The 144,179-nt window shown below is 48.1% G+C and overlaps 3 protein-coding genes across 4 annotated transcripts in view; 1 reads left to right on the plus strand and 2 right to left on the minus strand.

Annotated features, from left to right (window-relative positions):
* Positions 1-8,752: 8,752 nt before the first annotated feature.
* Positions 8,753-37,455, minus strand: SLC7A5 (solute carrier family 7 member 5). Its single transcript, XM_044271130.1, has 11 exons — positions 37,107-37,455; positions 36,497-37,062; positions 29,467-29,592; positions 19,584-19,689; positions 19,450-19,494; positions 19,149-19,272; positions 18,759-18,862; positions 17,076-17,172; positions 16,191-16,340; positions 10,197-10,374; positions 8,753-9,492 (listed from the first exon to the last, which is right to left on the minus strand). The coding sequence occupies exons 2-11, from the start codon at positions 37,014-37,016 to the stop codon at positions 9,437-9,439; spliced, it is 1,506 nt and encodes a 501-aa protein (XP_044127065.1). The 5' UTR covers positions 37,017-37,062; positions 37,107-37,455; the 3' UTR covers positions 8,753-9,436.
* A 12,966-nt stretch (positions 37,456-50,421) lies between these two features.
* Positions 50,422-85,277, minus strand: CA5A (carbonic anhydrase 5A). 2 transcript variants are annotated; one of them, XM_044269977.1, is made up of 7 exons: positions 85,032-85,277; positions 60,858-61,055; positions 54,591-54,709; positions 54,243-54,338; positions 54,102-54,164; positions 52,841-52,996; positions 50,422-51,640 (listed from the first exon to the last, which is right to left on the minus strand). In XM_044269977.1, exons 1-7 carry the CDS (start codon positions 85,156-85,158, stop codon positions 51,473-51,475), a joined length of 927 nt encoding a protein of 308 aa, XP_044125912.1. In that variant the 5' UTR covers positions 85,159-85,277; the 3' UTR covers positions 50,422-51,472. The 2 variants fall into 2 exon arrangements, with proteins under 2 accessions (XP_044125912.1, XP_044125911.1); XM_044269976.1 differs by lacking the exon at positions 85,032-85,277 and adding an exon at positions 74,573-74,802.
* A 27,907-nt stretch (positions 85,278-113,184) lies between these two features.
* LOC122920612 (BTG3 associated nuclear protein) overlaps positions 113,185-144,179 on the plus strand; it is a 326,695-nt gene continuing 295,700 nt past the window's right edge. Inside the window, exon 1 of the mRNA XM_044270256.1 lies at positions 113,185-113,298. The gene's annotated coding sequence lies outside the window, so the exon portion shown is untranslated. The remainder of the gene's footprint in view (positions 113,299-144,179) is intronic.

Here is a 144,179-nt window from a genome sequence, read left to right on the forward strand (position 1 = left end):
ATGGGGACTGGGTATTGCAGATGTGCTAGCGGCCATGTCCCCAGCTCTATGCACAAAATCCCGGTGACAGGTTCCCTTTAATAGTGGAAACCATGTTTTTTTGGGCCATAAGGGGGCTATCCGGATAACGTGGGCCCTGCCTTATCTTCTTTATCACTCGGGACGTTAGTTGCAGAGGGGGGAAGGCGTGAGCCAGATGAAAATCCCATTTTATTGATAAGGCATCTATCCCTTCGTTTCCGTCTTTTGGATTGAGGGAAAGAAAACAACTTACTTTTGCGTTTGTGGCTGACGCGAAAAGATCTATCTGGGGAACCCCCCATTTTTTTGTTATTTGGCGAAAAACTTGTTCCTTCAAACTCCATTCTGTTGGGTTTACCTTGACCCTGCTCAGGACGTCCACTTTTATATTTAAGCTTCCTTTTAAATGGACTGATGAAAGGGATCTTCTATTTTCTTCTGCGCAGGATTTTTTTCTGTTATCCGGCTCGGACGTTGGCTCCTTGATGGTTTCTATATGCCGCCACTGTTGTGTTGTCCGATCTTATTTGGACATCTTTTCCTCTTATGAATTGACCCGCAACTTTTATTGTCTCCCAAACTGCCGTTAATTCCTTTTGGTTTGAAGACGACGTTTATGGGTGGTCTGCCCAGACCCCCTGGAAATAGTGACGAGAGCAATGCGCTCCCCACCCCCAAGGACTTGCGTCTGTTGTGACAAACACCTGTTCCTCCGAATTCCATGGAATTCCCTGACCTAGGTGATCTACCGGTTTCCACCACAGAAGAGACTGGTTTACTGCTACGGGAATCAGAACTGTTTGTTCCAGAGAACTCTGGTTTCTGTCCCAGCAGGATAACACCCAATGTTGCAGGGTTCGAGAGTGGAACGGAGCCCACTTTACTGCAGGGATGCAAGAGGTTAATGTCCCTAGTAGTTTCATGGCTTCTCGTATTGTACAAGACGGATGAGACTTTCTGCTCTGTACGAGACGTCCTCTGCCGAGTGGTGTCCAGGGAGAGGCCCAAGAAAATTATTTCCTGGGACGGGACTGGCTTTGATTTTTCCCAATTTATTATCCATCCCCCTAGATACAGCGTCCGGCAGGTCACTAAGAGATTGTTCTCTAGGGACTGTCTGGTCTCGCTACTATCAGTAGGTCGTCTAGATAAGGGACAATCAGGATGTTTCTCCTTCTCAAGTGGGCCACCAGCTCCAGCATCACCTTTGTGAAGACCCTGGGGGCCGAGGTTATTCCAAAGGGTAATACCTGGAACTGAAAATGGAGAAGATCTTTCCCCAAATAGACCGCTATCCGTAGGAATGTTTGCATACCGGAATATGGTAGTAGCGTCTCTTAAGTCTATGGAGGCCAAGAAGTCTCCCTTTTTTAGCAGATTCAGAGTTGACCTTATTGTTTCCATTTTGAATTTGTTGTATTCTATGAATCTGTTCAAGTTTTTTAGGTTTATTATTAACCGAAATTTCCCGTCGGGCTTTTTTACTAGAAATACGGTTGAATAATATCCCTGACCTTTTTGAGAATGGGGAACCGGAATTATGGCTTTTTGAGCCGGTAGCTGCCGAATCCCTTCTTCCAGATTTGTTTGAAGAACGGTTGTTTTTTGAATTGGAGTTACCCTGAAAATATTTGAGGGAGGAGGAAGACGGAACACAATGTTGTAGCCTTCTGATATTGTATTTAAGACCCAAGGGTTTGTTGTGATCGTTTCCCAATAGTCTAGAAAAAAGCTTAATCTCCCTCGTCCCTGAGATCTGGCGTCATTGCTTTGATGGCTCCGTATTCTTTGTAGAGAACATGTAACCTCTACTCTTCTGGGGTTTTTGCCCTTGACCAGCCTGAATCTCTATTCGTTTTCTTCGTTTGAAAGGGATTTCCTTTTTTAAAGAAGAGACCGGGAACTACGCGATCAAGAGGAGAAGAAGAGTTAATTTATTTATTTTTAACCCCTCCAGCGCTATTGTACTATGCAGTCTGTATTCAGAATGCTGTTATTTTCCCTTATAACCATGTTATAAGGGAAAATAATGCAGTGACTAGACTGTCACCTAGAACCCATGCATGAAAATCGCACCGCATCCGCACTTGCTTGCGATTTTCACGCAACCCCATTCATTTCTATGGGGCCTGCGTTACGTGAAAAACGCAGAGCATGCTGCAATTTTCACGCAACGCATAAGTGATGCGTGAAAATCACCGCTCATGTGAACAGCCCCATCAAAATGAATGGGTCCGGATTCAGTGCGGGTGCAATGCGTTCATGTCGCGTGGAATACTCGCCCGTGTGAAAGGGGCCTTAATGATCCCATATCCTCAAACTGTAAAGCATTTGGACCCTTCACTAGTTTAGATAGGGAAACGTCTATCTTAGGACAAGTCGTTAACAGGGCCTCATCTTCCCTAGAAAAAGGGAGTCGTCGTCCTATTGTCTTAGGAATGAACGATTTCCTATCCGGGGACCTCCATTCCCTTTTACCTAGATCGTGCATATTTTTATGTACCGGAAAACCTCGGTTAGACCTCTGCTCAAATCCACTAAACATTTCATCGTGGACTGATCTGTGGACCTTTTCCTCAGAAAGATCCATAGTGGCCCTAACGGCTTTAATTCCCTGGTTTCCTCTGATGAAAAAAGATAATTTTTTAATTCTGAATCGGATTTAGAAGAATCTTCGGACCCCAGTTCTCCGGATTCTGAACCAGACGTTTTTGCCGCTGGTCCTTGCACCTGTTTGGAGCAGGAAGGAGTTACCGAGGGATCGGACATAAGACCGGATTTCTCCTCCGAACCAATTCCTTAGAAATATTGTCAGTACATTTTTTACAACCTTTCCTAGTGGAGGAATCTGAAAGTTTAACAGAACAAATGCTGCACTTTTTTGCCCTCTAGTTTTAGCTTTCTGAGCAACCTCTTTCTCACTCTGCACATACAGAAAGAAAGGGGAACACATAAGGGTTAATAACAGAACATACTGTTTAACCCTTACTCACAGGTGCAGATCCCCGAGTGGCCTCCATAGCTCCACTTGGATCCAGCATGTTTAGGGTAAGAGGCACTCTTTACCTTAAGACCTCAGATCAGAGGACGACCTCAGTCATAATCTTGCACAATTTTGAATCTCCCGCCGTCGCCAGCATGCGATCCACAACCGGAAGTGCTCTCAGGCCCCATACCGGAAGTAGGCCGTGGAACACATGGGGCGCGTCCACTTCCAGTGACAACACTGAGCGCCGGCCATGCCAGATCGCAGGTAACTGACTGGAGGGACTCCATGAGTGTGGACCTGTCTGCCCGCGCCCCGCAGCAGGTAAGAGACATGACTCCAGCGCCCATTTCCCCAACTAGGGTTCGGACTCTGCTGCCTCCTCACATGGTAATACTCTTCATTCTTCATGGTCAGCGACCATAAGAGAAACCCCATCTCCTACCTGGAGGGACAGGAAGACACCGAGGAGGAGCGTCTGGTTGGCGGCCGGTCATCTCATGGTGTGCCGTCATGGAGGATGAAAGGGAAGATAGTCTCTAACACATTGGAACCGACTTTAAACCCACGACCAACGCAGCGTTTCACTCCGCAATACATTCACTGAACACAAGACACAGACTTCTATGAAGTTATTTTAGTGGTCAATTTTATTTAGGGGGAAAAAAAAAACATGAAAATCCTAAATCAGGTAACACTACGTCCAGCTCTAACAATACTGCAAAGGCCTCAAATATCATTTAACCCTATAAAATAAAGGGTGCTAATACAGATACAAACAATAATACTAGCGCTTCAGGACTTTACCAGCCTCTAATGGACAAAAACAACATAAAACTGCATTAAAAAAAAAAAGCATAAAACTTATGAAGCATCTGGAAATGTAGCACAAGAAAAAAAAAGATGGTCTAAAACTTGAATGAATATAGAAGTTATAAGGAGAATGACTGGCACATCTTGGGGTCCCGGCCCTCGAATGCAGCCTGGCACCTGTGCTTTGGTGGCGGGAATTGCGCGTCGATGGGAAATACCGTGGAAAGGCGATAATAACCTAAAATGTCATTTAGGGGGTTAACATCACGTTTTATGCCTCCGTTGCAAGGGCAGATCTCTCAGGCTGGGTTCACACCTGAGCGTTCCGAAAGGAGCGCTCTGTATGCGCGATTGTACCGGCGTTTACAATCGCGCATACAGAGACAAGCGAACGCCCATTGTCGCGCGTTCCCGAATGTCTATGTACGGGAACGCGCGATAAAACGCCCCAAAGAAGCTCCTGTACTTCTTGGGGCGTCAGGCGTTTTACAGCGCGATCGTACGCGCTGTAAAACGCCCAGGTGTGAACCATTCCCATAGGGAAGCATTGGTTTCTCCTTGTTGAGCGTTTTACAGCGAGTAGGAACGCTCAGGTGTGAACCCAGTGTCAGCGTCATCATGTAGGATGGATCCAGAAATTCTCCCACAATTGGCACAATATAATAAAAGATTTCTATGGCTCTCAGCAGGATTGTTGAAAGCAGTGGATTACTGCTGCCCGGGGTAGAGGGCACGTCACCCCCCCCCCCGCTGCCCAGGGTAAAGAGCACGTCGCACCCCCCTTGCTGCCCGGGGTAGAGGGCACGTCGCACCCCCCCTGCTGCCCGGGGTAGAGGGCACATCGCACCACCCCCGCTGCCCGTAGTAGAGGGCACGTCGCACCCCCCCCCCCCCCCGCTGCCCAGGGTAAAGAGCACGTCGCACCCCCCCCCCCCCCCCCCGCTGCCCGGGGTAGAGGGCACGTCGCACCGCCCAGTATAGCTTCACTTCTGGCTGACATCAGTGTAACACTTTATACCTTCATTATCATTTTTGTTTACAGTTTCACTTCTTCTTGGAAACCATCAGCATGCAGGCTAACCACAAGTCTTATGGCAGGTTGTGAGGATAGCCAGGGCAGCAGCCTGACTGGTTAGCACATATATGTTTGTATTGTGCCCCAGTCACACATCAGTATTCGGTCAGTGATTTCCTTCAGTGACTTTGAGCCAAAACCAGGTGCAGATCTTTCCCTCATAACTTATTGCCCCTTTCATGTGAGCGAGTTTTCCGCGCGGATGCGATGCGTGACATGACCGCGTTGCCCCCGCACTGAATCTGGACCCATTCATTTCAATGAGTCTGTGCACATTTTTTTTTTTCACGCATCAGTTCTGCGTTGCGTAAAAAAAAAAAAAAAAAAAAAATTTTTTTTAAAATAAAATAATTTTTTTTTAATCGCAGCACGTTCTATATTCTGCGTTTGTCACGCAGCCCTGGCCCCATAGAAGTAAATGGGGCTTCAGTGAAAAACGCATTGCATCCGCAGGCAAGTGCGATGCGTTTTTCACTGATGGTTGCTAAGAGATGTTGTTTATAAACAGTTTTTTATCACGTGTGTGAAAAATGCATCAAAACGCATTGCACCCGCACGGAAAAAACTGAACACAATCACAGACAAAACTGACTGAACTTGGAAAATGTCCCGCCCGTGTGAAGGGGCCTTAGAGGTCCACAATGTATTCGATAACAATGACGTAATGCGGTCAGTCTTATGCGATACATTCCGGACGTCTAAGGTTGTGGCTCACAATCACTGACCGAACACTGACGTGTGAATGAGCCAGAGCTATGGGGAGGCGAAGGCTAGTCACATGTGTCCAAAATGTGGTCATTTTATGGTCATAAAAGAACATTAAAAAATATTTTAAAAAATGCATTCGTAAACTTTATGCCATCTTGTCGATAGTTTCCAGCTGGTTACATGTATAATCATGGCAGTGCCCTTGTGTATCTGTAACAGAACCATTTTTCATTAAAAAAATAAAATAAATAAAAAGTAATCATTATATTTTTTTTTTATTTTTTTTTTTAAGTCTTTCCCCCCCCCCCTTCTAAAACAGTGCCACCCCGTCGACAGGTTGTGTGTGGTAATGCAGCTTTGTTGCATTCACCTCAATGGAACCGAGATTCAATACCAGACAAGCCGTGGACGGGGGTGGCGCGGTCCTTGGATGAAAGCAGCCATGCCTTTTAAATCCTGAACGCCTCCTTTAACAAGTCACTGGGACTCGAGGACCTGCTGCCTCCGTCCACAGGGTTTACTGCACATCAGGAGTCAGAGGAACACAACTTATTATAGAAAAGTCACCTAGAAACTAAACAGTAAGTAAATCTGTTACATTAATAATGCCTAGTAAAGTAATAAAGTTACAAAGCGTCTGACGTTAGACGGCAACACAAACAGAACATCTCACCGAGGACACTGTGTTGGGGCTTATTCACACGACCGTTGTCCCTCTGTGCCCGTGCTGTGGACCGCAAATTACAGTCCGCAATGCACAGGCCGTGGGCCACATGCGGATCACGGACCCATTCACTTGAACGGGTCCGCAATCTGTCCGTTCTGCAAAAAGATAGAGGAAAGTTAAATCTTTTTTCGGTGCAGAGGCACGGAACAGAACCCCAGGACGTACTCTGTAGTGCTTCCATTCCGCTCTGCATCTCCGGATTTGCAGACCCATTCAAGTATGTGGGGGTTGGGGGGGCAATGGTCGTGTGAACGAGCCCTTAGGGCTCATGCATACGGTTGTTGACCCCCCCCCCCCCCCCCCGGCAATAGAAGGGGCATCTCTGGGTTTGTGGACCCATTCACTTGATCCACAAACCCAGAGATGCGGTGCAGAAGCACGGATCGGAACTCCACGGAAGCACTACTTTTTGCGGTGCGGACCCCTGAATGCTAATCGCGCACCCCATTCAAGTGAATGGGTCCGCGATCCGCATGCGGCTGCCCGTGCATTGCGGGCTGCAATTTGCAGTCCACAGCACAGGTCCGGCCAGTGCATGAACCCTTAAGAGCATAGAGCGTGAATTTAAGTTATAACCGTTTAGCGTTTCAGATACTGGAATCTGGAGTGTTTTCATGGTGCAAAAACACCTGCAGACCAAAGGGGTATTATAACGTGTAGCTTCCCCTTCTCGAGCCTGACCTCTTACTCCAGTCACACACAGAGCTGCACCATACAGCACTAACACCTTGTCATAGGTCCTACACTCTATACGGAGTGTGCTTCACTGTGGTGCCTCCCAGACGATACAGCACTGACACCTTGTCGTAGGTCCTACACTCTGGGAGGCACCACAGTGAAGCACACTCCGTATAGACGATACAGCACTAACACCTGGTCATAGGTCCTACACTCTGGGAGGCACCACAGTGAAGCGCACTCCGTCTAGACGATACAGCACTAACACCTTGTCGTAGGTCCTACACTCGGAAGCGCCACAGTGAAGCGCACTCCGTATAGATGATACAGCACTAACACCTTGTCATAGGTCCTACACGCTGGGAGGCACCACAGTGAAGCACACTCCGTATAGACGATACAGCACTGACACCTTGTCATAGGTCCTACACTCTATACGGAGTGTGCTTCACTGTGGTGCCTCCCAGACGATACAGAACTGACACCTTGTCGTAGGTCCTACACGCTGGGAGGCACCACAGTGAAGCACACTCCGTATAGACGATACAGCACTGACACCTTGTCATAGGTCCTACACTCTATACGGAGTGTGCTTCACTGTGGTGCCTCCCAGACGATACAGAACTGACACCTTGTCGTAGGTCCTACACGCTGGGAGGCACCACAGTGAAGCGCACTCCGTATAGACGATACAGCACTAACACCTTGTCATAGGTCCTACACTCTGGGAGGCACCACAGTGAAGCACACTCCGTATAGACCATACAGCACTAACACCTTGTCATAGGTCCTACACTCTGGGAGGCACCACAGTGAAGCACACTCCGTATAGATGATACAGCACTAACACCTTGTCATAGGTCCTACACTCTGGGAGGCACCACAGTGAAGCACACTCCGTATAGATGATACAGCACTAACACCTGGTCATAGGTCCTACACTCTGGGAGGCACCACAGTGAAGCCCACTCTGTATAGATGCTGAACCAGAAGATGCTCACAGGGAAGGTGAGGTCTGTGAATGCAGCTCTGGATGTAAAGGAATATAATGAAGTAGGATGATCTGCACACATTCTGAACTTGATGCGCGTTCAGAGGTGACCGTTCTATCAATACCCGCATAGTGTATAAGACTAGAGATATATAGACATTAATAAATAAAATATTTTAGGGGATTTCAGTCAAACACATTAAATTAGTATCTAAAACTAAAAATGTTACATAAAAATCCATAATTAATGGGAATGCTCCAGTATTAGATAAGTTATGATCATTAAAGTAACTCTCCGAACTAAACTGATGCAGTGTGTTCTGATTGGGGCATGGCCTGGGGGCGGGGCATGACAGGGTGCAGCGTCCATTTATCTATGGCCTGGGGGTGGGGCATGACACAGGGTGCAGCGTCCATTCATCTATGGCCTGGGGGTGGGGCATGACACAGGGTGCAGCGTCCATTCATCTATGGCCTGGGGGCGGGGCATGACACAGGGTGCAGCGTCCATTCATCTATGGCCTGGGGGCGGGGCATGACACAGGGTGCAGCGTCCATTCATCTATGGCCTGGGGGCGGGGCATGACACAGGGTGCAGCGTCCATTCATCTATGGCCTGGGGGCGGGGCATGACAGGGTGCAGCGTCCATTCATCTATGGCCTGGGGGCGGGGCATGACAGGGTGCAGCGTCCATTCATCTGGGGGCGGGGCATGACACAGGGTGCAGCGTCCATTCATCTATGGCCTGGGGGCGGGGCATGACACAGGGTGCAGCGTCCATTCATCTGGGGGCGGGGCATGACACAGGGTGCAGCGTCCATTCATCTGGGGGCGGGGCATGACACCGGGTGCCACACTCGGCCTCCTCCATACAGTAGCGGGGAGTCTCACAGCCGCGCTGGACATTAAGTGCTTTTTGTAGATCTTTTTCTTAAAATATAAAAACTTTAGCAAACAAGAAGAAACGTTGTATCAGCGGAGGGGATGATCCAGGCAGAAGCGAGCAGCCGGCGCCAATCTTGTGGCGAGCGTCGCCCAGGCAGTGGGGCTTATGGTATTAATAATAATCTGGTCCTGAAGCAGGAGGCTAGTCTGGATTTCCCGCCTGCTCCAGTACAAGCCCGTTTTCAAAGTCCGCAGTTTTTCTGACCTGCGCGGCCATGTTGCTTCCGAGGCAACTAAAAAATTGTACATCAGAGTTTTATGTATAAAAAAGAAAAAACATTAAGACGACCACTCTACAAAAAGGATGACCCCCGACACAGGCTAGGTAAAAGGTCAGGAGGTTATGGTGGATAAGTTGCTGCACACATTATTGGGGGTCATCAGTCTGTATTGGGGGTCTCGGCTGGAGAGCGTCCCCGTTTGTAACATCGGCTCCTTTAAGTACTGCCGTATTCTGTGTCGTGATCGCAGAGACGGGGCACAGGAGGCTTTTAGGATTCCTGAGGTACAACCTCCATCATCTTCTGCAACAAGATGGTTGTGGAATCTGTAGGGACAGAGAAGACACAGAATCATCAGTCTGAAGATGGCCGACTGCCACAAGCATCTACCCAGACTCAGCCCAGTCTTCTCCCGGGAAGGTCCTTGGACTGTGTGTTATATGTCAGTGAATTGAGTTTTAGGTTCATATCCAGGGGTTGAAACCTGTACAGACCCAGCGAGGATGTGACCGGTACACCAGCAATCTGCTGATACAACTGTAACAGAACTTCAGTTGTGAAAAGTGTTAGGTCTGGTTGGGATTTTCAGCCTCTGGATGTGAAGAGTGTTCTCATTCGCTGACAGCAAGAAGTGATCTTGAAGGTACAGAACTGAAGCGCAATGGATCAAGTTGAAGAGCAATTGCCGCCAGTTTTTGGAGTAAATTGTACCAAGAAAGTTGCAAATTATGATGTAAGCAACAAACGGCAATATTGACGCAAATCTACACCTGCTCAAAGCCGAGGTTAGCGCCATTTTCTTCAGATCGTCTCAAACGCGCCAGTTTTTATTATTAAGAGACATGCTCCTCGGGGGAAATATTTTCCAACATTTTTTTCTGTAGACTGGAATGTGGGTCAAAGTATTTTAGAAAGTCCTTTGGCAGCTGCAAAACTCATGTTCCCTGAGAGGACGAGATGGCGCCATTATTACTGCCATGTAATATCCGAGAGAAGACGACGTCTCCCCCACATTACACTGGATACTTACATATAGACTGCTGCACCCAATCAGGCTTATTCTGCCACCAGACCCCGAAGTAGTAAACGGGGACCCCCGATAAGATGATGACAAAACCGATCGCACACTCAATGGGCGTCATATAAAACGACACAACAATGAGGAAGACACAGGCGAGGATGAAGAAGATGGGGAGCGAGAGGTTCAGCTGCAATGAGAAGAAAAGAGCGCATTAGAGTCTGATCACGTGACCTACAGAAATATGCACAGGGGGCGTCAAAAATCAGGCTAAAATTATACCCCAGAGCTGCACTCACTATTCTGCTGGTACAGTCACTGTGTACATACATTACTTATCCTGTACTGATCCTGAGTTACATCCTGTATTATACTCCAGAGCTGCACTCACTATTCTGCTGGTGCAGTCACTGTGCACATACATTACTTATCCTGTACTGATCCTGAGTTACATCCTGTATTATACTCCAGAGCTGCACTCACTATTCTGCTGGTGCAGTCACTGTGTACATACATTACTTATCCTGAGTTACATCCTGTATTATACTCCAGAGCTGCACTCACTATTCTGCTGGTGCAGTCACTGTGTACATCCATTACTGATCCCGAGTTACATCCTGTATTATACTCCAGAGCTGCACTCACTATTCTGCTGGTGCAGTCACTGTGTACATACATTACTTATCCTGTACTGATCCTGAGTTACATCCTGTATTATACTCCAGAGCTGCACTCACTATTCTGCTGGTGCAGTCACTGTGTACATACATTACTTATCCTGTACTGATCCTGAGTTACATCCTGTATTATACTCCAGAGCTGCACTCACTATTCTGCTGGTACAGTCACCGTGTACATACATTACTTATCCTGTACTGATCCTGAGTTACATCCTGTATTATACCCCAGAGCTGCACTCACTATTCTGCTGGTGCAGTCACTGTGTACATACATTACTTATCCTGTACTGATCCTGAGTTACATCTTGTATTATACTCCAGAGCTGCACTCACTATTCTGCTGGTGCAGTCACTGTGTACATCCATTACTGATCCTGAGTTACATCCTGTATTATACTCCAGAGCTGCACTCACTATTCTGCTGGAGTCACTGTGTACATACATTACTTATCCTGTACTGATCCTGGGTTACATCCTGTATTATACTCCAGAGCTGCGCTCACTATTCTGCTGGTGCAGTCACTGTGTACATACATTACTTATCCTGTACTGATCCTGAGTTACATCCTGTATTATACTCCAGAGCTGCACTCACTATTCTGCTGGTGCAGTCACTGTGTACATACATTACTTATCCTGTACTGATCCTGAGTTACATCCTGTATTATACTCCAGAGCTGCACTCTCTATTCTGCTGGTGCAGTCACTGTGCACATACATTACTTATCCTGTACTGATCCCGAGTTACATCCTGTATTATACTCCAGAGCTGCACTCACTATTCTGCTGGTGCAGTCACTGTGTACATACATTACTTATCCTGTACTGATCCCGAGTTACATCCTGTATTATACTCCAGAGCTGCACTCACTATTCTGCTGGTGCAGTCACTGTGTACATACATTACTTATCCTGTACTGATCCTGAGTTACATCCTGTATTATACTCCAGAGCTGCACTCACTATTCTGCTGGTGCAGTCACTGTGTACATACATTACTTATCCTGTACTGATCCTGAGTTACATCCTGTATTATACTCCAGAGCTGCACTCACTATTCTGCTGGTGCAGTCACTGTGTACGTACATTACTTATCCTGTATTATACTCCAGAGCTGCGCTCACTATTCTGCTGGTGCAGTCACTGTGTACATACATTACTTATCCTGTACTGATCCTGAGTTACATCCTGTATTATACTCCAGAGCTGCACTCACTATTCTGCTGGTGCAGTCACTGTGTACATACATTACTTATCCTGTACTGATCCTGAGTTACATCCTGTATTATACTCCAGAGCTGCACTCACTATTCTGCTGGTGCAGTCACTGTGTACGTACATTACTCATCCTGTATTATACTCCAGAGCTGCACTCACTATTCTGCTGGTGCAGTCACTGTGTACATACATTACTTATGCTGTACTGATCCTGAGTCACATCCTGTATTATACTCCACAGCTGCACTCACTATTCTGCTGGTGCAGTCACTGTGTACATACATTACTTATCCTGTACTGATTCTGAGTTACATCCTGTATTATACTCCAGAGCTGCACTCACTATTCTGCTGGTGCAGTCACTGTGTACATACATTACTTATCCTGTACTGATCCTGAGTTACATCCTGTATTATACTCCAGAGCTGCACTCACTATTCTGCTGGTGCAGTCACTGTGTACATACATTACTTATCCTGTACTGATCCTGAGTTACATCCTGTATTATACTCCAGAGCTGCACTCACTATTCTGCTGGTGCAGTCACTGTGTACATACATTACTTATCCTGTTACTGATCCTGAGTTACATCCTGTATTATACCCCAGAGCTGCACTCACTATTCTGCTGGTGCAGTCACTGTGTACATACATTACTTATCCTGTACTGATCCTGAGTTACATCCTGTATTATACTGCAGAGCTGCACTCACTATTCTGCTGGTGCAGTCACTGTGTACATACATTACTTATCCTGTACTGATCCTGAGTTACATCCTGTATTATACTCCAGAGCTGCACTCTCTATTCTGCTGGTGCAGTCACTGTGTACATGCATTACTTATCCTGTACTGATCCCGAGTTACATCCTGTATTATACTCCAGAGCTGCACTCACTATTCTGCTGGTGCAGTCACTGTGTACATACATTACTTATCCTGTACTGATCCTGAGTTACATCCTGTATTATACTCCAGAGCTGCACTCACTATTCTGCTGGTGCAGTCACTGTGTACATACATTACTTATCCTGTACTGATCCCGAGTTACATCCTGTATTATACTCCAGAGCTGCACTCTCTATTCTGCTGGTGCAGTCACTGTGTACATGCATTACTTATCCTGTACTGATCCCGAGTTACATCCTGTATTATACTCCAGAGCTGCACTCACTATTCTGCTGGTGCAGTCACTGTGCACATACATTACTTATCCTGTACTGATCCTGAGTTACATCCTGTATTATACTCCAGAGCTGCACTCACTATTCTGCTGGTGCAGTCACTGTGTACATACATTACTTATCCTGTACTTATCCTGTACTCATCCTGTATTATACTCCAGAGCTGCGCTCACTATTCTGCTGGTGCAGTCACTGTGTACATACATTACTTATCCTGTACTGATCCTGAGTTACATCCTGTATTATACTCCAGAGCTGCACTCACTATTCTGCTGGTGCAGTCACTGTGTACATACATTACTTATCCTGTACTGATCCTGAGTTACATCCTGTATTATACTCCAGAGCTGCACTCCCTATTCTGCTGGTGCAGTCACTGTGTACATACATTACTCATCCTGTATTATACTCCTGAGCTGCACTCACTATTCTGCTGGTGCAGTCACTGTGTACATACATTACTTATCCTGTACTTATCCTGTACTCATCCTGTATTATACTCCAGAGCTGCGCTCACTATTCTGCTGGTGCAGTCACTGTGTACATACATTACTTATCCTGTACTGATCCTGAGTTACATCCTGTATTATACTCCAGAGCTGCACTCCCTATTCTGCTGGTGCAGTCACTGTGTACATACATTACTCATCCTGTATTATACTCCTGAGCTGCGCTCCCTATATATATTACTTCTGTCCCCACAGATTATGGAGCTGCTGGTATTATTCCCCTCTCCCCGCTCAGTGTTCTCAGGCCTCATGCTGTGTGTGAATGGTCTCCTTCCTCAGCAGGTGAACTTCTCCAGGAAGCTTTTTAACAATGAGCTGCACAGTGTGTCCAGGAGCTGCGCTCCCGCCTCCTCCTCGGCGATTGTCTGAGCTAATCCATAACATCCACACGGGGCGGCAGGAAAAGTGGACTCTTAAATTGGATCCAGCAGAGATGAAAGGAGCGCAGCGAGTCCTGTGCGCTCGGACCAAAGCATTGTCAAGATGCCATTGTACCCGGCGGCCGCCTCCGGGGCCACTTTACTCTTCAGCTTAGGGGCCACACTACCTGAATTCTGACCTTCACAGCCATAATAACTTTAATAGGCAAGAGCCAAAATGACTCCCTAAATGTCCTATGAGAAGAGCCGTATCACCCGGCGGCTATTTTGGGACTTGCTAACCACACTTCCTATGACACCACTAGATCAGCGAGCGGCTATTTATAGTACGGGGAGTAGTCCAATAAAATAATAATCAGGGCGGATGATGACTGTAACACCGCTTCCCCGCCAGCGCACGCTGCGCCACAGACTGCAGACTGCTATAAAGGGCGGCAGCCCGCATGCTGCTAACAGACCGACTGCAACTTTCTGACACTGACATTTAGCTTTAACTCCCTGCCATTTTTAATATCTCTGCTTGCTGGCAGCAAATGGGAACATTCTTGTTCACACCCAGCAGCTGAAACCTATTGTGTTCTAATACTTCTCACAGCTGAGAGTTTGTTACAATTGTATCCAGTCTAGACAATCCTCTATAGGCCAAAAACATCAGCAGCCCAAACGTCCCCTGTCCCGATTGTTAGGGCTCATGCGCACAAACTTATTTTTTGTAAATTCCATTTTTTTTTTGTGGCCAACTATGCGGAACCAGTCCTTTCGATGGTGCCGCCAAAAAACTGACATGACTCCGTGCATTCTGTATCCGTATGTCAATTCCACAGAACAATAGAGCATGTCCTGTTCTTGTCTGTTTCGTGGACACGGACACGGAACGGATCCGCAAATAAACCCGGACATCACACGGCTGTCATCCTTTGTTTGCAGATCCGTGTAAAACGCATCAGTCCAGGATGTTTATACCTGAGGAACGTCTACACTGCAAACAAATCGTCAGAAATATCAGGTCTGGGCAATTTTTAGCCAGGGATGTAAAAAGTAATGTTTCATTTTACCCAAAGCAAGCAGAGATCTTGAAAGGGTGAAAGGAATGAAACGGTCACGGAAATAAAAGTTGAACCCTTTTTAAGGGATTCCCTAGTGCAGGCATCCTCAAACTGCGGCCCTCCAGCTGTTGTAAAACTACAACTCCCACAATGCCCTGCTGTAGGCCGATACCTGTAGGCTGTTCGGAGTGCTGGGAGTTGTAGTTTTGCAACAGCTGGAGGGCCGCAGTTTGAGGATGCCTGCCCTAGTACAAGGGTTAGGAACTACAACTCCCAGCATGCACTTCTGTGTGAGTACAGGTGAACACAAGTGCATGGTGGGAGTTGTAGTTTTCACCTAACACAGGGGAGAGTTTAATCTGGTGACTTCTCTCTGAAGCAGAGACCACGGGTAGAACGCTCTGTGATCTATCATCTCTCTGACCGGCGGCGTCCTTAGTGCCGCTTATCTCGTTAAGTGGTACAATCAGGCGCTGTCACCGCGCGGATGTAAAACCTGCCCCCCGGCCACCAGTATTGTCTGCAGGAGGAGGATGAATTCCAGAGATTTAACATGATTTTATTGGCTTCACTTCATCCTTTATAGATGTAATTGCACAGACGCTGTCAGGTCCGTACAAGCTGTGCCCCCCCCCATTAGTCGCTGACTACCAGACACACGGCCTGGGGCTACTAGAGCAGGAGGGCCGGCGCTTTACTGCTACAAGTACAGACAGATGTACTACTTCCTCACCATTCTTTGCAGTTCAATCTGCTGCTGGGAAAGCTGGGTGACAGCCATCATTACAGTTCTCTTGAGAGCGGGGCATTACTATTTAGGGCACATCTGTGCTGTGGTGTCTGGGAAAGCTGGGTGACCGGCGCTGCGGCCTCCGCTACAGCTCCTGAAATCACGGATCGGTAATCTACCGCGGACACAAAGACCTTAAAGGGCCCCCACCATTTGCCATGTATCAGCAACGGTTACTGGTGGCGGCTCAGCGGCTCTTACCTTGATGGGTCTCTCCAGGTCTGGCTTCTTGTATCTCAGCCACATCATCCCAACGATCGCCAGCGCCACGCACAGCCAGTTAAAGAAGCTGAAGAAATTGATAACCGAAAAGATGTCGTTGGAGAAGGCGTAGAGCAGCGTCATGGCGCACTGCGAAGAGAAGGAGGAAGAGAATGAGGATCATTGCACGGCCTATGCTGGTGCCGTATAAATAGCATTCCAGCACGACAGTGCAGACTGACACGTAGATAGGACTGCATGGGGGGGGGGGTCTTGGAGAAGGAATGTAATGCTATATAAGAACACGGGTTATGTGCCTTTCAGGGTCCATGGAAAGCGGGAAAGAAAGAAACCCGGCATCTGACCAACTAGACCCCCAGAGCCACGTGTCACGCGGAGTCCTACATGCTTATATGCATCACGTATGACGAGTTTGTTTGTTACATGAACAGCAGCAGAGACTCGTGACAAGTAACGACATCTGTACAGGCTGCCATTCGCTGAAAGCAAGCAGAGATCCTAAACATGCAGACAATCGTTAGGCTCCACAGTACTTCTGAGGCCCTGACCGGCTGCAGCCCGCAATAGAAATTACACTGTTTTTATGTCTAAAATAAGGCAATAAAGTTAGAAAACTTTTGAACAAGTCTTAAAAACGAAGAGGCGCAAGAACCTCCAAAACCGGCACAAAAACCGAGGGTGAAGGAGACTTAAAAAAAATGAGCCCCACAGAGTATTACAACGCTCCAGTGGGGCCCTTTAAGGTGGTCTCCCTCTACGTCCGAGTCCCTATAGGGGGGGGGGGGGGGGGGGCTGCGGGCCGTTAGTCTGGCATTAAAAGACAATCAGAAGAAGCCGAATCCTCAGGCGTCTGCAGGCACGTACCGTGAAGATGAGCGAAGGCATGGGGGTCATCAGTCTGGGGTGGATCATTGACAGGAGAGACGGGAGATGTCCTTCTCTGGACCCCACAAAGAACAACCTGGGGGAGAAGAACACATTTTATATTAAAAATAAATAAATCTATCATCTTAAGGGAAGGAGGCATCAGGTTATTTTACAAAAAGCGAGAAAATCCATCACCATTTATCATGTGAAGGCGCCGGACGCTGCGGCCGGACTGTTCATGGGCCCCAATAATGCACATGGAAATTTTTCCTGCTCGTGGGGCAATCGGTCCTGCAGTCGTCATATGCGAGCCACAGGCTTTTATCATATGCGAGCCACAGGCTTTTATCATATGCGAGCCACAGGCTTTTATCATATGCGAGCCACAGGCTTTTATCATATGCGAGCCACAGGCTTTTATCATATGCGAGCCACAGGCTTTTATCTCCCTTTTGTAGGCACATACATAATTGCATTTGATTTTTGCAGCTGCTGCTTGGAATTGAGTGGAAACCAGTATCCTCCTCTTGCGGTATTCCAAAACCAGCTATACTGTTAACCCCTTTGTGTACCTGGACATAACTGTACATGTGAGGAGTGACAGATGACGCTGCCCACAGTGACTGGGAACGGAGATAACTCACAGCCTGGTCATTTAACCCCTTAGATGCTGCGGTCCCTATTGAAGAGGACCTCTCACCGCCCCCGATGCCTATTTTAATAGCTCCATGCATTCCCCGTGTCTCTAGTCTTATGTCTCTATGTTCTGCTGTTCCTTTATTATTTGCACTAGAAGTTATTAATGAATTGCTACAGAGGGGTGTTACCAGTTGGGGGGGGGGGGGTGTACCTGCACAGTCTGACTCTATCCAATCAGTGCTGCCATTGTCAGACTGTGCAGGGACACCCCCCAACTGGTAACACCCCTCTGTACCCTTACTGAAGGCTAATAGCAATTCATTCATTATAACTTCTAGTGCAAATAGAGGAACGGTACAACAGAGAGACCTAAGACTAGAGGCTCCGGGATGGTTATTACACGGGGAACGCATGGAGCTATTAAAATAGGCGTCAAGAAGTATTATATACCCCAAAATGGTACCAATGAAAACAGCGCTCTGGAGATGGATATAAAAAAGTGACGGCTGCCAGGATAGGGCGACATGTCAATTTTAGTGCACAAGGAACATCATAAAAGTAAAGCCAAAAAAAAAAAAAAAAAAAAAAAAAAGCAGAATTGTATTTATTATTTTTTTTCAATTTCAGCCCATAAACCATTTTCTTCCGTTTTCTCCAGTACACAATATGGTAAATTGAATGGTCCCGTTACAAAAATTAAACTTGTCCAAGAAAAACTCCTATGGTTAAGTGAATGGAAAAGTTAAGGAAGGTGAGGAAAGAAAAAGAAGAAAAAATAAATAAAATAAAATAAAAAAAATGGTCGTTTAAATGGTGCTGCCGACTACAGCAGAACCACGTGCAGTAAAAAAGGGCGTTTTTCTTGTTGTTTTCCCCCATACAAGTCGAACGCATCCAGCACGTGGACCCGACCCAAGAAGTTTTTTTTATATTAAAGCCCCGGTAATTAGCTCGGTTACTCGCTCCCTTTGTCACGTTACATCAACCTACTCATCAGTCGTAAAGACACTCGACGCAATGTGGTCAGTCGCGGGTCATTACCTGGAAGACGTAAACAGAGAGCCGTTCACAGAGCCGAAGCAGGACAACCCCACAAAGACGGGGATGATCCAGGCCATGACGCCCAAGTGGTAGTTCCCGAAATCCTGAAGGGATAAAGGAAACAATGTATCCAAAGAAACAATACAAAGAGCAAATCAGCAGCAAATACCAGGCGGTCAGGAAAGCTGGGTGCCGACCAGTATGGCCTCCCCGACCGCTCCTGCAATCGTCACTCAGCTTTTCCAGGCTCCTAACCGGCAAATCTACCAAGTGATATAGTAATATGTGGAGGCGCAAGTCTGAGAAGTGTGGACGGCAGCTGCAGTACCAGCCACACTCCTCCTCACCCAGCTTTCCCAATTACAGGTTTCCTTGCCCACAGTTACATACCACGGCCACAGCCTCAGAGGTCAACATCTGCTCCGGCGTAAGCGTCGTGAAGTACGCCAGGTTGGTGAGGACGTAAACCAAGGTGACGATGGGCAGAGAAATGATAATCGCACGAGGTAGGTTCCTGTAAAGACAAGTCATTATATACAAAGGTCGTCACAACCCTGCGCCCCTTTAAGGGGCATTTGACTTGCAGATAATACAAATACAAGGGTACATTTATAACGTATCGTCCCTTTAAGTCCTATCTGTAAACTGGCAGAGACAGACACCCGCTGGTCTAAGCCGTCCGGTCACTTACTTGTAAGGTTCTATCATTTCTTCTGTGACAAAGTTCAAGTAATTCCTGCAGCAAGAAAAAGAAGGAAACCATCAGCAAGGAGCCACTGCTACAAGATCAGGCAGCGCCCATCCTGGAAGTTACTGTCCACCTACCATCCTCCATAAGCAAAGAGTCCGCTGTATAATGCCAGGACCCACTGGCCAACATCCCGACTTGTGTTATCGAAGGCATGCTCCGGGCTCAGGCTGGTGACGTCTCCTGGAGAAAGATACAGATTATACGTATTAATAAGGAAGCTGTAACAATGTATCACTCGGCAATGTCGTACAATGATGAGGGCTCCCCTATAGCTCTCACAGGGCCAGTCACCCAGCTTTCCCAAATTCATGAAAGACCAATCTGATTAACGGATCCCTATATAATGAGCCAGATCAAAAGTGACAACTGCTCTGGGACCTGTACTGATGGGCATATTGGTTGTCACCCATCTCTAACAGAAACAGACGCTCCAGAGCATAGACCGTCCTGGAAGGCAGAAGAGAAGAAAACTGCGGCTCCTGCAGATTCTTTATATTTAAAACGGAAAATCCCCCAATTAATATCCGCGGTAACAGTGATTTGCATAGTGATCCACATGTAAAACACATGACAGGCGAACAATCCAGCAACGGGACGGTCCCGGAGCTGAAGCAGCTGACAGACGGGACTCCGGGGTCACACGAGGATTATACAATGTAATTACATAAGGGGGATCGTGTGCAACTAAACACAGCCATACTGTACATGCGATCACACAGCAGCGCCTCTAAAGTCTGCGCCCGCACCCATCCCTTGGTTGATGGACTTCTATAACTGTGTCCTCAGTCACACAATGGGGCCGAGGTGCAGCCAATTGTCTGGAAGGAGGCATTTACATGCAGCGATCTCCTCCACAGTATGAGGGCGAGCAGTCGCCATTGCCATCGTTCATCCTCCTACAGATTCGTGGTTTCTGGGCAGCAGATCGCTGTTTAAACGCCACCATCTGCTGCCCAGAAATGATCATTTAGGTGCCAGCACAAAGAACAGTTTACGGGGGCATTCACACGTCCGTAGTGTCTTGCGGATCCACAGTACACCCGGCCGGCACCCCCATAGAAAGCCTATTCTTGTCCGCAATTGCCAAAGGCTGTCCGGGCATGCTGGGATTTGTAGTTTTGCAACAGCTGGAGGCACATTGGTTGGGAAACAGTTATACGCCCATTTATTAACCCTTGTACAAAAGGAAAAGTAAAGCAGTTGTCCATGGCAACCAAATTCCAGCTTTAATTTGTATGGTTCCATCACATACTACCCCATATTGCTTGGTTATGGTTCGGAATCAGCGGGCAATAGGCCCATTGTTCCCAAGAAAAACTATAGATGATGGCCGACATCACATCATTCAATGTAAAGGGGATGAACACCCCCAGAAGAGGTCGCAAGTCCTTACCATGTTAGGCCTCATGCACACGGCCGTTGTGCAGCTGTTCCGGGCACTGGGGACCGCAATTGCGATCCTCAATGCATGGGCAACATCCGTGCAGCGGGCCGGACTCTCAACTTTAATGGGTCTATAGTATGTCCGCACCGCAAAAAAAAATAAAAATACGACGTCATTTTTTTGGCAGTGCAGAACCACGGAAAGCAGCAGCACGGAAGCACTACGTAGTGCTTCCGGTGTTCCGTGACTCCGTTCCGCATCTCTGGGCCCATCCGTGATGCGGAGTGCACATGCCCGGCGGCCATGGATTGCTGACCGGCTGTTTGGTCAGAGCAGTAAAAAGGTGGGCATAGGAGCTCTAGCGGGGTCCGATCACGCACCAGTATCAGCAACGGTCTCTTATGAGGTACGGAGACTGAACGAGACCTCGGATGTAGTCCTCCCAAAGACTACAGAATTATTTCAGAGAACCTCCCAGAGGACACATCGGTCCCAATTACTTGGGAGGCTCAAAAGGCCTCGGCTCCAAAATCAAGAAAGAACGCCAAAAACTTCTAAATTCCCTCTTAACCCAAATCTCCACCATTGAAATGATTCAGAAGAGATCTAAACCTGCTTGTGCTCATACAGATCTGTTGACTCTACGTCAGCAACTCAAAGACCATCTGAATATTCAATATGCAAAGCACCATCAATATGCCGAATACAGATATTACACGTGTGGGGACAGAGGCAATAAAATTATGTCACACCTTATTACGAAACAAACAGAATCCGGGTTTATACATTCCATTCAAACGGATACAGGACACAAGGTTATAGAAACAAAAGATATTGCACAAGAGTTTGTTGCCTTTCATCGACAATTATATAACCTACCTGGGGACACGCCCCACAAGGGGCTCGCCCAAAGCCGTGGTATTAGAGTAATTCCTGTCTAAGTTCACGCTCTCTTGCCTCTCAGAAGAAGCAAAAGTCTGATTAGTGCAACCAGAGGACGAAATTTTGGAGACAGTGAAGTCCATGCCACTGGGCAAGGCCCCGACGGCCTAACAGTAGGCCATTATAGAACATTCTCCTCAATCATCACCCCCAAATTGAATAAATCTGACCAGAGATATGTCGGATCTGTATGGAGATTATAAAGATGCCGACCTCCCTCGCCTTTCCATATGCATCATGGATGGGTAGAAAGAATCTTCCGCACTCATGTAACGCCCAAGCATTTGTATCCGCTTCAGATGGTTCCCATTCTCCTTAACAAACAGTTCTTCCATAAGGTTAGATCAATATTCTCCTTCTGGCAGCGAAGAAACCCAGGACATCTCACGCTTATTCTGCATCGCTCTTGGGGGCTTTGGTCTGACGGATACACGGACATATTACAAAGAGACTACAATGAAGAGGTGGCTCTCATCATGTGTGACAGAACACGGTCCACGCTCTCATCGTGTGTGACAGAACACGGTCCACGCTCTCATCGTGTGTGACAGAACACGGTCCACGCTCTCATCGTGTGTGACAGAACACGGTCCACGCTCTCATCGTGTGTGACAGAACACGGTCCACGCTCTCATCGTGTGTGACAGAACACGGTCCACGCTCTCATCGTGTGTGACAGAACACGGTCCACGCTCTCATCGTGTGTGACAGAACACGGTCCACGCTCTCATCATGTGTGACAGAACACGGTCCATTGGGTGTTGATGTAGAACGGGCTACACTAAATGACCAACAGATGGCCAGCCTGTGGGGCACTGCCACTCCAGAAACTACTATGTCGGGTGTTACGAGGGGCGTATATATATTATATATCACACACACCACTTTCTGCTCCCTACAGGATAGAACCCCCATCATCTCAACCCCTCCAATCTACTTACCAGGCCATTTACGCCCTTACTATGTCCTACCTTCACGGGCTAACGCCCCCAGCTTCTGGGTTAAATCAGAGACATTCTCTCAGATATGGGCTCGGAGGAGAATGTCTCACGTTCTTGCTCACAGGTTTTACCTTCATGATATTCCCTAGAAATACACGAGCTCTCAAGAAGATCATACCTTGAGCACAGAACAAGGGGACCCGGCTGGAAAATGCCCTAAACCCTCTAAGCGACCTAGATGGCCTTCTTCTCTGTACCACTCTTTTCCATCTACCTCTCAGACGCCACGACCTGCGTTTATTGGGGGCTGGGAAAAACAAAAAAAGGGTCCTTTACGGAGCCGGAGGTGGTCACAATTCGCCTTTTCTAAATGTGTGTGCATACAAGAACGGTACTACCTAGATGGTACAATTATCCAAAAAAGCTATTCCAATCTGATCTAACCCACAGTGATAGATGCAGGACAGATCCAGTCTCTTGATGACATCTCCAGCATCTATTTTGGGATTGTTCAGCCATACAGGGATCCTGGAGATTGGTAGAGGAAAGTGTTAACCAGATTTGCACCTCACACACACAAACAGTAACTGTGGTTGCCTAATGACTCATGGGCACCATCCGCATCCAACCTGCCTACTCTCCTAGTACAAGCGGCTCACCCTCTAATGCCCCTTAATTGGCGTCGCACAGAGCCCCCATCTCTTGGGCAATGGTTTGATAGGATCAACCAGATATATAGAAAGGAGGAATTGGTTGGCTGGACATCTAGGAAACATGACCGGTTTGTTAAGCTGTGGCATCCTTGGAAAAGCATATAGAACCCCCGGGAACCGAGGCACGGTTAGGATGTGGACCTGTAAATGGTGGGAGTCAAGTAGTGGCCGCATTGTTGGTTCCTGTTCATCTACCCTCCTCTTCCTACATTGCACTTTTCCAAGACATCTTGAACTTCTTTGGGTTCATGCACATCTATGTTTGACGCTGACATCTTTTTCATCACAACTGTGATTTAGCGCAATTCCTACTGTTTCCGTCGACATGTGCCCGCTTCATTTTCTGTACCATCTGATCAGCATCTTGAGTACCAGGCATTGTTACTGCATTGTTTTTGTTCTTAAACAAAGATTTATTTCAAGAGCCTGGAAACCACTTTAAGATGTTTGGCGCCAGAGGAAGATCTTTGTTACTAATTCTATATATCGATTATTATTTGATATGCCATCTCTTTGTTAATAAACACTGGGGGGGGGGGGGGGGCATTATCACGATATTTATGGACGTTGGAAATTCTGTTGCACACCCTTTTTTGTGGCATAACTCGCGACTTTCTAAAGGCTCGTGGGGAGAACGGCCGACACGTTTATCTTCACTCACACCACTTTTCTGTTGAACATTTTGAGGGGGGATAAGTTATTTCCCTCTAATATAGAACATGTGGGCACCAGATAAGATGTCAGCGCCCGTGTCCACCCCTGATCCTGCATAATCATGGTGTTCCGGGTGTGCAGCGAACGGAGGGCGCAGTTATCACATAACCAGACCGTGCATTTTAGGAAGACCCAAGACATTTTACTTGTGTGCATAGTAATAGTCTGAGGCGAGTACAGAGACGCCTGGTATTTGTGGTTCCTCATCTTTCAGGCTGCCGAGCTGTCCCCTGCAATGTTCAGAGCGGTCACAATGTATCAAGCATTTCAGTAAGAACACATCCACAGCTTGGGGGAAGAAATGGGACTGCAATGAATACTCACTATATACTACACTGGTCCCTGGTCACCCACCAGAGGCTCACTAGTAAAAGCTGTACGCTGGGAGTTGTAGTTCTGAAACAGCTGGAGGACCTCCGCATGCTGCCCGCTCGCAGCAGATATTCGATGATCTGACTTTCTAGTGATACTAATGCAGTTCAAGGAAATCTGATTAATAAGGCACCAAGAGAAAGGTCCTATGATTATCAAGCAGGTTTTTTTCTGTTCTCCAAGTGTCAATTTGGGCTAAAGACCCGACATTGTATCTATTGTAACAGTCACTCCTGAGGCGACACCTCATGCTGCTCCATTACTCAGACTCATTAACCAGCATGCATCCTCCCAGAACCCTCTCCGCGCGGCCATAGCGTCCTTGGCTGCTCGCCACCTAATAGAAACAAGTTTCTGTCACCTCTTTTTCTACAAACATAAAATGCAAATTTCTCAAAGTCTCAGCCACTAAGAGGTTTGCAAGTCAAATCTACGAGTCCCGAGACGAGCGCCGTGACCTAGTTCCGAGAAGGGAGGAGCGCGCCGAGGCCTTCACCGTGCATCCCTGAAAACGGCTACCACCCATAGGGAGGAATGATCTTATTACATGAACCTACAGATCACTTTCAGCCACTTTGACAACAGATACCACATGCCTTATACTACAGTCACAGCCAAAGCTGCAGTCACAGTTCGGATGGAGCTCTAGCTGTAACTAGAGTACAACACAGTGGATGTGATAAATGACAGAACGTCATGCATTAGGTGAAGCTGGTGTTGCAGGCGCCTCTCGTGGGGAGACGACGCCAGGCTTTGACTAATTAGATAAACATGCAGTCTGAGTAGCGAGCACAAGGCCCGGGCAGACAGGAGACAGGTTGCTTTAGGTACAAAGCCTTGCAAAATGAGCGGGATTTAGAGGTAATCCTCTTAGGGTGAGATTTTCTGATGAGGCAAGCAGCGGCCTTCTCATATTAATGCCTGTGGAGGTGTTCAGCTCCTGTGATGGCGGCTGGCCGAGGAGGGGATATAAAGTTGTAACGCAGCGGGGAAAGACGAGACACGTGCTCGCCAACCGCTGCGCAATCAGTTATAATTCCTGCAGAACTAATCACTGCTCAGAAACAACATAATCGCCACTGGTCCTGCAGAGACTATGCCGTATTCTGTATGGACTTTACATGCAGGAAGGAGCAGGGTCAGATCCACACTGCTTCAGAGCTGCAGTCTTAATTCTGCTGGTTAACAAACACCCATAACAGCTCAGGGGGCACTGGTCCTTTTTCTCTGGATTGTAGCTCCGAGAATATCTCCAGAGTGAAATCTTTGCTCACGAGGCGTCGTTTGATACGCACGCATCTTTGGTTTTTCAGGGGGATTACGGGAAATACTGCTCGCCCGACGCTTACAGAAACTAGAAGGTGTAGTAGTAAAGTGGTCACAGGACTGATGGTACAGGATCCCTGACAAGATCAAAGATCCTGGAGGTCGTCAGATCCTTTTGCTCATCTCTTGAGTAAGGCTACTTTCACACTAGCGTTCGGGTTTCCGTTCGTGAGCTCCGTTTGAAGGAGCTCACGAGCGGACCCGAACGCAGCCGTCCAGCCCTGATGCAGTCTGAATGGAGGCGGATCCGCTCAGACTGCATCAGTCTGGCGGCGTTCAGCCTCCGCTCCGCTCGCCTCCGCACGTACAGGCGGACAGCTTAACGCTGCTTGCAGCGTTCGGGTGTCCGCCTGGCCGTTCGGAGGCGTGCGGATCCGTGCGGATCCGTCCAGACTTTCAATGTAAGTCAATGGGGACGGATCCGTTTGAAGATGCCACAATGTGGCTCAATCTTCAAGCGGATCCGTCCCCCATTGACTTTACATTGAAAGTCTGAACGGATCCGCGCAGGCTACTTTCGCACTTGCAAATTTTTTTAAAGTTATTAATGCAGACGGATCCGTACTGAACGGAGCCTCCGTCTGCATTAATATGAGCGGATCCGTTCAGAACGGATCCGCCCGAACGCTAGTGTGAAAGTAGCCTAAGAGGGATCTAGATAGGAAAGCAGACATCACATCCCGGAGTGAAACTGTCCCTGAACAAGGAGTAGATCCCCCTCTTGATGTTTTGGCAGAGATGATTAGTAAAGAAGGAGTCAGACCGGCGATCGAAGGGCTTGACCTCAAGAAATCACCAGGTCCAGGTGGCTTAACATCTGAGTTTTAGAAGACCTTTAAGGGCACCTTAGTTCCCCTCTTGACTTAGGAACTCAGTTAGTGTCTCTCCTCGGGCACTCTGCCAACGTCAATGAGGAGGTCGGCTCTGATCATTCTGTCAAAGGGTAAGACCCATCTCGTATTGAGAATTGGCGTCCCATAGTGGTACTCAATACAGACAAAAGTATTGGCAAATTTGCTGTTTAATCAGCTGATGAAGTCTGCGCCCGGCTCCTTTCTGGGGCCCGGCATTGCTCTGTTCCAGGCCGCAGTACGTTTAGTGCGGTGTTCAGTGTCGGAGAGGCGGTGGAGCCGGGCAGGTCACTGGAAGGGGTGCATGCTGTCCCTGGATCAGGCAAAAGCGTTTGATCGGGTTAACCACGAGTACCTTTAGTCTGTTCTTCTGACATATGACCTGCCGGGGTGGTTTATAGATTGGCCTAAGATTTTATACGCAGGGACTGAGAGATTTCCACTTGTGAAAGGTTGGATTGGCCAATCTTCTGAGGTGGGGTCTGTTCACCAGGCATGTCCATTTTGTAGGAGGGTTGATCGTGGACCATTTGTGGAGCTTGAGATGGACTTGCCAGTGCCGGAGGCTGCACTGAGGGTGGTAGCGTATGCTGATGATGTCACCGTGTCCTTGGAAGGGGAAGCAGAGTGGGTGATGTCAGAGGTAGATCAGAGGCAGGATAAGTGTAAGGGTCTCTGGCTGGGAGGGGGAGATCTGGAGTACGGTTTTCTGGACAGCCCTTCAGGGCCTCCAGATTCTGCGTCTGTACTCAGCATTGAACTTGGCCAGAGGGACTACCCCGAACAAAACTGGGAAAGCAGGCTAACGATTGCCACACAGAAGGTGCACCAATGGAAGGGTTGGTCTTGGACCCTAAAATAAACTTTAATCCTGATCTAAACCTACCTGCTCCCTTTACTCATATCTGGGCAGTGTGTGCATCCTGCAAGGACATCTCTGGACTCGGGTCTACAGTCTGTTCTTCCAAAAGAGGAGTAGACTGAACCTTGTCAAGAGGGAGGTTACTTACCGTACGAGGAGGCTAGGAGGGTTGGGTATGGTCAACCCCGTGGTGTTCCTGGTGAACACATTTATTAAGATTAACCTCGTAAGCCTCTGGAAAGAGAGGGCTCCTCCATGGGTAGTCTCTTGTAGAGGATGGTTTGGGTCTTCCTTCCAGGAATAGGAGACAGGAGGACAAGTGAAAGATCTTCGTACACCACATGGGCATCTTCCGGCTTCTGTTACCCCGGTTCTGAAGGCGATTCACCGGTGGGGTCTGGGGATGTGGGAGATCAGGACTCTGGCAAGGAAACTCCTTGACCAAAGGGTTGTGTTAACCCATTTCCAGAAACCTCTGGTTCTCAAGGATTGCCCAAGTTGGGATCTCAGGGTTGGTTTGCAGCTTTTGAATTCCATTTCGGATCCCCTTGAGGTTTTGGGCCTTGACTTGGTGCGGCTTCCATGGGAAACAGTGTGTGAGGAACAATCTGAAGTGCAGGGGGAGTCCCTGGGAGGACTGTGGTGGTCCGCTGAAAGCATGGACTGCTTCATTGTCCCTTTAATACAGAAGTATATAATAGGGTGGGTGCAGCCATTGGACGGCCTCTTATGCGGAATGGGCCAGAGGCCTGGGTGGTAGGTACTAGGGATGAGCGAATTGACTTCGGATGAAACATCCGAAGTCGATTCGCCTAGAACTTCATTAGAATACTGTTTGGAGTGAGCGCTCCGTATTGTATTAGAATGTATTGGCTCTGATGAGCCGAAGTTATCACTTTGCGAAGTCTCGCATAATAACTTAAGAAATTGATTTATACTGTAAAAAATAATAAAAAACAACCATTTCCCGAACTCAGGTTCGGTTCCAAGATGCGCTCTGAGTACGAGAGGCTGGGCGCGGGTAGCGGAGTGGGTTTTCGCTGCACGTGTCTAAGTCTGATGTCTCTTTTACGGTATATAGAACCTGCTGTTTATGTCATGCACTAAGTTCTGTGGACTTCTCATTAGATAATGTGTTATGTTGGTTCTTTTAATAAGGTTATTCTGTTATAAAAATAAAACATTACAATAATAAGTCACAAATAAAAGGTTTACAGAATAAGTAAATAAGTGTAAGGGTCACTGCACATGTAGCGGAGGCATAAAAACCACAGAGTAAGGCTCCTTTCACACTAGCGTTCGGGGCTCTGCTTGTGAGTTCCGTTTGAAGGCTCTCACAAGCGGCCCCGAACAGATCCGTACGGCCCTAATGCATTCTGAGTGGACGCGGATCCGCTCAGAATGCATCAGTCTGGCACCGTCTGGCCTCCGCTCAGCAGGCGGACACCTGTATGCTGCTTGCAGCCTGGCCGTGCGGAGGCGAACGGATCCGTCCAGACTTACAATGTAAGTCAATGGGGACGGATCCGTTTGAAGTTGACAATATGGCTCAATTTCAGTTTGCATTATCATGAAATTTTGCATTATTTTTTTGTTCATGATAATGCAAACAGATCCGTTCTGAACGGATCTAAGCGTTTGCATTATAGGTGCGGATCCGTCTGTGCAGACACCAGACGGATCTGCACCTAAACGCAGGTGTGAAAGTAGCCTAACCGCAGCAAGTGCAGAAATCATAAAAAGTCATGGAGACATGGGAAGCGGTGCAGATCTTCTGCTCATTGACCTATAAACAGACAGATGACCGGGTTAGTGGAACCGACTGATAAACGCCAAGGAAGAACCCGCTCACCTCGGCCCAGCTGCACGAATCCCAGGATGATTATCAGACACAGGGCGAGCAGTTTTGCCGCAGCGAACGCATCTTGTACCCTGGTGGCGGCTTTAACGCTGTAGCAGTTAATTGCCGTCAGCAGCACTGAAATAAAGAAGACAAGAATCAGCCTCGAACTACAAGTGACTTATGCAACACTTAGCGGAAAGTTCTCAGGAAGTAGGCAATCATCTGCTGCATGTTCTGCCGTCCTGGAAACAACGTATCACAGAGGAATATGACGCGTTCCTGCATCTGGGCACAACATAAGGGGTAGTAACGGAAAGTCACGTCCAGAATGGCGCAGACAATCTCTTTGAATTCGGCATCTGATAGTCCAGAAAGTCTGATTTCTGGTTTACTTTTGGCCCCTGAGAACATGGGCTGTGAAATAGTTAATCGTTCTGGGTCACAGCCTGAGATTTCTAAATCTGTACCGGCCGGAGACTTGGTTAATCAGCACCCCCTGCAAGCTCCTGGCATCAGACGCTCCGAAATCTCCCCCCCCAGCCCCGGCTCTTGCAGGAGCCGCTAATAACGGCACTCTCCGGCGCTCCCGCACAAGGCCTCGCGCCATGCCATGGGGCGATCTGTTTAATGTGACCAGGACAAAGGTCTCATTGTGTTCTCTGGCAGGTTCGGAGCCGCACATCGCCAGGCTTTACTCTGCCAGCAATTAGTCAGGGGAGCTCAGAACGGGTCAAGCACCATGGGAAACGGGCAGGCGCCGCCCCAGCACCCACCTAACCCTCACATAATGGGTGCCAAGTGCCGAGTTCCATCCTGTCCTGCCTGAGGGGGTCCCCATTGCCCTTCACTCTACTGGAGGAAGGGAAACCGCGGTCACCCGGGCCCACGCTGCACCGTCTTAGGCTACGTTCACACTGGCGTTGTGGCTTTCCGTTTGTGAGATCCGTTCAGGGCTCAGCGGTCCAAAACGGATCAGTTTTGCCCTAATGCATTCTGAATGTAGAAGGATCCGCTCAGAATGCCTCAGTTTGCCTCCGATCCGTCTCCACTCCGCTTTGGAGCCCAAAAAGACCAAAACGCTGCCTGCAGATGAAACTGAGCCAAACGGATCCGTCCCGGCACACAATGCAAGTCAATGGGGACGGATCAGTTTTCTCTGACAATAGAAATTGGATCCGTCCACCATTGACTTTCAATGGTGTCCAAGATGGATCAGTCTTAGCTGCATTACAGATAATACAAACGGATCCGTTCTGAACAGATGCAGACGATTGTATTATCTGAACGGATCCGCACAAAACGCAAGTGTGAAAGTAGCCTTACCCAACTCGTATCCCTCATTCCCGAGTATTATATTCAAGCCTATACCAAATGGGGAAGGGGTTAAAAACTATACATTAGTCACTCCCCCCACGGCTCTAATTCTGTTCTTCCCCATGCTTTACACTGCCACTGTGCTCCAGCTACGATCTAACATAGCTGCATCATCTAATTCAGGGATGCACAACCTGCGGCCCTCCAGATGTTGCAAAACTACAACTCCCAGCATGCCCTTACAGCTGTAGGGCACAGGTTGGGCTTCCCTGGTCTAATTCATTCTGAGCTGCTCTGAAATACAGTTCAGCCTTCCGTTCCTCCATGCTTTATATTGCAGTTCGGCAGTATGTCAGTGCAGTAATGGGCGGTGTCCTTGACAGCACAGATACAGTACACCATATGGACAATAGAATGGGGCGTCTGGCCCGTATTACCGGTTTGTCCCACAGGGACTGGGATGTTTCCAGTCGTTCATATAAAACCAGTTTGCCCAAGTCCATCCGGGGCTTTGGCTTCAGTTCAGATCCTGCATCCTGGATTTATCAAGCCTGAAAGGTCACTGCTCCTTGTGTAAACAAGGAGCTCAGAAGCCTCCAGTCCTGTGAAGTACGACTTGCAGCTCCTGCTGGGAGGGGGTGTCCTCATAACAGCGCCACACCTGTCCGCAGGACGTATGCGGTATTGCAGCTCAGCGCCTTTCACTTCAATGGAGCCGAGCGGCAATACTAGACACGGCCTGTAGACTGGTGTGGCGCTGTTTGCGCAAGAAAGCAGCCATATTCTCCTAAGGCTACTTTCACACTAGCGTTTTAGTTTTCCGGTATTGAGATCCGTCATAGGTCCCAGGAAATACCGTGGCGTTCCTGAAGACGCAGCGTGTACGAGACCTTGACACCGGGAAGAAAAGAGACCAAATCTGCAAGGTCCCTCCCCAATAAGCGAATGGAAAGAGCAGCTCAGAGGCCCCGTCCCCGCTCCGGACCCCTGGTGTAATATCTCCATGTAATAATTCTGGAGCCTCCATTCTTATGTCTGTATGTTCCGCCATTCCTCTGTTATTCCTACTAGAAGATATGAATGGATGGCAGCAGTCTGCAGTAAGGGTACAGAGGGGTGTTACTAGTTTGGGGGGGGGCACCTGCACAGTCTGACTGTGTACCCTTACTGCAGACTGCTAGCAATTCATTCATAACTTCTAGTAGGAATAATAGAGGAACGGCAGACAATGCAGAGATAAGACGAGAGGCTCCAGGATTGTTATCACACGGGGAACACATGGACATGTCCGGAGCAGCGAGCGGCCTCATAGGAGTCAGACAACCTGAAGAGCAGCGAGGAGTAGGGGTAAGCCTCGACACGTCACACGGAAACCTGACCACGCAGCCAAACACGTGGACTGCACTGCTGGAGACGGATATTAACTCTTTCCTGCACAGCATTTAAAGGGACCAGGCGCGGCATAGCTTATGTAATGCCACCACCCTGTGGGTCTCCATTCATTGTTGTTGAACTACACGTCCAAGAATGCCATGATATAAAGCCCCCTAAGGTGGCAATAAGGCTGACAGCAAGCAGAGATCTTGAAAATGGTAAGGAGATGGCACAAAGTATGTTATAAAGTTGCAGAGTGTCACTGTACAGGGATTAGGGTTGTGCCAAGTTGATCGGGGGTGTCTGATTGGTGGGGTCCGACTACTGGGGGGGATCCGTGTTACGTGCGCGGCTGTGCCGCTCAGTACCAGAGTATTGGACGCGGTTATTTCCAGCAGTCCCATTGACAATTAAAAAAGGTGTGCACATGCTCGACCAGCCACTCCATTCGTTTTGAGGTGGGGGTCCCAGCAATCAGACCCCCAAACTAATAGCGACAGGGGATAACTTGATGTAATGGGATTAACTCTTTATATACCACGTTGATTGCCACTCTGCCCATGTATTAGCCCCCTTATAGCTGGTGGCACTCAGCCCCCTCCCTCCAGAGCCGCCCCCCGCTGTTCCAATCTGTTAGTGTTTTTCACGGTCACAGGACCCGCTCAGCGGTCTCCGTTATCGCTGACAATTCGCCTTGCCCCCCCGGCAGGACTCGCTCTTTGTTGAAGGTTACACTAACCCCACCGCCGTCTACTGTACACAGCACCCACGCCAGACATGTGCCGGGATCATAGCTGAACTATAACTGCAGCTCCGGCCCCTTGTGTCTGTGGGGGACACAGAGGAGACTCTGTTCACAATGGACGGGACCCCCAGAATGGGGCGCTCCCAGACAGCGACTCTTCATTCTCAGGATTATCGGGGGTCCCAGCAGGCTGACCCCCATGCATTTTGAAGTGTCCGTCTAAGGACAGTCTGCGGCATTAGAGGGGGACCCCTGTTTGGTACCCCCCCCCCCCCCCCATTATGCCCCTTTAAGCATCTTTCTAACTCTGGAATCAAAGGGAATAGATTGATGGGTTGCTCCAGACTTCTCGGCTCATAGGGAACAATGGAAGCGACAACCGCGATTTAACCGTGATTTACACGCAAATTTCTCATCCTATCGCCTTGGTGATACGAGGCTGTATCAATATCAGACGCCTTAAGACGCACCATGTCCGCGGCCGGCTTAGCTCGTATATAGGATCAGTAATCCCATGAGCAGCAAAGTATAGGGGATTTTCTAGAAGATGCGCAGGATCCTCCTCTAACGCGTCTTAGAACTGATCACCCGATTATCGGACGCCCTCATCAAGCAGATGATCCAAAGTATGAACCGTACAAGCGTCAGGTCTGACCATGGCCCCGCGTTAAAGGGAGACTCTTTATATAAAAGATACACGACCAGCCTTAGCGCCGCGGACAGGGGCTGGTCGTTAAGGGGTTAATCAGCGCCTTGTGCGGCTGGATTTGCCCTTTAAAGCAGATTGCGACCAGCGGATGGGCTGCCGCAGGGCCCCGCATGTGCGATGTAGCAGCGGAGCCTTTGTCAATAGTACGGGGGCGCCTCCTGTGGAGCCGGGGGACACCTGCTGCGCATAGATGGAGCCTCCGCCTGTTTGGGGAGTAACGCTGTAGTTCAGAAGCTGATGTAATGCTGGAGTAAAGGGGAGGGGCCTGCTGGACGGAATGAATGGGAGGCGGAGCCTCAGCCACGTGCTGGACTAACAGGCCGGGTGACATGATGCAAGCCGGAAACAGCGATCATGTAATGCAGGGAAAGTATCCAAAAACTCTGAAGAATGTCACCAAAACCAAACACGGGTGGAGCAGAGGCAGCGCGCCCGCCTGAGTGGCGTTACCTAATCTAAGCAAACACCTTCAATGGCTTTTGTCTCAAGATAACGGGAGGAGTTAAGAAAATAGAGTTAAGAGCTGGAGTGGTAACCCTGCTCCATCTGTACCTTAAAGGGGACCCCCCCCCCCCCCGCTCCGGACATGTCTGGTGTAATAGCATTTCCGGAGCCTCTAGTCTTCGGTCTGTATGTTCTGCCGTTCCTCTATTATTTGTACCAAAAGTTATGAATGAATTGCTAGCTGTCTGCAGTAAGGGTCCAGAGGGGTGTTACCAGTTGGGGGGTGTCCCTGCACAGTCTGACAATGGCAGCACTGATTGGATAGAGTCAGACTGTGCAGGTACACCCCCAACTGGTAACACCCCTCTGTACCCTTACTGAAGGCTAATAGCAATTCATTCATAACTTCTAGTAGAAATAGAGGAACGGCAGAACATAGAGACCCAAGACTAGAGGCTCCGGGATTGTTATTACATGGGGAACGCATAAAGCCAGGGGTCCGGAGCGGTCAGAGGTCCTCTTTAAAGGGGTTTTATGGCATTTATCATGCAGAGGAAGTTAAGAAAGACGTCATCGGCGCAGGCGTACTGAGGGAGTGCTGAGGAGGCGAGCCTCCTTATCTCAGAGCGCCTGCGCCGAATCAACACAGGCGCGCGATTTTTGAAAAGCTGACAGGGCCGGCCGGAGGAGGAGATTGCGGCTGGCCCTGTCAACCAACACAAGGAGCGGGCGGTTTTCTGCGGCTGCTACCAGCAAATCTACTGAACGAAAATTATTAATAACATAATGTATAGCAATATCGCAGGATAGGGATTATAAGTAGACAAAAAAATAAATAAAAAATAATGCGTTTAGTGGGGTGACAGAAGCCCTTTAATACCAGGCCCTTACTAATGTATTGCGATTCTCCATATTGCCTCCTTTGCTGGATTCCCTTTTCTATCACATTATACACGGCTCGTATCCATGGTTATGACCACCCTGCAGTCCAGCAGCAGTGGTCGTGCTTCTACACTATAGCAAAAGGCACCAGCCTATGTGCGCTCCCACGGTCCCAGACACCAAATACGCTGGCGCCTTTTGTTTTACTGTGCAAGCACGACCACTGCTGCTGGATTACTGGGTGGTCGTAACCATGGAAACATTTTTCATTAGGAAGTGGCTTGTAGTACCTTTCTCTACATGTAAATGTCATGTACTGAAGCGAGACAAATCCTTTAAGAAACAAGGTCTTCTCTGCCCCGACTGACTGATAATCTGGAACCCATCAGAGACTGAGGCCAGGAGCCGGCGGAACATTTACACGGCGGGGGGGGGGGGCTTCCATTGACATGCAGCGATCTCCTCCACAGTACGAGGACCAGCAGTCACTATTGCGATCGCTCGCCCCCATACAGCTGCATGGTTTCTGGGCAGCAGACGCCGTTTACACCGCACAACTTGATGCCCAGAAACAATGATTGGCGTTAGGCTTCAGTGAATAGACTTTCAGATCATAGAACCAAAGTCAATTCGTTCAAACTCGTTGTTTTTACTGCATCAAAATGTACTGGCTCCGTGGAGGCGAAGTTCGCGGTATCGCCCAAAGTTGTGTGAGACTTCGGTGAATTACTACGGTATTCATATCTGCGTATTTAAAAACGGTTCAGAACTGGGCCTTGGTGCTAGCGGGCGCCTCTGTACCAAAGCCCACTTCAGATTCCCATTTTAAAATGTTTTTAAAGATGCAGAAACGAATACCGGAGTAATTCACGAGATCTCGTGCGACTTCAGGCGATACAACGTTTTCCCCACACAGAGCCAATACATTTTAATGCAGTACGGAAACAGCATTAAAAACAAAGTGTTTGAAATAATCGACTTTGAGTCTACGTTCTGAAGCCTAATCGGTGTGTCTGCACGAAGGACGCGCTCATTCATCCGGAGATCGGCAGCACGCGGGCGAGCGGTCACTGCTACATGTCAATCCACCTCAACCTGCCCTGGACGGGTGAAGGCTGAATTCTGATCGGTTGCTAAGGGAAATAAAGGCGCTACATTGTATGTATTGGGGAACTGTACAATTCCAGGCGTTACATTGTATCTCTAGAGCATATATACAGTTCTGCTGGTTAAAGGGTGAATACAGCAATAGGTGTTGTATCTATAGCTAGTGTACACAGCTCTAGGTGATACAATGTATCTATACAGTTCTACACAGCTCTAGGTGATACAATGTATCTATACAGTTCTACACAGCTCTAGGTGATACAATGTATCTATACAGTTCTACACAGCTCTAGGTGATACAATGTATCTATACAGTTCTACACAGCTCTAGGTGATACAATGTATCTATACAGTTCTACACAGCTCTAGGTGATACAATGTATCTATACAGTTCTACACAGCTCTAGGTGATACATTGTATCTGCACAGCTCCATCGCCCCATCGTTCCCCGGCCGGTACTTACACACGCACAGGCAGGCCACCAGCTTGGCGGCGGAGTCGGGCACCGGGCAGGTGGGGAAGAGCGGCTTGAGCAGGTAGGTGGCGAACACCAGGGCCACGATGTACTGCGAGGACGGGCGGATGATGAGCAGCTCCACCCAGAGCTTCAGGAAGGCTGGCAGCGGCCCGTACACCTCCAGCACATAGGCATAGTCCCCCCCGGACTTGGAGATGGTAGTGCCCAGCTCGGCATAGCACAGAGCGCCCACGATGGAGAAGAGGCCGCACACGGCCCATACCACGAGAGACAGACCGGGGGAGCCCGCCTCCCTCAGCACGCCGGTCGGGGTGACGAAGATGCCGGAGCCGATGATGGTGCCCACGATGATGGCCACGCCGTTCACCAGGGTGATGGAGCGCTTCAGCTCTACCGCCTCCGGCTTCCCCGCCGCCCCGTTCTCCCGGAGCATCTTCTCACTGGCCTCCAGGCCCTCCTCCCCCGGGGACCCCGACCCCCGGTGCTTCAAGCTGCCCCCCGACATGGCCCCTGAGGTGCCGACCTGCGCGGCTCTAACAGCTGTGGGGCCCCTCTGTCTGGTGCTGTGTGCGCGGCTCTAACAGCTGTGGGGCCCCTGTGTCTGGTGCTGTGTGCGCGGCTCTAACAGCTGTGGGGCCCCTGTGTCTGGTGCTGTGTGCGCGGCTCTAACAGCTGTGGGGCCCCTGTGTCTGGTGCTGGACCCTCGCTGGCTGCCCCTGTGTCTGTGCTGCTGACTCCACGTGCTGCCCCCGGTCTCCTCCCTCCACGTGCTCCCGTCCGCTCTCAGCCTCCGCTCCCGCCGCCTCCGGTTTTATCCGCGGCTCCTCCAGACGTCACTGACGGTGATGCAACAGAGGCGAGGAGCGGGGGCCCCCTGCCGGCTGAGCGCGGAACTGCGCCCCCCGAGCTGGACAGCGTGTACCACCGAGGACCCCCGGGATACCGCCTGACAGTGTGTACCACAGAGGACCCCCGGGATACCGCCTGACAGTGTGTACTACAGAGGACCCCCGGGATACCGCCTGACAGCGTGTACCACAGAGAACCCCCGGGATACCGCCTGACAGTGTGTACTACAGAGGACCCCCGGGATACCGCCTGACAGCGTGTACCACAGAGAACCCCCGGGATACCGCCTGACAGTGTGTACTACAGAGGACCCCCGGGATACCGCCTGACAGCGTGTACCACAGAGGACCCCCGGGATACCGCCTGACAGCGTGTACTACAGAGGACCCCCGGGATACCGCCTGACAGTGTGTACCACAGAGGACCCCCGGGATACCGCCTGACAGCGTGTACCACAGAGGACCCCCGGGATACCGCCTGACAGCGTGTACTACAGAGGACCCCCGGGATACCGCCTGACAGTGTGTACCACAGAGGACCCCCGGGATACCGCCTGACAGCGTGTACTACAGAGGACCCCCGGGATACCGCCTGACAGTGTGTACTACAGAGGACCCCCGGGATACCGCCTGACAGCGTGTACCACAGAGGACCCCCGGGATACCGCCTGACAGTGTGTACTACAGAGGACCCCCGGGATACCGCCTGACAGCGTGTACTACAGAGGACCCCCGGGATACCGCCTGACAGCGTGTACTACAGAGGACCCCCGGGATACCGCCTGACAGTGTGTACTACAGAGGACCCCCGGGATACCGCCTGACAGCGTGTACTACAGAGGACCCCCGGGATACCGCCTGACAGTGTGTACTACAGAGGACCCCCAGGATACCGCCTGACAGCGTGTACCACAGAGGACCCCCGGGATACCGCCTGACAGCGTGTACTACAGAGGACCCCCGGGATACCGCCTGACAGTGTGTACCACAGAGGACCCCCGGGATACCGCCTGACAGCGTGTACTACAGAGGACCCCCGGGATACCGCCTGACAGCGTGTACCACAGAAGACCCCCGGGATACCGCCTGACAGTGTGTACTACAGAGGACCCCCGGGATACCGCCTGACAGCGTGTACCACAGAGGACCCCCGGGATACCGCCTGACAGTGTGTACTACAGAGGACCCCCGGGATACCGCCTGACAGTGTGTACTACAGAGGACCCCCGGGATACCGCCTGACAGCGTGTACCACAGAGGACCCCCGGGATACCGCCTGACAGCGTGTACCACAGAGGACCCCCGGGATACCGCCTGACAGCGTGTACCACAGAGGACCCCCGGGATACCGCCTGACAGCGTGTACCACAGAGGACCCCCGGGATACCGCCTGACAGCGTGTACCACAGAGGACCCCCGGGATACCACCTGACAGCGTGTACCACAGAGGACCGCCGGGATACCGCCTGACAGCGTGTACCACAGAGGACCCCCGGGATACCGCCTGACAGCGTGTACCACAGAGGACCGCCTGACAGCGTGTACTACAGAGGACCCCCGTGTACCACAGAGGACCCCCGGGATACCGCCTGACAGCGTGTACTACAGAGGACCCCCGGGATACCGCCTGACAGCGTGTACCACAGAGGACCCCCGGGATACCGCCTGACAGCGTGTACTACAGAGGACCCCCGGGATACCGCCTGACAGCGTGTACCACAGAGGACCCCCGGGATACCGCCTGACAGCGTGTACTACAGAGGACCCCCGGGATACCGCCTGACAGCGTGTACTACAGAGGACCCCCGGGATACCGCCTGACAGTGTGTACTACAGAGGACCCCCCGGGATACCGCCTGACAGCGTGTACCACAGAGGACCCCCGGGATACCGCCTGACAGCGTGTACTACAGAGGACCCCCGTGTACCACAGAGGACCCCCGGGATACCGCCTGACAGCGTATACTACAGAGAACCCCCGGGATACCGCCTGACAGCGTGTACTACAGAGGACCCCCGGGATACCGCCTGACAGTGTGTACTACAGAGGACCCCCGGGATACCGCCTGACAGTGTGTACCACAGAGGACCCCCGGGATACCGCCTGACAGCGTGTACTACAGAGGACCCCCGGGATACCGCCTGACAGGGTGTACTACAGAGGACCCCCGGGATACCGCCTGACAGGGTGTACCACAGAGGACCCCCGGGATACCGCCTGACAGCGTGTGCTACAGAGGACCCCCGGGATACCGCCTGACAGCGTGTACCACAGAGGACCCCCGGGATACCGCCTGACAGCGTGTACCACAGAGGACCCCCGGGATACCGCCTGACAGCGTGTGCTACAGAGGACCCCCGGGATACCGCCTGACAGCGTGTACCACAGAGGACCCCCGGGATACCGCCTGACAGCGTGTACCACAGAGGACCCCAGGGATACCGCCTGACAGCGTGTACAACAGAGGACCCCCGGGATACCGCCTGACAGCGTGTACTACAGAGGACCCCCGGGATACCGCCTGACAGCGTGTACTACAGAGGACCCCCGGGATACCGCCTGACAGCGTGTACTACAGAGGACCCCCGGGATACCGCCTGACAGTGTGTACTACAGAGGACCCCCGGGATACCGCCTGACAGCGTGTACCACAGAGGACCCCCGGGATGTGTAATAACATTTCCGGAGTCTTATGTCTCTATGTTCTGCTGTTCCTCTATTATTTGCACTAGAAATGATGAATGAATTGCTATTAGCTTTCAGTGAGGGTACAGAGGGGGGTTACCAGATGGGGGGTTGTCCCTGCACAGTCTGACTCTATCCAATCAGTGCTGCCATTGTCAGACTGTGCAGGTACCCCCCCCCCCCCCCAAACTGGTAACACCCCTCTGTACCCTTACTGAAAGCTAATAGCAATTCATTCATAATTTCTAGTGCAAATAATAGAGGAACGGCAGAACATGGAGCCATAAGACTAGAGGCTCCGGAAATGTTATTACACGCGGAACGCACGGAGCTATTACACCAGGGGTCCGGAGCGGTCAGAGGTCCTCTTTAAAGACCTCCCGCCATAGAATTCCGTTATGGCCGTGGTATCCGAATCCATAACAGCATTGTAATAAAACCCGAACTCAACTTGTAAAACGCAGGTTCGCTCATCCCTAGTTGGGGCTCATTCACATGAGTGTTTTCTGTTCGTACAGCATCAGACCATACCTGCTGCTAGCAGTGTGAAAGACGGACCGCATGCAGATGGTGTCCGCGCGTTCTCCGATAATGTGAAGGGGCGAGTCTTGCATGAAAATGGGACCGAAGTGGAGCGCGCTGCACGATTATCTCATGAGGAATACCGCCATGTAGTAAACTCCTGTCCACACTCACCGTGTGGCACATCAGGGGTTAATCATCAAGTGCTGAGGGGGCACTGAGTACATAGGGAGCCGTGTAGAGGGCGCCCCCTGCTGGCGGTGAGCGGTACAGGCACAGCTCCCTTATAGGGGCACTCCGGGAGCTGCAGGGAGACGAGCCAGTACATCCAGAAGAGGGGAATTCAAGACGAATTTCAGGATAAATTCAAATCGCCTCGTGCTTCGTGTTAGCGAATCGATTTGACCTCCTCCATTTGCTCTCGCCGGGCCGCCAGCTTGATGGAAGATCTCGGACAAAATCCTGTGCGTAGCGACATATGACGTCACCATGCCGACGTAATCTCGCGCCGTGCGAGCTTTCACTCCAGATCTTCAAGCAAGATGGCGGCTGGCGGCCCGTCGCTAGCAAATCGAGGCCGTAAGTTTGATTTTATTTATTTATTTAATGTTGATTTCATGCTGTTTTTACACTCATGATGTATGAACGCGGCCTCTGAGGGGCACAATGACGGGGCGGCGCCATCGTATCTCCTCGCCATTGCACCCGCCACTCACAAAAAAATGCGCTATTTTCTTTGTAAAATTCACTCCTGTCTGAAGACGACCATGCATCACCCGCTGCGCTAGGCGCAGGAGGCGGCGGCGCATCAGCCCCGGCGCAATCCTGAGATATGGTCTGGAGAACAGGGGGCAGGTTTATCACACTGGGGCCTCGGTGCCCAGAGCGACCAATCAGATTCCTCCTTACATTTTCCAAAGAAGCGCTGAAAAACGTAAGGTGGAATCTGATTGGTTATGGGAAACTAAGCCGGTTCTACTTTCCACCAGTTTGATAAATCTCCCCCGTAGTGGTCCTGAGGCTACACCTCCGTTCAGGGCTCAGCGTCCACAACGGATCAGTTTTGCCCTAATGCATTCTAAATGTAGAAGGATCCGCTCAGAATGCGTCAGTTTGCCTCCGATCCGTCTCCGTTCCGCTCTGGAGGTCGCCTGCAGCGTTTTGTGTCCGTCTGACGAAACTGAGCCAAACGGATCCGTCCTGGCACACAATGCAAGTCAATGGGAGCGGATCCGTCCTGGCACACAATGTAAGTCAATGGGGGCGGATCCGTCCTGGCACACAATGTAAGTCAATGGGAGCGGATCCGTCCTGGCACACAATGTAAGTCAATGGGAGCGGATCCGTCCTGGCACACAATGTAAGTCAATGGGAGCGGATCCGTCCTGGCACACAATGCAAGTCAATGGGAGCGGATCCGTCCTGGCACACAATGTAAGTCAATGGGAGCGGATCCGTCCTGGCACACAATGTAAGTCAATGGGAGCGGATCCGTCCTGGCACACAATGCAAGTCAATGGGGACGGATCCGTCCTGGCACACAATGCAAGTCAATGGGAGCGGATCCGTCCTGGCACACAATGTAAGTCAATGGGGACGGATCCGTCCTGGCACACAATGCAAGTCAATGGGGACGGATCCGTCCTGGCACACAATGTAAGTCAATGGGAGCGGATCCGTCCTGGCACACAATGTAAGTCAATGGGAGCGGATCCGTCCTGGCACACAATGTAAGTCAATGGGAGCGGATCCGTCCTGGCACACAATGTAAGTCAATGGGAGCGGATCCGTCCTGGCACACAATGTAAGTCAATGGGAATGGATCCGTCCTGGCACACAATGAAAGTCAATGGGAGCGGATCCGTCCTGGCACACAATGTAAGTCAATGGGAGCGGATCCGTTTTCTCGGACACAATCTGGCACAATAGAAAACGGATCCGTCCCCCATTGACTTTCAGTGGAGTTCATGACGGATCCACCGTGGCTCTAGAAGACATAACACAACCGGATCTGTCCATGACGGATGCAGGCGTTTGTATTATTGTAACAGAAGCGTTTTTGCAGATCCATGACGGATCCGCAAAAAAACTCTAGTGTGAAAGTACCCTTACACGTAGCAGATGTTTCTGCAGCTGAATCTCTATTCCGTTTTTCTGAATGGAGTTGTTTTGGCAGCACAAGGATTTCTGCAAGAACCACTGAAATCAATGGAACGTGCGTGAATGAACCCTGACGGACCGCGTAGTTGTGGACTGGGTGGCACCGCTAGTCCCTGAGAAACCAGATGAAGGCCTCATTCACACGGTCAGTATTTGGAAGCCAAAACCAGGAGTGGGACCTACAGAGACAAGGTGGCTTACAAATACTGACCGTGTGAATGAGGCCCAGGGCCGGGTAGCTGCGTAGTGTCTGCCACAGAAAAGCTGAAACCCGCACTATAAACCCGCCATACCGCCAAGCTGTTCCGCTTTTCTTTCTATGCAGCATGGGGACTTCTGAAATCCTCATCCACTTTCCTGGTACAGTACAAAACTGCGGATTTTCGTGTGGCGAATCAGTTGTGTGCGAACCCGGCGTAAAGCTGCGTCCGCATTTCTGCATCATTTTTCAAGTCCATGAAAAAAAAAAAACCGCATCAGTGTTTCATCCGTGAAGGATCTGTTTGGTCCGCTTTTTTATACGGATTCCACAGACGCCGTTCAGCTGAAATCAGTCTGCAGTGAAAACCAGACGCAACAAGGACGCCATCCGTGACGTATCCGTGATTTTCACAGATCCAAAGACTTCAATGGGAGCGTTACCACAGTAGTGCCCGTCAGTTCCTGAGATTTAGTAACTCCGCTTCCCTCTGCTGGTACTGGATTACACTGTGGTATTGTCCACGTGAAAATCAGCGCAGAAAAAACACGTAAGTGCGTTTTCACATCTGTGTTAAAGGCTCCTTTCAGGGCAAGTTCATCAAAAATAGCGTCAAAAAGATTCCTGCATCCAGGACTTTATAACCAATGGGATCTGTTCAGCTCAGTTTCTTCCGTTATTTTCATCTTTAGGGGCCATCCTGGAATTTTGACACGGACAGCGGCCCCGTAATCCGGCAGGCAGCCATGAAGATCGGCGCAGAGGACGGACATCTCCCTTCTAGGTGCCGCTCCTCAGCGCTGCCTCCTATTGGAAGAAACCAGCAAGAAAAAACAGCTGGCAAAACTCCAGAGTGGATGCCCATGCGAAAACTCCTCGGCAGAAGACTGTGTGCGAGGCCCCTCAGGGGGGGGGGGGGGGGAGACTCCGTGTGCGAGGCCCCTCAGGGGGGGGGGGGGGGAGACTCCGTGTGCGAGGCCCCTCGGGCGGGGGGAGACTCCGTGTGCGAGGCCCCTCGGGGGGGGGGGGGGGAGACTCCGTGTGCGAGGCCCCTCAGGGGGGGGGGGGGAGACTCCGTGTGCGAGGCCCCTCGGGGGGGGGGGGGGGGAGACTCCGTGTGCGAGGCCCCTCGGGGGGGGGGGGGGGAGACTCCGTCTGCGAGGCCCTTTGGGGGGGGGGGAGACTCTGTGTGCGAGGCCCCTCGGGGGGGGAGACTCTGTGTGCGAGGCCCCTCGGGGGGGGGGGAGACTCTGTGTGCGAGGCCCCTCGGGGGGGGGGGGAGACTCTGTGTGCGAGGCCCCTCGGGAGGGAGGAGACTCTGTGTGCGAGGCCCTTTGGGGGGGGGGGGCGGAGACCTCTGTGTGCGAGGCCCTTTGGGGGGGGGAGAGACTCTGTGTGCGAGGCCCCTCGGGGGGGGGAGACTCTGTGTGCGAGGCCCCTCGGGAGGGAGGAGACTCTGTGTGCGAGGCCCCTCGGGAGGGGGGGGGGAGACTCTGTGTGCGAGGCCCCTCGGGGGGGGGGGACTCTGTGTGCGAGGCCCCTCGGGGGGGGGGAGACTCTGTGTGTGAGGCCCCTCGGGGGGGGAGGAGACTCTGTGTGCGAGGCCCCTCGGGGGGGGGGGGGGAGACTGTGTGCGAGGCCCCTCGGGGGGGGGAGACTCTGTGTGCGAGGCCCCTCGGGGGGGGGGGGGGGGGGGGAGACTGTGTGTGAGGCCCCTCGGGGGGGGAGACTCTGTGTGCGAGGCCCCTCGGGGGGGGGGGGGGAGAGACTCTGTGTGCGAGGCCCCTCGGGGGGGGGGGGAGACTCTGTGTGTGAGGCCCCTCGGGGGGGGGGGGGGGGGAGACTCTGTGTGCGAGGCCCCTCGGGGGGGGGGGGGGGGGAGACTCTGTGTGCGAGGCCCCTCGGGGGGGGGGGGAGACTCTGTGTGCGAGGCCCCTGGGGGGGGGGGGGGGGAGACTCTGTGTGTGAGGCCCCTCGGGGGGGAGACTCTGTGTGCGAGGCCCCTCGGGGGGGGGGGGGAGACTCCGTGTGCGAGGCCCCTCGGGGGGAATTCACACACGGGCGACATGTTGCAGAAATGTCTTCAGCTGAAGATCGGTTCCATTTGTGGAGTATCTGCTACAAGCTCCGTTCCAATGAAGAGAACGATCTCCACGAGCTCCGACGCCACCAGATGCAGGGTCGCCATCCTAGAAGTCAATGCTCGGCCTTTCAGACAGGTTAATAAGTAACGCGCCAGTTATTGTGGAGCCTCTAAAATAGCTGCTGAGAACACAGCAAATCCTAATTATTGTGGATTGGATAAAATAACTCCTGAAGGCAGACATTGCAGATAAGCGGAGTCCGTCCAGTCCGCAGATTGGAATAGATGGATGGACACTCCTACTGCAGTGCACCGATATAGGACCGTGTCTGAATATATGCGAGTCCCTATAAGTGGGGGGAAAAATAAATAAAAAAATAAATAAAAAAGTCGAAATCCAGGAGGTGCTAATAGTAAAAAAAAAAAAAAAAAAAAAAAAAAAAATCGCTGATAATAAATCAAAATCCATCCATCTATTGACGTGCTGAAACAAATTTACAAATGTGCATCAAAGTCCAATAGTGTAACACAAGCATGTCAAACTCAAAGGCTAACATGGGCCAAAAAAACAAAATTTAAGTTTATGTGGGCTGCATCAAAAAATAAATAAATATTTTTTTACAATATAATGCAGACGGATCCGCTCTGAACGCAAGTGTGAAAGTAGCCTTAGGGGCGAGAACCTGGGATCTTTCATCCCTTGTCCTATTCAGCTCTATCAGGGTGAATAGGACTTCACACTGTCCATGCTGCTCTGTGCCTTGTGCACACAGCATCAGGGATGTTACCATGGCAACCAGGGCTTCTGTAGCGTCCTGGCTGCCATGGTAACTGATCGGAGCCCCAGGCTTACACAGCTGGGGCTCCGATCAGAAGCTGCCACTGCACCACCAATGAGGGGGAGGGGAGAGGTCCCTGTGGCCACTGCCACCAATGATTTTAATACTGGGAGGGTTGAGAGGGGCCGGCGCACTGTGCCACCAATGATTTTAATAGGATGGGGGGTTGAGGGGGGGGGGGGTCAATGATAAATTACCCCTTTATACAGGAGGCTGGTACTGGCAGATCAGCAGTTAACCCCTCAGGTGCGGCACCTAAGGGGTTACCTGCCTCTGATCGTAGCTCCCTGTCAGCGGCAGGGTGCCGGCAATGCGATTCTGCTGCCGGCACCCGCCTCCTGTATTGTTTTAAAGACTGACTTTCACTATCAGGCCACACAGAGCGGCGCCCAGCGATGTCCCAGCACTCACCATTAGTCCTGGGCGCCGCTCCGTTCGCCTGCAGTGCCCCATTACTGTCTCCTCTCCTGCTCCACATGCTGCTGATTACTATCGGAGCGATGGGAGGAGACATCAGCTTCACTAGTGGGCGTTCCTTCTTCCTGGCTGTAGCGCTGTCCAATCGCAGCGCAGGGAAAAGGAACGCCCACTAGTGAAGCTGATGTCTCCTCCCATCGCTCCGATAGTAATGAGCAGGAGAGGAGACAGTAATGGGGCACTGCGGGCGAACGGAGCGGCGCCCAGGACTAATGGTGAGTGCTGAGACATCGCTGGGCGCCGCTCTGTGTGGGAAATGGGAATAGTCCTATCATTGGTGGCTCAGTGCGCCCGCCCCTCCTCCGCCCCTCTCTCCTCATTGGTGGCGCAGTGCGCCCGCCCCTCCTCCCCCCCACTCTCTTCTCATTGGTGGCGCAGTGCGCCCGCCCCTCCTCCCCCCCCCCCTCTTCTCATTGGTGGCAGCGGCATCAGCACAGGGGGAGGCGGGACAGCTTCCTTCTCCCTGTGCTGCTGAGAGAACATGAGCGCGCCGATAGCAGCGCGCTCATGTTCAGAGATACTAGACTGCCGGGCCGCAAAGATATTCATTGCGGGCCGCATGTTTGACACCCATGGTGTAACATATACTGTATGTGCCCATATATATTTTTGATTCGGATCTGTGCGCTATATATATATATATATACACATATACACACACACACTTTTATGTCCTGTGCGCTAATACCATATTATTAATAAATAAAGACAGTGTTATCATATTGAACCCGTGGTCCGGATATAAGAGGGCCCATTCACTTCTTTGATACCATTTCTCTTGGTGATCGGAGTGCGACATCAGATTGGTGCACCGTGCTATCCCCAAATCAGAGGAAGAGCCGTCCTATACCTCCCCTTCATTTGATACAGGTTAATAAGTAAGCCAGCGTCTCATCTGCAGGATTCCAGAGAAGCATTGCCTGGCCCATAAGACTCCTCAGACCAGGCCCTCTCCATAAAGAGATACGGGGTCATTCAGTAAGAGCAGCGTTTTAGACGCCGGTTTGAATCCCCCTGCACCGTGGCCTGGAAGGGGAAGATTTTGCCACAAATCACCTTTGCAACAAAATCTGCGCCAAAAAGTGGCATATACTCGGTCGCCTTTAGTATTTCCTAAGAGCAATCTCAGAAATGTATACAGAAAATCTGCAGCGTGTGAACAGGCTCCTAAGGCTATTCTCTACAGTCCAAGCGTAGAGACGCAGCTGACCATGACATCACGTAGAGCTGGGATAAGGTTAGTCTGTGCTGGAGGGAATGTGGGCGACCACTTCAAAGCCCCCAGTGCGAGACAGCGTGCCCCCCCCCCTCCAGTGTGAGACAGCCCCCTCCAGTGTGAGACAGCGCCCCCTCCAGTGTGAGACAGCGCCCCCTCCAGTGTGAGACAGCGCCCCCTCCAGTGTGAGACAGCGCCCCCTCCAGTGTGAGACAGCACACGCCCCCCCCCCCCCCGTGTGAGACAGCCCCCTCCAGTGTGAAACAGCACGCCGCCCCCCCCCCTCCAGTGTGAAACAGCACGCCCCCCCCCCTCCAGTGTGAGACAGCACACGCCCCCCCCCCCCGTGTGAGACAGCACACGCCCCCCCCCCCCCCGTGTGAGACAGCACACGCCCCCCCCCCCGTGTGAGACAGCCCCCTCCAGTGTGAAACAGCACCCCCCCCCCCCTCCAGTGTGAGACAGCACACGCCCCCCCCCTCCAGTGTGAGACAGCACACGCCCCCCCCCCCCCCGTGTGAGACAGCCCCCTCCAGTGTGAAACAGCACGCCCCCCCCCCCCCCTCCCCTCCAGTGTGAGACAGCACACGCCCCCAGCAACTTCCAACCACAGGATCTCCCAATGTAAAAAGGGAAGCAGAAGGCATCCGGCTGCCAAGGTCCACGAGGTAAGGTGGGCACAGAAATGCCTGGGGGAGGGGCAGGAGTCATGTGACTGAACGCGTGAGACAGAAAGAACGCACACAACATTGTTAGTTTAAAATTTATTTCGAAATGATTTAAAAAAAAACACGACATTAAACAGTAACTGAGGTAATAAAACATCTGCAGATCATTACAGGAGGAGGACGACCCGCGACAAGCCACAAAACGCTGAAATCAGAGCGGAACCGGAGTCAAAAGATACAAATTATCAGATGAAGCAGAAACAAGGTTGTGAGTGAACAGAGAAAAAAGTTACAAAGTGGCAGCAAACTCTTAGGCCTCGTTCACACTTCAGTGTTTGGTCAGTGATTTCCATCAGTGATTTGTGAGCCAAAACCAGGATTGGAGCCTCCACAGACATGAGGTAGAAGGGAAAGATCTGCTCCTGTTCTGTGTTTAGAGTTGTACCTGGTTTTGGCTCACAAATCACTGATGGAAATCACTGAAGTGTGAACGAGGCCTTAAAGGGGATTCACAACCCCCCCCCCCCCCCCCAATTGGTGGGAGCAGGAGGCAATGCAGTGATCACTGTGCCGCGCAGTGCGCTCGGGTCCCCCATTCTATTATGGCCGCCTGCAGTAGCCTGATGGTGTGCGCTCACCGTCCAATTGACTATAGCCTGACTCTACCATAGGGAAGCAAGGATTGGTCAGATTTCATTCCCCACCAGAGATAAGCGGCATCAGATGTGTCCAGCAGCCTCTTATCTCAATCCTTCTACTGAATTAGCAGCTATTTTTATGTGTATGGATAACAAGTTCAACGACACCAGCAGGGTAAGGCTACATGCACACGACCGTGTGCCCCCCGCGGCCGTATATACACGGGCACCGGCCGTGTGCATCACGGATTAAGTGAATGGGTCCGCAATCACGGAGATGCGAAACTGAGGCACGGATCGGAACCCCACAGAAGCACTACGGAGTGCTTCTGTGGCGTTTCTGGCCGTGCCTCCGCACCACAAAAAAGTCCTTTTTTTACGGTGCGGATCGTGGACCACATTCAAGTAAATGGGTCCGCGACCCGCATGTGGCTGCCCCGCGGTCTGTGCCCGTGCATTGCGGAGCCCTAACGTTCGTTGTAGCCTAAGGCCCCATGCACACTGCCGTGTTTCACAGCCGTGTGCGGGCCGTGGAACCGCGGCCTGGATCCCTCCTGAGAGCAGGAGCGCACGGCGTCACTGGTTGCTATGACGCCGTGCGCTCCCTGCTGCCGGCACAGTACAGTAATACACTGGTATGATCTATACCAGTGTATTACTGTACTGTGCCGGCAGCAGGGAGCGCACGGCGTCATAGCAACCAGTGACGCCGTGCGCTCCTGCTCTCAGGAGAGATCCAGGCCGCGGTTCCACGGCCCGCACACGGCTGTGAAACACGGCAGTGTGCATGGGGCCTAAGGGTTACTCATTATGCAGACATTTGAAGCAGTCAGCAGTGATGGGGGAGGGGGGGATAACTACCCCCAATATTCCATAGTCTCTCTCCCACTGACAGTCACATGGCTCCAGTCCGCTGGGGGTTGCGTGCTCGGTGGTCAGGGCACACATACCGGACTTCCTACTTAGGAAACAAGCCTGGCAAGGAGACAGAGGTGATGGGCAGAGGCGCCCACGCAGGTGCCCAGTAACAGGCCGCCTATTGAGGGCAATCCTGTGGGAATCGCTGCAGGACAGATTGTAATCGCCGAGGTTTTGCGACCCCCTCCCCCTCTAAAGTCGCCCCCCAGCTTTCTCAGGCTTCCGAATGTGCATGTATCTGGATGAGGGGCCATTCACACATGTGCGTTCCGCATTTGCGAACAAAAATAGGACATGTTCTATTTTTTTGCGGAACAGAAGTGCGGATCCGGAAAGCAGATTCCAGCCCCATTTAAAATAAACGGGTCCGCACCTGTTCCGCAAAATTGCGGAACGGATGCGGACCCATTTTGCGGACGTGTGAATGGACCCCAAGAGGTAAAACATACCAGACTCTTTACAAAAAGATTTGCTTTTCAGGACCCTAGAAAAGCAGGATAAGAGGCGCTGCAGCAGCTGCGCCGAAATTACATTATTCCTGCCATCTGCACGCAATTAACCCCTTCTGCCCCATGAAGACACCGCTAATTGGACGATAAAAGAAGCTTCTCGCTTTGCAGGATCGACCCATATTCTGAGATCGCCGCGGCGCCCCGTCTGATGCTCGACCACCTCCCCGTGAAAAGGAAACACATCCAGTTCCCACAAAGCAGGAGGAGCAGACAATCCGCCGGCGCTCAATGGCTGGATTGTCTGCTGTATGGGAATCGGAGCCGCTGCTTGTGGGAACGCGAGCTACTTAAAGGGACAGCGCTCCCCCAGGGGCATCTACTGAGAAGGAGGCAGAATGTGAGAGTTTAAAACAAAGCCTTTAATAAATCACTATTCGGATACATTTTACAGACCCCATAAGTGAAGCCGTCACCTGCACCCGAGGCGCATACGACACTGGTGAGAACGCGAGGTTCTCTTGACGGACACCAGTACAGCTAGAACATTACTACAAGCCTCTGCACCCGTCCTACTGGCGGCGTGCACCAACCTTCCAGCCTCTCCCTAAACCGAAATATCTGATAACAGAAAGCAATAGCATGCACCCCCCCCCCCCCTAGTCGTAAAACGATGCGATGCACAACTCAACAGCAAGACGACAGACGCCGGGTTCCTGTCCCTTAAGAAAACAGCACTTTAGGGGAAACATTAACTACAACACCCAGCATGCTCCGCAGAGGTATATCAACTCCTATAACCAGACAAACAGGAACTAATGTAATGCACAGCAAGGACAGAAGAAAACATAGCAGGCCTGCAATGTGGGGGGTTATACTCCAACCACTGCGGCGCTCAGGGGTCACATGTAGCATCAGCACCAGTGCATGGAACGCTCCTGCACCCCGACCATTAGGTGGAACCAGTCCTTAGGTCACATGACCGAGCGCGGCCACCCCACGTTATTCTAAGGTCACTTAAAACCAGTTGTATCTCTTAAAAAAGACTGCAAAAAAAATAAATAAAAAAAATTGCAAATGAATATAAAAAAGGCACCGATGCGCAGCTCTGAAGCGCCTGTAAACCGATCAGTGTAACCTGGAAAAGGCGGAGAAATATGGAAACGTGATCCCAGGGTGAGGATTAGGGGCAAGATCTCGTCTGTGGTAATGCAGAGATGGTACACCGTATCGCCGTGCGGAATGTGAGGACCGCGCTCTACCCGGCCTGAACATCCGTTTTTTTGAAGTCAGACATCTTTAGAGCTGGTTCAAAGGAGGAATGGACGGTGCGGTTCATGAGCGGCTGGAGAGGACGGAAGTTGTCCACCATGTTTTTCTCTTCTTCGCCCACAGCAGTGTAAAGAAGACTGCGAAATACCGCAAGCTGGAAGAGAGAAGAACCGGCATGAGATAGACCTGATGAGTCTACACTGGAAGAGGGGTCACTGCGTCCAGATCCTGAGTTACACCCTGTATTATACTCCAGAGCTGCACTCACTATTCTGCTGGTGCAGTCACTGTGTACATACATTACTTATCCTGTACTGACCCTGAGTTACATCCTGTATTATACTCCAGAGCTGCACTCACTATTCTGCTGGTGCAGTCACTGTGTACATACATTACTTATCCTGTACTGATCCCGAGTTACATCCTGTATTATACTCCAGAGCTGCACTCACTATTCTGCTGGTGCAGTCACCGTGTACATACATTACTTATCCTGTACTGATCCTGAGTTACATCCTGTATTATACTCCAGAGCTGCACTCACTATTCTGCTGGTGCAGTCACTGTGTACATACATTACTTATCCTGTACTGATCCCGAGTTACATCCTGTATTATACTCCAGAGCTGCACTCACTATTCTGCTGGTGCAGTCACTGTGTACATACATTACTTATCCTGTACTGATCCTGAGTTACATCCTGTATTATACCCCAGAGCTGCACTCACTATTCTGCTGGTGCAGTCACTGTGTACATACATTACTTATCCTGTACTGATCCCGAGTTACATCCTGTATTATACTCCAGAGCTGCACTCACTATTCTGCTGGTGCAGTCACTGTGTACATACATTACTTATCCTGTACTGATCCTGAGTTACATCCTGTATTATACTCCAGAGCTGCACTCACTATTCTGCAGGTGCAGTCACTGTGCACATACATTACTTATCCTGTACTGATCCTGAGTTACATCCTGTATTATACTCCAGAGCTGCACTCACTATTCTGCAGGTGCAGTCACTGTGTACATACATTACTTATCCTGTACTGATCCTGAGTTACACCCTGTATTATACTCCAGAGCTGCACTCACTATTCTGCTGGTGCAGTCACTGTGCACATACATTACTTATCCTGTACTTATCCTGAGTTACATCCTGTATTATACTCCAGAGCTGCGCTCACTATTCTGCAGCTTTACAGCTAAATGCTGCACCATTCCCTGCTTATTCAGGATCTGCAGCTTTTCTTAGACCACAAGGTGCTGTTCTCCCGCAGAGCCATTCATGTCACATTTTCAGGGGTCAGAGGTCGGGTCATTGGGTCACAACAAGGAATGCAGCCAAATCACCTGACTGTGGTCGACTTCAATCGGTTTCTTCATCATAATCCAAGTCACGGACTCGGTCAGCGGCGGCGTGGTCAGCGAGCCGGAGTAGGTCCAGTAATCACTGCAGGTCGGCAGAAGGCAGGAGGGGTCGAAATAATTAAACTCTGTAAGAGAGTCCTGCGAAAAATATGACAGCAGCGAGTCACAGGAGCAGTCACAGCAGCGAGTCACAGCAGCGAGTCACAGGAGCAGTCACAGCAGCGAGTCACAGCAGCGAGTCACAGGAGCGGTCACAGGAGCGGTCACAGGAGCGGTCACAGGAGCGGTCACATTAGCGGTCACAGGAGCTGTCACAGGAGCGGTCACAGGAGCGGTCACAGGAGCGGTCACAGGAGCGGTCACAGGAGCGGTCACAGGAGCGAGTCACAGCAGCGAGTCACAGCAGCGAGTCACAGGAGCAGTCACAGCAGCGAGTCACAGCAGCGAGTCACAGGAGCAGTCACAGCAGCGAGTCACAGCAGCGAGTCACAGCAGCGAGTCACAGGAGCAGTCACAGGAGCGGTCACAGGAGCGGTCACAGGAGCGGTCACAGGAGCGGTCACAGGAGCGGTCACAGGAGCAGTCACAGGAGCAGTCACAGGAGCGGTCACAGGAGCGGTCACAGGAGCGAGTCACAGCAGCGAGTCACAGCAGCGAGTCACAGGAGCAGTCACAGGAGCAGTCACAGGAGCAGTCACAGGAGCAGTCACAGGAGCAGTCACAGGAGCAGTCACAGGAGCGAGTCACAGGAGCAGTCACAGGAGCAGTCACAGGAGCAGTCACAGGAGCAGTCACAGCAGCGAGTCACAGGAGCAGTCACATGACCGTCATTGCCCGTTCTTCCATCAGAACAACAGGAAAAAAAAAGGAAAAATAAATAAAAAACATGTAAAAAATAAAATAAAATAATAATAAGTTATACCCATTTGGCATCAGTTTGAGCCGTTTTTGTCGGAGTTTAGGTTTTTTTTTTGGGGGGGGGGGGGGGGGGGTTGTACTGCATTACACACGCCCTGTAAGGTTTTTCGTGACTTTTGAAACCCTGACATCACTGATTAAAGTCTCAGTTCTAAGACGTGGTCGGGTTTTCTTCCCACCGGACGGCGATCAGCGCTGCGCCTCCATCTGCTCTACAGTATATGAAGTGCACTGGTGCCCTCTTGTGGCCGCTTGATGCACTGCAATCAGCAGTAAAGTCTATGGGACTATGGTTACACACAGGAGTCAGACATGTCTGCCTTACCTTATATCGGACAGAAGGCAATATGTCTACCAGCTTCTGCAGCTTCTCATTGTACCTGCCGAGCTGCGGACACAGAACACATCTGCATCATCTATGTAGCAGAGAAATTTCATAAGCTTTTCCGGACGGATGGAGGATTACCTTTAAGAATATGCCGATGACAGCCAAGCCGCTCTCTTCCATGACCGCTTCCTCGAAGGTCCGGTACTTGGAGCAGTTCCAATGCACAAGGTGGAGCTGAAATAGTCGACAATTACTGCTATTGAATGCAAAGTACCGTTTCCGGTTATCAGCCATTGCGAGCGAGAGAAAAGGTGCCTGCGCGTGTGTGTGACCGTGCCTGCGCATGTGCGACTGTACCTGCGCGTGACCGTGCCTGCGCATGTGCGACTGTGCCTGCGCATGTGTGCAAACAGATTGTATAATGGACTACAACCAGACTAGACAATGTACTGTGCGGTGTGCAGCCCCCGGGACGGAGTATCTCACCTCTGCAGGAAACACCTTGCTGTCCACCGTGTGCTCCGAGCCCCAGTCATTATTGGCCCCCCAATGGAAATGGAACTGTTTGAGTCTGTAGGGGTTCTCCAGGGGTCCGCCGCTCACCACTGTGACCAGAGACAGAAACACGTCAGGAGGATCCGGACCGCTGCTATTTCCTGCACAGCAGCACTCATGACTGCCAGCCCCTTCATACGCAGGATGTTGTGCATTTTCATAAAGTGTACAGTATTATCTAATGATATTATAGCCAAAATGGATGCTCATTGCCTTGAAGAGTGAAATCAGCTTGAACCAAAGTTCTGTTATGTGGCTGAAGAGGCCGAGACGAGTTCATGGCAAGTTCAGTTTATATATAAGAGTCATAGTGAATAAAAAGGACATTGCTGCAAGATATGGGTTTATCTATAGGGAGTATACCGGCTTCTGCAGACATGTCTGTCTATAGGGAGTATACCGGCTTCTGCAGACATGTCTGTCTATAGGGAGTATACCGGCTTCTGCAGACATGTCTGTCTATAGGGAGTATACCGGCTTCTGCAGACATGTCTGTCTGAAGGGAACAATGGTTGTTTCATGACCAGATAAGAATTTATATCCTCAAGACACATCTGCTGTGTGGTGTCTATTCATATATTCACGTGTGCATTTATTTAGCTTTTTAGTATGAACATATCAATAATTCATGTATAATATGCACTATTGATATATAGTATAACCAAGCATTAGGGTATACTTTATGCCGTGTGCATCTCACTGGGGGGATATAGTCTTACAAAGGTATAGAAAGCACCAAGGTTTTCTGCTAATGGAAGTTTCTCAGAAGAGATCATGTTATTCCAGGCGCGTTACTCAATAGCTTGGACAGTTAGATATACAAACCCACGGTGCGAGTGTAAGGCCCATTCTGGGAAAATCATGATGGTACCAGTAAGTCTGGGAAAGATTACTTCAGGGTGTCAGAGAAGTATCCCTCCTCCATGATATACGTTGAGAAAGGTTAATAGGTGCTCCTATAAAATGAAGCCACGTCATCTAAGTTTTTACTTAAAAGTCTGATGTTACAACAGCGCCATCTGGAGGCAGATGGACAATATTATATTATTTTACTTTTTTTTTTTAATACCATGTCAAGGGTTAATATGACATCATTGTGTTATTAGCATACGAATACACCCACCTTACCCGATTGGAAATCCCTAATCCTAAAGGTGGGGAATAATTACTCGTCTGCAGAGCATCAGAGGCTCTCACAAAAATAAAAACTCAAAAGGAAACTGACCACAAGAAAGATATACCAAAAGAAACTTGGATTATACTTTGACTACTAGGAAAGTTCTTGAAAACTGGTCCCATCTGAAACTGTCTATCTTTGACCCGATGATGTTTACTGCGATTACTGCTCGTGATATTAATAAGATATTCCTCTCGGTATATAGCCAAGAGTCCCCATAGTGTGGGATATATAGTGTCAGGCGCCTCCATAATGCTGATTATTCTCTTAGCAAAGATGCATATTGCTAATGGGGGATCTGACATTATCTGAAAAGAGGACTAAACCCTTGGAAAGTGATATTCCGTAGTCCGGTTGCCGAGCTGGATATTTTGTCGTATTACTATCATATATTTTGGATTGGTCATAGGGTTAGAGTCCTGGGATAACAGTTATATTAATCCGTGTTTTATTGCTATAGCCCATTTGGTAAACAGAAGATCCTAAGGCCTCTTTCACACTTGCGTTGTCCGGATCCGGTGTGTACTCCATTTGCCGGAATTACACGCCAGATCCGGAAAAACGCAAGTGAACTGAAAGCATTTGAAGACGGATCCGTCTTCAAAATGCGTTCAGTGTTACTATGGCAGCCAGGACGCTATTAAAGTCCTGGTTGCCATAGTAGTAGTGGGGAGCTGGGGAGCGGTATACTTACAGTCCGTGCGGCTCCTGGGGCGCTCCAGAGTGACGTCAGAGCGCCCCATGCGCATGGATGACGTGCCATGCGATCACGTGATCCATGCGCATGGGGCGCCCTGACGTCACTCTGGAGCGCCCTGGGAGCCGCACGGACGGTAAGTATACCGCTCCCCCGCTCCCCACTACACTTTACCATGGCTGCCAGGACTTTAGCGTCCCGGCAGCCATGGTAACCATTCAGAAAAAGCTAAACGTCGGATCCGGCAATGCGCCGAAACGACGTTTAGCTTAAGGCCGGATCCGGATCAATGCCTTTCAATGGGCATTAATTCCGGATCCGGCCTTGCGGCAAGTCTTCAGGATTTTTGGCCGGAGCAAAAAGTGCAGCATGCTGCGGTATTTTCCCCGGCCAAAAAACTTTCCGTTCCGGAACTGAAGACGTCCTGATGCATCCTGAACGGATTTCACTCCATTCAGAATGCATTAGGATAAAACTGATCAGGATTCTTCCGGCATAGAGCCCCGACGACGGAACCCTATGCCGGAAGACAAGAACGCAGGTGTGAAAGAGCCCTAAGTTTCGCCTGGTATATAAATCATTGGTCTGCTTGTTAAAAGTATAGCATTGGCAATTTGTCATAAGTAACTTTCAGCCGTACTGTGCTGGTGAGAGAGGGGTGTGTTAGCGCCACCGTGTGGCATATTTTGGGTATTGTTTTAAAACTTCATTGTTTGTCTTTGCAATTTATATCCTTGGTTTGTATTGTGTATAATAAATTACATATATATTTTGCATTCACAACTGTCCCTTTGTTTCACTGCACAAATCAAATTAAGATACTCGATAAAAGAACTTAGAGGCGAATATATATATATATATATATATATATATATATATATATATATATATTTTTTTTTTTTTTTTATCCTCTTTTATATAAAGATTCTTTTTATATAGAAGATATTTGACAAGGATCGCTGGACCCCCCCCCCCCCCCCACCACCGATCAGGCACGTAACAGCAGAACACCACATTAAAGGGTTACATTTCTTTAAAGCTGCAGGGAGCGGAGCGGATCTGTCGCCCTTACATGGTGTGAACCCAATCTCCGCTGCTTACAGTTTTCATGCTGCGGGGAGGTGACACACCGGGTGTATTCCGCCTGCGGAGACAGTCGCAGGAAAATATCAGCGCAGTGACTGCATCCATGTACCAGGATACAGAGGGAGGTTACACAGCTGGCACACAAGAGGTTAACTAACCCCAGAGATGCAATATCCCGACCATGCAGTGTTCACAACGACTCCCATTCTCCATTCAGACGCGGCCTCAGTCAGCCACCCACCACACATGCCCCCTACAGGAAGCTGAGATAGGAGATGCTGTTTGCAGCATCTTTCACTCTCTCCGTGTGATGGGCCCGGAGGTCTCCATTCACTGACACAAGGAAAGACCAATGTATAAGCTCTCACCCGAAATGGAAGTCCTCCCTAATGACAGTTTCCCCTTTAGCAATTCAGAACCTGTCGGGGCCCCAGGAAAATGCCACATGAAAGGTGTCGGGGTCCAGCTCATTACAGATTTCCATCCGGAGTGGAATGTAGTGGCCGACAGCCAGAAATAAAGCCGCTTATTGGACCAAAAATGACACAATGAAAGCCCCCAATTAATCGGCTAGATGGAGAGCGTCAGGAAGGAGGCGGGAGACCCTGGTAATTAATACAGAATCATTTACCAAAGAAGAGCAGTGTCCACTCCCCGAGCAGCCGGAGGTGCCCCCCGACATCGGACCCTCTGGGCTAGAGACTATAGTGTCCATCAGGACCTCCCGGCCCCCCATGATAACTACTGTATGAGACACATCTCCAGTGCTGAGACACCGCAATATCGGATATCAGCCGCTCCTCCTATAACGCTCCAGCGCTGATATAACCTCCAGACATTAAATCATATGTGACTGATATCAGCCGCTCCTCTTATAACGCTCCAGCGCTGATATAACCTCCAGAGACATTACATCATATGTGACTGATATCAGCCGCTCCTCTTATAACGCTCCAGCGCTGATATAACCTCCAGAGACATTACATCACATGTGACTGATATCAGCCGCTCCTCTTATAACGCTCCAGCACTGATATAACCTCCAGACATTACATCATATGTGACTGATATCAGCCGCTCCTCTTATAACGCTCCAGCGCTGATATAACCTCCAGAGACATTACATCACATGTGACTGATATCAGCCGCTCCTCTTATAACGCTCCAGCGCTGATATAACCTCCAGACATTACATCATATGTGACTGATATCAGCCGCTCCTCTTATAACGCTCCAGCGCTGATATAACCTCCAGACATTACATCATATGTGACTGATATCAGCCGCTCCTCTTATAACGCTCCAGCGCTGATATAACCTCCAGAGACATTACATCACATGTGACTGATATCAGCCGCTCCTCTTATAACGCTCCAGCGCTGATATAACCTCCAGAGACATTACATCATATGTGACTGATATCAGCCGCTCCTCTTATAACGCTCCAGCGCTGATATAACCTCCAGAGACATTACATCCTATGTGACTGATATCAGCCGCTCCTCTTATAACGCTCCAGCGCTGATATAACCTCCAGAGACATTACATCCTATGTGACTGATATCAGCCGCTCCTCTTATAACGCTCCAGCACTGATATAACCTCCAGAGACATTACATCACATGTGACTGATATCAGCCGCTCCTCTTATAACGCTCCAGCACTGATATAACCTCCAGAGACATTACATCCTATGTGACTGATATCAGCCGCTCCTCTTATAACGCTCCAGCGCTGATATAACCTCCAGAGACATTACATCATATGTGACTGATATCAGCCGCTCCTCTTATAACGCTCCAGCGCTGATATAACCTCCAGACATTACATCATATGTGACTGATATCAGCCGCTCCTCTTATAACGCTCCAGCGCTGATATAACCTCCAGAGACATTACATCCTATGTGACTGATATCAGCCGCTCCTCTTATAACGCTCCAGCACTGATATAACCTCCAGAGACATTACATCACATGTGACTGATATCAGCCGCTCCTCTTATAATGCTCCAGCACTGATATAACCTCCAGAGACATTACATCACATGTGACTGATATCAGCCGCTCCTCTTATAATGCTCCAGCACTGATATAACCTCCAGAGACATTACATCACATGTGACTGATATCAGCCGCTCCCCTTATAACGCTCCAGCACTGATATAACCTCCAGAGACATTACATCACATGTGACTGATATCAGCCGCTCCTCTTATAATGCTCCAGTGCTGATATAACCTCCAGACATTACATCCTATGTGACTGATATCAGCCGCTCCTCTTATAACGCTCCAGCGCTGATATAACCTCCAGAGACATTACATCATATGTGACTGATATCAGCCGCTCCTCTTATAACGCTCCAGCGCTGATATAACCTCCAGAGACATTACATCACATGTGACTGATATCAGCCGCTGCTCTTATAACGCTCCAGCACTGATATAACCTCCAGAGACATTACATCCTATGTGACTGATATCAGCCGCTCCTCTTATAACGCTCCAGCACTGATATAACCTCCAGAGACATTACATCACATGTGACTGATATCAGCCGCTCCTCTTATAACGCTCCAGCACTGATATAACCTCCAGAGACATTACATCCTATGTGACTGATATCAGCCGCTCCCCTTATAACGCTCCAGCACTGATATAACCTCCAGAGACATTACATCCTATGTGACTGATATCAGCCGCTCCTCTTATAACGCTCCAGCACTGATATAACCTCCAGAGACATTACATCCTATGTGACTGATATCAGCCGCTCCTCTTATAACGCTCCAGTACTGATATAACCTCCAGAGACATTACATCACATGTGACTGATATCAGCCGCTCCTCTTATAACGCTCCAGCACTGATATAACCTCCAGAGACATTACATCCTATGTGACTGATATCAGCCGCTCCTCTTATAACGCTCCAGTACTGATATAACCTCCAGAGACATTACATCACATGTGACTGATATCAGCCGCTCCCCTTATAACGCTCCAGCACTGATATAACCTCCAGACATTACATCACATGTTTTGATGGCTCAGAAATCTGTAAATTATCTCTAAATCACCCATATTTACCCCATATAAAGTGACCGTCCCACCAGGAAGGCCTCTAATCAGACACTACTAAGGCCGACCATCTGTAAGGCTGCAGGAGATCTGTCGGGGTGATCAGCGCGATGATGAGATTATTCCGTGAAGGACGTGATCCCTGGGCCGCCTCTCACCTGATTTGTCGGTGCAGTCATCGTACTCCACCAGGAAGGAGTAACCATTGTTCCAGATGTGAATACACGTATTGGGGTCATACTGGGTGGAGATAGGTGCAAGATTTGGGTGAAAAACGCTATCCCGTACACGAATGTTGATAGGAGACTGGCGGGATCCTCCGGGGATGTTTAAAGGTCCTTTCCATATAGGGTGCACTGCAAAAGATAGATCCTATGAATACAGGCGATAGAACAGCAATACCTGATACAATGTATCCATAAACTACACTATAAAAGGTACAGGAAGGTAGGCCCTTGTCTGGACCCGATACATTTTAACAGTCAAGGTTTTTTTTCGCTGGAGGCGAATTCGAAGGTTCCCATTCAGTAACAGAAGCAGAGATATTAAAACCTTAAGGAATTTATGACAAAGTCTGATAGGAATTTGCAAAGCCAGATAAGAGATCCGGGATTTCAGAAGAGCTGGAACCAGTAAGACAAGATCCCCCCCATTCCCAATAACTTCTGGGGGGACTCATGAACCCGAGATTAGCCGGCCCCCCCCCCACCCCCCAGATCAGAATCCAGAAAACCCCATCTAAACTGCAGCACATAACCCAGGATAATCAACGCCTTGTTTACACCACAATCTGCAAACCCCTGCAGACTATCTTCTCAGCGCCCGTCCGCTGTGTGGCAGCTCTCGGCATCGCCCAGGGACGGGCACAATCCTCACGCTAACAAGATCAACTGCATGAAAACAACAGGTGACTGCACATAAAGAGAAAGTCAGGACAAGCTCACAAAGCGAGGTCAGCAGAGGGAGCCCCCCCCCCATGGGCCCCTCAGACACCAGCCCCGGGTCTACCTCCCTGCACCCCACAAAGCCTCAGCAGTGTATGGTCACCTCCTGGGGGTTCAGTCCTTACAACCTCCCAGAAATACCCTCGGCTGCGGGCTCCATCCACTGCAGGTTGAGCTCTCGGTCGGCGGCATTGGGGGACACTGCAAGAGCAGGAGGCGCAGAGCCCGGCAGCAGACCAGTCACTGCACCGCTGAGCTGCGGCCCCCTCCCCGAGTCTCCGAGCCGGAGACCTCACACAGCTGCCGTGGTCTCCAGTCACCTACATTACTGCAATGGGGGGATAGTCACTGCAAAGTGGGTGAGGATTTGGGTTGTTTCGGCAACATGCACATGGACTTCTGCAATTCTCCATTCAGATGAACGCAACAAATCTGCCATGTGTGAACATATCCCAAGAAGGACATTCCCTAGGAGTCCGTTTAGCAGCCTCCTATGATGCACTTTACTCACATAGTTAGGCCCCTTTCACACGGGCGAGTATTCCGCGTGGGTGCAATGTGCAAGGTGAACGCATCGCACCCGCACTGAATCCGGACCCATTCACTCCAATGGGGCTGTGCACATGAGCGGTGATTTTCACGTATTACTTGTGCGTTGCGTTAATAATCGCTGCATGCTCTATATTGTGCGTTTTTCACACAACGCAGGCCCCATAGAAGTGAACGGGTCTGCGTGAAAATCGCAAGCAAGTGCGGATGCGGTGCGATTTTCACGCATGGTTGCTAGGTGACGATTGGGATGGGGACCCGATCATTATTATTTTCTCTCATAACATGGTTATAAGGGAAAATAATAGCATTCTGAATACAGAATGCTTAGTAAAATTAGGGATGGGGGGGGGGGGGTTTAAAAATAAATTAATAAAAATTATTACAATTTTACTCACCTCATCCACTTGTTCGCGCAGCCCGGCTAGTCTTCTTTCTTTTTCTTCGAGGACCTGGAGGAAAAGGACCTTTGGTGACGTCACTGTGCTCATCACGTAGTCCATGGTGATGGACCATGTGATGAGCGCAGTGACGTCACCAAAGGTCCTTTTCCTCCAGGTCCTTGAAGAAGAAGAAAGAAGACAAGTCGTCTGTGCAAACAAGTGGATGAGGTGTGTTTAATTTTTTATTTTTTTTTAACCCCTCCAGCGCTATTGTACTATGCAGTCTGTATTCAGAATGCTATTATTTTCCCTTAGAACCATGTTATAAGGGAAACTAATACAGTCTACAGAACACCGATCCCAAACCCGAACTTCTGTGAAGACATCCGGGTTCGGGTACCAAACATGCCAATATTACTCACGTGCGTGCAAAACGCATTAAAATGCTTTGCACTCGTGCGGAAAAATTGCGCATTTTCCCACAATGCACCCGCATCTTTTCCCGAAACGCCCGTGTGAAAGAGGTCTTACTCGCCTCTCCTCAGAAAGTGGAGACTACTTCTAGAAAGCCAGAAGCCACTACCACATATCTTGGATCGGGAATGTGAACTCCCCAAAGAGGTCTTTCTTGCCCAAATTATACTATTTTAGAGCGTTCCCAGTCGTAGTTCGACATATTTCGTGAAAATCATACAAAAAAAATAAAAAATAAAAAAAATAAATATTGAGGTCTCTCCAATTTGTTTGGAATAATTCTATTCCTAGATTTGCTCCACTTAATATAGAGACAGACTCGAAGGACGTCTCCGGGTACCAAAATGTGCAAAATAATAGCAAGCAGCTCCAATGCTTCACCATCAGAGGTGCCCCACTTGGACTGCCCCCCGGTCCACTGACTCAGTGCTATGGACCTCACCGCCTCTCCACCCACTATTACTAATCCCATCCTTAAGCATTTTCTCAAAATTTGGGACTGTCAAATACTCGGCTCGGATACTTTCCCCGCACCGCCTCTTCCACCACCCCCGGGACAGGATTCCCCAGGATCGTTTAGACTTTGGACTCTAGGATTCATCACTTCCTTAGGGCTCAAGCACATGAACGTACGCCAGCCGGGTCCGCAATGCACGGGCACTGACCATAGGGCCGCCGCATCGGACGCAAGACCCAATCACTAGAATGGGGTCTGCAATTTGCATGCACTACTTTTTTGCAGTGCGGAGGCACGGTCAGAAAACCCATGGAAGCTCTCCGTAGCGCTTCCGATCTGCGCCTCTGTTCCACACCATATCTCCGGGATACGAGAGACGGTGCGTACATGGCTGGTGCCCATATATTGCGAACCTGCATGTGCGTGAGCCCTTACAGAGCTGATTTGCGCTACCGTCCACAGAAACCTTTCGTTACCTCCAACTAAAACATTTTATTGAATCCCTTCTCATAAGTGCAGCCCCCCCCCCCCCCCCCCGCTATCCGACTGTTCGAGACGTACTGCCTGCGCCGTCCACACCGGAGGTCTCATCACCTCTTACAGAACCCAATTGTCCTATGTTATGAAGTGGGAATCGGACTTGGGCTCTACCGTAACTGATGATCGGTGGAAACAAAAGAGCCCAAAAGACAATCATGTTAGAGACGTTGCATGAAGTATTACTCCGCTGGCTCTAGTGCCGTCCAGTACCGGACTACTCTCCCAATCTGCTGCTCTCCGCTGAAAAGACTTTGGATCAGAGTTTATAACCTCATTAACTTGGAAACGGGTTTTAATATCCGAAAGGACTCATGGAAGGCAATACTTAACATGAGAGTCCCCCCCAGCCCCCCCCCTCGCGCTCTCCCAGGGGTTAATACGTTTTTTTCTTGGCCCCCAAACGATTCCAGCGGAAAAAACCTCTGGTCTCCTTAGAAGTGAAGTCCGGGGGGGCACTTAGGATTATGTATACGGCACTTTTTGGCGTATATCTGTTGCAGGTTTGGCACAATGGTTATTTGTGGGAAAATCTGCAACTTTCGACACCTTCACGCCACTCACACCAGCGCCAAAAAAAAGGGGGAGTTGCGTGGTATGGGCGCGCGAGAGGGCGGCCGGCAGGCCCATGTCATTTATCATTTTCTACGCCAGCTTTCGGTGTGATCTATGCAAGCAAGGAGGGGAGGGGGGGGGGGGGTTGGTGCATCCACCGCCAGCACAGGGGTATGAACACCGGCGTCTTAATGAACGGCCCCACAGATGTTTATATGGACAACTAACAAATGAACCTCCATTTTAGCAGACCGTCATGCTCAATTCTTCACAATGTGGGCACCTTGGGAGGAATACTCCCATCATGCCGTTTAAGAATCTACCCTATTCCGAGTCTGCCACCCACCCAGGGGTTCCCTTCCCTCCCCCCGTGGCTTGTCCGCTATAGTGGCAGGATACTGGCCTATTCCACTACCTCAATAATACTTTACTGCGCCGTACGGTGGAGCGCTGCGAACTGTAACCTACAATCGAGCAAATAGCACCCATGCGGCCCCCCACCCGCCGGACGGCCCCGCCACCCCTTAGTTAAGCTTTCATCCACTTTCCCTGATCATCACGTTTGTCGGTTATCCTCCTTCGTTGGCCATAATGACCAATTTTTCAATATCTGTAACCACATCTGTATATACACACTTATTTATTTTTTTAGAGAAGGGAATATATGGGCCGTCATGGTGGATTCAAGGAAACAGAATTACCGGTAAGACCAATTACGGTTTTCCATTCCATCCACCATAACGACCAAAATGAGAACAAATATTTTAATTAGGGTGGGAAGCCGCCTGCAGAATCTTTTGGCCAAAAGCTAAATCTGCGGAGGCGGAAAGGTTAAGGCGATAATGTTTTACAAAGGTGTTGAGACTTGACCAGGTGGCCGCTTTTGGTCTAGTGACGCCCCAGCTCTTTCTGCCCAGTAGAGGCCGTAGTCCTGCTAGAATGGGGCTTTTATACCTCCCGGACAAGGTTTGCTCTGAAGAGAGTAGCTGCACTCTATAGTGGATCTGCTCCGCCGAGCCATCAAGGCTTTGGAAAGTTTTTTCCCCTTATTTCGGCCGCCAAACTGGATTAGGAGGTTGTGATCTTTCCTGAATTTTTTGTTGCATCTAGATCCAGCATTATGGTGTTTCTAACATCCAGGAGTTGCATCTCCTCTTCCATCTCCTCTCCTGGGGGGCTGGTGACAGATGGTAATATTATCTCTGCTTCACGATGAAAATGTTAAACCGCCTCGGAGAGAAAACCAGGATCTAGTCTTGGCACAATTCCATCCTCTAGGAGATGGTTCTCTACAGGAGAGCGCCTGGATCTCGCTTAGACGTCTAGCAGAAGTGACGGCTATCAGGAAAGCAGTCTCGAAGGACAGATGTTTAATAGAGATCTCAGATAAGAGAAAAAGGTGGGCTAGTAAGCCCCTCTAATACTGTATTAAGGTCCCACTGAGGGATCCTAGATCTTAAGGTTGGCCTTAACCTGGAGGCCGCTCTAATAAATCTCCTTATCCATCTGTGCTCTGCGAGACTAGTATCATAAAAGGTGCTTAAGGCCGATATTTGGACTTTGAGGGTACTCGGCCTCAGGCCCAATTCTAGCCCATTTTACAGAAAGTCTAGTATTTTATTAATCGGTGGAGAAGACGTGTTCGGATGATCCTCCCCCAGCCAACTGCAAAGCCTTCTCCAGACTGAGATAAATGGCTGAGGTCCTTCTCTTCCTGCTAGCCTCAAGGGTAAGGATTACTCGGTCTGAAGGGCCTTCTTAGGGATTCACTCTCAGGATCCAGACCGCCAAGTTGTAGATCTGGGGGTTTGGGTGGTTTATCGGGCCCTGATAGAGCATGTTTTCCCTGTAGGGCATTTTCCACGGTTCCTCTAACGCCCACTGTCTCAGGATTGAGAACCATCTTCTCTTTGGCCAGTGAGGAGCTACTAAGATCATGGTTGTTGTTTCTTTCTGGAATCAGCGGAAAGGGTGGAAACGCATAGACTAGGTCCCACTCCCATCTTATTGATAAGGCATCTATTGCCCATGGTCTGTCTCTTGGAGTTAATGAACAGAAGTGTCCGACCTGGGCATTTTCCCTGGAGGCAAACAGGTCTCTCTCTGGTAGGCCCCAGCTGGCCGTGATCTCGTGAAATAGGTTGCGGTTTAACGTCCATTCTCCTGGATCTATTTAGGCTTAGGAAGTCCGCCTCTAGGTTCTCCAACCCTTTTAGATGGACTGCTGTTAAGGAGAGAACGATTGTTTCCACCCAGGAAAATATTATTTTTGCTACTTTCCCCAGTGAATCGGACCTCGTGCCCCACTAGAGTTTCAGGTACGCCACTGTGGTGATGTTGTCCGAGAGGACCTTCAGATGCCTGTTCTTTAATAGGTCTACTGCTTCTGTGAGCGTCATAGGGACTGCGTTCAGTTCTCTGAAGTTTCAGGATCTTTCGCTTAGGCTGTTTGGCCAGTCTCCCTGGAAAAACTGGTTGCCTAATCTTTGCCTCCAGCCTGAAGTGCTGGCACCTGAGCCTCTGGGATTCTGAGCCATTTTATGCCCCGGAGTGGTTTTTTCTCTCCGATTCCACTGGGTTAGAAAACCCTTCAACCTCCTCCCACTTTGGCGTCATTGTGTATTGTTCTGTTTGCTTTGGGGATTAAGGGCATTTTCTTTCTTTTTCCTCCGGAAACCCTTTCTTTTTGCCGCTTTCTCCATTATTTTATCTAACACTGACCCAAAAACAAACTCCCCCGAGAAGGCGATGGAGCAGGCATCCTCAAACTGCGGCCCTCCAGCTGTTGTAAAACTACAACTCCCACAATGCCCTGCTATGAACATGGGACCAACACAGAAGCCTTCAGCTGCCGAGTGCACATGTGACAGGTCAGCCGGTGTTATAGGGACAGATCTGCTGGCAGACGCCCTATACCTACACATCTGTCCCTGGGAGTAGATTTACCGCTGTATTGTGCAATCAAGTCTCTTCCAGGAAACATTACTATAGCCTGCGGCGTGAGGCGTCACGTACGGGTTGTTCTGAGGAGACCCTGCAGAATAATATGTGAGCGCTGGGGGGGGGGGGGCGTTAGAATTTATGAGGACCGGCCCAAAGTAACCTGCAGCTGGTAGAGTTACGATCCTTCCCATAATCGTACAGCCGGCGGATGGTCATCTCTGCCGCATAGTGCACAATAAGCCCCCGATACAATCACGCACACATAGGGAGGTAGTGGCAGATAATACACAATGGGGGTCATTTACAGCAGAACATTTCCCTCCTGTTCTGCAGGAGGATTCGCCTAGTCTAAATTAGGGGCACCTGGAGCGAGGACTCATCTGGCCCCCGACTGGAGTCGTTTTTCGTTGGTAAAATTTCAGGGGCTGTTGTGACGGCTCCGCCATGTCTTGCCGCTCCCAAGTGTCACAAACAGCGCAAAAACACCTGCACGATAGTATATTAATGCACAAGCGTTTCAAAAGTCACAAAAAGAAGTCTTATTTTCGCACCAAAATCTGGCGTATAAATGTTAGTAAATACCCCCACCGACTGCGCTACATAACACGAGGGAGGCGACGGCTTTATGGCTGAAGCCACATACACACCCGAAGGAGAAGTGAGGAAAACAGGTGAAAGTTCAGCTCCTCTCACCGGCTAACCTTACAGTCCATTCACTTGCTACATTGAAGCATCGCTCGCGCTGGGGACGGAACGGGAATCGGCCGAGCGGCAGGATCCAATAATGTACACAGTATATACTCTATACTTACAATGTATCACTGATATACACACTATATACTCTATACTTACAATGTATCACTGATATACACAGTATATACTCTATACTTACAATGTATCACTGATATACACACTATATACTCTATACTTACAATGTATCACTGATATACACACTATATACTCTATACTTACAACGTATCACTGATATACACAGTATATACTCTATACTAACAATATATAGCAGACTAAGCCGCCCTGGCGTGCACACTGATGCCGATGGTAGAACTGCCTTAGGGCTCTTTCACACCTGCGTTCTTGTCTTCCGGCGTAGAGTTCCGTCGTCGGGGCTCTATGCCGGAAGAATCCTGATCAGTTTTATCCTAATGCATTCTGAATGGAGAGAAATCCGTTCAGGATGCATCAGGACGTCCTCAGTTCAGGACCGGAACGTTTTTTGGCCGGAGAAAATACTGCAGCATGCTGCGCTTTTTGCTCCGGCCAAAAATCCTGAACACTTGCCGCAAGGCCGGATCCGGAATGAATGCCCATTGAAAGGCATTGATCCGGATCCGACGTTTAGCTTTTTCTGAATGGTTACCATGGCTGCCGGGACGCTAAAGTCCTGGCAGCCATGATAAAGGGGAGCGGGGAGCAGTATACTTACCGTCCGCGCGGCTCCCGGGGCGCTCCAGAGTGACGTCAGGGCGCCCTACGCGCATGGGGAGCTCTGACGTCACTCTGGAGCGCCCCGGGAGCCGCGCGGACGGTAAGTATACTGCTCCCCAGCTCCCCACTACTACTATGGCGTGTAATTCCGGCAAGTGGAGTACACGCCGGACCCGGACAACGCAAGTGTGAAAGAGGCCTTGGCTGCAGTCTGTGCCTGCTGGAGCCGCTTCAGGCACTAGTCATCGGTAAGATCAGGCTCCGGCCATCACATAAAATCAGAAGTATGGAAACTTTCTGTTGCAATTTCTTAGGCTACTGTCACACTAGCGTTGTTTGAATCCGGCGTTCTATTCAGACACCGGAACTGCCCGCCGGATCCGGAAAAACGTGTGAAAACTGATTACATTTGAATCCTGATCAGGCTTTCGATCACAATGGAAAAATGCATTGGAAAAAACGGATCCGCCATTTATCTTTAACTTTTTTTTCCTATTTTTCGGGTTTAACATGCAAAATCCGGATCCGTTTTGACTGAACACACGGCGCCGGATCCGGCGTTAATGCAAGTCAATGGGAAAAAAGCCTGATCAGGCGTTCAGTCAAAGTGTTCAGGATTTTTGGCCGGAGGTAAAGATACAACATGCTACGGTTTTCTGAAAAGCCTGATCAGTCAAAAAGACTGAACTGAAGACGTCCTGATGCGTCCTGAGCGGATCGCTCTCCATTCAGAATGCAGGGGATAAAACTGATCAGTTCTTTTCCGGATTTGAGCCCCTAGGACGGAACTCAGCGCCGGAAAAGAAAAACGCTAGTGTGAAAGTAGCCTTATCTTTCCAAGTTATCTGCTTGCGATCAGTGAACGCTCATCCTGATGGAGTCCTGTTCACACAGCTGATGTTTGCCACAGTTGTATCCAGTCCAGACAATCTCTGTGGACCCAAGACTGATACATTGCGCTGCTCGTCCGGGGCGTTAACCGGTCGCCACCTCGTTCTGTAAACGTATCAGGCTATTAGCAGAACCCAAACATATGGCCAGGTCAGAGGGCGCCACCAGCCAATCAGACGCAGCCTGGCGGAGAATACGGCTTGTACTCAACGGCGCCAAACTTATTATTCACCATGACAGCGGTCAGAACAGAGTCTTTTTTTTTTCTTAAAGGGGTCATCCAAAAAAAGATAAAGGTTATTATATCCTATGTACAATTATATATTCCCAATACATCAGGGGATTCTGCCTTCCTCTGGATCAACTTGCAGGATAACAGCCCGAAGTGGACGGAGAACTCGCCAGCACCTAAACTGTCACCATGTACCCAGTGTATACACGATATGTCCCACTGTATATACACCATATACCCAGTGTATACACGATATGTCCCACTGTATATACACCATATACCCAGTGTATACACGATATGTCCCACTGTATATACACCATATACCCAGTGTATACACGATATGTCCCACTGTATGTACACCATATACCCAGTATATACACGATATGTCCTACTGTATGTACACCATATACCCAGTGTATACACGATATGTCCCACTGTATGTACACCATATACCCAGTATATACACGATATGTCCTACTGTATGTACACCATATACCCAGTGTATACACGATATGTCCCACTGTATGTACACCATATACCCAGTGTATACACGATATGTCCCACTGTATATACACCATATACCCAGTGTATACACGATATGTCCCACTGTATATACACCATATACCCAGTGTATACACGATATGTCCTACTGTATATACACCATATACCCAGTGTATACACGATATGTCCTACTGTATATATACCATATACCCAGTGTATACACGATATGTCCCACTATATATACACACCATATACCCAGTGTATACACGATATGTCCCACTGTATATATACCATATACCCAGTGTATACACGATATGTCCTACTGTATATATACCATATACCCAGTGTATACACGATATGTCCCACTGTATATACACCATATACCCAGTGTATACACGATATGTCCCACTGTATATACACCATATACCCAGTGTATACACGATATGTCCCACTGTATGTACACCATATACCCAGTATATACACGATATGTCCTACTGTATGTACACCATATACCCAGTGTATACACGATATGTCCCACTGTATGTACACCATATACCCAGTATATACACGATATGTCCTACTGTATGTACACCATATACCCAGTGTATACACGATATGTCCCACTGTATGTACACCATATACCCAGTGTATACACGATATGTCCCACTGTATATACACCATATACCCAGTGTATACACGATATGTCCCACTGTATATACACCATATACCCAGTGTATACACGATATGTCCTACTGTATATACACCATATACCCAGTGTATACACGATATGTCCTACTGTATATATACCATATACCCAGTGTATACACGATATGTCCCACTATATATACACACCATATACCCAGTGTATACACGATATGTCCCACTGTATATATACCATATACCCAGTGTATACACGATATGTCCTACTGTATATATACCATATACCCAGTGTATACACGATATGTCCCACTGTATATACACCATATACCCAGTGTATACACGATATGTCCCACTGTATATACACCATATACCCAGTGTATACACAATATGTCCTACTGTATATACACCATATACCCAGTGTATACACGATATGTCCCACTGTATATATATACCATATACCCAGTGTATACACGATATGTCCCACTGTATATATATACCATATACCCAGTGTATACACGATATGTCCTACTGTATATACACCATATACCCAGTGTATACACGATATGTCCTACTGTATATACACCATATACCCAGTGTATACACGATATGTCCTACTGTATATACACCATATACCCAGTGTAGACACGATATGTCCCACTGTATATACACCATATACCCAGTGTAGACACGATATGTCCTACTGTATATACACCATATACCCAGTGTATACACGATATGTCCCACTGTATATACACCATATACCCAGTGTATACACGATATGTCCTACTGTATATACACCATATACCCAGTGTAGACACGATATGTCCCACTGTATATACACCATATACCCAGTGTAGACACGATATGTCCTACTGTATATATACCATATACCCAGTGTATACACGATATGTCCCACTGTATATACACCATATACCCAGTGTATACACGATATGTCCTACTGTATATACACCATATACCCAGTGTATACACGATATGTCCTACTGTATATACACCATATACCCAGTGTATACACGATATGTCCCACTGTATATACACCATATACCCAGTGTATACACGATATGTCCCACTGTATATACACCATGTACCTAGTGTATGAATTATACACACCATGCATTATATATATATACACACATACACCCTTCCTACCATGTATCCTATACACAGTCCTACCCCACTGCCTGACCTCACAGCCCCCCTATAATTCACCCAGTAATCCGGCAGCCCCCCTCCCCTATAATTCGCCCAGTAATCCGGCAGCCCCCTCCTCTATAATTCGCCCAGTAATCCGGCAGGCCCCCTCCCCTATAATTCACCCAATAATCCGGCAGGCCCCCTCCCCTATAATTCACCCAATAATCCGGCAGGCCCCCTCCCTATAATTCACCCAGTAATCCGGCAGCCCCCCCCCCGCCCCCCTATAATTCACCCAGTAATCCGGCAGCCCCCCCGCCCCTATAATTCACCCAGTAATCCGGCAGCCCCGCCCCTATAATTCACCCAGTAATCCGGCAGCCCCGCCCCTATAATTCACCCAGTAATCCGGCAGCCCCCTGTAATTCACCCAGTAATCCGGCAGCCCCCCTCCCCTATAATTCGCCCAGTAATCCGGCAGCCCCCCTCCCCTATAATTCGCCCAGTAATCCGGCAGCCCCCCTCCCCTATAATTCGCCCAGTAATCCGGCAGCCCCCCTCCCCTATAATTCATCCAGTAATCCGGCAGCCCCCCCCCCATAATTCACCCAGTAATCCGGCAGCCCCCCCCCTATAATTCACCCAGTAATCCGGCAGCCCCCCCCCTATAATTCACCCAGTAATTCGGCAGCCCCCCCCCCCCCTATAATTCGCCCAGTAATCCGGCAGAACCCCCTATAATTCGCCCAGTAATCCGGCAGAACCCCCTATAATTCGCCCAGTAATCCGACAGCCCCCCTATAATAAACCCAGTAATCCGGCAGCCCCCCTATAATTCACCCAGTAATCCGGCAGTCCCCCTCCCTATAATTCCCCCAGTAATCCGGCAGAACCCCTATAATTCGCCCAGTAATCCGGCAGCCCCCTGTAATTCGCCCAGTAATCCGGCAGCCACCCCTCCCCTATAATTCACCCAGTAATCCGGCAGCCCCCTGTAATTCGCCCAGTAATCCGGCAACCCCCTGTAATTCGCCCAGTAATCCGGAAACCCCCTGTAATTCGCCCAGTAATCCGGCAGCCCCCTGTAATTCGCCCAGTAATCCGGCAGCCCCCTGTAATTCGCCCAGTAATCCGGCAGCCCCCCTCCCCTGTAATTCGCCCAGTAATCCGGCTGAACCCCCTATAATTCGCCCAGTAATCCGGCAACCCCCTGTAATTCGCCCAGTAATCCGGCAGCCCCCTGTAATTCGCCCAGTAATCCGGCATAACCCCCTATAATTCGCCCAGTAATCCGGCTGAACCCCTTGTAATTCGCCCAGTAATCCGGCAACCCCCTGTAATTCGCCCAGTAATCCGGCAGCCCCCTGTAATTCGCCCAGTAATCCGGCAGCCCCCCTCCCCTGTAATTCGCCCAGTAATCCGGAAGCCCCCTGTAATTCACCCAGTAATCCGGCAGCCCCCCTCCCCTGTAATTCGCCCAGTAATCCGGCAGAACCCCCTATAATTCGCCCAGTAATCCGGCTGAACCCCCTATAATTCGCCCAGTAATCCGGCAACCCCCTGTAATTCGCCCAGTAATCCGGCAGCCCCCTGTAATTCACCCAGTAATCCGGCAGAACCCCCTATAATTCGCCCAGTAATCCGGCTGAACCCCTTGTAATTCGCCCAGTAATCCGGCAACCCCCTGTAATTCGCCCAGTAATCCGGCAGCCCCCTGTAATTCGCCCAGTAATCCGGCAGCCCCCTGTAATTCGCCCAGTAATCCGGCAGCCCCCTGTAATTCGCCCAGTAATCCGGCAGCCCCCTGTAATTCGCCCAGTAATCCGGCAGCCCCCTGTAATTCGCCTAGTAATACGGCAGCCCCCTCCCTATAATTCACCCAGTAATCCGGCAACCCCCTGTAATTCGCCCAGTAATCCGGCAGCCCCCTGTAATTCGCCCAGTAATACGGCAGCCCCCTCCCTATAATTCACCCAGTAATCCGGCAGCCCCCTGTAATACGGCAGCCCCCTCCCTATAATTCACCCAGTAATCCGGCAGCCCCCTGTAATTCGCCCAGTAATCCGGCAGCCCCCTGTAATTCGCCCAGTAATCCGGCAGCCCCCTGTAATTCGCCCAGTAATCCGGCAGCCCCGCAGCTGTCACTCACGGTCCACATTTCTCAGCTTGTAGGAGCAGGCAGAGATGTTACAGGCCCTGGAGGGCACCGCGCCGGGGGTCCTCAGCCTGAGGGCCCGTCCCGTCCAGCCGGGGGCCAGCAGCGGTAGGAGCAGCTTCCTGCAGCCGAGCGTCAGCACCATGTCCGCGGCCAGCGGGTCACTGAGCCTCGGAGCTGCCAGCGACCATAGAAGAAAACATAACACCCGAGACCACGCCCATCTCCCGCCCACCAGAGATTACGCCCCACCCAGCAACCAATGGCGGACATTCCTAGCCAATCACAGTCAGAGAAGAGATGCGACATGCGAGGCTTGGAACGCACGGTTCCGGGTTCTAGCTTACAGTGCGCCAGGCAGCCAATCACCGCTACTGTTTGCTTTTCTCCCCTCACGTGAGATTTAAGTCACGTGTGTCGGCAGAGAGTTTGCTGGGAGTGTCGTTTAAGACTCTGCTTGCTGTCAGTGAATAGGAACATTCGTGTTTACATCGAAGCTGAAAATCACTCCTGATAATACAGAAGATGCTGCACAGACAGTGAATGCACTCCAAGTCCTGTCTGTCAACTGTTCACTGACAGCAAGCAGAGGATCAGGAACTGCACCAGAAAGGGTAGAACTTTTTTTTATTTTATTGTAGAAATGTTAATATATTTTTTTTTAACCCTTTCTACCCCGGAGGTTTTAGCGTTTTCATTTTGCGCTCCGTGCCTTCCCAGAGCCATAACGCTTTTCCACTTTATTTTTTGTGGGACCAGTGGTACTTTCCCACGTCACCATTTAATACAGCGTATGATGTAGTGGGAAGCAGGAAAAAAATCCATTCAAAAAGCAATTCTGCGGCAGTATTACGTGTTTTTTATGATGTGTGATGTGCAATAAAGCTAAGCAGTCACTCTCGTTCTCTGGGTCCGTACGAATCCGGCGATTCCTCGTGTGTCGTTGTTTTAGTGTTTTGATACTGATAAAATAATAAAAAAACTTGGAAAAAAAAATCAGTTTTATTTTTCAGCCGCCGTATTCTGACCCTATAACTTTTGTGTGTGGAGCGGTGCAGGGGCTCACTTTTTGCGGAGCGATCTGCTCTACTGATACCAGTCTGGGGTGTGACGGTTAAATCACTTTTTACTTAATTTTTTGTGGGAAATGAAGCGACCAAAAACGCTAAATTGGCCATTTTGATATTTTCTTTAAGGTTTGCTGTATGGGGAAGATATTTTTATAGTACGGGCGTTTTCGCACTCATGATGAGTATTGTTTTTTATTTTGGGTAAAGGGGGGGTGATTTAAAAATTTTTTTTTTTCTTTTAAAACTATATTTTTTTACACTTTTTTGTCACACGCAGTCATTAGCAATGGAGTCTCTGATGATTTGTGGAGCCTTCTACAGACGGGGGCTCCATAGAAGCGCGTGGTTCCGGTATTTAGCGGGCTGAGATGCTGTGGTCAGGATTGGCCACGGCATCTGAAGTGTTAAACACCCGCGACTGGCATTGCCGCCGGTCGTGGACATGAGCTGTGGGTGTCTCCTGTATGAAACAGGCCCCCCGCGGCATCATTAGAGACCCGGCCAGCGCCGTAACTGGTCGGGAAGGGGTTAAAGGCGAACGCCCTTTACCTTCAGTCAGATTTGTGCCATTTTCTGGCCTGATGCCGCCCCCTCGCTGTTAAGCCACGCCCATTTTCACAACTTTTGGCAGCTGCGATGTAAAAACTGAGATTTTGAGACTTTGCGTAATTGGCAAATGTTTGCACAACTTGTGACTTTCCGTGGCTCGGTTTGCGCTGTAAACGTATTGGGCGCCATTTCATTATAGGACGATTAACCCTCATCTTCCAGCGCTGTCCCTTCCCCCGCCAGATCCGCCGCTAATACTATGGGATTCTATGGGCAGCCGCTCGTCTACCCTGCAGAGACAAATCATAGACATTGGTAGCCATGTTATAGAGCAGAGCTCTGCAACCTCCAGCACTCCCGCTGTTGTAAAACTACAACTCCCAGCATGCATACTGGCTCTGCTCCTCTAAGAAGTGTCATAGAAATTAATGGAGCATGCTGGGAGTTGTAGTTTGTAGAGATGAAGGTTGCTGACCTCTGTTATAGAGGCTTCCAAAGCAGGAACCGTCCTCTCTGCCGCTCTGCCCTCCATAGCTGACGTCTTCTATAATATGTCCTCACAGATCCTATAGAAAGATAGACACCCCTGGGTGACAACCTCCCCAACAGCCCACCTCTGGGTGACAACATCCCCAACAGCCCACCTCTGGGTGACAACCTCCCCAACAGCCCACCTCTGGGTGACAACATCCCCAACAGCCCACCTCTGGGTGACAACATCCCCAACAGCCCACCTCTGGGTGACAACATCCCCAACAGCCCACCTCTGGGTGACAACCTCCCCAACAGCCCACCGCTGGGTGACAACATCCCCAACAGCCCACCTCTGGGTGACAACATCCCCAACAGCCCACCTCTGGGTGACAACATCCCCAACAGCCCACCTCTGGGTGACAACATCCCCAACAGCCCACCGCTGGGTGACAACATCCCCAACAGCCCACCCTTGGGTGACAACATCCCCAACAGCCCACCTCTGGGTGACAACATCCCCAACAGCCCACCCTTGGGTGACAACATCCCCAACAGCCCACCTCTGGGTGACAACCTCCCCAACAGCCCACCGCTGGGTGACAACATCCCCAACAGCCCACCGCTGGGTGACAACATCCCCAACAGCCCACCGCTGGGTGACAACATCCCCAACAGCCCACCTCTGGGTGACAACATCCCCAACGGCCCACCGCTGGGTGACAACATCCCCAACAGCCCACCCCTGGGTGACAACATCCCCAACAGCCCACCCCTGGGTGACAACCTCCCCAACAGCCCACCGCTGGGTGGCAACATCCCCAACAGCCCACCCTTGGGTGACAACATCCCCAACAGCCCAGAGGTGACAACATCCCCAACAGCCCAGGGGTGACAACATCCCCAACAGCTTACCACTGGGTGACAACAGCCCAGGGGTGACAACATCCCCAACAGCCCAGGGGTGACAACATCCCCAACAGCCCACCCCTGGGTGACAACAGCCCAGACAGCCCACCACTGGGTGACAACATCCCCAACAGCCCACCACTGGATGACAACATCCCCAACAGCCCACCACTGGGTGACAACATCCCCAACAGCCCACCACTGGGTGACAACATCCCCAACAGCCCACCACTGGGTGACAACATCCCCATCAGCCCACTACTGGGTGACAACATCCCCAACAGCCCACCACTGGGTGACAACATCCCCAACAGCCCAGGGGTGACAACATCCCCAACAGCCCACCACTGGGTGACAACATCCCCAACAGCCCACCACTGGGTGACAACATCCCCAACAGCCCACCGCTGGGTGACAACATCCCCAACAGCCCACCCTGAATCGCCCGGCTCTGGAGGAATTGACAAAATCTTAAATCAAAATAGATTTTTATTTGGGTGCAGTTTATAACTCCGCCACTAGAGGGGAGCATAGCACCATAGAAAACTATGATCTCCATCATCACTCAATGGGGGTCCTTAAAGGGGTTGTCCTGATTCATAGCTGAACGCGGACATAGCCATATTTTCACCCCGGCAGCCCCCTGACAGGAGCATTGCAGCATTTCGTGCTCCGATCCTCTCCCTTACCCTGCGCAGGATCGCACAGGGCTTTTTTATTTACAATAACATTGATACACTTCGCGCATGGCGAGGGCATTTTCAGGAGATCCGGTCACGTACCGGGCTCTCGTTGGGGCTGCCAGGTGGAGGCTTCCGCCCAGCAGTGAGTCCGGTGACGTCACCGTCTCTCCTGAAAATGCCTTTGCCCTGCACGATTCAACGCAGGGCAAAGGAGAGCATCGGAGCATGAAATGGGGGGCTGCCGGGGTGAAATTCTGGGTATGTCCGGGTGCAGCTCTGAACCTGGACAACCCCTTTAATTAAAGACTGGCTTCTTTGGTGGGTCTTTGATTTATGATGAGGTGTGGGCCTCTCCTGCAGCAGTTCATGTGCTGGGAGTAAAAACGACTGTGGCCCCTGATTGGGGTAGATTTCCGCTAACATTTAATCCTGTTTCCAGGCATAAATGTTAGTAAATTTGCGTGACCCAAACCCACTCCCGCCACACCCAGATGTCGTCCATGCCACAAATGGGCATAAAACTGAAGCTGCAAAGCAGAGTGGTGCCCCTTTTTTTACACCACACACAGGCATAGCGCGGATCAGGGCTGGCCAACCTGAGGCTCTCCAGCTGTTGCAAAACTACAACTCCCAGCATGCCCACACAGCCTACAGCAATCAGCCTACAGCAGGGCATGGTGGGAGTTGTAGTTTTGCAACAGCTGGAGGGCCGCAGGTTGGCCATCCCTGGCGCAGATAGTAAATGACCCCCATGGCTTCAGTGACATCCTCCGTCTTCCTTACGTTTTTAGGTTACGAGTCCCCCCCGCTCTGCCACTACGTGGTCTATTCAGGCTTTACATTACACGGATTGCCTTTCATGTGAATAGTCACCATGTAAAACCACGTTTTGTCCAGACAAGGCTGCCACAGCAGATGTTTTCTGTGGCCCCCTGCGTTCTGAAAGGGGCTGTCTATGACCAAACAACCTAAGCTGGGGCAGGTATGTACGGGGCGGTAATATGCTCACCGTATCCTGGTGCTATTTCAGCTCTGCATGGAGTGTCACTCAGGGCAATGAGTCGCTGTGGGCCCCATCTGATATGGGGCCCCATGGTTAGTGGTTTCACCTCTTGGCGCTCCCACTTAGACACTGGGCAGTCTGTGTGTGGCGGGACACTCTATCTGTATGGCGACTGAAAGGTCGGAACTGTAGCACTGCAATCCGCAGCAGGGTGGACGCACTGGGGACAGTCCGACCCACAGCCAGTCCTGATCGGGGACCATCTGTACAGGACAGTACGGTATCCTGTGCATGGCTTGGGGGAAATCCACTTTTAATGAAAGTGTTTTTATAATGAGTTCAAAGATCAGTGGAGGAAGAGGCTTTTATATCCCGGAGATGTGAGACCCGTGCAAAGTGTTATAGTCAATGCCCACAAAACACAAGGTGTCACTGCAAGGAACACGTGTCAGCCTGTAACATTTAAAGGGGTTGTCTGAACCCGGACAAACCTCTATTTTCACCCCAGCAGCATCCCTGACAGTTCATGCTCCGATGATCTCCATGGGGCTGCCAGGAAGCCCAGTGACGTCAGCGGCACTGATGGGCGGGCTTTAGGGCTGCCCTAGCCTGTAAAACTGCTAGGGCAGTGCTAAAGCCCGCCCATCAGAGCCGGTGACGTCACCGAACACACTGCCGAGCGGAAGCTTCTGCCAGGCAGTGTGCGATTATAAACAAAAGCGCAGGGCAAAGGAGAGCATCAGCGCATGAACTGCCCCGATGCTCAAGTCAGGGGGGCTGTCTGGGGGAAATTATGGGTATGTCCGGGTTCAACTCTGAACCCGAACAACCCCTTTAAGGTCTCGGCTACACTGCAAATTTTTGTAATGCAACTGATTGATTTTCAGTATTGAACCAGAGCTGCCGTCCTAATGAATGCGTTCAGCTGAATGCGATCTCGTGGACTGCAGCAGTCACTGAATAGTTAAAATCAGTCTTGCTACTAGAAGTCACGGTGTAGCCGGGGCCTTAGCGGAGAATCATGCAGTGCAGCACCCCCTCCTTCCTTCCAGTACACGATGTTCATGGCGCCCTGTGAACTCCAGCAGAATAAATGCCAAGAACATTAAAGAACCGCACCCAGATCCACACTGTGCCATCCTGCCCGGGGGCTGCTGACAATCATGAAGGAATGTAAGAAAGCTGTTTACTGGCCTCTGAGCGTCATGCTGGTCATACTGGTGTTTACACAGGGCAGTACCTTTCTCCCAATTACTTGGACACATTCTTCCCCGACACCATCATGAACACTTTCTCAAGATGAAGGTTTACTGAATAAAACCGCATAATAATGTATGGAACCAAATCCTTATCACACAACTGGAACTGACTGTGCCACAGCGAATTTTTGAGCGGGCCCCTTCCCTTCTTGGACCCCTTAATGCAGACCTCACACCGGAGCAAAGCAAAAATAAATATTCTCCTCCTATGGGCGCCTCGTTCTCCGTGCAGCACTAAACCCTAACCGGACATTGCACCGCGACCGGCCATAGTGCACTCTACGTCCCTTCCTGAAGCGGAGCGCTACCAGCAGTCTCTTCGAGAAATATACCAGAGAGCAGTGATTAATACTAGTGCTAGGGCAATGAGAACCATACTCACCGCTCCCTGGGCCCTGAAAATAAATTGATTTGTTCTCCACCTTAGCTCCTTCCTCAGTTCAGGTCCTAAAGAAGCCACTTCACCTGCTTGCATGGTACTGAAGCTAGACCCCTGTTATCACACATTGTGACCACTGTTCAGTCAAACACACCGTATTCTATCATAACAGTGTCTGACATTTATAATACTGCTCCTATGTACAAGAATATAACTGCTATAATACTGCTCCTATGTACAGGAATATAACTGCTATAATACTACTCTTATGTACAAGAATATAACTGCTATAATACTGCTCCTATGTACAGGAATATAACTACTATAATACTGCTCCTATGTACAGGAATATAACTACTATAATACTGCTCCTATGTACAGGAATATAACTACTATAATACTGCTCCTATGTACAGGAATATAACTGCTATAATACTGCCTCCTATGTACAAGAATATAACTACTATAATACTGCTCATATGTACAAGAATATAACTACTATAATACTGCTCCTATGTACAAGAATATAACTGCTATAATACTGCCTCCTATGTACAGGAATATAACTACTATAATACTGCCTCCTATGTACAAGAATATAACTACTATAATACTGCACCATGTACAAGAATATAACTACTATAATACTGCTCCTATGTACAAGAATATAACTACTATAATACTGCTCCTATGTACAAGAATATAACTACTATAATACTGATCCTATGTACAAGAATATAACTACTATAATACTGCCTCCTATGTACAAGAATATAACTACTATAATACCGCCTCCTATGTACAGGAATATAACTACTATAATACTGCCTCCTATGTACAAGAATATAACTACTATAATACTGCCTCCTATGTACAAGAATATAACTACTATAATACTGCCTCCTATGTACAAGAATATAACTGCTATAATACTGCTCCTATGTACAAGAATATAACTACTATAATACTGCTCCTATGTACAAGAATATAACTACTATAATACTGCTCCTATGTACAAGAATATAACTACTATAATACTGCCTCCTATGTACAAGAATATAACTACTATAATACTGCCTCCTATGTACAAGAATATAACTACTATAATACTGTAGATAGAAGGATGTGGGCAGCACAGCTGTCTGGACGGTACGGTTGGAGTGCCAGCGGCTGAGGAGGCGATCCATCTCCAACAATATAAAAGCAAGAAATTCCACAGCACATCCAGTTGTAAAAGTAAAAAAAGACGGCTTTATTCACCAGACACGCGACGTTTCGATCCGCTCAATGGGATCTTTTTCAAGCAGTGACAAGAATATAACTACTATAATACTGCCTCCTATGTACAAGAATATAACTACTATAATACTGCTCCTATGTACAAGAATATAACTACTATAATACTGCTCCTATGTACAAGAATATAACTACTATAATACTGCTCCTATGTACAAGAATATAACTACTATAATACTGCTCCTATGTACAGGAATATAACTACTATAATACTGCCTCCTATGTACAGGAATATAACTACTATAATACTGCCTCCTATGTACAAGAATATAACTACTATAATACTGCTCCTATGTACAAGAATATAACTACTATAATACTGCTCCTATGTACAAGAATATAACTACTATAATGCTGCTCCTATGTACAAGAATATAACTACTATAATACTGCTCCTATGTACAGGAATATAACTACTATAATACTGCTCCTATGTACAAGAATATAACTACTATAATACCGCCTCCTATGTACAAGAATATAACTACTATAATACTGCCTCCTATGTACAAGAATATAACTACTATAATACTGCCTCCTATGTACAAGAATATAACTACTATAATACTGCTCCTATGTACAGGAATATAACTACTATAATACTGCTCCTATGTACAAGAATGTAACTGCTATAATACCGCCTCCTATGTACAAGAATATAACTACTATAATACTGCCTCCTATGTACAGGAATATAACTACTATAATACTGCCTCCTATGTACAAGTATATAACTACTATAATGCTGCTCCTATGTACAAGAATATAACTACTATAATACTGCTCCGTTGTATAAGAATATAACTACTATAATACTGCTCCTATGTACAAGAATATAACTACTATAATACTGCTCCTATGTACAAGAATATAACTACTATAATACTGCTCCTATGTACAAGAATATAACTACTATAATACTGCTCCTATGTACAAGAATATAACTACTATAATACTGCTCCTATGTACAGGAATATAACTACTATAATACTGCTCCGTTGTATAAGATATGTTGCCGCTTTTCCATTATATATCTGTATGTCCTCAGGAGGTTGTAGAACTTTATACTTTATAGTTACCTTTTTAGTGTTTTCCCATGTTTTGGTGTCTTTCTTCTTTTTCTATGAGAAGGAACACTCAGTAATACATATTTTTGGTAAACACGATGAGTCACATTATGATTCACGGGGGGACGGACTGTTTAAGGAAAAAGAACGTTTCCTGCGAGAGGTTTGGCTCATTGATGCTGCAGATTATTCGGCCGTTGTCCGCTGTTCTCACACATTCATTGAGACACGAGACGCCATAGAAACCAGTAGGAATCCAGTAGTCCTTCTCCAAATGCAGACTAGCGGGCGAGGGACCAGACTGGGGGGCGATGGACCAGACTAGGGGGCGAGGGACCAGACTGGGGGGCGAGGGACCAGACTAGGGGGCGAGGGACCAGACTGGGGGGCGAGGGACCAGACTGGGGGGCGAGGGACCAGACTGGGGGGCGAGGGACCAGACTAGGGGGCGAGGGACCAGACTGGGGGGCGAGGGACCAGACTAGGGGGCGATGGACCAGACTGGGGGGCGAGGGACCAGACTGGGGGGCGAGGGACCAGACTGGGGGGCGAGGGACCAGACTGGGGGGCGAGGGACCAGACTAGGGGGCGAGGGACCAGACTGGGGGGCGAGGGACCAGACTGGGGGGCGAGGGAGGCCTGTGGCGGACTGTTTAAGATCAGATTTATTCTGCAGTCATTTACAGTCGCTGTTTCACTTTTACACTTTGGAAACCTTTGGGACAATGACTTTTTTATTGTATTATTGTGGTTTGGGGTTAAAACTGATTTTATTAAAAATATTTAGATGTTTGTAATAAACAGGGTTAAAAATCAGTCTGTTTGCAGGCTGTCAGTTTTTGTTTTCTTTGAATCCCGTCATCTGATGGCTCATGTGTAGCTCTTATTAGTGATCTCCTAACCTCATAATCACTCATTATAGTTCAATGCCTATCAAACTAGTAAGAATATGGCTTCAAAAAGTGTTTATGAGGTCAGGAGGTCAGAGATAAACGCTACTCATGAGCCGTCAGATGACAAGAGTCAGAGAAAACAGAAGTGCACAGCTTGTAAACAGACTGATTTTGAAACCTTTTTGCTCAGAAATGGCTGAACATTTTTAATAAAGAACAAATGAAAAAAATATTTTTCACCCAAAAAGAGTAAAATGCAATCATAACAAATGCCCCTGGAGGCGCCCATAGCCTTGGTTTGACCTCTAGGGGGCAGCATCACAATAGGAGCTACTGGCTCACGATTACTCGCAGCGCTCGTCCGGGTAACTGTCCGAGATGTCTATAAGGTAACAGAAATCTAGAGTCCAGCATTGGTCAGATGCTTTACTGTCCTGCAGTTCAGGGGCCACACCCCGGCGTCAGCATCAGACGGTTAATTGAAGAGTGCAGTGTTATGTTTATATCATGAATCATTTATAATAACCCTGGAAACGGTGAGGAGAGCGCTGCATGCAACACCCGAGGGGTCCCCGTAATTTCTATGGGTGCTGGTTAGAGGTAACAGCTGTGGCCCCAGCGGAAGGGCCCCCACAATCCGCGCATCCACTCACATAGTACACAACTAACCCTTTAAAGGCTTAGACATAAAGGGGGAGGGGCCTCCAGCACTGATACGTTGTAACTAATTTCACATTCTATTATTTTTGTCAGGTTGATTGGTGTCACATCTATGGTCAGTTTAGAATCCTGCTGGTTCACATTACACCCCACCTTGTGGTCAGCAGAGCTCTCGTATAACCCTGGCCACATGATGGCGCCCTCAGTTACTCACAGTTTGCATCCTTGTGCTGGAGGGCGCAGGCAGCCAGGCTGCAGGATCTGACTTGTAGCCTCTTTTCTGGGTGGAGGACACATTTTGCCAGTTGTCTGCTCAGTGTCAGGAAAGCTCTCACCTTCATCACCGTGTCCTGTGTGGAGCCGGGTCCTCAGATGCGAGAGGAATTGCCCCAGATGGATGAGCGCTTCTCCTATAAGTACTCAGATGCTGCCGTCTGTTTGTTTTGAGCAGCAGAGTTAATATTCCACCCAGCACTCTTCATTGGCTCCAAGTATCTCGGGGTGTGGACAGAAGCCACAGAGTTTACACACTGGGCATGAATGGAAAGAGAACTCAACCCAAATCTATCAGATGTCACACCGTGATATATTCCTGTACATAGGGGGCAGTATTATAGTAGTTATATTCCTGTACATAGGAGCAGTATTATAGTAGTTATATTCCTGTACATAGGGGGCAGTATTATAGTAGTTATATTCCTGTACATAGGAGCAGTATTATAGTAGTTATATTCTTGTACATAGGAGGCAGTATTATAGTAGTTATATTCCTGTACATAGGAGCAGTATTATAGTAGTTATACTCTTGTACATAGGAGGCAGTATTATAGTAGTTATATTCCTGTACATAGGAGCAGTATTATAGTAGTTATATTCCTGTACGTAGGAGCAGTATTATAGTAGTTATATTCTTGTACATAGGAGCAGTATTATAGCAGTTATATTCTTGTACATAGGAGCAGTATTATAGTAGTTATATTCTTGTACATAGGAGCAGTATTATAGTAGTTATATTCTTGTACATAGGAGCAGTATTATAGTAGTTATATTCTTGTACATAGGAGGCAGTATTATAGTAGTTATATTCTTGTACATAGGAGCAGTATTATAGTAGTTATATTCTTGTACATAGGAGGCAGTATTATAGTAGTTATATTCTTGTACATAGGAGCAGTATTATAGTAGTTATATTCTTGTACATAGGAGCAGTATTATAGTAGTTATATTCTTGTACATAGGAGCAGTATTATAGTAGTTATATTCTTGTACATAGGAGGCGGTATTATAGTAGTTATATTCCTGTACATAGGAGCGGTATTATAGTAGTTATATTCCTGTACATAGGAGGCAGTATTATAGCAGTTATATTCCTGTACATAGGAGGCAGTATTATAGTAGTTATATTCCTGTACATAGGAGCAATATTATAGTAGTTATATTCTTGTACATAGGAGGCAGTATTATAGTAGTTATATTCTTGTACATAGGGGCAGTATTATAGTAGTTATATTCTTGTACATAGGAGCAGTATTATAGCAGTTATATTCTTGTACATAGGAGGCAGTATTATAGTAGTTATATTCTTGTACATAGGAGCAGTATTATAGTAGTTATATTCTTGTACATAGGGGGCAGTATTATAGTAGTTATATTCCTGCACATAGGAGCAGTATTATAGTAGTTATATTCCTGTACGTAGGAGCAGTATTATAGCAGTTATATTCTTGTACATAGGGGGCAGTATTATAGTAGTTATATTCTTGTACGTAGGAGCAGTATTATAGCAGTTATATTCTTGTACATACGAGCAGTATTATAGTAGTTATATTCTTAACCAAATCTCTTTTTATTGAGAAAGCAAATAGATATAAAGTGCCACAATACAGCAAACGCCATACGCAGATGGCATCAGAATAGTGCAATCAAATATAACAAAAGTCAAACAAATGAAGGGGGGGGGGGGAACACAAATAGACAAACAGGACAACGGACAGGGATAAAGAAATACCAAACAAGAAGAAGGGAGGGAGGGAGAGGGAGGGAGGGGGGGTGGTGGGTTCAATAATGGCAGTGTCAGTCAGATCATGACAGGGTCTTTCAAGACGCCGGGTGGCGATAGGCTTTCCAGGGACTCCATATGTCCAGAAAACGAGGGCGAGTGTGAGATTCCCAGTGAGCCAGTTCTTCAAAACGACATATCTGATCCACTTTCTCTTGCCACATCAGCAGCGTAGGTGCAGAGTCGTTCTTCCACAGCAGAGGGACTAGCAGGCGGGCAGCAGTTAGAAGTAACGTTGGTAGGTTGTTTTTAGAAGGGGCGAGGGTTAAATTGGGGCACCAAAGCAGGACTAATTGCGCATCTAGACTTATAGGGGAGCCGCAAATGCGCCCGACTAGGCTCTCAATCTGTGTCCAGAAGGGACGGATTAGACTGCAGGACCACCATATGTGAGATAGGGACCCCTTCTCTGTTCCACACCTCCAGCACTGATCGGGTATTTCGTGATTAAGATTATGGAGGAATTCAGGCGTTTTGTACCAACGCGTAAGAAGCTTAAAGGAATTTTCCTGTATTTTGATACAACGACTGAATCCGTGAGAGTTGGAGAGGATAAATGCTTTTTCGGGTTCTGAGAGGGGGTACGAGAGCTCCTTCTCCCAGGCCACTAAAAAGGATAGTACTGGGGGTGTGGAAGAGAGTAACTCCTTGTAGAGAGTTGACAGGGGCTTCTTCGGGGGGATCGGCATATCTAGTTTCTTTTCCAGCCAGGTGGATTCTTCCGTGCAGAAGGGAGGGAGTTTCAAAATCGCAGTATCCTTGCGAAAGGCAGCAAGAGCCAAGAAGGATTGCTTTCGAACCTCAGGCAAGGCCCGAATCGTGTCCCATGCCAAGTCCCCACTCGCAGATACAACCTCCTGTAGTGTGTGGTTAGACAACTGATACCAAACACCTGAAGGGGCAGTGGTCTCGGGATGAACTAAGTTTTGCAATAAGTGCAGAGGGAGGCGAGGATTCGGGAATCTCAGATCTTTAGATCTATAGAGTTTAGCCCATTCAACGAGCATGCCCTTCCAAATGGGGGAGGCAAAGGAATGTGAGGGCGTACAGCTACGGACCCCCCACAGGACGAGATAATCTTTGTATGTAACGAGGCCTCGCTCTAGAGCTGTGCATAGATTTGGGGGGCTTCGGGAAAGAAGAGAGAAGCACCTATTTAGGTGCGTGGCAGTGTAATACAGGTGGACATCGGGAAGGCCGAAGCCACCAAACCTCTTTTCCCTCGTCAATGTGGAGTAAGCTATCCTAGATGGTTTGTTCGACCAGAGGAAAAGGGAGAATCTCCTACGCAACTCTGTAAAGTACGAGCGCGGGAGCCATATGGGCAACGTCTGCAGCAGGTATAGGAGTTTGGGGACAATGAAGGTCTTGAGATAATTCTTCCTGCCTATCCAGGAGATGAAGGGAAGTTTTACCGACTGTAGATGGGATTTAATTGAGTTGAGCATAGGGGTGTAATTAAGGCTGTAAAGGTCATTCAGATTCGCAGAGATGTGAATCCCCAAAAATGTGATGTCCCGAGCGGCCCAAGTGAAGGGGGTGGAGCGTTTAAGCGACGCAACAAGAGCGGGTTTACATGTAACATTCAGGGCAAGGGATTTGCTATAGTTGATCTTGAAATTGGAGACCCAACCGAATTCTTCAAATATAGAGTGTAGCCGGGGGAAGGATGTCTCAGGGTTCGTGGTCATAATAAGGAGGTCGTCTGCAAAAGCCGCCGTGAGGTGAGTGTGGGAGGCTCTCTGGAGACCTTCAATATCGGGATCTTGCCTGATTTTGCACAGGAGAGTTTCCATGACTATCACAAAAAGCGAGGGGGAGAGAGGGCAACCCTGCCTAGTGCCATTAGTAATGGCAAAGGCGGGTGAAAGAGTGCCGTTGACTTTGACCCTGGCAGAGGGGGCAGAGTACAGAGAGAGGATAGCGGAAATGAGTTGGTCAGGAAAGCCAAATTTCGACAGAGCCAGTGACATATACTGCCAGCTCACTCTGTCAAAAGCTTTCTCTGCATCAGTGCTCAGCAGAGCTAGCGGGGTAGAGGTAGACCGTGCCCAGTTCATAAGATGAAGGAGGCGAACAGTATTCTCATTACCCTGTCTGCCAGAGACAAAGCCAACTTGTTCTTTGTGAATAACATCCGGGAGAACTTTTTGAATCCGTTGAGCCAGGATCTTAGCCCACCATTTAATGTCCGTGTTTAGTAGTGAGATAGGGCGGTAACTGCCACATTGCAACGGGTCTTTATTCTCCTTATGGATAATGGTGATGTGGGCTGTGAGTGACTGGGCAGGGAGGTGGCCACCACCCAGGAGATAATTACATAGGGAGCTAAATTGAGGGGCTAGGACAGATTTAAAAGTTTTATAATAAGAGATGGTGAAACCGTCAGGGCCGGGACTGCGACCGGAGGGGATAGTGGCTAGGACTTTCAGGACTTCCGGGCCAGAGATGGGAGCTAATAGTTGGGAGGACTGATCCGGGGATATAGAGGGAAGCTGAAGGGAGGAGAGGAATTTATTCGAGGCCTCCGCGACGGAGCAGGGAGATGACCCAGGAGGGGGCGGGAGGTTGTAAAGGTCTTCGTAGAAGGCACAAAATGCTTTGGCTATATCAGGGGTAGACTTAAGGTGATTGCCCGCCGCATCTTTGATCGCCGGAATGAAGGAGTCAGAAAATTGTTGTTTAGTTAGCGCCGCCATAAGTCTGTTCCCTCTGTCGCCATGTGCGTAGGATTTGAAGCGCGCACGAAGGAGTAATTTAGCTGAAGTAACGTTCAACATATCTTTTAATTGAGATCGCGCGACAGAAAGCTCCTCCGCAAGGCTTAACGCTTGGGATTGCTTATGGCTGAGCTCGAGGGTGGCGATACGGGATAGGAGGGTGGACATGGCCTGGGCTCTTTGTTTTTTAAGATGGGAGCCGAGAGCGATAAGCTCTCCACGGATCACAGCCTTGTGGGTTTCCCAGATTACAGCCGGGGAGGGAGGGGAGGGACCTGCGGTGTTAGTACTGAAGAACTCCTGGAGGGAGGTGGCTATTTTCCCCGATGACACCTGGTCCTGGATGATGGTCTCATTGAGACGCCAGTTCCATTCCCGTGTAGGGAGAGTGGACAGCGAAACTGTCAGAAAGACAGGGGCATGGTCCGACAACGTGATGTTGCCTATTCGGGTGTTAACAATTTGTTTGACATGCTCAGAGGAGAGAAAGACATAGTCTAATCTGTGGTGTGAGGACTTGGCATGGGAGTAGAACGAGTAGTCACGACCCGTGGGGTTCAGGGTACGCCAGGTATCAATAACACCTAGTTTACGCAGAGCCACCTTCAGGCGTCTAAGACGTACGTGAGTGATAGCCGATTTCCCCGAGGAGGAATCCAGAAGTGGGTCTAGGGTCACATTAAAATCTCCCCCCAGAATTACCATACCCTGTTTGAATGCAGCCAGCGCAGCGAGGGTCTGAACCAGCCATGCAACCTGTCCCCTATTTGGCGCGTAAATATTGGCCAGTGTAACCGGTGTGCCCGCTATAGAGCCCTTCACAAATAAGTACCGGCCATCAGGATCCGAGGAGGAGGCTGTAACCGCAAAGGGTGCCTGCTTGTGAATGGCAATACTGACACCCCGGCTAGCGGAGGCCTGTGCGCTGTGGAACCACTGAGTGAACTTTTTGGAAGGAAGATTGGGAATCCTACCTGCCCGGAAATGTGTTTCTTGAAAAAAGGCTATTGAGACTTTGTCTTTTAGTAGTAAGGAAATCACCTGGGATCTTTTGCACGGCTCGTTCAGGCCCCGGACATTAAGGGAAGAAACTATAAGAGAAGCCATGTTAAGTCAGCAGGAAAGCACAAAGCAATCATAATCTGAGCGAACCAAGTAAGAACATTAGGATGGGATAAGAGGACACAGAAGGGGAAACACATGAGGGCAAAAGAAGGGAGACAATAAGGCAAACAGTAAATCATAATCACATAATGCAGAACTAAGAGCTCCACGGAGCGCCTGGGAATCAGAGGATCCTTTCTCATCACGGCCTGGTGCCGGGATCCATCAGGCGGGGGGTCTCGTAGAGCTGGGAGAGGCCATGAAAAGGCCATCAGGTAACAAGGAAGTCAATGAGGGAAACAACGGCAAACAAATCCCCTGTGCAGAGGGGGTGGGAGGGGAGAGGTAGATAACATTCAGGAGGGTGAAGTCCTCAGGGAGGTGAACAAAGGCCTGGAAACACCTAGAAAGGCCATGTCAAAAGGCTAGATGGCTCCTATGCATGTCCTGAACAATATAACAGGAGAAAACCGTAACTTCCGGAGGTCCACTTCAGGAGAACACCTGAACTGTGAACGGCGAAAATGGTGGCCAACGTAGCAGAGAAGAATCAGCGATGAGGAGAGCGACCCGCAGCAGCGGAGGCCTGGGAACTCTGACTGGGTCGGGATTTCTTCCCGGCAGGCACAAGGGACCAGGTGTCTGCAGTCGGAGGCGAGGGTATAGGATCTCCCTGGTCTGCCGGCATCCAGGACGGAATTTCAATTGGAGCAATACCCAGTGGGACCCAGGCCCCGGATAGGTCCTGAGGCGTGCGTATGGTGATCTGCCGTCCGTTTTTGACGACGGCCAAGCCAAAGGGGTACAGCCAGCGGAACTGGGTCCCGGAAGATTTAAGAACTTCAAGAAGCGGACGCAAAATACGTCTCTTTGCCAACGTGGAAGGTGCCAAGTCCTGAAAGAACTGCAGCTGCGAGCCTTCATATTCCAGGCGGTCCGCCTCTCTACTGGCTTTCAATAGAGCCGCAGTGTCCACAAAACTGAGGATACCGCAGACAACATCTCTCGGAGGGTCTGAAGCCTTTGGCTTGGGGCGAAGAGCGCGATGTATGCGTTCAATGACAATATTTGCTGCTCTTTCTGGAGTTAAAAGATTCGCGAATATTTCTTTCGCGATTTTTTCAAGAACTTCCGATGCGAATATTTCAGGGAGGCCGCGGATGCGAATATTACGTCTACGGCTGCGATTTTCCTGATCTTCAATTCGCAGGAGGGCATCGTTAAGAAGATCTTTATGCGATCCGAGGGTGGAGCATGTTTCCTCACCGAAGCGAATAATCGCGTCTTGCGAGTTTTCCAGTGCAGCGACTCTCTGGCCGATGGATCGGAGATCGGTCTTTATTTCAGTCAAGTCCTGCTTCAGGGGAGCTAGCGCAGAGTCCAAAATTTCGCGAAGGATCGCTTTTGAAAGATTCATTCCCCGCTTGCGATTTTTATATTCGGAAGCATCCGAAATACTTCCCGCTTCCGAAAATTCATCCGGATCGGAATGAATAGAAGGAGCCGGCGCCATCTTAGGTGTCCCAGCAGCGGTGCCCTTGGCAGCTTTCCTCAGGAATTTCTCCATGTCAGGCTGTTTGGAGCGGCTCACAGGTGGGTCAGCAGGTTCCCTGGGGCGATCTCTCTCCACTTTGCCCATTTCAAGCTTCTAAAAGGTGCTATAAAAGGGGGTTTGTGCCGGCTAGGATGAGGAGCTCAGTCACCGGCAGCCATGCAGCTCAGCGGCCAAACTCCGCCCCCCATAGTAGTTATATTCTTGTACATAGGAGCAGTATTATAGTAGTTATATTCTTGTACATAGGAGGCAGTATTATAGCAGTTATATTCTTGTACATAGGAGCAGTATTATAGTAGTTATATTCCTGTACATAGGAGCAGTATTATAGTAGTTATATTCTTGTACATAGGAGCAGTATTATAGTAGTTATATTCTTGTACATAGGAGCAGTATTATAGTAGTTATATTCTGGTACATAGGAGCAGTATTATAGTAGTATATTCCTGTACATAGGAGGCAGTATTATAGTAGTTATATTCTTGTACATAGGAGCAGTATTATAGTAGTTATATTCTTGTACATAGGAGGCAGTATTATAGTAGTTATATTCCTGTACATAGGAGGCAGTATTATAGCAGTTATATTCTTGTACATAGGAGCAGTATTATAGTAGTTATATTCTTGTACATAGGAGGCAGTATTATAGTAGTTATATTCTTGTACATAGGAGCAGTATTATAGTAGTTATATTCTTGTACATAGGAGCAGTATTATAGTAGTTATATTCTTGTACATAGGAGCAGTATTATAGTAGTTATATTCTTGTACATAGGAGCAGTATTATAGTAGTTATATTCTTGTACATAGGAGCAGTATTATAGCAGTTATATTCTTGTACATAGGAGGCAGTATTATAGCAGTTATATTCTTGTATATAGGAGCAGTATTATAGTAGTTATATTCTTGTACATAGGGGCAGTATTATAGTGGTTATATTCTTGTACATAGGAGCAGTATTATAGTAGTTATATTCCTGTACATAGGAGGCAGTATTATAGCAGTTATATTCTTGTACATAGGAGCAGTATTATAGTAGTTATATTCCTGTACATAGGAGCAGTATTATAGTAGTTATATTCTTGTACATAGGAGCAGTATTATAGTAGTTATATTCTTGTACATAGGAGCAGTATTATAGTAGTTATATTCCTGTACATAGGAGCACTATTATAGCAGTTATATTCTTGTACATAGGAGCAGTATAATAGTAATTATATTCTTGTACATAGGAGGCAGTATTATAGTAGTTATATTCTTGTACATAGGAGGCAGTATTATAGTAGTTATATTCTTGTACATAGGAGCAGTATTATAGTAGTTATATTCTTGTACATACGAGCAGTATTATAGCAGTTATATTCCTGTACATAGGAGGCAGTATTATAGTAGTTATATTCCTGTACATAGGAGGCAGTATTATAGTAGTTATATTCCTGTACACAGGAGACAGTATTATAGTAGTTATATTCTTGTACATAGGAGCAGTATTATAGTAGTTATATTCTTGTACATAGGAGCAGTATTATAGCAGTTATATTCTTGTACATAGGAGGCAGTATTATAGTAGTTATATTCCTGTACATAGGAGGCAGTATTATAGTAGTTATATTCCTGTACATAGGAGGCAGTATTATAGTAGTTATATTCTTGTACATAGGGGCAGTATTATAGTAGTTATATTCTTGTACATAGGAGCAGTATTATAGCAGTTATATTCTTGTACATAGGAGGCAGTATTATAGCAGTTATATTCCTGTACATAGGAGGCAGTATTATAGTAGTTATATTCCTGTACATAGGAGCAGTATTATAGAAGTTAAATTCTTTGTCAATTTTCTTTTTATTGAAAAGAAGCAGACAGCATGTATAAAAGTGACCCGCATTGAGGGCAAAAATTCACATGCTCATCAAAGTATAGCAACAAGGGGGATAGGCACATCCCACATATAGGCACATACATTCCATACAATACCAACATTATACTAAAACATCTGTTCTTGCTAGCCCTATCCGACACGCGCCCTTTGCATTAACATACATGTATATGAATGTCACTTAGTCTGCGGGGACATTTTATTTTTTAGGTGAACAGCAAGGCAACTGGCCTTACTAAACAAACCAATCATAAACTGGATCTCTAGGCACATCTTGTAAAAATATGATAACACTGTCTTGGGGGTAAGACATAGCGACACACGGTATCAGGGTCAAAGACCTTTATTGAGCTGTCGCAGTAGATGTTAGACGGTAGCGCAACCAAGGATCCCACAATTTGGCATGTTGATCATGTGTTCTAGCCTCCCAACTAGCTAACTCCTCGAGACGTTGGATGTGGTCCACTTTATTTACCCATTGCATAAAAGTAGGCGGATCTGTACTAAGCCACCTCTGGGGGATTATTAGCCTCGCGGCCTGGATTAGCTGTGTGGCCAAGCTGCGTTTTGAGGGGGAAAGGTCTTTAGTGGGGAGCCACAGTAGGACCAACTCGGGAGACAAAGGCATCACCTTGTGCATAATCAAATTAATGGTTTTGGATACTGTATCCCAGAAAGGCTGAATCTTAGGACATGACCAGAAAATATGTGAGAGCGTACCCTCCCCCGTCTTACATCTCCAGCAGCGGTCACTAGGGCTAAGACCTCTAAGGGAAAGCTGCTTAGGAGTCATGTACCACTGGGTAAGCACCTTAAAGGAATGTTCTTGAATCTTGACACACCTGGAAAAACCATGCGAATGTGCGTATAGGCGAAGAACGTCTGTCTCCGAGAAGGTCCTACCTAACTCTGTTTCCCAGGTTCTCAAGAATGAAGGGACATCAGTAGAATTGGGTACATTCAAACCTAAATAAAATAGAGAGATCACTCTTTTATGCGGAGAGCTGGAGGTCAAAATTTTTTCGAACCATGTCAGTTCTCGTTCATGAGCCAGGGTCCCTAGCAGGATCTTACTAACTGACTTAATGTCAGCCAGTCCCAAAAAATTGCAGGATCGCACAGCCAGACGCAGGGGGTGTTCAGCAGCTAATTTACTCAAGGCATCCTCCAAGAGCGTCTTAACAGTGAAACTCCTAAGGGCATTCCACGCTGAGGAAGTCCTGACTAACCCAGGTCTCGCAGCATAAGGGGCTAAATCTGCAGGCATGACTAATGAGGGGTTACCCAGTAGATTGCCGTCTTTGTTAAGTTGCTTAATCACCAGACTCGTTCCTTTAAGCAGCGTATGGTTATGTAAGGATGCGGTGGGTAGACCCCACAGTGCGGCCCTCTGCGGTTGAGAAAGTTGGAGTATCTCCAGGTCAGTGCCCAGTGTAGAGTAACTAGGGACGTGGAGTTGCATCCACCGTCTAAGATGGATCGCCTGGTAATATAGCTGTACGTCTGGCAGAGCAAACCCACCCTGAGTCTTCCTCAAAATCAATCTGCTATGTGCTATCCTGGCTCCCCTCCCTCCCCACAGGTAAGTAGAAAACAACCTTCGCATCTGCGTAAAAAACGAAGAGGGAAGGAAGACAGGCAGCATCTGCATGACATAGAGTATCTTAGGTAGTACAAAGGCCTTCAGCAAATTCTTTCTCCCCATCCAGGAAGTGTATGGAATGCGAAGGGAGCCCAATAAGCGCTGCACCTCAGCCAATAGGGGTGTATAATTCAGCCGAAAAATATTGCTTAGGTCAGCCGGGATCTTAACCCCCAAGTAGGTAATGTGGGAAGTCTGCCATATGAAGGGTGTCTTGGCCTTAAGGGAGGACACACTTTTTAGTGGGGCTGTAATATTCATGGCCTCCGACTTGGTGTAATTTACCTTATAGTTGGAGACCCTGCCGAACAATTCAAATAGAGATAGGAGATGCGGGAAGGCCTCGACCGGGTTAGAGACCATTACTAAAAGATCATCGGCGTACGCAACATTAGTATACTCAACTGTATCATTCCTGGCCCTGACACCTCGAATACCAGGATGATCTCTGATTGCTTGCAGGAGGGTCTCCATCACTAATATATACAGGGCGGGGGATAGTGGGCAGCCTTGACGGGTGCCATTATGTATAGGAAAGGAGGGTGATAAAGTGCCATTTACTCTAATTTTAGCACTCGGGTTGGTATATAAGGTCGTAACGGCCCCTTGAAATTGCTCGGGGATCCCAAACCTCTGCAATGCCATCCGCATGAACCTCCAGCTCACCCGGTCGAAGGCCTTCTCCGCATCAACACTCAAGAAAGTCAGAGGTGTACCTTGCTTTTTTGCCCACTGAATGGCCGTGACGACTCTGCAGGAGTTATGGTTCCCCTCTCTTCCTGGCACAAAACCCGCCTGATCCTGGTGAATCAGTTTAGGGAGGAAGGAGCTGAGGCGAGAGGCCAAGATCTTAGCCCAGATCTTAACATCGACATTCAGGAGAGATATGGGCCTGTAACTCCCGCAGAGCGTGTGGTCCTTCCCAGGTTTAGGCAAGATAGTCACTGTAGCTTCTAAAGCTTGGGTAGGGAGGCGTCCACCTGCAAGAAGAGAATTACACCAAGTCGTGAGTTGAGGGCTCAAAATATTAGTAAATTTCCTATAGTACCCCACCGGAAATCCGTCCGGACCCGGGCACTTCCCCATGGGCATTGATTTCAGAACTGTCCCTACTTCTTCCTCGGTGACTGGGGTAGTCAGTAAAGAACCTTCATCCCTGTCAAGGCGAGGCAAATTTAGGTGAGACAAGAAATCTTCTAATACAGAATCTGCAGTGAAATCTGAACGTTCAGTGTTATCATCTAGCCCGTATAGGTTTTGATAGAATTTTTGGAACTCCTTAGCTATATCCACCGTCCTATGTAAAGATTTACCCTCTGCGGATTTTATGCTAGGAATGTACATAGCGTCTTTCCTTTGCTTAACAAGAGCAGACATCAACTTTGAACCTCTGTCCCCATGAGAGTAAAACCGAAACTGCGCATATTGATACGCCTTGGCGTGGCAAACATTCAGATGGTCCTTCAGTTTCGCTCTCATGAGGAGGAGCTCTTGTTGAGCCTGTAAGGCTCTAGACCGTTTGTGGAGGCTTTCAATCTCAGTAATCCGTTTAAGCAGGGACTGCAGTGTTTGTTGTCGATCCCTTTTAAGCTTGCAACCCAGAGCAATAAATTCACCCCTCATAACAGATTTATGCGCTTCCCACACCGTAGTTAGAGGGACGTCTGGGGTTAAATTCTCCTCAAAGAACCACTTCAGCCTCTGTGACAATGCATCCACTACCTCCCTTCTATCCAGCAGCGTCTCATTAAGTCTCCATTGTTTACTATGAGAAGGCAGGCTAGCTATATGCATAACCACCGACACTGGAGCATGATCCGAAACCGTAATAGGATCGATCGATGCCTGCTCTACCATATCAATGCAGGGGCTCGAAATCAGGAGGTAATCCAACCTTTTATAAACATTATGGGGGGCTGAGAAAAAAGTGTAATCCCTGACTGAAGGATGTACTAAACGCCAGGCATCGGTCAGGTTAGCATCTGATATGCATGAGTTAATACGGCCCAGGGTTTTCTGCGTTTGCTGAGTGGAACCATCTGAGGTATCTATACTAGGGTTAAGGGGTACATTGAGATCCCCGCCAACAATACAGATGCCCTCAGCGAAGGCTTTGAAGATTTGTAAAGTCTGCACTATCCAAGCTTTCTGACCTCTGTTTGGGCTATAGAGACTCGCGAGGGTTACAGGTTGGGTGCCTATTGTCCCTTTAACAAAGACAAATCTGCCCTCTGCGTCTGACTGTGTGGCCGTCATTGTAAATGGGACACTTTTGGCAACAGCGATACCGACCCCTCTTTTGGCCTTAGTATAGGTGCTAAGGAACCAATTATTGAAGTATCCCTTCTGGAGAGAGGGAACATTCTCTGACCTGAAGTGCAGCTCCTGGAAAAAGCATATGTCCGTGCGAGACTTCTTTAACAAGCGTAGAACCTGCGATCTTTTTTGTGGGGTATTGAACCCCCTGACGTTAAAAGACGTGCACTTAATCTGAGACATCTCGCATGTACATATGAACCCACCAGCAGCCACCTATTAACCCGTGCACCAGAGATCCATAACATAATAGAACTGACGCGTATCCATTATTCCGTGTATAACATAGGAACATGGCCACGTAACTAAACTTGTGGGGGATACATCTGACAACTCCCAAGAAGGAGCATACAGTCAGTATGCCGTCCACCCAGGTAATGCGCTGACACCAGGACTGCGCTAGTATACCCCTGATGTAAGACATGTGGGGGGGGATCTAAGATCAAATATCAATCCTAGCATCCAGCAGATCCTGCTAACCTGGTGCCGCACTGAAAAACATCAAGTAACCCAACCCAGTATGGATCCTAAACATTCTGGTAACATAACATGGGAAATACGTGTAGAGTGCAGGGGACCGGAGCAAGACACAGGCCTACTAAACAGATAACAAGCATGACTGCGTCAGATACCACACACAATGGCTAAGTGATACTTGCTGGGCAGATAGTAGAAGTGTGGAGATGATTCTGTCCTCACTCAGCACCCACGGAGAGAAACTGGCAAGAAACCAGGGTGACCCCCGGAGACGTAGCGTTCAAGTGTCTCTGGAACTAGGCCCCATCTTCCTCTTCGGCATGGCTTTGGACCACCGTTGAACTCCTGGCAGCTCCGGCAGCGGTATCCCGGTCTCCGCCGAAGGTAGCCACGAGGGTATGTCCAGTGGAGTTGTCTGGAGCAACTCCCAGGCCGCAGCTAGATCCCTCGGGACCCGTATGGTGCACCTCCTACCCCCGACCGCAAACGTGAGGCCGAAAGGGAACAGCCATTTATATGGCGTCTTGACATGTCGTAGGTGGTCTGTAAGGGGTCGGAGGACTCTCCTCTTATTCAGCGTCGTCGGCGCTAGGTCCTGGAACAGCAGGATCGTGGCCCCTTCATAGGTGAGTTCTTTTTGCTCCCTGGCCGCTTTCAGAAGGGCCGCCGTGTCTGTATATTTCAACAAGCCACATATAACATCCCTAGGATTTTCGTTATCCTTAGGCTTCGGTCTGAGCGATCGGTGTATGCGCTCAATTTCAATGTCCGATGCGTTTTCGGTGCCTAGAAGGGTGGCAAAGATGGCGGCGGCCGCTCCTGGCAGGTCCTCGTGTGGGATCAGTTCCGGTAGGCCGCGTAGCCTAATATTTTTCCGCCTGCTGCGGTTCTCTTGGTCCTCAATGAGGGAGAAAGCTGTGTCCAAGGAGTCCATACATGCCGCGGTGTTCTCACTTAGTGAGCGGGAGAAGGTGAGTATGGCTGCTTGATTACCTTCCAATGTCTCCACGCGGTGTCCGATATGCTTGATGTCGGACTTGATCTCTTGGAGGTCTTGTAGCACAGGTGCTATAGCCGACGAGAGGGCTTGTTGAAGAAACTTCTTCGATATAGGCGCAATGCCTGAAAGCTGGGACTCATCATCGTGGCCTCCAGCAGCGCCATCAGCTTCTTGTGACCAGTCGTCTGGATCATGCGGCGCCATCTTGGGAGCTCCGCTCACCGCACCGGAGGGCTTCTTATTTAAGAACTTCTCCATGTCTGAGACCCCTCGATCAGGTTTAGGAGATTCAGTTTTGTCTCTAGGGGTATATCTGCCGATTTTCACCATACTTGTTGGGCTTTTAAGCGAAATAAACCAGGTTGCAGGATTGCATGGAGAGGAGCAGCTCCTACATGCGTCTGCTCAGGTCAGCAGTCAGACTCCGCCCCATAGAAGTTAAATTCTTGTACATAGGAGCAGTATTATAGCAGTTATATTCTTGTACATAGGAGCAGTATTATAGTAGTTATATTCCTGTACATAGGAGCAGTATTATAGTAGTTATATTCCTGTACATAGGAGGCAGTATAATAGTAATTATATTCTTGTACATAGGAGGCAGTATTATAGTAGTTATATTCCTGTACATAGGAGCAGTATTATAGTAGTTATATTCTTGTACATAGGGGCAGTATTATAGTAGTTATATTCTTGTACATAGGAGCAGTATTATAGCAGTTATATTCCTGTACATAGGAGGCAGTATTATAGCAGTTATATTCTTGTACATAGGAGCAGTATTATAGTAGTTATATTCCTGTACATAGGAGCAGTATTATAGTAGTTATATTCTTGTACATAGGAGCAGTATTATAGTAGTTATATTCTTGTACATAGGAGCAGTATTATAGTAGTTATATTCCTGTACATAGGAGCACTATTATAGCAGTTATATTCTTGTACATAGGAGCAGTATAATAGTAATTATATTCTTGTACATAGGAGGCAGTATTATAGTAGTTATATTCTTGTACATAGGAGGCAGTATTATAGTAGTTATATTCTTGTACATAGGAGCAGTATTATAGTAGTTATATTCTTGTACATACGAGCAGTATTATAGCAGTTATATTCCTGTACATAGGAGGCAGTATTATAGTAGTTATATTCCTGTACATAGGAGGCAGTATTATAGTAGTTATATTCCTGTACACAGGAGACAGTATTATAGTAGTTATATTCTTGTACATAGGAGCAGTATTATAGTAGTTATATTCTTGTACATAGGAGCAGTATTATAGCAGTTATATTCTTGTACATAGGAGGCAGTATTATAGTAGTTATATTCCTGTACATAGGAGGCAGTATTATAGTAGTTATATTCCTGTACATAGGAGGCAGTATTATAGTAGTTATATTCTTGTACATAGGGGCAGTATTATAGTAGTTATATTCTTGTACATAGGAGCAGTATTATAGCAGTTATATTCTTGTACATAGGAGGCAGTATTATAGCAGTTATATTCCTGTACATAGGAGGCAGTATTATAGTAGTTATATTCCTGTACATAGGAGCAGTATTATAGAAGTTAAATTCTTGTACATAGGAGCAGTATTATAGCAGTTATATTCTTGTACATAGGAGCAGTATTATAGTAGTTATATTCCTGTACATAGGAGCAGTATTATAGTAGTTATATTCCTGTACATAGGAGGCAGTATAATAGTAATTATATTCTTGTACATAGGAGGCAGTATTATAGTAGTTATATTCCTGTACATAGGAGCAGTATTATAGTAGTTATATTCTTGTACATAGGGGCAGTATTATAGTAGTTATATTCTTGTACATAGGGGCAGTATTATAGTAGTTATATTCTTGTACATAGGAGCAGTATTATAGCAGTTATATTCTTGTACATAGGAGGCAGTATTATAGTAGTTATATTCCTGTACATAGGAGGCAGTATTATAGTAGTTATATTCCTGTACATAGGAGGCAGTATTATAGTAGTTATATTCTTGTACATAGGGGCAGTATTATAGTAGTTATATTCTTGTACATAGGAGCAGTATTATAGCAGTTATATTCTTGTACATAGGAGGCAGTATTATAGCAGTTATATTCCTGTACATAGGAGGCAGTATTATAGTAGTTATATTCCTGTACATAGGAGCAGTATTATAGAAGTTAAATTCTTGTACATAGGAGCAGTATTTTAGCAGTTATATTCTTGTACATAGGAGCAGTATTATAGTAGTTATATTCCTGTACATAGGAGCAGTATTATAGTAGTTATATTCCTGTACATAGGAGGCAGTATAATAGTAATTATATTCTTGTACATAGGAGGCAGTATTATAGTAGTTATATTCCTGTACATAGGAGCAGTATTATAGTAGTTATATTCTTGTACATAGGAGGCAGTATTATAGTAGTTATATTCTTGTACATAGGAGGCAGTATTATAGTAGTTATATTCTTGTACATAGGAGCAGTATTATAGTAGTTATATTCTTGTACATAGGAGGCAGCATTATAGTAGTTATATTCTTGTACATAGGAGCAGTATTTTAGTAGCAGAATTAGAAGGTAATGTTCGTGTAGTGAGGATTTTTGGTTAGATTTGTCAGGAGAACTTCTGGACATTCAGTAATTTTTGGGCTGTTCTCATGGTCTGTACAGACACGTGGTCACTCAAAAACATATATTTTTTGTTATTTAAACTCCCTGTTTGTCCTGTCTACCCTGTCTTACAACATTATGTGACATGCAGTAAAGTTGGGATTTTGTAAACAGCCGTCATCTGCATTCGCAGAGCTGTCATTAGTGTTGGTTTTACTCATCTGTACTATGGGAGTATTTTAGTCATTTATTAATCAAAAATGCGCCTATATAAGATGTATTTCTGGCGCAGTTTGCCACGTAAAGGATCTATATGCCGCAATCTGCGCCTTTTTCCCCTCTCACGCCAGGTCTAAAAAAATAGGTGTGTTGTGGGCGGTGAAGGGGTCTCATTTACCATTTTCTACGGCTGTTTTAGGCGTAGAAAATGGTCTAATCGTAAGACAACGAGGAAGCTTCTTACATTTAGAAGCCGCGGTGGATCCGCTGAAGTTATGTAGCGCCAGATCCACCGCCATGGCAGGGATTTATTAAGACCGGCATCTAAAACGCTGGTCTTAATAAATGTGCCCCCTTATGTGGACCTCACCTGGTTTTAATGAACTGGCAGTCTGGAGCATGCGCGGTGTTTTTAGTTGAGGCAAGCTTTAGGTGTCTGTACGCTGGACGTGTCCATGGCCCCCCATTCACCTGACAGTGGGCAAAAGGGTGGGCATACTGTTTCTTCAACTGTATAGGAAACTGTGCTTTTCTTATCAGAATGGCACCAGAGATAAATGTACACTGTATGGCGGGGGTGGCCAACCTGCGGCTCTCCAGCTGGCATACCTTCCTTCTATGACGGCCATAGGCACAGAGCCTTAGGATTTGAAATGTAGACTTGTCAGAACTTCCCGATAAATCTGTGCCCCCTGTAGGGGCGAGAGAGGCAATTACTGCTGTTTTATCCTGACTTTGAATTTTATTATTAATTAATGCTTAAATGATAAAACTGTTTGTATTTCCCCTTAAAAATGCTCATTTTGAATAATGCGGGACTGATCCCTAGATCTGCACGGTATATGCGTCACACACTCCATGTGCCGTCACTCATTGTTTTCCCACGCTGCGGTTTTCCAGCTGCTGACATCTATAACCCATTGGTGCCCAAGGCAGATGCCTCCATGTGTAAGGTGCTGGGTAGGCAGGTTCTCCCTGCACATCAATAGCCGCCTCCAGCCCAAAACCAGTTTGCCTGTATCTCTGGATCGCTGCGTGCGGTCACTGTGTGCAGTCTCTTCCTCCAGCGCAGTCACTGTGTGCAGTCTCTCCCTCCTGTGCAGTCCCTGTGTGCAGTCTCTTCTTTCTGTGTAGTCACTGTGTGCAGTATCTTCCTCCTGTGCAGTACCTGTGTGCAGTATCTTCCTCCTGTGCAGTCCCTGTGTGCAGTCTCTTCCTCCTGTGCAGTACCTGTGTGCAGTCTCTTCCTCCAGCGCAGTCACTGTGTGCAGTCTCTCCGTCCTGTGCAGTACCTGTGTGCAGTCTCTTCCTCCTGTACAGTCCCTGTGTGCAGTCTCTTCTTTCTGTGTAGTCACTGTGTGCAGTCTCTTCCTCATGTGCAGTACCTGTGTGCAGTCTCTTCTATCGGACAGTTATGAACTGCCCTGTGGATCCCATATGGGAATAACCTTTCAATAAAGTTTCCTCAGGTTTTGTTGTGGTGTTTTTTTTGGCCGGTGAAATCCGCATTTCCAAGTCCAGTAGAGACGCCAATAAGAAAGTGTCAATATCGCGCCTCACCTAGCGTAAGTGGCATATAAAAGAAAAAATCACTGTAGACCCAAGAAATCCCACAGAAAATGCATTGTTGTGCGTTTTATATTTCACTTTTAGTTTTATTTGCAAGCAAAAAACATTCCAGGAGAATGGGGCAGAAAAGTGTCCTTTGTCCTCAAACACCCTCAAGCAATTGTAGATATAGAATTTAGTATTCGTGGACAAATGTGTGAAAGGATGAGACGTGCGTCTTGGCTCCGGACGGCGTGTTCCTGACATGAAGCGGCGCTCTCTCTCTGTGCTGATTTTGGCTGCAGATGAGATGGACACATGGAGGATTGCACAACGGGCGCGGTAACATGAGGACACAAAGCAAGGGGTCACTGCAGCTAGTGTGACGCTGTGACCAGCTGTGTGTGCTATCGTTATACATACGACACGTAGTGACGCCATAAGACCGGACGCCGCATAACAAGATCATGGGACGCAAGAAAAATGTCAGACAAGTCCTGTAGGTGTTATTACAAATGGAGCCAGTCTCTGTCCGTCACAAACAGCAGCTGTCTCTCTGACGGACACGGCCGTCCATGCATTATGCGGGTCACGTGTAACACTACATTCACCCTGCAGGGGCCGCTGCTGGGCACGTGCATGGCCAGACTGAATAGACGCTGAACATGTCCAGCACTTCTCTTGTAATAAGCGTCAGCCTTTGGATGTGAAGAATATTTCCATTCACTGACAGCAAGCAGAGATCTTTAAATAGAGGAAGGACAACACGAAGTTGCTGAACTTTTTATTGTACGTTGATTTTAGTTACAAACCTGTCATTAGAGCTTATAGATATATACGGGAGCTTGGAAAAAAATTATGACCCCCCCCCCCTCAATTTCAGTGACTAGCGGGGGTCCGAACTTACAGACCCTCGTCCATGACATTCCGTGACGACTGCAGGTCATGTATCAGTAGATATAATGAGGGCACAGCCCCATGTAGCCTTACGTGGCTAGAATCCACGCCAACACGCAGCTGTAAAATAAAAAATGACCGCATGGAGTAAAACAACCACTTTTCTAAAAATTGCGCAGCCATTAAAGGGGTTTCCAGGTGTTTAATACTGAAGACCTATCCACAGGATAAATCATCAATACCTGATCAGTGGGGGCCCGACTCCAGGGCCCCCGCCATTCGGCTGTTTGAAGAAGTACTAGAGCTCCACTCTCCAGCCTCATAACAGCTTACCGAGCGCAGCGCCGTCCATTGTAGAGTGGCTATGCGTGGTATTGCAAATCAGCCCCATTCACTTAAAGGGGTTATCCCTCTTCGCCTTTTCATACTTACCTGCTGCCAGGATTCTGGCTGGGGGCGGGCTTCATCTTGATTGAAGTCTTGTCCCCCGGCCGGGCTACGCGCTGGACTGAACACACACGCCGCCGCGCATGCGCCATGGTGACTTATTCCTGGCCAGTATAGTACAGAGCCGGCGTGCGCGTTCGCGGCTCTGCACTATTCTGGCCGGGAAGAAGTCCCATCGGGCATGCACGGTGGCATGCGCGTTCAGGACAGCGAGTGGCCCGTCTCCTGCGCAAGCGCGGGCAGTGGGATTCTGGAGAAGAGCGGTGGCCGTAACCAGGGGAGACCGAATGACAACAATGAGGTAAGTGGGGATGAATTTTATCCTAAACGGTGGGAATTGCTTAATCAAATATATTTACAAAACTGATCATTAAAGGGAACCTGTCACTGGGATTTTGTGTATAGAGCTGAGGACATGGGTTGCTAGATGGCCGCTAGCACATCCGCAATACCCAGTCCCCATAGCTCTGTGTGCTTTTATTGTGGGAAAAAAAACCTGATTTGATACAGTCATGTGAAAAAATTAGGACACCCTTTGAAAGCATGTGGTTTTTTGTAACATTTTTAATAAAAGGTTATTTCATCTCCGTTTCAACAATACAGAGAGATTAAAGTAATCCGACTAAACAAAGAAAACTGAAGAAAAGTCTTTTCAAGATCTTCTGTAAATGTCATTCTACAAAAATGCCTATTCTAACTGAGGAAAAAGATAGGACACCCTCACATGTATTCCCTCTTAAATTGGCTCAGATCTCACACAGGTATATCACACCAGGTGCACATAATTAGTAGATCGTTACTCTGCATGTTGAATGAGGCTTGCCCTATTTAAACCTCAGACATTTAGTTTGGTGTGCTCCTGACTGTTGAAGTGAGAGTGAGCACCATGGTGAGAGCAAAAGAGCTGTCAGAGGACTTCAGAAAAAAGATTGTAGCAGCCTATGAGTCTGGGAAGGGATTTAAAAAAATCTCAAAAGATTTTGAAATCAGCCATTCCACTGTCCGGAAGATAGTCTACAAGTGGAGGGCTTTCAAAACAACTGCCAACATGCCCAGGACTGGTCGCCCCAGCAAGTTCACCCCAAGAGCAGACCGCAAGATGCTAAAAGAGGTCTCCAAAAACCCTAAAGTGTCATCTCGAGAACTACAGCAGGCTCTGGCTACTGTTGATGTAGAAGTACATGCCTCTACAATCAGAAAGAGACTGTACAAGTTTAACTTGCATGGGAGGTGTGCAAGGAGGAAACCTTTGCTTTCCAAGAGAAACATCGAGGCCAGACTGACATTTGCCAGAGATAAAGTTGACAAAGACCAGGACTTCTGGAATAATGTTCTTTGGACAGATGAGTCCAAAATTGAATTATTTGGACACAACAGCAGAGGACATGTTTGGCGTAAACCAAACACAGCATTCCAAGAAAAGAACCTCATACCAACTGTGAAGCATGGAGGTGGAAGTGTCATGGTTTGGGGCTGCTTTGCTGCAGCAGGACCTGGTCAGCTCACCATCATAGAATCCACGATGAATTCTACTGTGTATCAGAAGGTGCTTGAAGAACATGTGAGACCATCAGTTAGAAAATTAAAGCTGAAGCGGAACTGGACCATGCAACATGACAATGACCCAAAACATACTAGTAAATCAACCAAAGATTGGCTGAAAAAGAAGAAATGGAGAGTCCTGGAATGGCCAAGTCAAAGTCCAGATTTGAATCCCATTGAGATGCTGTGGGGTGACTTGAAAAGGGCTGTACGTGCAAGAAACCCCTCAAACATCTCACAGCTGAAAAAGTTCTGCATTGAGGAGTGGGGTAAAATTTCCTCAGACCGATGTCGAAGACTGGTAGATGGCTACAAGAACCGTCTCACTGCAGTTATTTCAGCCAAAGGAGGTAACACTCGCTATTAGGGGCAAGGGTGTCCTATCTTTTTCCTCAGTTAGAATAGGCATTTTTGTAGAATGACATTTACAGAAGATCTTGAAAAGACTTTTCTTCAGTTTTCTTTGTTTAGTCGGATTACTTTAATCTCTCTGTATTGTTGAAACGGAGATGAAATAACCTTTTATTAAAAATGTTACAAAAAACCACATGCTTTCAAAGGGTGTCCTAATTTTTTCACATGACTGTACATATGCAAATTAACCTGAGATGAGTCCTGTACGTGAGATGAGTCAGGGACAGGACTCATCTCAGGTTAATTTGCATATGTATCAAATCGTTTTTTTTACACAATAAAAGCACACAGAGCTATGGGGACTGGGTATTGCGGATGTGCTAGCGGCCATCTAGCAACCCATGTCCTCAGCTCTGTACACAAAATCCCGGTGACAGGTTCCCTTTAACAGATTTCACAGTGATCATTATGATGGGATAACCCCATAGGACTGAGCTGGGCCAAGGTCATGTGACTAATGACCGTGGCCGAGGAAGAGACTGCGGCACGTGGCCCCCCACCAATCTGATACTGATCAATATCACAGCCCCCTCTGCATGTGTCCAGCTATAGACAGGCGGCCTCCATGCTGTATAAGCAGGCGATGTTCGGCTCCTCGTTATCTGTACGCGGCTGGTTAATCTTTATCTACTGTATCTCTGCTGCCTCGTGATTCTGGGGGGACGGAGGGGGATGTACAGCAGCAAACACATGATGACTGCCCTGCGTAATAGGTGCCCAGGTGGCATTCAACCAAGGCAAATAAGCCGATACACAGCAAGGACGCAGCTACCCGTGAAAACAGCAGATAGCAGAAACATTGTATCACCGACCACTCTGCAACATTGTGACAAGTCTGAAATATACAGGATAGATGTGTCCTCCAGGTAGTCACAGACTCGTTCGATGCATCACAAGGCCAGGGGCATATATATAATGGGGGAAATAGAGGTCACATACCCTCCTCCAAGGGGAGCAGCTCAGGGAATCGGTTACTGCACCCCATATCTCACGTGTGCCCCGAACCATGACACCCGGGAGGGTTGGGGCTAGGTCTGGAGGTTCCTGCACCTCTGAGGCACGCAGGAACCTGATCCAGAGTGATGATGACGACCAATGACCTCCGTACATTGGGTACGCCATGGTGCCATGCAGCCTAAACTAAGAGAGCAAGGGAGTGAGATGGAGCAGACTGGCCATAGACCCTACAGGGAAATTTCCCAGCGGGCCGATGCCCAGGGGGCCGCCCAAGCCCTGCTCTCTGCCGCTGACCGGATGCATAATAAGCTCTCAACAGTAATTAACACTATCAGAATCAGGTGCCCATGTACCCGGCCAGCGACCACACACGTCCTCCTGAATTCAGCAGCTGTGGCCCACCTCGCCTCCTAAGCCCCCTGCTCCATATCTTTACCACAGACAACTGGAGAAGGAGGAGGACAGAAAACAGACGCTATTGATGGCCACCACAGAGGGCCGGCTTTTGGCACAGTATATTGTCAGGTAGTCTGGGCTGTCACTGTAGGGCAGGTCTGTATGGACTATATCCATATAACAAAGCCTGAATGGCTGGATACCTAGCTTGACCCAGATATTGGTATCTCAATAAAATATAACTTTTAATTGTCACCGTTAAAATTGGTTCATGAGACAAAAAAAAGGGTTAAAAATAATCGGTTTCCTGCCTGTGATACCTAATGTGTGCGTGTTTTGTTCCCACTGGCAGGGGTGTGCACTCTCCCTGCTGTGATACCACACTTGTTTGTCACATTTCTCCACTGGCTCATAATATCTGAAACTACTGCATAGATTCTGGTACTGATCTTGTGCTTGTAGCTGATTGTCACGGATGATGTTGCAGATAGCTGGAAGTAATGAATAAACGTCCGACTGGCTTGATCCCAAACTAAGTAGCATATAGGTGACCCCTATAAAACCCTAGGAGCTCACCCTGACTGCTATGCACATACAAGGAACTCAAAGGTAGACGATTGTATGCCCACGTACCTAAGACTGTGTGATACCTGAAAACCCTATAATAGTGAGGGGACACGACCACCGGCTCCCTGCACTTCATACGGTTGGTGTCAGGGTCACCTAGAATCAAGCCAGCAAGGAAACACAATAAAGTAAAGGACTTATCTGAACAAGCAGCAGCAGAAGCCTCCAGCACTGAACACTTCATCCAGGAAGTAGTATAAACAGCAAAGTGAGGCAGTATGGGAGGGAATATAAAGAAAAGAGGATTAGTCTAAATAGGTGACATCTGGGAGAAGGAAATGAGATGAGAAAGTGAAACCAAAACAAAGAACATCATACAAGAGGTAGAGAAGGACGTCTGACAGACCTACTCACAGAACTGGCGGTGACACTGATATTCTGTCTATCCTAATGGTTAGGCACACATTGACAAGGAACAGAAACCTAAAACCTAAAGACTGCCCCCCGACATGTTTCGCCGGCTAAGCTGGCTTCATCAGGGGTATTGGGCAGCATGCTGCCCAATACCCCTGATGAAGCTGCCCAATACCCCTGATGAAGCTGCCCAATACCTCTGATGAAGCCAGCTTAGCTGGCGAAACATGTTGGGGGGCAGTCTCTAAGTTTTAGGTTTCTGTTCCTTGTCAATGTGTGCCTTACATGTGTCTGGAGTTGTGTGGCATTGATCATCCGGTTCCGCAGGGCATTGTTCACAATGAAGCAGTCATCAGTGTGGGATGTGGCCAGACGACGTCCACTTCTCTGCCTTTCTGTGACTCCTCCAGTCTCTGTATCTCTCACACAACCTGCTGATGACTCTCTGTGACACGCTAAGCTCAGGGGCCACTTCCATCTGAGAACATCCAGCTTGAGGCCTTGCAATGGCAAGATACTGTTCGTCAATTGTTAGGTGTCGTCTTGGTCTCATGATGTCAGAATGTGAGCAGCATGATGAGGAGGACGGTTTAATACCAAGTCTAATTGAACCAAGAAAGTTATTGGGCGATTGATGGATCAAACACCTGGTGTGAATTTTGCTGTTAAGCTCCTTGTTAGAGAACAGCAAGTTGTGCAAAAAGTCCTGAAACACTAAACAGTTAGACATGTGCATCCAGAAGATTACAGAAGGTCACATTACATTCTTCTGTAAAGGTCAGGGGGCATTTTAGGGTCATCCTGAAATTTCACCCACAAGACAAATATCCTGACATTTTTGTGAGTAGTGTGTATAAGATGCATCTGTGTAGAAACTACCTGGACAATGCAGACCCCGACTGTTCAGAAGGGGGCGACACTGAGCATGAAGATGAAATCTGTGCTGCACTCTCCATATAACCTAGGATTGATGGGGTGCTTGCTGCATTGTGGATGGGTCTATCAGTAATAGTGGTGCCACATGTTTTATAGATTGGCCGAACCGGAACAAGAGGGCCCTCGGGTTAAGGGCAGGTTCTTTTATCTAGTGGGGCATGAGATATAAAGATGGAATGGAAGGAGCTGTGCGCTGGTAGAAGTGGCAGTAATAAGGGCTTGTTCACATTACTGCTAGTCATCTCCATCATAGGAGCAGAACAGTAAAAATACCCGGCAGAACGGACTATGCCGACTAAAAGGGGAATCATTTGGTTTCTCTTGCTGTTTTAGCGGGATTTCTTGTCTGCTATTTTTGATGGAATCTGGAACTGAGGCTCCGAACCGAGCGACTTAGGCTACTTTCACACCTGCGTTTATGTGCGGATCCGTCTGGTATCTGCACAGACGGATCCGCACCTATCCTATAATGCAAACGCTTAGATCCGTTCAGAACGGATCCGTTAGCATTACCATGAACAAATTTTTTTTTTTTTTTTTTCATGATAATGCAAAAGGATCCGTCCAGACTTTACATTGAAAGTCAATGGGGGGCAGATCCGTTTGAAAAATGCACCATATTGTGTCACCTTTGAACGGATCCGCCACCATTGACTTCCACTGTAAGTCTGGACGGATCCGTTTGCCTCCGCACGGCCAGGCGGAGCGAGGAGAGACGGTGCCAGACTGATGCATTCTGAGCGGATCCGCATCCACTCAGAATACATTGGGGCTGGACGGATCCGTTCGGGGCCGCTTGTGAGAGCCTTCAAACAGAGCTCACAAGCGGAGCCCCGAACGCTAGTGTGAAAGTAGCCTAACACAGATGTGAACACGGCCTAACTCCCCAGAACAGATATTAGTGGCTTGTCTGCTTTCGTTAGCACAATCATGCCACCTAGTGGCCACGGCTTGTATTGCACTCATCATTTATAGGCCTTTTCACATTACCAACTCTGCATAAGGCTGGGTTCACACGGGCGTGCAGGAAAAAATGCGAGTGCGTTGCGGGAAAAAGCATAATTTTTCCACTCGAGTGCAAAGCATTTTAATGCATTTTTCATGCGCGTGAGAAAAATCGCCATGTTTGGGACCCAGACCCGAACCCGGACTTCTTCACAGAAGTTCGGGTTTGGGATCGGTGTTGTGTAGATTTTGTTATTTTCCCTTATAACATGGTTATAAGGGAAAATAATAGCATTCTGAATACACAATGCTAAGTAAATTAGGGATGGAGGGGTTAAAAAAAATAATGAAACTCACCTCATCCACTTGTTCGCGCTGCCCGGGTCGTCTTCTTTCTTGACCTGGGAGGAAAAGGACCTTTGGTGACGTCACTGCACTCATCACATGGTCCATCACATGATCCATCGCCATGGTGATGGACCTTGTGAAGAGCACAGTGACATCACCAAAGGTCCCTTTCCTCCCAGGTCATCAAAGAAGAAGAAAGAAGACGAGCCGGGCTGCGCGAACAAGTGGAGGAGGTGAGTTAAATTTTGTATTTTTATTTTTACCTCACGCATTGCACCTCACGCATTGCACCCGTGCGGAAATCTCAACTGTGTAAAAGGGGCCTAAAGGGGGTGATTTATTAAATAGAAATACACCTAAATTAGGCGCATTTTTCTGGTGCAGATTGTAGTGCAACGGTTTTTCCCGACTTTTTCCCTTTCGCGCGAGGTCTAAAATTATATGCGTGGCGTGGACGGAGAAGGGGCCGCAGGTGCGTCTCATTCACTATTTTCTACACCTGTTTTAGCTGCAGAAATTGGTCTAAATGTGAGTTAGGAAGCTCATATATTTATACAGACGATGGATGCGCCAAAGTTATGGAGAGGCCGAGGCCACTTCATAACTCCAGAGGATCCAGCGCCAGATATCTGGGTGATTAATACCGGCATCTAAAAGGCAGGTCTAAATACATGACCCCCAAAATGTCTGTCTATCTATTATCTATCATATCTATCTCATATCTATCTATCTATCTATTATCTATCTCATATCTATCTCTCTATCTATCTATCTCATATCTATCTATCTATTATCTATTAATCTATCTATCTATCTCCTATCTATCTATCTATCTATCATCTATCTATCTATCTATCTATCTCATATCTATCTATCTATCTATTATCTATCTCTCTCCTATCTATCTATCTATCTATCTCTCTATCTCATATCTATCTATCTATCTATCTATCTATAATCTATCTATCTATCTCCTATCTATCTATCTATCTATCTATCTATCTATCTATCTATCTATCTATCATCTATCTATCTATCTATCTATCTATCTATCTCATATCTATCTATCTATCTATCTATCTATCTATTATCTATCTCTCTCCTATCTATCTATCTATCTATCTATCTATCTCTCTATCTGTCTATCTCCTATCTATCTATCTATCTATCTATCTATCTATCTATCTATCTATCTATCTATCTATCTATCTATCTATCTATCTATCTATCTATCTATCTATCTATCTATCTATCTATCATTTCTATTGTTATTACGGCCTGTGATTGGCCCCAGACGTCCCTGCTCTTCCACACTTTCACCAGCAGGTGGCATCAGCCTCCCAGTGGTGATCCGCGCTTGCGCCTTCTACCACAAGCCGCGCAGGCGCAATCCGGTACCCGCCGCTGTGAGGAGGAGAGGAGGTGCTGGATTCTCTCGCGAGGAAGGACGCCATTATCGCCCACAAAACACCACGAGAACTCGCCCCCAAACGGTAACTGGAGACCAGTGGCGGAGCTGCGATGTTACAGAGCTCCGGGCACCTCCCCGCCGCCCTCTCCGGCTTCCCGGGGTCTGCCCGGTCTTCACAGGCTCCAGGAAAGAGCGGGGAGGAGGGCGGGAAGAGAGGCCTGAGGCGGGAGTCGCGGGCTGTGAGGGAATAGTGGCCGAGGCCTGGTGTGGGCCCCTCCCTGTCCAGGGCCACAGCCGCCTTACTATGGGTGCGGGCAGTTATAGGGGCTGATGCCGAGACGTGGCGTGTGTCACCTGACGTGAGGGGACGTGGAGCCGTCACCCATAGCAACCATCTCCCGCCTCCGTGTGAGCAGGGGCTGACTGGTTGCCATGGGTAACGGCGCCATCTATTCCCTCCAGTGGCTTCTGTGTTTTCCTTTTGTCCATATTTGTGCTGGAATCTGACGGACATCTGCCCCGGAGAGACGGTCAGGTCCGGCCTGCCCCGGAGAGGCGGTCAGGTCCGGCCTGCCCCGGAGAGGCGGTCAGGTCCGGCCTGCCCCGGAGAGGCGGTCAGGTCCGGTCTGCCCCGGAGAGACGGTCAGGTCCGGTCTGCCCCGGAGAGACGGTCAGGTCCGGTCTGCCCCGGAGAGACGGTCAGGTCCGGTCTGCCCCGGAGAGGCGGTCAGGTCCGGCCTGCCCCGGAGAGACGGTCAGGTCCGGCCTGCCCCGGAGAGGCGGTCAGGTCCGGCCTGCCCCGGAGAGGCGGTCAGGTCCGGCCTGCCCCGGAGAGGCGGTCAGGTCCGGCCTGCCCCGGAGAGGCGGTCAGGTCCGGCCTGCCCCGGAGAGACGGTCAGGTCCGGTCTGCCCCGGAGAGACGGTCAGGTCCGGTCTGCCCCGGAGAGACGGTCAGGTCCGGTCTGCCCCGGAGAGACGGTCAGGTCCGGTCTGCCGCGTCTGAATGAGGCCTAAGGATTAGGCTTCTTTCACACTGGTGTTTTTGCCTGATCCGGCAGGGATCAATAAAAAGGCTTCAGTTATTGATAATACAACCGTCTGCATCAGATCCGGTTGTATTAGGGCTCTTTCACACCTGCGTTCTTGTCTTCCGGCATAGAGTTCCGTGGTCGGGGCTCTATGCCGGAAGAATCCTGATCAGTTTTATCCTAATGCATTCTGAATGGAGAGAAATCCGTTCAGGATGCATCAGGACGTCTTCAGTTCAGGACCGGAACGTTTTTTGGCCGGAGAAAATACCGCAGCATGCTGCGCTTTTTGCGCCGGCCAAAAATCCTGAACACTTGCCGCAAGGCCGGATCCGGAATTAATGCCCATTGAAAGGCATTAATCCGGATCCGGCCTTAAAGGGACACTGACAGGCCTTCTGAGCATAATGAGCTCTTTATATGCCCCCCTAGGTCTTATAATAAGTTTCCAATTCATATAAGTATTATCCCTGTGCGCATTGTAAAACGTTAAAAATAATCTTTATAATCACCTGTCCTTTCTGCCCAAGGGGCGTTCTTTGTGCCGCATTTGTGCCCGGCCGCGTCCCAACTGCCGGATCCTTAGACACGCCCATCTCATTAGTGTTCACTTCGCTGGGCGGTATTTTCCTGTCCCCGACATTCGGAGACCCTGCGCATGCGCCCGGCACCCTCGCTCGCCGGGATCACATTGCGCCAAGTGAATACTAATGCGATGGGCGTGTCTAAGGATCCGGCAGTTGGGACGCGGCTGGGCACAAATGCGGCACAAAGAACGCCCCTTGGGCAGAAAGGACAGGTGATTATAAAGATTATTTTTAACGTTTTACAATGTGCACAGGGATAATACTTATATGAATTGGAAACTTATTATAAGACCTAGGGGGGCATATAAAGAGCTAATTATGCTCAGAAGGCCTGTCAGTGTCCCTTTAAGCTAAACGTTTCGGCGCATTACCGGATCCGATGTTTAGCTTTTTCTGAATGGTTACCATGGCTGCCAGGACGCTAAAGTCCTGGCAGCCATGGTAAAGTGTAGTGGGGAGCAGTATACTTACCGTCCGTGCGGCTCCCTGGGCGCTCCAGAGTGACGTCAGGGCGCCCCACGCGCATGGATGACTTAATCGCATGGACACGTCATCCATGCGCATGGGGCGCTCTGACGTCATTCTGGAGCGCCCCAGGAGCCGCACGGACGGTAAGTATACTGCTCCCCCACTCCCCACTACTACTATGGCAACCAGGACTTTAATAGCGTCCTGGCTGCCATAGTAACACTGAACGCATTTTGAAGACTGATCCGTCTTCAAATGCTTTCAGTTCACTTGCGTTTTTCCGTATCCGGCGTGTAATTCCGGCAAATGGAGTACACAACGGATCCGGACAACGCAAGTGTGAAAGAGCCCTTATCTGTAACGGCCAAGACGGACCCGTCATTAGCTCCATTGTAAGCCAATGGGGGACGGATCCGTTTTTCTATTGTCCAAGAAACCAGATCCTTCCCCATTGACTTACATTGTGGATCATGCCGGATCCGTTTTGCTTGCAATCCTAAAATGGAAAGAAAACCGCAGCTTGTGGCTTTTTTTTGTCCGGTATGGTAATGCAGCCAGGCGGAACGCATTTTGGCTCGTTCTGTTCAGTTTTGTCCCCATTGACAGTGAATGGGAACAAAACAATTGTTTTTCTCTGGTATTGAGATCCTCTGCCAGATCTCAATACCGGAAAAGTTAATTGCGTATGTGAAAGTCGCTGGTTTTAGGCTCCACATGTATCTCGCTCCGGCGCCAGAATAAAAGCAACAATTTTATTTTACTGCAGCTTTTTTCATGAACAGGGGGGTATTTACAAGGAGCCCCTACTCCAGAAAGTGGCCCCAAAAAGTGGGTTTGTAACTTTTTAAGTGCAGTTGTGACAGAAGTTCAGTTGGTGTTTCTTTGCTGCCATCGACTTTGGAGGCATGCGCCATTTTAATTCATGATGCAGAACACTCTTTTTTAAGTTGAGTCCGTGAAAACCGCTGAAGCCACACGGATGGTGTCCATGTTCTGTCAGTGATTTTAATGAAGTGTTTGTAGGAGACGTGTTCATGGAATATGGATGACACGCGGACCAAACACGGATGCTTCACGGACATCTTCACATATGAACCACTGATGCGGTTTGTGAGTTGGTGTAGATTTCATTATAGGTACACAGAGGTGTGCCCAGCTGTATACTGAGCGTGTCCTCCTGAGGTGGGTGTCAAGACGGGTGTAGAAAATGCCAGTGTTGGATAACCGAGCTCCTGTGTGGCTTACCGCTAGCGATTACTTAATGGCGCTTTTTCCTTACAAAGAAGGGGACTTGAAAAAGCAGTGACACAAAAACTCCACCTGATGAATGAAAACACAGGGAGCAAAAAACCACGTGCATGTCTTGCCCTCCATATTTTCCATAGTCCTAACATCTGATACTTGCGTCTTCCGCAAGGGCCAAAAACACAACAAATACGGCCGCTAAAGTAGCCTTAGGCCTCATTCACATTATCGTGGCCATTTGATGCCCAAGGAAAATCCATCAGATGTCCATGAAGGATCCGTCTTTGGGCCACGTGTGCATTTTTTTTCTTCCAGAGCTTCTCCTACCAGTGGTCAGTGAAACGCCGACAGAACGCGCAGGCTTAACGTGTTTACGGACCCATAGGCTTCAATGAGTGTCTTTGCTCTGAAGCAGTGTGTCTGCTGACCCATTGTCTGTGGAAACCCCCCGATGTGTGACGCACTAAAAGTCCGTGCTGTCCCTGGAGTGTGAATGAGCATGGACTATAACGGGACCCGGCAGAGAAATGCTTGCAATCAGCTGATCAGCAAATGTAGCGTGCAGCGAATGAGACGACTCCGTGTTCAGGATGTTTGAATAGTGTATCACAAGTAGAAATGAAACAAGCTGACACTCCGAAAATATCTACATCTAGCAAGCATTACGTAGAGTACGGGCCTCCACTGCGAATATATGTTAGTCCACGCATCAGAAAAGGTCACACGCAGGCAACACTTACATAAAACGCCTGCGTGGACGTATCAAACTGGTGTAAAGTAGAACTGGCTTAGTTGCCCATAGCAACCAATCAGATTCCAACTTTCGTTTTGGAGAGCTCCTTTGGAAAACGAAGCTTGCAGCGGTTTTGTGACCCTCTGACGATGTGGAGCCTAATGGATCGGTCCTGACTTACAATGTAAGTCAATGGGGACGGATCCATTTTCACTGACAATATGGTGCAATTGAAAGCGGATCTGTCCCCCATTGACTTTCAATGTAAGTCAGGACGGATCCGTTTTGACTTTGCATTATTCTTTCAAAAAATAGTCTAACAGATTAGTTCTGAACGGATACAAGCGTTTGAAATATCGGTGCGGATCCATCTGTGCTGATACAAGACGGATCCGCACCTAACGCAGTTGTGAAAGTAGCCTAAATAGGCTTTCATATATGCGTTGTGCTGTCCGTTTTCAGATCTGACACGTGCTCTAAAAACCACAGCGCTACGCTTCAGTTTTGTCCCCATTCATTGTTAATGGGGACAAAACTCAGCAAACCACAACGGGGTCCACCAGAATGCATTCTGTTCCAGTTTGTGCAGCGTTTTTGATTGTGGCATGGGAAACTGAAGAAGCCGGATCCGGCACCAAAAACCATGTAAGTCAATAGTACCAGCAGAAGCCGCACTACATTTTTTTCCAGAAGAGTAAAAATACTCTTAACAATTTTGAGGCGTAATAATTTCGGGGTAATTCATATATCTAATGCTGCCATACACGGCACCCACCCAACGCTACTATATACATATTACATACACAGCTCTACTACATGCCCATTACACAGATAGTTTACTATATACACATTGCACACACAGCTCTGCTACATGTCAATTACACAGATAGAACTACTGTGTGCACATTACACACAGAAAGCTGTACATTAGACTGGTTACACTGACATAGCCCTGCTTTATACTTACCTTCCATACATAATGTACCTCTGCATTCTCCACCAGCACAGTGCTACAAGAGCCTGTGTTCCCCTAACCCCTCCCACACACGGCTGATCACATGACTCTGACATCACCACAGGTCCTGTAAACACAATGTAGTGTTTAGTCCAGACTGGAGCTGCTCTCCTGACTAGAAAAAGACCAAGCGTAAAAAGACACACAAGTCTTTTTCCAGGGAGTAAAATGGCCTGAACAGGCGTCTGGCGCTTGTACAGGCGTTATTGCGACCTCTGGGTGCGGATCCCTTTTTTTTTTTTTGTTTTTTTTTTGTTTCTTCATTTTCAATATAATACAACCGGGTCCATTCTGAAAGGATGCAGCCAGTTGTATTATTAGGACAGAAGTGTTTTGCAGTTTTTTGGACATCGCACACCGGGTCTCAAAACCGTATAGCAATAACGCCAATATGAAGGTAGCCTACACCAGTTCTTTACACCAGTTTAGTAAATCTCCCCTATTGTTCCTATCGGCCAAGGGTCACATGGTGCACATTAAGGCCCCATGCACACGGCCGTTGTTCACAGCCGTGTGCGGGCCGTGGAACCGCGGCCTGGATCCCTCCTGAGAGCAGGAGCGCACGGCGTCACTGGTTGCTATGACGCCGTGCGCCCCCTGCTGCCGGCACAGTACAGTAATACACTGGTATAGATCATACCAGTGTATTACTGTACTGTGCCGGCAGCAGGGAGCGCACGGCGTCATAGCAACCAGTGACGCCGTGCGCTCCTGCTCTCAGGAGGGATCCAGGCCGCGGTTCCACGGCCCGCACACGGCTGTGAACAACGGCCATGTGCATGGGGCCTTACATTGCCACAGTTCAGTAAGGACAAGCATTTCACAAGTGTTTTTTTTGTAAAAATCGTACGGTCTCTGCATATATTCACATTATGTGATTATCATCCACCTTAAATTGCTAGCGTTCAAATCGTAACGATTATCTACTCCTCCAAATCCAGCATCGTTTTTTTTGTCAGTGATCAAGGCAAAACCAGGACTGGAGCCTCCATAGACCTAAGGTATAAGGGAAAGATCTGCGCTTAGAGCCGCACCGGGATTTGGTTCACTGTCACTGATGTGTGAATAAGGGCCAAGTCTTATCGCCCCGTTATGGTTATGTCCTTTTCAACACGACTGTTAGATGTGGTTAGATGCAGCTGACATACAGGGTCTGGCCTCACGGGGGTGGGGGTGGGGGGGGTTACGAAAAGCATCAAAATTCACATGCGTTTAAAATCCCCGCCGCAGATTTTTTTCTCTCTCACATCATTGGAAAAGGTTTGCTAAAATCTCAGCCACTTAGCTGGCACTGTAAGGCCTCTATCACACGAGCGTGACGGATTAGGTCTGGATGTGTTCAGGGAAACTCCCACCATTTTGCAAGCAAGTTCAGTCAGTTTTGTCTGCGATTGCGTTCAGCTGTTCCGTTTTTCCCCCGCACGGGTGCACTGTGTTTTGATAAAAAACTGAAGGTTTACATCTCTTAACTACCATCAGTGAAAAACGCATTGTATCCGCACTTGCTTACGGATGCGATGCGTTTTTTTGTACTGAAGCCCCACTCACTTCTATAGGGCCAGGGCTGCGTGACCAACGCAGAATATAGAACCTGCTGCGTTTTTCACGCAAAGCAGAACTGATGCGTGAAAAAAAACTGCTCATGTACACAGACCCATTGAAACGAATGGGTCAGGATTCAGTGCGTTGTATGCGTTCACATCACGCATCGCACCCACGTGGAAAACTCGCCCGTGTGAAAGAGGCCTAATACTCTGGACTTTCTGCACACAATTCTGAGACTGAACATTTTCCTTGTATACTCTACATGAGTGTGGGCCGGTGTAGTAACACGCTGGGAGCGCGGTCAGTCGTAGCCGTATGAATCACGAAGCCTCTCGTGCAAAACTCTCTTCTTTGGGGAAAAGTGGGTGAAATATTTTGTGAATGATTTTAAGGCCTTACCCCATACTCGCACGCTTTTCTTCCATCGGCCGCCTGTTAGGTTACATCCCCATGGGGCTGAGTTTCAGGGGCCATGTTTCTGTAGCAAAATCCACAATTAATCAACTGCAAAAATGCTGATTTGTTTAGTATTTTGTGGTGGATTTCACCCGGTTTTGCAGTGGGTGAAACATGCAGCATAGCATAAATTGTGGACCTAAAGACGTATTCTGGTTACATCATGTTTTCCCCTATAACTATCAGATTGGTGGGGATCCAACCATTTGGACCCACGGCAACCACGAGACCGGGGGTCCCCGTTTCTGGCAATAACATAATGATGAACAGAACAGCTGTGCGCATGCTGGACCTTCCCCTCTATATAGTTTCGGGGCCCCTGTTGGGTATGTGGTTGCTGTTCTTGTGATCTGTTTGGGTCCCCGTGGTTGGCCCCCCTCTTATCTATTAGTTGTCTCCTAGCCACAGAAATAGTACTTTAGTATTCTCGCCACAGGTCAATTTTGTGCACTGGATTCTTTTCGCAGTGTGCGGCCGTATAACTGATAAAAAAAAAAAGAAACTAGTTGGAGAAGCTTATATAGCGCTCAATGATGGGGCGGAGCCCACGTATAATCCCGTTGTATAAATCACGGCATTCAGTATAGAGAATATCTTCTTTAAAATTGAAGAAATAGCTTATTCCATCCTTTAGGTACACATCTGTTAGTACTGGCCAACGTTTCGGTCCCGGACCTTTTTTCACTGCCACTCTATACAGGAGAAATGGAATGGAGGATGGCGTTACACGCTTTACTGAGTGCCGTGATTTATAGAATTGGATGTGCTTTATAACTGATGACTTGTCCTCTGATCGTTGGGGGTCTGTGCTTACCTAGCCCAGTGCCATCCATTGTGTAGTGGCTGTGTTTCGTATCACGCTCAGCCCCATTCACTTGCACCTAGGCCTTGTGACCGATGAACGTCACATCACTAGATAAGCTGAGAAAAGGCCACGGTGCTGCTGTGAGCACCAGTGCTTTTTTGAACAAATGATTGGTGAGGGTCCCTGGTGTCAGACCCCCTCCTATCAGATACTGCTGACCTATCCTGAGGATAGGTCATCAGTATTAGGGCTGTTTCACATGGACGAGTCCATTGCGGGATTCTCGCTCCATTCTGGAATTGCAGGAGCACCCCCGCCGATCCGCTGTATGGAGAGAAGGCGTGCGCAGTGTGCAAGTGCCATCGCCCTTCTCTCTTCCTGTTTTGACAGAAGCGAGCAGGAAGAGGTGGCACGTGCACACTATGTGTGCCATCTCCTTATACAGTTGATCGGTACCGGGTGTCGGACGCCTACCGATCTGATATTCGTGACCTATCCTGATGATAGGTCATCAGTATTAAAAGCCCAGAGAACCCCTTTAATGTGAATTCTACTTTCTTAGGCTACATGCACACAACCATGTGCCCCCCCGTGGTCGTATTGCGGCCCACATACAGCGTGCATTCCGCATCACGGATCGCGGACCCATTCACGGAGATGCGGAACGGAGGGAAGCATCAGAACCTCATGGAAGCACTACGTGTTTCTGGCCGTGCCTCCGCACAGCAAAAGAGTAGTGCATGCACTGCTTTTTTGCAGTGCGGACCGTCGGATGCAGATCGCGGACCCCATTCAAGTGAATAGGTCCGCAATCCGCATGCGGCTGCTTCACGGTCTGTGCCCGTGCATTGCGGACCGCAATTTCCGGTCTGCAGCACAGGCACGGAGCCCTAACGTTCGTGTGCATGTAGCCTTAAAGGGAACCTGTCACTGGGATTTTGTGTATAGAGCTGAGGACATGGGTTGAGCACATTCACAATATACAGTCCCTATAGCTCTGTGTGCTTTTATTGTGTAAAAAAAACGATTTGATACATATGCAAATTAACCTGAGATGATTCCTGTCCCTTACTCGTCTCGGGGAGAGGACTCGTCTCGGGGACAGGACTCGTCTCAGGTTAATTTGCATATGTATCAAATCGGGTTTTTTACACAATAAAAGCACACAGAGCTATGGGGACTGGGTATTGCGGATGTGCTAGCGGCCATCTAGCAACCCATGTCCTCAGCTCTATACACAAAATCCCGGTGACAGGTTCCCTTTAACCAGTTTTTTTTTTTGTCTTTGGTTTTTCTTCAGCAGTTACAAACCAGAAGCAAACCCTGTGCAGTCTAATCGTGCAGTAATATCGCCATCCGTCTTCAAGTTTCTACTGGCCCAATGTCAGTAAGAGGTTCTGGACAGATGAAAGGGCTGCAGGGTCGGACTTGCCAGTTTGTAGTCCAGTTAGGCTACTTTAACACTTGCGGCAGTGTGATCCGGCGGGCAGTTCCGTCGTCGGAACTGCACGCCGGATCCGCCCATCTGCCGCTGATTGAAAGCATTTGTGAGACGGATCCGTCTCACAAATGCATTGCAAGGACGGATCCGTCTCTCCGCTTGTCATGCGGACAGACGGATCCGTCTTGTATATTTTTTCCCATTTTTACCGGCGTGCGCATGCGCACGCCGGAAGGACGGATCCGGCATTCCGGTATTTTGAATGCCGGATCCGGCACGAATACATTCCTATGGGAAAAAAATCTGCATTCAGTCAAGTCTTCAGTTTTTTTCGCCGGAGATAAAACCGTAGCATGCTGCGGTTTTATCTTTTGCCTGATCAGTCAAAACGACTGAACTGAAGACATCCTGATGCATCCTGAACGGATCGCCCTCCATTCAGACCGCATAGGGATAAAACTGATCAGTTCTTTTCCGGTATAGAGCCCCTGTGACGGAACTCTATGTTGGAAAAGAATAACACTAGTGTGAAAGAGGCCTTACTATGGAGGCACATAGGTCTGCATAGGATCGGATAACAGAAAAATGTATTATTCTAAACAATGCCCCCTCTGCTCCCGGCCACTGCCTTCTGTTAAGTTTACTATTAGATTGGTTAGAGCCCGCCACGTGAACCTCGGACGCCTGTCGTAGATGTATCTGGTGTGGTGTCGCAGAATGCGTCATTCCTGTGCTAAAATTGAACGACATAAACTCCAGATTTCCGCATTGGTCTTATCAAGCCATCTTGGTTTTGATGCTTCGGAGAGATGTCAGCCCAGAACCTCACGAGGACAGAACACCTGCAGCGCCCTGTTCACACCATCCTAGATCTGGAGACGCTAAATGACGCTTAGTGCTGCGGAGGGTTTAGGGCGAGATCTGACCCTGGTTAGACGTCAGCTTTTCTCAAAAGCTGGGATATTTTCCTGGAAGTCATCTCTCCTGATAGCATCTCAGAATAACTAGAGGATGTTCATCTTGGGGGAAGTCTGCGAATCTAATCCTTGATTTCTTAAATAGTATCTGGAGCGAATCTTGAACTGGACTACGCAGAATGCTTCAACAAACAATCCAGCCCCTTGTTATGTGCTCCGAAGCCCCATATTTCCCCTGTGCTGATCTGTGGCCAATCTCTTATTAAACTGCTGAGATCCCAGGGAAGTTCTGTTTTCGTTGGAAGGACATGGACCTGCGCGGTGTTGCACTTGGCCGTCCATCTCTGGTAGCTTAATATTCAGAGTGAAAACAATTACTGAAGAATGCATAAATCATTTTTGTAGACCTGCTGCAGATGCATCGAGCTGCAATGTCTCCCAGCCCTACAGAAAATACAATGGTGCCACAACGGCAACAGCAGGTGTAACACGATAAAGCTACCAGATGTGTGCTCGGGATCAGGAGCTCACGTGCTTACTGGCTCTGATTTTTGGGAAATTTCATAGCAGAGCTTTTCATCGTGTCCTGTTGTCCCAGTATGTCCTGACAACCAGTAAGAGGATGAGAACTGCAGACCCCAAAGCCATGTGTTTAACGGAAACAGAAGCTTACTTGGGATATTTAAATGCTCATCATTTTGCAGAAAGGCTGCAGTTTTTCCTGGTGATTTGCACCCTTTAAGTACATAGCGTGAAAAATGTGTTAAATGCGACACTTAAAAATGTGTTAAATGCGACACTTGCAGACATTGTCACAAATTTGTAATGAAATCGGTGTTGGAAATACCAATTGTGTGGGCTTAGCCTTGCAGTAAAGCAGTTCCTCAGGCTGCTGGGCTCTATTGAATTGGTTAGAAGTAGATGTTGGCGCTTTGATAAATCGGGATGTGAACAAATTGTACTTCTGACAGACTCGGGTGTGGTTTTCCTGGTGTGTCAGATTTAGGGCACACGCACATGGCCGTAGCTGTTTTTGCAGATCCGCAAAACGCGGATAGTGGCTGAGAGCCTGTAAACATTTTTTCACTTTCACAATGTCTTATCCTTGTCCACAAAACAGAGAAGAATAGGACGTGTTCTATTTTTTTTTTTGCGGGGCCACGGAATGGAGCAACAGATGCGGACAGCACATGGAGTGTTGTCCGCATCTTTTGCAGCCCCATTGAAGTGAATGGGTTCTCATCTGAGCAGCAAAAATGTGGCCCCAATGGGCTGAGCAGCTGGATGGAATTCTTTGTCTGTAAATCCGACAGGAGATTATGCTGCCTATGCAATGCATCTACCATATATCAAAGGGTGTAGGAAAAGTAATCCAAGCAATCTCGATGCAAAAACCTGTGACTTTTTGTGATTTTTACACCACTCTCGCCACCTTTAAAAAAATAAATAAAATAATTATATCTCATTCGCAGCTTTTTTTAAGTCATCAACATTTCTCTCATTGAAGTACATGGGTAGTGGAAAAAAACAGAGTAAGTTCTGTAGACAGAAGTGTTATATTTAAAGATGCTCCGTTTGATAAATTTGGCACATGTTACTCCAGCGCAGACTGAAGCAGAACATTTCACAAATGCAAAGCAACTGCAGTGATTGGGGGTCATTTACTGAACGTGTGCACAAAAACTACTGACCACTTCAGTATATACATAACTCTCAACACTTAGTGGGTGGAGCTTAGTGGAAGGGGCGGGACCACTATGGCACAACACATGTACTGTACTTTACACCATTGGATAGGGGATAACTATTAAATCACTGGGGGTTCTGCTGCCGGGGCCGCCACCGATCATGAGAATGGATGACCCCATACCATGTGCCCTGTCGTAAACTCGGTGCATTCCCTGAATGGCGTCTTGCAACAGGCGTCTTGCAACAATTTTTATCCCAAAAACTGGCATAAAATGTTGTAAATGACCTCCAATGTGTTCCTGACAAATGATGCATAAAAGATGTGATCACCTGACAAACGAGCGTTTGCTTGTATGGTTATTACGTGAACGAAAATTCATTCCCAAACATCAGCCCATGTAAAAGGGATCTTTAGATGTGCTGATTTTCCTATAGGGGATTAAAGGGATTAAGATATTGATGACCTATCCTCAGGTCATCCATATCAAATTAGTAGGGGTCCGACACTAAGGTCCCCCACCGGTTAGCTGCTTTGGGCAGCGGTCGGTGACCGCTGTGTAGTTTCGGGCACACTGCAGCTCAGTTGGATGGGAGCCTTGGTGCGGTGCTCCAACACGACCACTACACAGTGGATGGGACCTTCCGGTTCCGGCTTACTGTATGGTTTCTGGTGCTGGGTGTGGGACCCACACTGATTTGATATTGACTTATCTGGAGGATAGGCCATCAGTATCTAAGTCCTGGAATTCCCCTTTAAGAACATTTGTAATCTTTTAGGGCGGGAAGGCAGTATTAGATGGACTTCACATTACATTATTTGGGCACAAGATGCAGTATCTGGAGTGCATCTAAGTGTTCTGGTGGGGTTCAGATCCGTCGACCATCAGTACAACACGTTTGAAGTACGAGCTGTCCTCCCAGGCGCTAATATCTCTGCGTGACTCTGAACACGTCCAGATGGCTCTTCCCAAAATGATTTGTCATTTCTGAGCTCTCTTGGGGTGTCCGTCATAAGTCTTGCAGAACTTTGGAAAGTGCAATATTCCAGGCATACGAGCTGTGATGGACCTGATTATGGAGGGTTTTTTCCAATGGGAAGCTTTTGTAGAAATGTTTCTCTATCCCTGAGAAGAGTCACTGATGCATCACCGGATGTACACATGGGTATACGTATGTGTATTAGACGAAAACAGGTGATAAATTAGACTAATTGTAGGGCCTTCGTAAATGTGCCCCAGTGTCTTGCTGTTGGTCCTTTTACAGCATGTTCTTGGCATGAGTTTATTCTGCTCTTTTCATATTTCTTTGCTGTAGAAGAAGCACAGCGGACCCATCCCATGCGGATCTTTCCACTACACACGTTTTTTCCACAAAGTGTCTGACTATCGACAGCATGTCAGTTGTTTGTGCAATTTTTGGTGCAGATTTCACCCTTTTCAATGGAAGGATCAACAAGTAACACATGAAGATTTCGATGGACATTTGGTGCGGAAATGCACAGAAATTGGGAATTTCTGGTAGTCTACCCTCACCTGGAATCGCACGTGCAGTTTGTGATGTGGTTTTGGAGTGGAGCTAGCAGGAGGTAGAAGTCCTTCTATTGTCCTTCCCCTTCCTGAATTGGCTAAAATAGTGCAACGTAAACTGCTTGTGTGACTCCAACCTCTGACCTTCCTCCCAGATATTCTCTTAAATTAATATATATGATCTTGTGTGGTTTACTTTTCTTTTCATATAATTTTTGAAAGCATTTTTAATGGCGTTATTTTATAACATTTTTACATTCATATTCTTTTGGTGTTGCCATCCTTTATGAAAGCATATAGAAAATAACAGCCATCACGTGAGCATGCTGTAAAAAAAAAAAAAAACTCCTGCTAAAAATGCCAGAAAAATGCTTTATATGTACCATTTGCACCAAAGAATACAAGCAAAAAATGCTGCAATGTGCTAATCGCCTTTGATATTCTGACACCCATGACACCTTACTGTGTAGCCGGGAAGTATCAAGATCGAGTGGTACTTTCATTTTCTGCATAGCTATAGCTAAATTAAAGAACTTTGAAACTATCAGGGGGATGTACGCCCAAATTCTAGACAGCAGCTCGGGCGACTGAACAGACATCCAAATGAAAAGCAAGAAACTTTTAGCTCAAAAGTTCAATTGAAGCTGATTCATTCTAGACTTCGTAATCTTCCAGCAATCTCCATAGGAAGCAGATATAATTTGGGACCAAAACTAAGGCCCCATAGCATGCTACGGTTTTATCTTTTGTCTGGTCAGTCAAAACGACTGAACTGAAGACATCCTGATTAGGGATCGACTGATTATCGGTTTTACCGATATTATCGGCTGATATTCAGGAATTTGACCGTTATCGGCATCTAAATTGCTGATATTCCGATAACGTATTGGGAACAAGGATCGCTCTGCTCTCAGCGCTCTCCGTGTTCCCTCAGCAGCACAGGGGAGAAGGAAGCAGTGTCTCTCCCCCCCCCCCCCCCCCCCCCGTGCTGCTGCTGCCGCCAATGAAGAGACAGATTGGAAGAGGAGGGGCGGGGCTTTGGCCACTGCGCCACCAATGATGTTAACTTACTCATTCATTCAAATTGAACAGGAGGCGGGAGCTGCAGGATCACATAGCCGGCTCCTGACCTCTGAGCGGTAGCTGCGATCTGCAGTAGTTAACCCCTCAGGTGCCGCGGATCGCAGCTACTTGTCATAGAGGTCAGGAGCCGGCTATGTGATCCTGCAGCTCCCGCCTCCTGTATATGAATAAATTAGAGATTCATCTTCGGCGCAGAGAGCCCCCCCCCCCCCACCCCACCAAGCCCTCCAGTATTAATCATTGGTGGCGCAATGCGCCCCGAGCCCAACACACCCCCACCCCAGTATTAATCATTGGTGGCGCAGTGCGCCCCCCCACCCCCGTATTAAAAACATTGGTGGCGCAGTGCGCCCCCCCCCACCCAAGCCCCCCAGTATTGATCATTGGTGGCAGTGGCCACAGGGTCCCCTCCTCCTCCGATCGGAGCCCCAGCAGTGTAAGCCTGGGGCTCCGATCCGTTACCATGGCAGCCAGGACGCTACTGAAGCCCTGGCTGCCACGGTAAGCACCATGCTGCTGTGTGCACAGAGCACAGGGCAGCGGGGACAGTGTGAGATCCTATTCACCCTGATAGAGATCTACCAGGGTGAATAGGACAAGGGTTCTAGTCCCTAAGGGGGCTAAAAGTTAGTAAAAATAAAAAAGATTAAGTATAAATGAAAAAGAAAGATAAAAAAAAACAAAAAACACGTTAACAATAAACATTCATTTTCAGCAGATTTGTGTAGGATTTTTTTTCTGTCAAAAATGAAAATTCACAGAATATCGGTATAAATTATCGGCTATCGGCCTGAAAGTTCCCAAATTATCGGTATCTGTATCGGCCCTAAAAAATCTATATAGGTCGATCCCTAACCCTGATTCATCCTGAACGGATTACTCTCCATTCAGAATACATGGGGATATGCCTGATCAGTTCTTTTCCGGTATAGAGCCCCTGTGACGGAATTCTATGCCGGAAATAAAAAACACTAGTGTGAAAGTACCCTTACATGGGCGAGTTTTCCACGCGGGTGCAATGTGTGACATGAACACATAGCACCCGCACTGAATCCTGACCCATTAATTTCAATGGGTCTGTGTACATGAGCGATTTATATATTTTTTTTTTCACGCATCACTTGTGCGTTGCGTGAAAATCGCATCATGTTCTATATTCTGTGGGGGTTTTTTTCACGCAGCCCTGGCCAATGACTAGGGCTGCGTGAAAATTGCATTACATCCGCAAGCAAGTGCGGATGCAATGCGATTTTCACGGATGGTTGCTAAGGAGATGATAATAAATAGGGATGAGGTCCATTCACTTTATTATTTTCCATTATAACATGTTCCGCTAAAAGAGAGCAAGTTCTATCTTTTTGCGGTGTGGAAGCACGGAATGGAACCCCAGAAAGCACTCCGTAGTTCTTCCGTTCTGCATCTCCGGATTTGCGGACCTATTGAAATGAATGGGTGCGCATCCGTGATGCTGAATGGCCACGGAAGTTCGGAACTGTGACCGTGTATTACGGATCCGCAAATGCGGTCCGCAATATAAAAAGGGGCAGCACACGTTCGTGTGAACGAGCCCTTATTGCGAGCTTCTTATGTGTCTGATATCACACATATTCTGGCCTCCCACAAAACCCAGAGGGAGCAGGAATTTTTATTTCATTTTAATGTTTTCTTTTTTTTAATTGTTCACCTGGCGATAGTAATAACAAAAATAATAAAATTCTCCAAGTTAAAAAAAAAAGCATGTTTTTCACAGAAAATTTCCAAAAATGAAATCTCCGCACATTTGGTAGCATTGCATCAGCGACTGCCCACACTAGATAACTGTATTGTTATTTATGTCAGAATTTCTTTTTTTTTTTGTGTACACCACCCAAAAAAATTACATTTGTAAATAGTATCAAAACTACATGTCTTCCTGCAAAGATCAAGCCCTTAGGCTTCGTTCACATCACCGTTCAGCCTTTCTGTATGGGGTCCGTTATGTTTCCGCTCAGAAAATGATTTTTAAGCGGAGACAAAAGTCCTGCATGCACAACTTTTGTCTCCGCTTAAAAATTCTCTTCTGAGCGGAAACATAACGGACCCCATTATGGTCTATGAGGTCCTCAGTCTCCGTTTAACTCAGTTTGGTGTCAGTTATGTGCTTATCCGTCTAAACGGAGCAGGAGAACGGAAAGGCTGAACGGTGATGTGAACGTAGCCTTACACAAAAAAGAAAAAGATATGGGCTCATACCTTATTTAAATCCAGGTGGCGACTTTCTTTTTGGACAGGCGGTTTATATATTTTTTAAAAAGGTTTTTATTGTGGAAAAGTAGTAAAGTTTAAAAAAACTATATACAGCTTTTTTTGCTTTATATATTATATTAGTGAGAGCTGCCCTCATGGAATCGCTCACTAGTATGCAGGAGGCACGGCGAGCAGTGTATCGCTGCTAGTGCTTGCGGTGGTCTCCTCCAGGCGCCGTGCTGCACTCTCCTGACTGTGTACAGCATTAGGATGTAGTGCATGCACTATGACCTGATATTGTACACTTTGGGGTATGTTTTGAGGTCTTATGAAAATATTTATTTTCCTCCTCTAGGTGCGTCTTATAAAACAAAAAATACAGTATACTTGGTGTACCGTCCCAGAGAATCATGTTATTTTTGTCAAAAAATAAATGTTGTTTTCACATCCCTCAATTAAGAAAAGTTAATTAGTGAGTTATTTGCACCCCAAAATGGTGCCATTGAACACTGCATCTTGTTTGGTCTACACAATGGTCCAGCTTTCTTTTAGACAACTAGGTGATATCCCAACTACCCAAGCCTAGTACATGAGTTATGGGGGATAATGGGATCATATTCTGAGGTATAGTGTAAAAGAGGTAAATCAGAGTCAGGTGATAGCCAGCCTAAAAAGATGGAGCACGCATAAAACTGTTGATGTAGTGAATTAAAGGTGTTTTCTCATCTCAGACAATGGGGGCATATCGCTAGGATATGCCCCCATTGTCTTATAGGTGCGGGTCCCACCGCTGGTGCCCGCACCAATATCGAGAACGGACTGCGCTCTCCTTCACTGCACAATGACAGTTTATCGTCTATTTCTGAAGATTCTAGAATACCCAATACACAGACCCTTGGATCATTAGGCAATCGTATCTGGCTTGTAACAGTTATGATTTGACGTATATCATCCCAGAATCTCTTCAATCTTTGGCAGTTCCAAACCATATGAAGAAATGTTGCTTCTGTTTCTCCACAGCAAGGGCATGAATAGAAATCTTGGGGTTCTATACACTCTGTGTATTAGATAAAGCTGGGACAGCCTCTGGGATTCATTCGGTGGAAGACTAGTTGTCAAAGCCAGAACGTCAGTCCATTGTTCCTACGTCCTCTTCCCATTTTCCTTTTACCACCAATGGAGTTGAGGAGGCATTGGCGTCAAGTATAAATGTATATAGTCGTGATATCTGACCTTTTCTGCACCTGCCCTCCAGTAGCTGTTTCACCACAGGAGGGGGAGGGGTGGGGGTGGCATGCCTCAATTGGAGAAATTGAATGCCGTCTTGGGTAGGCCAAATTCTTCCTGAAGCTGAGTAAAAGATTTGAACAGTCCTTGAGATTGAATTTGACCTAGAAATAATATGCCCCTCTCCTCCCATGGGGAAAAGCCTTCTAGTCTGAATAACTCTGGTAATTGGGGATTCCGCCATAATGGAGTATTCTCGCTAAGACTTGTTAAGTTTGCCAGTTCCTTGAATTTTGACCAAACTTTGGTTATAAGGGAAATTGTGGGGAGTTTCCTGCCTAGAGGGTGCTTCCCGCTCACTTCAATCGAAGCAATAGGTGCTTTCTGCTTCATACTATGAGCAACTATCTCAGCCGAAGAGTCTAATTCACGTGTTCTAATCCAACCCCTAACAATTGCAATTGTGCAGCCATAAAGTAGGACCACAGGTTCGGGAGGGACAAACCGCCTTCTTCCTTAACTTTTTAGAGAGTCTCTGTACGAACTCTCGGTTGATTACACCAAACATTAGTTTTGACTACAAATTTGGCGATTAGTGATCCATTTTTATGTATTCAGCTGGTACTGCTGCACCTATTAAAGGGGTATTCTCTTTTTTAATTTATTTGTTTATATAATAGAAAATCATACAATTTTCTAATATACAGTTATTTAAAATGTTGCATACATTCAGGTAGTTGACCTATATGCAGAAGAATGGTATAGCCCATGTATCAGTCCTGTATAATGCATCCATGGCCTATCTGAAACATGGCACCAGTCATGTGACACACTTGCACCCTGACATTCAGTAAGCATTGTTACATAACATACATGTGCAGGGTGAGCTTGCAGGCACATCATATGATAATCTAACAGGACTAGTGTTATTGTGGTTATTACAGTAACTACAATAATGTCCCTGTCTGTAGGTGATTTGTAATATGCCTGTTGTTAAGTGATGTTATTAAAGTTTAATGTAAAAAAAGAAAGAAAATCACACACAGAAATCTGCTTCTACATAGACCTTGAGATGCTGCTTCAGGTTATAATACTAAATACTGTGTATGTTCTGCTTTCTAATACACTACTACCCTCCTGATACCTGGGCAGCCGGGTCACATGACTGACACAATGCTTAGTCCTATCTAGCTGTTCTACAGAAGCATTTCACAGGACTGAAATGGACTGTAACATGTTTTTTTCTTTAGGAAGAGGAAAATGCATGGATATACTGTATTTTTTGCCAACATGCACCTTTTTTCTCCCCAAAGTGGGAGGAAATGTCAGTGTGTCTTATGGGGAGAATACTAATGAGAGCTTCCATTGTGGAAGCACTCATTAGTACAGGAGGACCGGGAAGTGGTAAATGCAGTGCTCCCCGGGCTCTGTACTCACCGCTCCCTGGTCTTCCTCTGTCGCTCGCTGTTCTGTGTCTTGCAAACAGTGTGAGGATGTTGACCTCACGCTGGGCGACGTCGGGACACAGCCCAGCGCGGCAAGAAGAACTATGGACTTATTAATATGGAAGTGTGATCTGTGGTTAGATTGGGGGTCTCATAAACATTGATGGTCTGAGATGTGATTGGGGGTCTGATTAGGGGCTCTTATAAATATTGGCAGTTTGATTTTGATCTGAGGTCTGATGGGGAGGGTGTCTCATAAACATTGTGGGGGCGGGGGGGGGGGGGGGGTCTGATCTGAGGTATGGTTGGGGCTGTTATAAAAATTGGGCATCTGATCTAAGGTTTTATTGTGGGTCTGATCTGCGTTCTGAATAAGAGCCTTATTAACATTGGGGGTCTAATCTGAGGTCTGAGTGGGGGTCTTATTAACGTGGGGGTCTGATTGTGGGTCTTATTAACATTGGGGGTCTGATTGTGGGTCCTATTAACATTGAGGGTCTGAGCTGAGGTTTGATTTTTAGCTGGGCTGCAGGCAGCATTGAGCTCCCTGTTTTTCCCACCCAGTAGGAGGGAGACCAGCGGGTCCCCAAGTCCAGTGCTCATTCCCTGTCTCCAGAAGGCAAGGAGGAACAGAGGTTCCCTAAATCCTCCTTGTCCCGCCAGCCTGTATGTCACCATGGCCACCCTGCAATAAGTCCCCCCTGTTGCCGATGTAGCGGCTCTCCCAAGGGGCAGCACACCGAGGATGGTGACATCCTGATCAAGGGTTCCCGTTCCTGGCAGTGGCACACAGCCTGCCAATTGTTCTGGACACCCTGGATTGCTTCAGATGGATTCTGAGCCTTCCAAAGTCGTGTCTTCACCTGTCTCAGATGCACTCAAGTGGTGGACAGTTTTCCTGATGTTGACGGTGGGTTGCTCCTTCCTCCCCCTCCATTGGACGGTGGTGACAACGGACGCCAACCTCTGAGGCTGGGGAATTGTATTAGGCGGTCTCTCCGTCAAAGGCACTTGGTCTCTTGAGGAATGCTCCCTTCCAATGAAATTGAGGGCTATTCTCCTATCTCTGCTTCACTGGACAGAATGTCTTCTGGGACCTCTGGTTTGGATTCAGTCAAACAATTCCACGGCAGTTGTTCACCTCAATCACTAGGGCAGCACCTGGAGCCCCGCAGCCATAGCAGAGACAGCACTGATTCAGAGACAGCATGGAGAGCCATGTTCTGGTGCTTTAGGCAATTCATGTACCTGGTGTCGACAACTGGATTGCCAACTTCCTAAGTCAGGAGAGTCTCGATCCCGGCGAATGGGCTCTTCATCCACAGGTATTTCACGCAATCTGCCAGAGGTGGGATCAGCCTGATGTGGATCTGATGGCCTCCTGCTTTAATTTAAAAGTTGAGTCCTTTGTCGCTTGGACCAAGGATCTTCTGGCTCTAGCAGTCGACGCCCTGGGGATACCAGGGACCGCGCTTCCACCCGAATTTAAAGTCTCTACATTTAACGGCATGGCTGTTGAGGCCACTGTACTAAGGGCTCAGGGATTCTCACAAGCAGTCATCCAAATGATAATCCAGGCCAGAAAGCCGTCATCCTCTAGGATCTATCACTGGACCTGGAAGACCTACTTTGGTGTGAATGCCATCAACTGTCACCTCTTGTCTTTCCTGCAATCCGGATTGGACTTGGGACTGACGCTCAGTTATCTTAAGGGCCAAATTTCTGCTCTTTCCATTATTTTTCAGCGGAACTTGGTCTCACTTTCTGCAATTTGGACTTTTCTGCAGGGGGTTGCTCATGCAGTGCCCCCTTACTGTCCTCCCTTGAGTCCCTGGAATCTTAATCTTGTGCTCAATGCTCTCCAGTTCCTGCCATTTGAGCCTCTGCAATGGGTATCCCTTTGTTTCCTTTCATATAAGGTGGCCTTTTTGGTGACCGTCACTTCCATCTGGAGAGTGTTGGAACTTTCCTAGTGCTCCAAGGTGGTCCTTCGCTCTGTCTAATCCTTCCTCCTGGGGAAGATTGTTCTGTCTTCCTTTTGCCCTACTCCTTCTCATCCTTGGGAGCGGTCTCTTCACTCTCTGGATTTGGTGCGGGCTATTTGCATCTATCGCAGACCTCGTCTTTCCGTCAGACAGATTCCATTTTCATCATTCCAGACTGGCCGAGGCGAGGTTTGACTGTCTGCAAATCTTCCATTTATCGGTGGATTAATTTGGCTATTGTGGAAGCGTACCGTATCAAGTACCAGGAACCGCCCTTCTGTGTTACTGCTCATTCAGCTTGTAGGGGCCTCCTGGGCGTTGCATCATGGAGCTTTGGCCCTTCAGGTGTGTAAGGCTGCTACCTGGTCGTCCTTCAGCCTTTTCCAAATTCTACAGGGTGCACACCTTTGCATCTGCTGATGCTTCACTTGGGTACAGAGTTTTGCAGACGGTGGTTCTCTGGCTGTCTTGGTCCTGTCCCACCCTGGGGACTGTTCTGTAACGTTCAATGGTCAAACCTTTGCCCCCAGTTTCTCCTCGGTTCATTGTGGGGCACCGCTCCCACCTGTTCTCTTGTTTGATGGACCTTCTTTATGGCCTGGTTTGGTTCTGGGTTTGTACATTGTCCTCTCCTCCTTTTCTTGCTTCTCCTCCTGCTTTTGCTCTGGCCGCTTTAGCTCAGTCCCTGCCGGATGGAGGAGCTCACACTGTTATACTTAGTGTCCGTCTCCTCGGGGCAGCAGCTTATACCCATGGTCAAGCCTCTGTCCCCAATGGACGGAAGAGAAAAATACAAAAATCTATATATTTTTTTAAATTCTTATTTAACTCTTAAAACCTAGGTGCATCTATAGCATGAGAAACATGATAATAAAGGTCTGTGGGCAAATTTTTTGCAAATGGATGTAAATAAAAAATTGATCCACATCCTATTCTCGACATAACTGGTGTAAGTAACACAATTCTTACGAAATTCCCCCCAATTTCCTTCAGATGCTGTGATGTTAACAGGCCTCTGTATGTTCCCAGTTGGATTCGTTGTGGTAAAGATTTGGCAGAAGTTATCCGTCTATAAAATAATGATTTATCTGCTGCTGTAATGGATATTTCTTTTAGGGCTTTGTCAGGGGATGAAATCTAAAACTGGCCGGTCGTCTCAGTGCAGTAACGCGGCCTGGGGTTGACTTTGTGTTGTAGAATATCACGTTGCTGTTATGTAACCGATCTGCTGTGCTGCATATTGTTTTCTAAAGCATTAGATTGTGAAACAATCATCCTGCAGAGACTCGTCCAGAGATGGCGGTATTCATTCACATTCAGCCGCAGCTGCTGATATTACATCAGGAACCGCTGATGGTCTGTACTGCAACGTCAATGCACATTACCTGGGTGGGGATGGAAGCCGGTCCATTTCTCCAGTAATCCCTCCCATGAGGTTCATCTGATCTTCTCTTTCCAGTTACCCTTTGGAGCTAAAAGCGTTCACCTCGGTCTCTGCAGAATCACTCTTATATACCAAACTCCCTTTAATCTTCCAGTAAGGTTTGTCATTATATTATTACATGCCAAGTAAAACAAATTGGCAAAAATAGGAAATTAATTTCTTTTCCCATTAATTAAAGCACATTGCGTAGTGGATGGCGCTGGATCACAGTTGTGCTGCAGAGACGTGTTACATAAAAGAAGAGACTTTCTGCGTCTGTGATGAGCGGCTTTTATTCCAAGCTAAATAACATCTGATTGTACAAATATGGTTTTCAACTATTGACCTTTATATCGTACATTATAGTTGAGCTTGTCCTGGGAGAGAGAGATTTACTTCTACACGAGGATGCTGGGTGCAGACATGATGGATAGGTCAACCCTGAAATCTATTTTTACTGACTAGAACATTTTGCTTTGTGATTTATTTTAATAATTTTAGACGGTGTTAAATTGTTTGCAGATGTCATGGTTTGCAATAGATTACAGAATACGTCTGTTGCTGGATGAAGGGTACGGATGAATTTATTAAGCAAAGTGCTGGGGGCTCTGGTTAGGTGTTTACCAGATCTGTGTGCATGAGCCTGTATGATGGCCTACGTGTTACCGAGGCGTGTGTCGCTGTATACTGCATTCATGATCCCCTGCAGGATACCTGTATAGTACAGCTTGCAATGGAATATGTTGGGATTTTATTTCTTAGTTTTACCAGAATAGACAGCGACAGTACAGGCACATAGCAGGCTATTGGCCCCTTATTGCGTCTTCATTCAAACAACCTTTGCTGCTGAAAGATAGTGTCAGATTGGCCATAAGATTACTGTCAACGAAAAATCCACTGTAAATTATAGTACTGCAGCTAAAATATTATCCGAGGCTCTATCCGAGTCAGAGACCGCAGTAAATGACATTAGCAAATCTGGAGAAATCTCTGAATGGTTTACAGACTGGAAAAGGTCACTGTATATCCCGTCTAAAGAAAAGAGCATGCAGTTTATTCAGCAGAGCGGTACGGACAGCGCTGTATTAGACTACATTCACACACATGTGACAGGCGGTATTGTAACCGCCCTCACATCGCCATTTTTAGAACTATTTATAGTCTGCGGAGATATTCATATAGCTCCATGTGTGCAGAGAAATTATTAGGCCTAATGCACACAGCGGGTCCGCAATTTGCAGGCATCGGCAGTGTGCTCACCACATCACTGATCACTTGAATAGCTGTAAACCGGAGGTGCGGAACGGAGGCACGGAACCCCACGGGAGTGCTCCGTAGTGCATGTTTTATTTATTTTTTTGCAGTGCGGACAGCTTACAGACCCATTCAAGTTGAATGAGTCTGGATCCGTTGCGGCAGCCACACAGATGGTGCCCGTGCATTGGGTACCACAAATTACAGTCCCCGATGCACCGAACGGCTGAGCAACAGCCGCGTGCATGAGGCCTTATGGTAAGGAGGCCCTTTATTAATGGGAAATGTGAATAGGGCCTGTATTAAGTGTCTTAGAATTTTGCCTATTTGCGTCCTCAGAACGAAAACTAAATAAAATACGTGAACTGAATGAAACTGAACTTTGTGCTTTTTTAATAAAAGATTGTGTGTCCAAGGTCATAATCATATTTCAACAAGGTGCAGTAATGTGTTGGCTGGACCTTCCACCTTACCTCATCCTCTAATCACTTGGAAACGATGCTTTCTGTTTTATGTTCCGCAGTTCATTTTGGGTACAAAAAGTTCAGTTCAAGAATGTAAAGTTTTGTACAGGATTCTCAACGAGCTTCCCTAGTCGTTAAATTGAGATCCAGTTCCTAAAAGAAAATATCATAAAATTTCGATAAATTGCTGTGTTATGTAAGTGGTTCCCATGGCCGCGCGTCCTAGAACAATATGCCGTTGTGCGAGCTGCGTCCTGTTCACGTGTTGCAGGCCGTCCTCGCACATTGGGATGTGTAAGGAAGCGCATTTTCTCATTCTACATGCTGGGCAGATTTTACTGGAGCCCCAGCTTTGCTCTGGTGTATTGTGGGAGCGATGGAACACATGGCTGTAGTTTTGTATTGCTCTGAAGGCAGTGGTGAATCACGGGCATATTCTTCTGGCCTTTCCCGAGTATCTGCCATGTAGACAGTGGGGCAGGTGGAGTAGAGGGAATGCGTGGCTGTGGGATCAGACTTCACACGGTTTGTTTGTAGTCGGTTTGAAGCGAGTCTGCATAAGAGATGTACCTAAAACGGTAGGATATTCTTGCATTAAGATTCCTTTGCACTTAAAGGCTACAGACACTTTAGAATTTTTTATTATGGCAAAATATTCAAATTGGTTTAAAATAAAATAAAAAAATATAAAAATTTTCTGGCCTTTTGCAGCCTGCAGCTTTTCACATATAGTGCAGGCGGCTCTTTCTCCTTCACAGTAAAATCGGGCAGAGGAGCTGCCTCAGTCTGTAGCCCTTATTGCCGTCCTCCTGGGAGATCATAAACTCTATAGTTGCCCCACAAAAAATATTTAAAATTTTCAAACCAGCACCTGAAGTTATTCAATGAAATCTGTGTTCCTGACGGAAGCACATGATCAGCTCCATCCTTCACCTGCCACTAGCTGCAGCAGAAAGGACATGCCCCCTGACACGCCACCAAGAACCTGATGTTTGTTTGTAGCTATAGGAAATGGCTGCTGAAGGGGGATCTACAGGTTATTGCATTTAAGGGAAAATCCATAAGAAATCCAGAACAAAAATGCACATAAATGCACACAATTTATAGCTTTTTTGGTGCGTTTTTAATGCAATGGATTTGATGCGAGTAAATTGATGAGTAAAATCTGAACAAGAATAACGCAACAATAATTGACAGGCTGTAGATTTCAAAATCCGCACAAAAGGGGATCACGAGCGGACCCGAACGCTTCCGTCCAGCCCTGATGCAGTCTGAATGGATGCGGATCCGCTCAGACTGCATCAGTCTGGCGGCGTTCAGCCTCCGCTCCGCTCAGCAGGCGGACACCCGAACGCTGCTTGCAGCGTTCGGGTGTCCGCCTGGCCGTGCGGATCCGTCCAGACTTACAATGTAAGGCTACTTTCACACTAGCGTTCGGGTTTCCGTTCGTGAGCTCCGTTTGAAGGAGCTCACGAGCGGACCCGAACGCAGCCGTCCAGCCCTGATGCAGTCTGAATGGAGGCGGATCCGCTCAGACTGCATCAGTCTGGCGGCGTTCAGCCTCCGCTCCGCTCGCCTCCGCTGCTTGCAGCGTTCGGGTGTCCGCCTGGCCGTTCGGAGGCGTGCGGATCCGTGCGGATCCGTCCAGACTTTCAATGTAAGGCTACTTTCACACTAGCGTTCGGGCGGATCCGTTCTGAACGGATCCGCTCATATTAATGCAGACGGAGGCTCCGTTCAGTACGGATCCGTCTGCATTAATAACTTTAAAAAAATTCGCAAGTGCGCAAGTGCGAAAGTAGCCTGCGCGGATCCGTTCAGACTTTCAATGTAAAGTCAATGGGGGACGGATCCGCTTGAAGATTGAGCCACATTGTGGCATCTTCAAACGGATCCGTCCCCATTGACTTACATTGAAAGTCTGGACGGATCCGCACGGATCCGCACGCCTCCGCACGGCCAGGCGGACACCCGAACGCTGCAAGCAGCGTTCAGCTGTCCGCCTGTCCGTGCGGAGGCGAGCGGAGCGGAGGCTGAACGCCGCCAGACTGATGCAGTCTGAGCGGATCCGCCTCCATTCAGACTGCATCAGGGCTGGACGGCTGCGTTCGGGTCCGCTCGTGAGCTCCTTCAAACGGAGCTCACGAACGGAAACCCGAACGCTAGTGTGAAAGTAGCCTAAGTCAATGGGGACGGATCCGTTTGAAGATGCCACAATATGGCTCAATCTTCAGGCGGATCCGTTCCCAATTGACTTTCAATGTAAAAGTCTGGACGGATCCGCTCAGGCTACTTTCACACTTAGCTTTTTTTTGCCAATATAATGCAGACGGATCCGTTCTGAACGGAGCCACCGTCTGCATTAATATGATCGGATCCGTTCAGAACGGATCCGATCGAACGCTAGTGTGAAAGTAGCCTAAGAAAAAAAGCAAAGTGTACATGAGATGAGTCTTGTCATGCACTGTATTGTATCGTCGTCTGCAGACACTAAGGGTTCACTTACTTTTTCTGTGCCCTGTGAACGTTTGCCAAGTAAAAAAAACATGATTGGTGCAACTGTTTGCTATTAGTTTGGTTAGCTTGTGGGATAACAATCAGTGCAGAAATCAGGGTTCACTTACTTTTCATGCAAATGTAGATAGGACTTGTCACCACTTTAGTTGGCCCTTCCTGGGCTGAACACTCATCCATGAGACTTTGCTAAAGAGGCATTAGTAAGGGTTCTGTTTCTTACCATAAGTTTAACAAAGTAGGCAATAAAGATTTACCTTATCTGGAAAAAGCAAAACTAACTTTTCATATGCTCAATTTTATCATAGAAGGTTATATATATACACCCCGTATTTTTGCTCCATCATTTGTGGGCACTGCAGGAGAAATGAGCAGCACCACAGGGTAGGTTAGAAATGTGAGTGATGGTGGTCTCTGGCTGCTGGGACCCCCACTAATAGCTGAAGCAGGGCACCCATAGAACTAAGTAGGGGACAGCCAAGTGAACCTAGTGAAGTCCTGAAAAACAGCTTGATTTTTTTTATTTGGTTCACAGTTTTGACAAATTTTAACGTTCATGTGTGACCTCCAGACCTAAGCAGCTGATTTTCTTTTTCCTAGTAACTGACTCTTTTGTTTGTGAGCCTGTAACAATCTGTTTGGTCCACTAGGTGGCGCTGCAGCTGCTGTTCTTCCCCTTTATCATACAGTGCGACAGCTAATGCTTGTGAAGTAGGAGTGGACCCAAGCCATGGGAACGATGACCCAAATGATTTTTTCCTGGGAGGCCCTTTTAAATTTTAAGTAATTTTTTGTTTCTGCGCTGCGGTTCTCACCAGTTCTTAGCATGACATCATCATTTGATGAGTACCAGTCCTTGTCCCTCAGGAGCGCAACGCAATGTGCCTCCAGTCAGCGGGTGATCTGCTGCACAGGGAGTTTGGTTTGGATTCTTTATTATGATTTTACTTTTCCCAAAAAATTGTGAGCAATAAAATGCTTCAAACACTCAATTAAAAATCCTGATTTTTATATTATTTTTATGTTATAATTGTGTGGATGTTTTAAGTATTTTGTCCGTGTGACTCTGAAGCCTCTTTTCCTCTGCCCTGTTTCAAGATTTTTAATGAAATGTCTCTGGAGTTTCTGGCAAAGTCCTGATGGCAATAAATAGCACATTATTGCATGGAGTGGAGCTGATGAATAAGTCTCAATAACGTGGACATAAATGGCTGCCCACTCGATGCCGGATTATCAAACAGCTAGTCTGTTAATAGATTGGTTCGCCAAGTTCTTTGCTGGATGATTGAGAGCCAGATTTAGAGGCTGTTTACACACGGTGTAAAGGCTGTGGATTTTCAGCATTGAATTGTGTGCGTAGTGAGTGAGATTTTCACGTTTCATCCACGTACACGCAATGCATACAGTGAAATCTGCGGCACCGGTACCAGCAAAGGGAATAGGGTTTTCCTTCATCTCATCCACATGGAGCGTAAAAAATCTGCAGCCTGTAAATTTATGGGGCAGATCTTCCTTGCGGATTTTACCCTTTGCGTTGGGAGAAATCTTCAAATCTGCAGCCTTTCTGCATCAAAATCCACCACTAAAAATACCATTCAGTGTTTTTTTTTCCTGCTGAAGAACATCTGCAACACTACAGTCCTATATGAATCGTCACTAGAGCTCATGCCCACGAACGTAAGGGCTCGTGCTGCGGTCCGCAATGCAGGGGCATCGCATGCGGATCACAGACCCATTCACTGCAAAAAAAAGTAGTGCCATGGTTATTGGTTATGCACTACTTTTTTGCGGTGCGGAGGCACAGCCAGAAGCACCACAGAAGCACTCCGTGGGGTTCCGATCCGTGCTTCCACACCGCATCTCCGGATTTGCGGACCCATTCAAGTGAATGGGTCCGCATCCGTTATGCGGAATGCAAACGGCTGGTGACCTGTGTATTGCGGAACCGCCGTATGCAGTCCGCAGCAGGGGCACGAAGCCCAAAGATTGTGGTAGAGAGTTAGACTACATGTACACGACCATGCCATTTTTTGCAGTCCGCAAACAACGGAAGCCGCCCGTGTTCCTTCTGCAATTTGCGAAACGGAACGGGCGGATTGTAGACATGCCTAGTCTTGTCCGCAAAACGGACAAGAATAGGACATGCTATATTTTTTTTTGCGGGGGCAAGGCAACGGAACGGTGCAACGGATGCAGACAGCACACGGAGTGCTGTCCGCATCTTTTGCGGCCCCATTGAAGTTAATAGGTCCGCATTCGAGCCGCAAAATCGGAGGCTCGGATGCAGACCCAAACAACAGCCGTGTGCATGAGGCCTTAGGATCAGTGACCCATCATGCATTGTACTTTTGCAGTCACATTTTGTTCCTGCACCAGGTTATCTGCTGATGTTTTTCAATCCCATTCTCCTTCTTCTCTACGCGCACGCGGCTTCCTGTTATTTAAAGGCGTTTTTCACCTTTATGGCATAACCATGGGGTTATGTCTGATGGGGCGTCCAGCCTCTGTGACCCCACTTTATAGAAAACAAGACAAGCCGGCTGGAGGTGGCCTCCTGCAGGGATAGACCGACGGCCTCCTTCACACAGCCGTCTTCTGGCCAGTATTTCACAGCAGCATTCAGAAGCTAACGCCATGAACTGAACATATACAGAGGCAGAAGGGAAGTCCGTGCACCTCGTCCGTATTTTTTAGGCTTATAAATACTGATGCAAGATAAGTGTCCCGATTTAGAGGGAACCCTGCTTGCTCAGCTGCTTGTGTATCTCCTGCAGAGCCAGGCAAGCACATTAACCTCTCCGTTTGGTCTCTTCTTTGAAGCTTCCGCCTTTTCTTGCTGAATGGGGCTCGGGATCCTGCGGCTATGCCATAAATATGTCTGTTCGTGGCTGCCTTTATTCCCCATGCAAACGACTGATCCTCTGCATCCACAGTGTAAATATTTCTACAGCTTTGTCTTCTTCTTTACATCATATTGTTCCCTCTTTGTAATCTACACACTTGGTCGGTCGCAGGTCCAGACAGGAGGGGTTAATGTGTGTATTTTAACCTCTATTCTGCCCCTATGAGATGCACAACCAGCTCAGACTTTCCGCAGAGCTTTTGATGTCTGCTGATTTATAGGACAGCTTTACTGAAATCTATGACTTGTTACATTTATTATAGCAGTAATTTTTTTTAAATTAATCCCTAATGTGGAATAAAATAACATAAAAAGATTCTGCCTCCATGTCTGTTTCCAGTTAAGAAACTGTGTGCGCGCCGTATCTGGACAGTGCAACTCCACTGACTACATCATGGGAATTTCAAGGGGGTAGACTGACTCAAGTAGCATGGTGGACGGTGGCATGGTGGGGTACCCGGGGCATCTGTTACCACTCTGCAGCCATTAGCAGATGCCCCTTTCTTGTTATGTCATCCAGTTGCACAGTTCAGCGCAGCCGTCGCCTCTTTGATCAGCTTGAAATATGATTAAGTGATATATTTGGCACCAAACTGAGATGCAGGACCTTGTGTTAAGTGGGGCAGTGTCAGCAGGAAGCTGATTTAAAGTAATCTTTGAAATTGGGTAATTAATGACGTTATGTAGAAATGCAGCGGTTGTGCCTCATCAGACCTAACTGGGATGGAAAACTTAAATGTGGAGCTCCAGATGGAATCTGAATGAGCTCTCTAATTCGGGGTTACTGCTTCTCATCGACCAGACGCAGCAGTCGACGGAGACGTATTTTTCTGGCTGTGCACAATGGGGAAAAAAGCAATAGCAGGCCTCGGTGGAGTCCAGCCTCCCTGGCATCGCGGAGACAGGGTAAGTATCGTCTATAGGAGCGGCCCGGGCGTTGTTGGGGGTATTTGTACTAGTGGATAGCCCCTTTAAATAAATAATT

Source organism: Bufo gargarizans, chromosome 10 (genome assembly GCF_014858855.1).
Source record: "Bufo gargarizans isolate SCDJY-AF-19 chromosome 10, ASM1485885v1, whole genome shotgun sequence".
In the NCBI taxonomy this organism is placed as follows: Eukaryota; Metazoa; Chordata; class Amphibia; order Anura; family Bufonidae; genus Bufo; species Bufo gargarizans.

Excerpts from the sequence above, each read along its gene's own strand:
- SLC7A5 (XM_044271130.1), bottom strand. The coding sequence starts at position 37,016 with ATGTCGGGGGGCAGCTTGAAGCACCGGGGGTCGGGGTCCCCGGGGGAG. Across the intron at positions 16,341-17,075 it reads TGCCTTCGCTCATCTTCACG|TGCGCCATGACGCTGCTCTA; the intron begins GTACGTGCCTGC and ends TTCTCTTCGCAG. Across the intron at positions 9,493-10,196 it reads TTGGGTGCAGCAGTCTATAT|ATTCCACAACCATCTTGTTG; the intron begins GTAAGTATCCAG and ends CTGTCCCTACAG.
- CA5A (XM_044269976.1), bottom strand. The coding sequence starts at position 74,723 with ATGGTGCTGACGCTCGGCTGCAGGAAGCTGCTCCTACCGCTGCTGGCC. Across the intron at positions 54,339-54,590 it reads GCAAGGTGTTTCCTGCAGAG|CTCCACCTTGTGCATTGGAA; the intron begins GTGAGATACTCC and ends CGACTATTTCAG. Across the intron at positions 54,165-54,242 it reads TCATCGGCATATTCTTAAAG|CTCGGCAGGTACAATGAGAA; the intron begins GTAATCCTCCAT and ends CTGTGTCCGCAG.